The sequence below is a fragment of the Apodemus sylvaticus genome, chromosome 22 (genome assembly GCF_947179515.1).
Source record: "Apodemus sylvaticus chromosome 22, mApoSyl1.1, whole genome shotgun sequence".
Lineage (NCBI taxonomy): Eukaryota > Metazoa > Chordata > Mammalia > Rodentia > Muridae > Apodemus > Apodemus sylvaticus.
This window is the reverse complement of record NC_067493.1, coordinates 13152216-13296394: the sequence shown is the minus strand read 5'-3', so window position 1 is coordinate 13296394 and position 144179 is coordinate 13152216. Positions and strand designations below refer to the sequence as shown.

The 144179-nt window shown below is 44.7% G+C and overlaps 1 protein-coding gene across 1 annotated transcript; it reads left to right on the top strand.

Moving 5' to 3' along the window:
- The first annotated feature begins 47195 nt into the window (after nt 1-47195).
- On the top strand, nt 47196-137594 carry Wasf3 (WASP family member 3). Its single transcript, XM_052168691.1, has 10 exons — nt 47196-47268; nt 85271-85358; nt 100265-100406; nt 113448-113582; nt 115331-115484; nt 117577-117694; nt 126992-127167; nt 131489-131755; nt 132930-133294; nt 135040-137594. The coding sequence occupies exons 3-10, from the start codon at nt 100274-100276 to the stop codon at nt 135195-135197; spliced, it is 1506 nt and encodes a 501-aa protein (XP_052024651.1). The 5' UTR covers nt 47196-47268; nt 85271-85358; nt 100265-100273; the 3' UTR covers nt 135198-137594.
- Nucleotides 137595-144179: the final 6585 nt, after the last annotated feature.

Genomic DNA, 144179 nt, shown 5'->3' with positions numbered 1-144179 from the left:
GTCTGAGAGTAAGGTCCAGTGGGCAGCCGGGGATGTGGAGTGGGCAGGGGGACTTGTGAGGGAGGGTCCAGGAGGAGGGGAGGCAGAGCAGTGGGGGCCAAAACTGGAAGACCCAGCACAAACAGTTTCAGACACCAGCAATGAATGACTGGGGCTGAGCCAACCCTTCTCAGGGTCTAGAATGGAACTTACAAAGTAGTGGGGAGCTCTTTTGCCAAGACCTTGTGCTCTTGCTCCTGGCTTGTCTTGAGGAAGAATCTAGTCCTTCTAGAGGACTCTACAGGAGGAGGAAACAGAGAGGCTGCAGTTGGCTGCCATGGCTGGAATTTTGTCTCTTTTTTTGAAAGGTTAGAAAGGGGTCCATCTATAGCAGGAGATACAGGGAGAGACCAATCGGGTTCTAAGCCCTTTGCTTTCTCATCGACACAGACTAAGTCTGGATCCTTCTCCGAGCTTCTCTGGAAAGTTAGGAGACTTGAGACGGAGTTCCCAGAGCTGCCCAGTCCTCGGAGGAACACCACACATGCCGACTGCCTTGTCACTGCCTTCGTCACTGTCCTTTTCTCAGTCCTGGCTTATTGTACGGATGCTCTCCATGAATTCAGCTGTTAAGTATTCAAAGGAAAGTCAAGAGGAGAACAATGTAAATACAGGAAGTTCCAGGCATTCCCCACAACACGCATATGCTCGCAGCGTGAGTCTTTCCACAGCCTCAGCCCAAGCCTCCATATTGTGAACATCTTGCACACCAGTGTTTAAAGCCACAATATGTCTTTTTGGTAAAACCTGACCTCGAAACACAAGCCAAGCCGAGTGTTTCTGTGGGTGCTCCGCCACAGACTGCCATCTGTTCCCGTGCTGAAGGGAAGCTGGCTGTGTATTTACACGCACACCGCTTTTCTGCTAACTTCCCACCTCCCCGAGGAATTCCCCTGTCCCTCAAGGGTGACTTTGGTTGTACTTGATTTTCTCCTAAATGCTGACTTGTAAATCCAGCCAGTATAGTTTCTGAAACATTACTGAAATGTGCGGCCGCCTTGACACTAAGCGGTCTGCTCTGTCGTGTTTCTGTTGCTGATGTGTGCTCAGCACACTGCATCTGTGGGACCAGGAATGCATGGAGAAGCGGAGGATGGCTGAGGTTGGATTCCGGATGGGCCTTGATCACTCTCCCCGGGGATGATTTGAGTGTACCTCAAAGCCTAGTCAAAGTGACATTTTCTGTATCTTGTAACACTTATTTGGAGCATCCATCTGACAATGACCTTGTCCTTTCATCTCTTGACCTAGATACTGCCCAGGAGGTGTTCTTAGAGGGCTATGTTCACAGTAACGATGTTTTTGTCTTCTTTCTACACATCACATATTGAAGATCATTAACTCTGTAAACACGAAGGATGCAGTAACAAGGGCCCACCAGGATCTCAGTATAAGGATCAATACCCTGAATCTGTTAGAAGAGAAAGAAATAAGTTTCAAGTTCTAGGCAGAGTAAAAGACTTTCTAAGGAGAAGCACAGACATTGAGACCAACAACTGAATAGAGGAATCTCGTGAAACTAAAAAGTTTATACACAGTCAAGGATACCACCATTTGAGTGAAGGCACAGCCTGCAGAATGGGAACGAATCTTTACTATCTACATTTGAGAGAGGGTTCATATCTAGAACATGCAAAGAACTCAGAAACTAAACATCAAGAAAACAAACAACCCATTTAAAAGCTGAAGTGTGGAGCTAAACAGAATTCTCAAAAGAAGATACAGGTGACTGAGAAATATGTATTTTTCAAGTGTTCGACTTTCTTAGCCGTTGTAGAAATGCAAATTAGGACCACTTTGGGATTTCATCCTGCCCTGGTCAGAATGGCTAAAGTTAAAAATAAAATGAAAAACCAAAATAGAAGACAACTGGCCTAGATGTGTGGAAAGGGAGCCATTCACCGTTCACCATGGTAGGACTGCCGACTGCTGCAGCCACTGTGGGAATTGGTGTAGAGATTCTCAAGGAAGCTAACGGTAGGTTTACTACACCAACCTGCTCTTTTGGGCACATGCCCCGAATCATCTAAACCCTCCACACAGGTCCCTGCTCATTCATGTTCACTGTTGCTCAGTTTACAAGAGCCAGGAAATAGAAACAGCCTCGTGTCTTACTGGCTGGAGATCACCTTCATATGTGACTGTACATATGTATAGAAATAATAAATATGTGCTACACTCATGTGAAGAATTATGATGTCTGCACATAAATCAATGAAACTAGAAAATGTTATACTAACTGGGAACCCAGATTGAAAAGACAAACACCATGTTTTCTCTCTCATGTAGAGACACTACCTTTGAATCTTTACTTTGTGTGCTTAAAATGGTGTGATGGTTGTATATGCTCAGTCCAGGGAGTGGCATTATTAGAAGGTGTGGCCTTGTTGGAGTAGGTGTCTCACTGTGGGTGTGAGTTTTAAGACCCTTGTGCTAGCTGCCTGGGAGCCAGTATTCTGCTAGCATCCTCCAGTTGAAGATGTTGAACTCTCCTCCTGTACCGTGCCTTCCTGGATGCTGCCATGTTTCTGCCTTCATGATAACGGACTGAACCTCTGAACTTGTAAACCAGCCCCAATTAAATGTTGTCCTTTATAAGACATGCCTTGGTCATGGCATGGTGTCTGTTCACAGCAGTAAAACCCTAACTAAGACAACTGGACTACCCACAGAAGTCAGGAAGGTAATAAGGATCTGTGGTGGGATTTCAGGGGAAGAGGGGTAGAAGAGGAAGTATGGAGGGGAATACAGAACAAGAACGATTAAGTGAGGTGGAAGATGTGAAGGCAGAGTGGAGAAGTGAGTGTGGAGAAGGCTAGCTAGCTCTAAACCCCTTTGTCAACTCACATGGAGACTTATGACTGCAGAAGCAACTTAAAATATATCATACCATTTAAGTGGAATTAACCCACAGTGGGTGCTATAAGGTATCAGATGAAAAGCCAGCACCAGGTTTGGGTCACCTCTTTTGGACTTGTTGGTTGGTGAGGTCTTGTAGAGCCCTGAACATTACAGGTGGCTGCCATTTTTCCTAGTCGCCTTCCAGAAGCACATGGCAAGGCGCTATTGCTAAAGACTGCATACTCAAGGCATGGAATAATGAGGAATGAAGCTAACACTAGCCAAGAGTGCTCTCCTGTGGAGAGCTGACCGCGCCTTAAAGATGGCGCTGCCTGAGCCTGGCCGCTTGGAGTAAACAAGTCCGTATAAGGCTTGGGGCGTGGATCGCTTAGTGGCCTGTTCTCACGCCATGTTGCTTAGCCAATGGTAGAGCGAAGCGTCATCTCGGACCATGGGCCGTCCTAGCGAGGGTATATCAGTCGCGCTCAAGGGAGATTCGGGGGCACACCCAGCAAGCTGTAACTTGGCATACATTCTGAGTAAACTCTCTCTGGAAGGAACTGGTGTGCTAGTCTTTCTTTCCTGCTGGTCAGGAGATCGGCGTAGCACACTCTCCCTCCTGGCTAGCTTTCACAGAGCTGGAAAGGACTATGTCCCTGTCAAGAGAGAAACATAATCCTTCCTAGCTATGAACCCTGACATTTACAACTAACTTGGAAAGAGATATGCATTGTACAGTGACTGCATGAATGTTATGGGAATAATTAACCACTCTCAGCATTTTTTCAAGGATGCTGCCCCCTGGGAGGTTACCCATGATCAAGTAGATGACTCTACATCCATGCACATTCTAGTAATGTGTTGTATAACAAAACTGTTCCCAGGGATACACAACACATGCAACTACTCCCTACTCCAGGTTGGGAGCTCACGACAGAACAAAGTTCGGATACCATCAAGGTCTAGCTTGGTGACCCAACTAGCTTTATTAGGGTTATTGACAGGAATATGGGTGTGGTGGTTTGAGTGAGAATGGCCCCCATAGGCTCATAGATTTAAATATTTGGTCACCAGGGCGTAGCACTATCTGAAAGGGTTAGGAGGTGTGGCCTTGTTGGAGGAAGTGTGTCACTGGGGGTGGGTTTTGAGTTTTCAAATAGTCAAGCCAGGTTCAGTCTCTCTCTCTCTCTCTCTCTCTCTCTCTCTCTTCCTGCTCCCTACCTATCTGGATGTAGAACTCTCAGCTACCTTTCCAGGACCATGTCTGCTGGCATGCTGCCATGCTCCTCAACATGATAACGGACTAAACATTTAAAACTGCAAACCAACCCAATGAAATGCTTTACTTTATTAAGAGCTCCCATGGCCGTGGTGTCTCTTCACAGCAATAGATCACTGACGCCAATGGGTGAGGGGTTACTTAGAGGAACAGAAATGAGTCAAAGACAGCTGTATCACCAAAACCTACTCCAGTGTTAGTGACAGCTCATGAAGCTGGGGACCTGGAGCACACCACACAGATTTCAGGCAGCAGGTCCCAACCTCTTCTTCCAGCCAGCTGCTCTGGTCTGAGAGTCTTTTTCTGAACTCAGTTCCTCTAGTCTCAGTGGGACTCTCAGCTTTGATTGCTTACTTTGGCAGGGAGGGGTCTAGCAAATCTGGTCTGTTTCAGGGACTTCCTGAAGCTATCTTGAGCTGTTTGCCTCCCAGCATAAGGAGCTTCCCTGCAGAATTGGATGGTTTAATCTCTGAGGAAATAATACACCACAGCACTAAGTGGAGTCAGAGGATAAAAAAACAAAAACAAAAAACAAACCATAAAACTGGGAGCGGATAGCGGTAGTGGGGACAGAGGAGGAATTAGAGGAACCATAATGGAGGATAGGTTTGGTCAAAATATATTATACACTGAAATTTTCTTACAATAAAAAAAAATTGACCATTTTTTTTCTTAGACAGGACAGTTTCTGTTACTTCCTGTCTCCAAGAAGTCATAGATAATATTGAATTCCAATAGCTCATGAAACTATGGCTATTGTGAAACTATTATTATGCCTGTAAAAGATACTTTGCATTTTAGCCCTTTCTTCAAAGTCCTGTAATTGGGGGAGGGGATAACATAATGGGTGCATGGCAGAATTTATTGAGTGGTGGAGACAGAGCCTTTTCCCTGTGTGGCAGAAGCTGAGGGCGGCCAGATAGTCCTGATGAAACCATGTTGGGAACTAAAGCTGCCCACAGTTTCATACCAGTATCCACTGCAGAAACATTGTCTTTCTGGAACTCTTGTAAATGTACCCAGAAAAGAAGAGAGAAATGCAAGAATGTATTTGCTTTCTTCAGCTAGGAGGCAGATGTAAGTTCTGGACTCAACCACCTCCAGACAAGGATGTCAGGCCTCTACCTGGTGCCCGGACTCAGGCTCTCAGGAGATAAGAGAGTCCATTTGCCTGGCCAGCACAGCCTCTGTGTCAGCACTTACCTCGTATCTCCTCTCTAGGCTTGGGTTTTGAAGTGTCTGTCGGATGCAAAAAGAAATCTCAAGAGTGTGGCGTCTGGAGCTGGAGTGGGCTGCAGGCTGCAAGGAACAGAACTGGCATGGTCTTTGGGGACAGGTGTTCTTGCAGGAAAGATATTTACCCCCATTTCAGAGTAACAGCGTCTCTATTCTTCTGGGGTCCTTACACTGAGATGTGCCTGTCATTCATGAGACTACAGGAAGTAGTCTAATGATAACGTCCTCACCTTTTCTACCTCTGACTTTATTCGGGAATCTCTGTCCTTTCCTCCATATCCTTTTTCTTCTTTTACTTAGTATTAGGAGATTGAAAGGGTGGAAGAAAAAAAAAAGGGCGGAGAAGGATGAAAGAAAGAACCCACAAAGCAGCTAAAGAGTAGCTACCTGCCTCCGCTTTCATTTTCAAATTAACCTATCCCAACTTATATGCATCGTGTATGTTCAGAAGATACAGCAAGCGGGACCATGACTCTGTGTCTCTTCCAGGCATTTGGTGCCTCTCAAAAGGAGGTTAGTAGCCATTTGTCAAGGGAAACGCATTTCTTCTCTGCCTGCCTGTGTCGGGGTTTATTCCAGCTGCTCAGGAGAAGCGGATGTGCACAGCTCCTGAGGACTCTTTGTCACAGAGGATGACGTGAACCCACGAGGTGGCTGCAGACAAATGGGTTGGTCAATGGGATATAAAGGCGACTGTGGGGCTTCTCCTCTGAAGATGAGGAAGCAGTGAAACTTCATCTGAGTCACACTGCTGGCTAGACAATTGTGCCTGTTTCTGGAAAAATGTCTATGGCACTTTAAATGAGATGTCCCCCACTCTCTCAGGTACATGACCACTCGGTTTTCAGTTGTTGGAGTTGTTTGGGTAGATTTAGGAGGTGTGGGGCTTGCTGGAGGTATGTCCCTGGGGCAGGCATTGAGGTTTCAAAGCCATATGGTGTTCCCCGGTTGCTTTTTCAGCGTCGTAATAAATGCAGACACAGAGAGACAGGTGTAACCATATGGAGTGGTTTGCTCGCCTGGGCAGGGAAGGAACTCCCAGCAAGGAAGTTTTCTAGACAGAGCCAGCAGAGACTTCATTAGAATTGAATGGGCAAGATCGCCAGGGCAGGAAGCTTAGAGGAGCGCAGCGTGCAGGGGCCACAGAGGGGAGAATTTTGCTGCGTCTCCTCGTCTCCTCGCTGCTTTTCTCCCTGAATCAGGAGACAGGAAGGGAGATTTAAAAAAAAAAATGAGACTACACTGCGAGTTGTCTCTGAGGCAGGAGGCAGCTTTCAGTTCTCTGGTGCCTGCAGGTTTCTGGCAGCCGAAGCTTCTGAGAGCCCTTCGAGCATGGGCTATCTCCAGACACTGAGAAGCGAGAAGCGTAGCCAATCCCGCCTGCCGACGCAAAAAGCCGCAAAGGTGTGGGAAGTGTAAAAGAAACGCCAAGGTAAATACATAAAACAGGAAGTTCTGTCTTTAAAGAAGTTTGTGGAGTCATCATTCGACAAGAATCTCTCTTGATCGAACATTTTCCTGAAATCAAAATATAACTTCAAACTTTGTGGTGGTTTGAATAGGTATGGCCCCCATAGATTTAAGGGTTTTGCCTCCTAGGGAATGGCACTATTGGGGGTGTGGCCTTGATGGAGTGGGTGTGGCCTTGGGGACAGAAGTGTGTCACTGTGGGGGTGGGGCTTTGAGGTCCATGCTCAAATTAAGTTCCCCCCCAGTGTGGAATCAGTGCCTTCTGCTGCCTGCTGATCAAGATGTAGAACTCTCAGCTCCTTCTCCAGAATCATGTCTGCCTGAACACTGCCATGCTTTCCCGCCAAGACAATAATGTACTAAATCTCTGAAACTGTAAGCCAGCCTGAATGAAATGTCCTTCATACGCCCCCGCCATGATGTCTCCTCACAGTAATTGAACCCTGAGAGAAAAAAAAAAATTAAAGAAACAAACAAACAAAAAACCGGAGAGAAACTTCGTTGTCCCTAGCAACTAGACTCTTTTGAATTAGCTAATCCCGGAAGAATGTGAGGTCGAATTCTCAGCTCAGAATGAGGTTTAGGACCCCCCCAGAGCTGGATTAAAAGCCCAGTGGAGCCCCTGCTGCGTATGCTGGCTGTTGTTTACTTTAGTGGGTGTGTATGAGCCTGGGTCTGTGTCTTCCACACCACATGCGCACATTGCCAGCAGAAATCTGATCTCTCAGAATTCAAGTTACCGATGGTTGTGAGTGCCTTGTGAATGTTGGGAACCAAGCCAGGTCCTTTGAAAGAGCAGCCAGTGTTCTGAGCCATCTCTCCAGCCCCTTTTGCTGGGTACTGAGCCTCCTCTTGGGACCCTTAAGCAGAAGAACATCTTTGCTTTGCTGAGATATTCTGGATCATGTGACCATTTATGGAGGAGATCACAGATTCATTCCTTTTTTTTTTTTTTTTTAAATTGGATTTGGTTTTTTTGAGACAGGGTTTCTCTGTGTAGTCCTGGCTGTCCTGGAACTCACTCTGTAGACCAGGCTGGCCTTGAACTCAGAAATCCACCTGCCTCTGCCTCCCAAGTGCTGGGATTACAGGTGTGCGCCACCACTGCCTGGCTACAGATTCATTCCTAACAAAGGGAACAGTATTGAGGGCCTTAAGCTATGTGTGTGTGTGTGTGAGAGAGAGAGAGGGGGGGGGGAGGGAGGGAGAGAGAGAGGGAGGGAGGGAGGGAGGGAGAGAGAGAGAGAGAGAGAGAGAGAGAGAGAGAGAGAGAGAGAGAGAGATTGATTCCCATTCTTCAGGAAAAACACAAAACAAGACCAAACCTGTAGCTGAGTCTGCTCTTCAGCCTGAAAAGCCTGGCATTTATTTCTTTGGTCATTCTGTGAAGGAGTTCCCTGAAGAACAACAAAGCATTTCTCACAAGCGATTCTTGGAGGCACAGTTGCTCCCACTCAGACAGTGAACGCTTCTTGCTCTTTGACGCCCTGGCCAGCTTGAGCCAGTTGTACAGGACAGTAAAAGGAGGTCTCCAGATCATTAGCATGTCTACAGGAGAGGCATCAGGGTCCTGGCTGGCCTGGAGGTCAGTTTACAAGGCTGACAGTCTTTAAAATGGGCTGGAGAGGTAGCTCAGTGTCTACTTGCTTGCTGCTCTTCCAGAAGACACAGTTCTGTTCGCAACAACCAGATCTGGAGTCTCAGAGCAGCTCTAACTCCAATTCCAGGGCATCCTCCCTACATGCTTCCCACAACCAAAGCTTCCAGTAGGTTTCTGTATGACAGTTTCGAACATCTTTAGTTTTGTTTATATCTCCTGCACCCCTCTTTTGCCCTACTACTGCATTCCCAGCCCCACTTAAACCACCCTCTATACAATAATAATAATAACCCTCTAATAATAACCTGTGTTATTCTCCCTCCCTTAAAAGTCCCTCCTGTTCAGCCTCTTTCCAGTTTCTATAGGTGCTTCAATTTAAATACAAATGTAAAGATCCAAAACCAACATACAAACGAGAAAGAACATAGGCTGTGTGTCTTTCTGAGCCTGGGTTACCTCACTCTGAATGATTGTGGGTTTTTTGCTTGTTTGTTTTTTTTCCCCAGTTCTATCCATTTATCTGCAATTTTCATAGTGTCGTTTATCTTTACAGTTGAATAAAATTCTATTGTGAATATGTGCTACATCTTCCTCATGCACCCAACAGCTGATGAATCTAGGCTGTTTCCATCTCCGACTGGTTTGAACTGAGCGGTGGTGAATGCGGAGGAGTAAATACGCCAAGAGCGGTATCACCAGGTTGTGTGATACCATTTCTAGTTTTGGGGGACCACCATACTGATCTGCAGAGTAATTTCACCAGTTTGCACAGCACCAACAATGGTCTCCCCTCCCCCACACCCTTGCCAGTATTTGTTCCCCTGATCTTAGGCTTTCTGACTGAGGTAAGATGAAATCTCAGCGTATTTTTAATTTGTATTTCCCTGATGGCTAAAGATATCAAATACTTTAAAAGAAAAAGATTTTTTTTAGCCTGCTATGTTTTCTACATGTTCTTTTGAGATCCCTATTCAGTTCTCCCCCTCAGTTTTTAATTGGTATGTTTTATTGGTGTTTAGATTTTTTTGCCTCGTGTGTGTGTGCGTGTGTGTGTGTGTGTGTGTGTGTGTGTGTGTGTGTTTGCTGTGTGTGGTTGTTTCTGTACTGAGATGATGCATCTAGTCTTAGCTGAGCCGGGACCATTTTTGATATCCCAATCACACATGAATACATAATCACCACAAGACTGAAATTTAAGCACTTTCCTATCAATAAATAAAGATTCTGTGACAGGATCCAATAAAGAAACTGAAGTGGGTTTGGCCTAATGCATGTATTCTAATGTTAATTTGGGTCTTCAAAATTGTTTGCACAAGAGAGTGCTCACTTAAGACCCTAAGGGATCCAGTTGATTCTGAATGGTAAATTAAGATGCTCGCAGCCAATGACTGGGCAGGGCAGACAGAGGTGGGGCTTTAGGATTCCTGGTTTGGGGGCCGGAGGAAGGAGAAGGAGATCTGCCAAGCTGAGAGAGTGTGGAGGAGAGGAGAGACGCCAAGAGTGCAGGGCAGACAGGCATGGCCGCCATGGGAAGGAACCAGGGGAGCAAGGACCAGTTGGGCAGCCCCCCTGGGTCCAGAGCAGCCAAAAGAGAACACAGAATTTAGTAAGTGGTGCCACCGGGAAGGAGGGATGGAACAGCGGCAGTCCTGCGGGGAAACGCGAGAAGTGCAGCACCAGACTATTGCTCTGACCAGTGGGGGTGTAAGACTTACCCAATCTTTTCTCGGTGAAAGAGGCTTAATCAAGTATATCCCATGGTGTTTCTCATACCGGGTTTCGGCACCAAGATGAAAGGGCTTAAAAGGGGAGAGTATAGGGTGGTTAGGGGAGTGTGGCTAGGCGGCGGGAGGGAAGGTGTCCAGGCGGACCCTTGCCTGGGCACCTCTGTCCCTGAGGGACCACACACACACACACAGACATAGTATAGAATAGAGTTTATTCAGAGTAGGGGATGGGAGTTAGTGGTAGAGAGAGAGGTAGAGAGGGAGAGAGAGAGAGAATAGAGAGAGTAGAGAGAGTGAAGTTGAGGCAGGCCATGACCACGTGGAGGGGAGAAGAGCCCCAGGGGCAGAGAGGTGAGAATGTGGGAGAGCGGAGAGCAAAGAGGGAGAGGAGGAGCAAGTAGCCCCTCTTATAGTGGGTCAGATCTCTGGGGCAGGGCACACCTGGCTATTGCCAGGTAGGTGTGGGGTGGAGCTTAGACAGAACCCCAACAAATGTTAGCTCTGCATTATCAATGGGAGGTAGTGGAGGTTAGGCTGTGGCCTAACGATTGAGCTGTTCAAGGCATATCAAAATATAAAGGCTGTGTGTGCCTGTGTCTTTCATCCAGGAACGAAATCCATTGAGATGGGTAGCAAACCTGACCACGGGATTTATCTATTAATTATTTAATTCAACCAGAAACTGCCAGCATGGCAGCTCTGTGATATGGTTAAGGGTTTTATTGTTGTTGTTGTGTGAGAGAGAACAGCCAGAGGCATCTGGAAGGGTTCAGAGCAGAGAGAAGAAGAAAACTATGTCCAGAAGACTGGACATGCTGGACATAGCTAGGGCTGGGCACATGGGAGACAATAGTGGAGATGGTAAGCTAGCAAGAGACAGAGACTAGAGCATAGCATGTGTGATCACGACGGGACAGTTAGATCATGTTAGGCATAATGATGACCGGGTTATTGTTCTCATTTAGAAATGAATCCTGACATAGGAGATATATGATTATGTGTCAGGTTGACAAGGGATGGGCTTGTGGTAGCTGTTCTTGAGTGTGTCAAAATGATTCTATCTGGAATGAACTGAAGTCCAAATGGCTAGGTACACCTGTGAAGGGTTTTTTTTTTTTTTCTAAATTAAATCTTTTGGGAATGGGAAGACTCACTTCTAATCTGGATTTTTTGAGGTGAGAACATAAACCTTTGATCCAGATCTTCCTAGATGGGAAGATCCACCTTTAATCTTGACCACACCTTCTGCTGGCAGTCTAGATAAAGGACGTGGGAGAAGGAAGCTTGCTCTTTGCTTGCTTGCTGTTATTTTCCTTAGCTAGTCTATTTCTTCACTGGCATTAGAGCCTCCTTCTTATGAATTAGGATGTAGATTGAAGACCAGCGGAGACTTCCAGCCTCGTGGACTGAATAACTACTGGGTTCTTGGATCTCCTGGTCATAGACAGCCATCTTTGGAATAGCTGGACCACAGTCTGTGAATTATTCTAATAAATCTTCTCTCTACATCTCTATATAGAGATTCCTTCTCTAAGTGTTGTTCCTCTAGAGGATGCTGACTCATTAGGAGAGAGTAAGAGAGCAAGTGAAAGTAAATAGTGAGAATAGTTGAGTCCGGAGAAATCCTTGCTGTCCTTACAAGGAGAACAAATGGGTACCTGTGGGGAGAGAAGTCTGGGGAAGTGGGAAGGACCAGAAACATAGAACGAGTGCTTGTGAGATGGCACTGAAGGAGCGTGGAGGCTGTGTGGGCCTTAATATGCAGCCACAGGTATTGTCAACGGAGCCATGTGCTCCTCTTCCCAGACGTAAGGGAAATGACTGCTTTGAACAGATGGGAACCAGTTTCATAACTTTCCGTGGAGTGCTGGCTTTTACCCAGACGCCACAAATCCCCCTATCGTTCAGGTTGAGCTCATTTCTGGATACATGGACTGCTTCTTGGAGTGTGGAAATTGGAGTTTTCTTTGGACCTGGCCCCAACCAACACCTTAACTCTAGACACCCACATCCCATAGGAAAAACACAAGTGACACAAAAAAAAACCAAGACAGCATGTCTCCTCCAAACATCAGTACTTGAAGCAGTAATAAGTTAATCTGCTCTAAACTCCCTGGTAGGTGTGTAGGTGTGTGTGTGTGTGTGTGTGTGTGTGCACATATACAGCCGTATATTTTAAATACCTTAGACAGCTCAGTGACTGGGCCACTCCCTAACTCCATATGGCTAACACACACTCTCCTCTGATATTCCTGAATTAATACTTACTAAATCTATATTTAATCTTTGCTGCCCTGGATCCTGATGTCCTCCTGGGGCTGCTTTCCCCCTGTAGCTACATGTCAGCTGTCTCTCCTTCACACACCTTTTCAGGGTGGTCCATCTCCTATGCCCTCATCACAGCGGAATCCCCTCCTCCTCCTGCATCCTCGGTTCCTTCCTAGGAACCTAGAAATCCTCACCTCTGTCTCCTTGCCCAGCCATTGGCCACCGGTAACTATTGACCAGTCAAACCCAACTGGGGACAGGCTTCTTTTAGTCCTAGAGTGGAGGCACTGGAAACGGGCCTTTGGGTAACATAATTAGCATGAGAACACAAGCCCTACTAGTACTCCTGCAGTTAATACTGTCCCCAGGAAGACACATGAGCCCATGAATTGGCACAAGATGATGAACTCAAAACATCAATTATAAATATGTTCAAGGATCTCAGAGAAGATATGCCTATCTGACACCTTACCCAGAGGCCCACTTATGTGTTTTACAGTGGAAAACTGCATATCTAGCTGTAAAATAATTCCACAGATGCAGTAAGGTAGGTGGGAGGAAGCTCCTTGACAGGGCAGGTTAGCTAGCTTGGTGTGTTATTCATGAGTAACTCAGGATGAATCTTTGTAATCCCCCTAACCGCAATGCATACTGGGATGTGTATATATATATATATATAAGCATGATTCTCAGCTATCAGTTGTTTTCAGCATGCAACGGGTAGCACAGTTTCCTATTGAGCTCAGCAAGGGGGAATCTGAAGGATATTAATAAAAATCCACGTCCCAGATTTCCTGCCCCACTAGGTTCATATGCAAAACAAAATCTTTTCCTTCTGGATGCTTCTACTCCAGTGATCCTGGAAGAGTTGACATCTATTGGCAGCTGGTCTGGACTGATTTATTTAGTACACATACTGAGACTATTGAGTCAGTGAAGTCATCTTAGAAGGGAAGAGGTTGAGAGGAATGAGGTTGAGTGTCTTGTCCTAGGGACAGACTGGAGGTGTGGCGATCCTGTCCCACTTACCTTTATGCCAGTCTGATGTCTCATGGAATGAGTTTCTGAGGACCCCGTACTCATCTGATTCAGCCATCACTGGCTGGCAGTGGCTGTCTGCTGTCAGGAAATTACCTCCCTCACTCCCACAGTCAAGTGGGAGGTGTTAGCATTAGAGTGTGAAAGAACGACACCAGAGTGCTACTTGAAAATTGATTATCTCTAAATTACTTTCTGTGTTACGTTAGCCCACAGGTTGTGGCAAGAATAGCATCTTCGGTCCTCCTCAGGTCAGCTCATCAAGACACCAGTTATGGTATTTTTCAGAGGACACACAGATGAAATATTTCTTTCAAAAGTCAACTACTTTCTTCCTGGGACATTTCCCTTTGGGTAGTGAGGGAACTTGAGTGTTTGTGTCGGTCTCTGTCACAATCTCACTCTGACTGTGCCGGGGTTATACAAGCATGTGGCGGCATCCATCTTTATGCGGGTTCTGGGGACCCACACGCAGGCTCTCTTGAGGGCATGGCAAATGCTTTACCCACTGCTCTGGGCTGCTTTTTATTACTTTGATACAACAAAGACTAAAGTCAGCTTGGAGACGAAGGGGTTTATTTGGCTCATGAGTTACAGTTCATCATGAAGGAAGCCAGGATAGGAACCTGGAGGCCGGAACCGAGACAGGGACCATGGAGGAGCACTGCCTAGTTTATTTCACTGTTCAGGTTCAGCTGCCTTTCCTATACAGCTTAGGCCCAACTGTCTAGGGAATTGTATAACCCTGGATGGGCTGAGTCCTCCTACATCAGTTGGCAATCAAGAAAATGCCCCCACAGACATGTCCCCAGTCCAAACAGATAGAGGCAAATCCCCAGCGGAGGTTCCCTCTTCCCAGGTACATCAGGTCTACAACTGAAGCTAACTGTGACACCCACTGAGCCATCTCCTCATCCCCTCTGGTTAACTCTTTACTCTTCACCCCCTTTATTGTCTGTTTCATATGTCTATCAACCCATGTAAGGCCTAACCATTTCTTCCCTGGTACCGTGCAGAAGCCTTTCACACGTTATTGCAGTACTTATTGTGCAATCCTTCTTTCTCTTTGTATTTGAATTGCCTCCTCCTTAGTCAGGCTGTCTTCTCAACCTCATGACACAACAGCTCCCTAATGAGTCTTTCTGCATGTAGTTCCATAGGAGTGTAAGCCTCATTAGCACTCCTGTTTCCAAAGCCTACCTAGGTTCTGTCCTGTGTAGGAGTCAGGATCTCAGATGCTCTGTCTGATATGCCGTTATTGTCCTTGCATAGTTTTCCAGGCATGTTCTATGCTCTCTTCCAGAAACACTCCAGCCCATTGGCATGCTCTGTCCACAGCTCTCAGCTGTCCCCATGCCTGTGTATTTCCTTCGTCTGTGACGTTCTTCATCCATCCATCCATCCATCCATCCATCCATCCATCCATCCATCCATCCACCTTAAATTTCCTTCTACCATTTAAACTCTCATTTTACACACTCCATTTCCTATGTGGGGTTAATTCATCTACTCTTTCTCTTCACCATTATCCAGCTGGCCTCTGCTTTTTGTGTTTTGACTTATGATGTGTCAGTTTTTTTTTTATAATGATGTAAAAGCAGTACATATTGTATATTGCTGTGATTTAAGCATTTCCCCAAAGGATCGTGTATGAATGCCTTTGGTGCCATTGAGAGGGGCTGGAATCTTTAGGAGATAGGACCTAACCATTCCTCCTTCACTTCCTGACCTTATGAGGCAAAACCACAATGTCATCTGAGTTTCAGTCATGCTGTACCATGCTTCCACAATCTCAACCAATAGGGACCAAGTAACCAGCTCGAAATGTACATCATGGCCCTCTCCCTTGATGCTATGAGGATTCCTAGCAGATTAGAGTAAAACCAGCCACATGAACAAGCTTACAGTATTGCCACACTAGAATGTTCAGTGTGCTAGAAGGAGTCTTAATTACATTTTCAGTGTACAGTACTTTCAACTTACAATGAGTCTGTAGGGGTGTATCTCACCCTAAATCAAGCAGCACGTGCACTGTTAGCCAATCAGGTAGCAAGCACATGAAGGAATAACTGATGTATGTCTCCTACCATGCCTACACCATCTAGCAGAGAGATTTGTTAGCATTATTGACACTTCTGGGACACTTTGTGCATTGTAATGTCATTTCCAAAACCTTATTTTGTTTTACGTATATGTGTGTTTTGCTTACTTGAGTATCTATGTACCATCTGTGTTCTTCGTACCCACGGAGGCCAGAAGAGCGCATTGAACCTTCTGGAACTGGAGTTACAGATGGTTGTGAACACCATGTGGGTGTTGGGAATGGAACCCAGATCTTCAGGAAGAGCAGCCACTGGGTCATCTCCAGTCTCCTCCGGTGTCATTTCAAATGCACTTGGTCAGTGCAAAAAGAAGCTAATGTTCTGAGGATCATAGAAAGCTAGAATTTTGACACCAGAATTCCTATCCAAGTAATACATTCAATTAAAAGTATGTTTTTTTAAAAAAAATATATGTGATATTGGTTTTTCTTTTTTTTTTTCTGCTGGTTGTTTCCAGGCAACCTTGAACTTGTCGAATAATAAAGTATAAACAAAGATTGTGAAATGCATGGCCTTACTTTGAAAATCCTGCTCTTGACAGGCTAAATACACGATTCCACTTTATGACTAGACAGTCGTTAAAGGTCACTTCCTCGCCTCATATTGATTTTTCTTGGTTTATTTTAATATGAAAACTTCAGCAAGGAGAGAACACAGGATATGGAATTTTTCATTTCAAATAATATGAATTCCAACTTCACTGTTGTGAGAGCATGAGAGTTTGAACCTTCTATGCTTTGATATTTTTCCTCTCTAAAATAGGCATACTCAGTGAGTCCAGGGTACCAGGAGGCTGACCAGGTGACATACTGCTTATCACGGCTATCACTATAAGCCCCATGGTAAGGGCCCAGAGGAACAAAACTCTTGGAATCTCTGATGCTGGGAATCTGGACGCTTCCCTCTAGTTTTGGTCTGGCCTGCCTGCCATGGTCAGTAAGCAAGCATCTTCAGCTGGTTCTTGAGGCACAAATTCTGCAACCGGTGGTTTCTGAGTTACTTTTGTGCAGTAAAATGAGAATAAGCTTGGATCAACCGTTCTGCCTTCCAGATCATCCACTTCTACCCTAAACCCCTGACTCAAGGAGGAGATACATGTTTCCCCTCCCAGGAGGCTGGGCAAGTTTGGGGGAAATCCTGGATGATGCTGAACATAGTTCCTGCCAGATTTCAAGGAAATGATATAGATGTTGTCCTGATGTTGACCTTGGCGTTGAGCCCTGATCACCATCCAGAGCTACATCTGGAAGCCCAGGCTTCTGTGCACACAGCAGAGGAGCAGTTATCTTTCCTGTGACAATTGCCAGGACTCCTTCATTCCTAGGCAGCACTGCAGTGGAATGGATAACACATTAGAGTGCATACACCTCAGCTATGGATTCTTTTTGCAAATTCTGCTGATGCGCAGACAAATCTCACTAATGGCAGAAAAAGATTTCTGTAAGGAGAGAGAGCATGGTAGCTCAAACCTGTAACCTCAGCACTTGTGAGGCTAAGACAGGGGGATGGGATGGACTTCATCATGAGTTTGAGGTTGCCCTAGAACCTGGGCAATCCTGTCTCTGGAAGCCCTCAAACAGAAAATGAGAACAAAGGAAAGAGAGACCATTAGATCCATTATAGTGCTGCCTCCTACTCACAAGGTAGAATCATTATATCTCACTAAGGAGTGCCATTTCAGAAGAAAATACGCATTTTTTCTGCTATGACATAATGGCATGTATTTTTGTGCATATCAGGAAAGTATGAACCTTAGAGAAGTGAGATTCGAGCTCGCTTTTAGGATAAAAGATCTCTATTGTGCAGCCCCAGTAGGATGGGGCTACCACTTTCCAGCATGCCAATTAAAGACACTTGAACTGAACTTTCCAGAAACAAACAAACGAACGAACACTACCAGTGTTACAGCGTGTGCAGGGACTGACTAATGGATTAGAATTTCATGACTGGGGAATTGGAAGAGCACAGATTAGGAGCAAATTACCCCAGCCTAGTTTCAAGTCTTTTTCCTTAATTCACAGTCTAATTATGTATCTTAGATTAAAGGTTCTTTTAATTAATAATTTGGCGAACGAGCTGATGAGATCTCCCGGGGTTCGGATGGGGACTTTAGAGTACTTGGAGTCTTTAGAGTGCAGGGTCATGTCATCTGCACAAAGGGCAAATTCGACTTCTTTTTCTGTCTGGCTTGCTTTTATTTCCTCCTCTTGTCTAATTGCCCTGGCTGACTTCAAGTATTGTCGTGACTAGGAGGGGAGGGAGGGTGCTGGGTGCCTCCTTCTCTTAGAGCTGTGTAGTTAACTCAGCATCGTGTTAACTATAAGGCTGCCCTGTACGGCTTTTATTATATTGAGCTGTTTGTTCTTAGTTCCCTTGGGTCTTTTATCATGAAGGGATGCTGAATTATGTCAAAGTCCTTTCCTGCATCCATTGGTATGGCTGTGTGATTTCTACCCAGGCACCCTATTACACGTCTTGATTTGCATATATCAAGTCAAATCCACATCCCCAAAATGAAATTAATATTGTTCATGTTCATTTTCCCCTGGAGTCTTCTACTTTTTTTAAAGAAAGTTTACAAAGTACTCCCCAATGACTGGGTTCCAATGGAACCTGTGATAACTCTTCGTTTTCATCTTTAATTTTATTAATTTAGGTCTTCTCTCTTTTTCTGTTAGCTAATTAGAGACATTTTTTGTCAAACTTGATCATTTTTTCCCATGTCCAATTATTTGATTTATTCTGTTTTTTTTTTTTTTTGCTTTAGTCTTAACTTCATTAATTTCTGTCATGATATTTAATATTTCTTGCATCTGTTGTTTAGGATTTGAGTTGTTCTTGTTTCCCTCAGACAGGAGGGTCATCATTAGACTCTTTAAGTTAATTCTGCTTTCTTTTCTTTTAAACTCAAAGTTATGAACTGGTTTGCTTAGAACTGCTTTAACTCTATCTCAAAGGGTCTGTAATGTTATAGTTTTCATTTTTTATTCGGTTCTAGGAACTTTTTAATGTCCTCCCTTATTTCTGTCATGACTAACTGGTTACTCACAAGTGTATTGTTTGGCCTTCCAACAAAGCCTCTGTATATCATTTGTAGTTTATACTATGATTTTTAGTTTTGTTTCACTAAGGTCTGATAAGTCCTATGGACTTGCTTTGATCCTTTTGCATTTGGTAAGACTTGATTTGCAGCTGATAGGGTTATCTATCTTAGAGAAGGTCCCACAGGTTGCTAAAAAGGTGTACTCTGTGTTTTATTGGATACTCTGTTCACCTATGTGTTTTCTTTGTTAATGTTTAGTTTGAAAACCATATCTGGAGTCGAGAGTGGGCTATGGAAATCATCCACTATTATTGCACACAGCCTATCTAACCTGTCATGGCCATTAGCATTTGTTTTACAAAACTAGAAGCCCCCAGTGTCCGTTTCATCTATGTTTACAATCATTATTATTCTTTGGTTAATTCTTTCCTCTGCTAATATATGGGGGCTTTGTGTGTCCATTTGTTTTCTGCTGTTGTGATAAAAATGCGCTGATGAAAAGAAAGGGTTCCTTTGTCTTACAGTTCTAGGTTACAGTTCATTATTTGGGAGATTGAAACCATCACACCCACAGCCCATAGCAGAAAGAACAAACACAGGCATTCCCCAGCCTCATATCCCTGCTTGCCTGCATCCCTGCATCCATGCATCCCTGCTTGCCTACATCTCTGCATCTCTGCATCCCTGCATCCCTGCATCCCTGCATCCCCGCATCCCTGAATCCCCGCATTCCAGCTTGCCCACTTGCTGCTCCACAAACTTTTTTCACTCTTTACAGTTCAAACCTCAAAACCAAACCACTCCACATTTTAAACTTTTTGTACATTCTAGCATATGATAGTGTAGGGTTTTAGGTTGTATATTTTATTTCCCTCCTAGAAGATTTCCTCTATGTTAATTAATTTTTAAAGAACAACTCTGATGTGTCCATCCCTGGTGGACTGTGATGGTTATTCTTGGTAGTCAACTTGACTATATCTGGAATAAACTAAAGCCCAATTTGGAGGGGCACATCTGTGATTGATTTTGGCTTAATTTGAAGTGGGAAGATCCACTTTTAATCCAGATTTTTTTTTTTTGAGGTGGGAAGATGTAAAAGTCACTCTTATTTGCCTGAAGTTTCTGACATTTCCCATCTGCTAACCTGGGCTTAGTCCTGGAAGCTTCCAGCCTCCATGCAATCTTATCTAAGCCTAGAATGTTTCCAGCCTCTGAGACTTCCTGCCACACAAGCTCACCCTTTCTAGTTCTTTCTGATCTCTAGCTGCCTGGTCAACTCAGCTGTTCTGGTTCAAACTCTTCCTCCAAGCTGACTGATTCAATCTGGCTTCTCTATTGGCCTCTGTCTTTTTACTTTACTTGGCCTCAAACTAACTTTGGCAATCTATTCTAATCCTCTTGCTCCGTCTCATTCTCTGGCTCATTCTGTCTTTACCTGTGTCTAGCTTGTTTTCCCTTTTCAACCTGTCTCTGCAAAAATCTCCCAGTCAACTGCCTCCTCCTTTCTCTCTGCACTGTTCTCTCTTACGTAGCCTTTTCCCTCTCTCTTCTCATAAGAGTTGGGTATATCTTATTCACCTTGTTAACAAGTCCATTCCTTCACTGGCATTAGAGCCTAATTCTTTAAGATTCCTGTGCATATGAACACCAGCTGAGACATCCAGCCTTGTGGACTGAACAACTGCTGGATTTTTGAACCTTCCATTCATAGGCAGCCATTGTTGGATTAGCTGGACCATAACCTGTAAGTTTTCTAATAAATCACACACATACACACACACACACACACACACACACACACACACACACACACATATTCATTCTATAAGTTCTGTTCCTCTAGAGAACACTGACTAATACATGGCCCAAACGTGAATAATTAAACGCTAAGACAGTTCTAGCATTTTATGTGATGAAGGTCTGGTTCTATCCAGTTCAGGGGTAACCATTTGGCAATTACGGTGGTAAAGGTCTTTTTTGGGATAGGGTCTTGCTACAAACCCCTGTCTGTTTTGGACTTTGCTATGCAGACCAAGCTTGCCTTGAACTCACATAGATCCACCTATCTATGGCTCCTGATTAAGCCTGTGTGTCACCATGCCAGCTCAAGGTCTCTGCTGCTGCTTCCGTCCACTCTGCATGAATCCTTACGGTCTTATGGATGCTTCTTTTCCATTCTTTAAGCAGGAAAGTTGTCATAACTGACACAACCACTTCGTGGCAATTGCTCGACCCATGTCTACCTTCTCTTTCAGGTGGGAGCTTCAGAAAGGCGGGTACGTGCCTGCCTTCTCACGTAGATCTGGGCACACGACATCCTACACAAAACGCAGGAGAACGAACACTTGTCATATTAATACTATCTGAGGATGTGAGATGGGTATACGGAGGAGAAAACTGCCTGAAAGAGTCTAGAAGGCTAAAGATTGAATACATGCTATACCTTGCCAAGGTAGCCAAATCCTGGTTCAAATGATCCAGCTGTGTAAAAATGGTTTTGTTAATACCTAAATCGCATGATCTGGGAGGGAATCAAAGGACATACCCACTATCTTTGTTACTCTTCTCTAAAGGTATCATTGTCATTAGTACTTCAGCTCACGGGAATCACAGGCCAGTGTGTGGATCACTGTCAGCTTCTTTGTAGCTGCCTTTGTAAGGTGTGCACAGGTCAAACATTAGCCCAATTGCTATCATCCACAGAACTTTCTTAACTTAAAAAGGATTCATTTATTTTTACTTTATGTGTGTGGGTGTTTTTGCCTGTGTGTATGTGTGTGTGTGTACCATGTATAAGCTTAGTGACCGTGGAACCAAAAGAGGCCATTGGCGCCCCTAGAACTAGTTTCAGATGGTTGCTAGCTACTGTGTAGGTACTGGGAACTGAATCCAGGTTCTCTGCAGGATTAGCCGAAGCCTTATCTCTGAGCCACCTCTCCAGTCCAAGCCCTATGGATTGTTTATCTTCAAGTTGAACTACACACTTTATCTGCCTTATCTACAAGTCTGTGACTGCTTAGAAGACATTTATACTCATTTTACAGAGCAGGATGCTAAAGCTATACAATGCAGGTATTAAGCAATAGAGTGTATTTTTTTTTAATTTGTTTCTCTCTTTCTGCCTCTCTGTCTCTGTTTTTTTTTTTTCTCTTTCCTTCTCCCTCTTCCCTTTCCCTCTCACTCCACTCCCCCCCACACAAGGCAGGGTTTCTCTTTGTAGCCCTGGATGTCCTGAAACTCGGTTTATAGACTAGGAGATCCACCTCCTTCTGCCTCTGGAGTGCTGAGTGTGCCATCACTGCCAGCGGCAATAGGGTGATTTAATCCCAGTCGTGTGAAATAATCCCTTCCTGGGACTGACTGTACCGAGACTGGTGTTTTAATATTGTCAGCATGTGGCGGTGTACATCAACAGTTCTATCAAGTGGAGATGTAAAGAGCTAATCTTTCGGGGCTGATTTGTTGTAAAATTCTGCAAGCAGAAGAATGAGAACAGGAAAAGCACACCTGCTCATGTGGCGCTGTCCCCGGTCCTGAAGAGGATGCCCCCCAATAAGGCAGTAAGGAGCTTACAAAGGAAGGAACATGAGAAGGCAGAAGTGCCTGTGTTAATGAAGATCTCACTGCCTGTGTTAATGAAGATCTTCCCTGGGTCTTTAAAGTAATTAAGCATTCCTCTCTCCCACTGCTGAGTGTGAGGATTATCAAACAGATCAAGCCAGTGCTAACTGAAGGTGTGGGCAGATTTGCTCAAACATCTCTTCTACCACACTCCCGAAAAACTCCTCACTTTTATCCAAATAAGTAATGTATGCTTATACTTTAGGAGAAAAGTTTGCAGATCTGAATTACAGATCCTTCTGTGCGAAATACGTTCTTGGGACTGACTTTCCAAATGTCACTGTACTGGCTGGTTCTGTGTGTCAACTTGACACAGGCTGGAGTTATCACAGAGAAAAGAGCTTCGGGTGAGGAAATGCCTCCATGAGATCCAGTTGTAAGGCATTTTCTCAATTATTGATCAAGTGGGGAGGGCCCCTTGTGGGTGTGGCCATCCCTGGGCTGGTAGTCTTGAGTTCTATAAGGAAGCAAGCTGAGCAAGCCAGGGAAAGGAAGCCAGTAAGAAACATTCCTCCATGGCTTCTGCATCAGCTCCTGCTTCCTGACCTGCTTGAGTTCCAGTCCTGACTTCCTTTGGTGATGAACAGCAATGTGGAAGTGTAAGCTGAATAAACCCTTTCCTCCTCAACTTGCTTCTTGGTCATGATATTTTGTGCAAGAATAGAAACCCTGACTAAGACAGTCACCCAAGAACCACGATTAATTTATCGAGTCACATAAATTCTCTATAAAGCCACATAGGTCCCATTGTTTGTAGGAATTTTCATTCATTCTTTATTCTTAAGAAGGCATTACTTTACATATGTTCTAATCAAAGGACAGAAAATTACTGTACAAAGGGTAATATAGAAGAGTTTCATTTCATCTTAATTATTTAAAACATACATTATTTATTTATTTATTTATTTATTCATTCATTGAATGTAATGCACACACCCCTATATGCACATGGAGGTCAGAGGAAAACTCAAGGGAGTGGGTTCTCTCCTTCTATCATTTGGGTTTTAGGTGTCAAACTCTAATAGTTAGATTTGGCATCAAGTGGCTAAATCCCCTGAGCCATCTCACTGATCCTAGTATCATTTTTTAAAAAGATGGAGTTGATGCAGGATATGTGAAAATATTTAAGCTAAGCTATATCTTCCTGTCAATCGTGGCTAGTTATCAAAATTTGAACCATTGTTCTTGTCATCCCCAACATAACCCCTACTGTGTAACTCACAAAATCACATTAATAAAATACTTGAGATCCTGACATCGGTTCACTCCAACATGATTGACAAGTATCCTTAAAAATGATCAGGTTAAACAATATAGGGAGAAGGGGCTGGAGAGATGGCTCAGTAGTTAAGAGCACTGGCTACTCTTCCAGAGGATCTGGGTTCAATTCCCAGCATCCACATGGTGGCTCACAACCATCTGTAATGGGGATCCGATACCCTCTTCTGGTGTGTCTGAAGACAGTAACAGCGTACCCACATACATAAAATAAATAAATAAATCTTAAAAAGAAGAGGCTGCAGGAGTGATGGCACATGCCTTTAGTCCCAGCACTGGGGAGGCAGCAGAAGGCCAGTCTCCAAGTTCAAGGCCACCCTGGTCTATGGAGACAGTTCCAAAAAGAATATCTGGCAAAAGAAGAGGCTGGTCCTCTATAATAAAAATATAAAAATAATTAATTTAAAAATATATTAGGAGACTTTGCCCACTAAATACATTAAAAGACTGTATCATACCCAGAACTCACTATAAACTATAGTTTATATACATGTTAATAAGTGATATTTGACCATAACAAAAGTTAAATTCTAAAAGAAACAAACAGTAAAAAAATTGTTATCTAGGTGCACTTATGATTATTTGAGAACATTTTGTGTGTGTGTACTCAAGTGGTAGGTTCACTTGTGGAAGGAACTCTTTAATACACCTGAATATATTTACACACATATATTTGAGGGTTGATGTATTTACATAAGAGACCAGAGATCATCTGCATTTCTTCCTTCTGGAGGTTGAGCCTGGGGACTCTGCAAAGAGAAGCCTTCTGGATGTCTGAAGAATCAATTGTTGGGGCAAACAATGTAAGATGCAAATTCCTAAACCAACACAGAATTGGGGTTCATGCAGCTGCAGAGACTGGAGTCAAATGTACGAAGGTAGAAACAGTTTTCGTTTAGGTTTTTTTTTTTTTTTTTTTTTTTTTTTTTTTGAGACAGGATTTCTCTGTGTAGCCCTAGCTGTCCTGGAACTCACTCTGACGACCAGTATGGCCTTGAACTCACAGAAATCCACCTGCCTCTGCCTTCTGAGTGCTGGAATTAAACGTGTGTGCCACCACTGCCCATTGATGGAAACATTCTTAATCCATGGGTGGAAAGACAGATCACAGAGCTGGAGGCCTGGGACTCAGGGCTATTTGGGTTCCCAGAGAATTTGTAATTTAGGACATATTGGAAGCAGTAACCTTACACAGGGTAACATCTTCCCAGGAGTCTGCAGCAGAAACCACTAGAAGCAAACACTGAGTCCCTAGAGCACAAGGTAGATGCATGGGGCTGTCCAAGCTAGGGCAGCAACCAGCTCGTGCAGAGTGAATGAGCAGCAAGGGCAGCAGCAGGGGTCTGAAGAATGTATCCTTCCCTCACCCGGGACAGGTGGAAGAGCTCCCAGTTCCGGGAGGCTGATGTGTGTCCCTTGCTGCACTATCTGTAAGGGTATATCAAACAAATACAGAGGTTTACAATCGAAGGGACACAGAAGAAAAGATTTGGGACTGTATAAGCACTTGGATTGTTCAAAGGAGAGAGAATGGGAGAAGGGAGGGAGGGATAAAGAAAAGGGAGAAAGGCAGAAGGAGAGGGAGAGAGAGAGAGAGAGAGAGAGAGAGAGAGAGAGAGAGAGAGAGAGAGAGAGCTGGCTAGTTTGTTGTCAACTTGACACAAGCTAGAGTCATTTGGAAAGAGAAACCTCAACTGAGAAAAGCCTTCACAAAACTGGCCTGTTAGCAAGTCTCTCCAACAGTTTATTGATTAGTGATTGGGATACATGAGAGACCATGTATCCCACTGTGGGTAGTGCCACGCCTAGACAGCTGTATAAGCAAGCGGGCTAAGCCACCCACAAGGAGCAAGCCATTCCTCTATGGCCTCTGCCTCAGTTCCTATCCTGAGTTCCTGTCCTGACTTCCCTGTATGTCAGAGTATGACCCGAGAGTTGTAAGATGAAATAAATCCTTTCCTCCCCAACTTTTTTTTTTTTTTTTTTGGTTTTTTCGAGACAGGGTTTCTCTGTGTAGCCCTGGCTGTCCTGGAACTCACTCTGTAGACCAGGCTGGCCTCGAACTCAGAAATCCGCCTCCCTCTGCCTCCCAAGTGCTGGGATTAAAGGCGTGCGCCACCACCGCCCGGCCCCAACTTGTTTTTAGTTGTGGTGTTTTAGCACAATAATTAACCCTAACTAAGATGGAAGAGGTGGGGAGAAAAGACCTGAATCATGCATGGTGACGTCTCCCTGTAATCCAGCATAGGGTGGGGGTGAGGGTAGGGCAGGGGTAGGGGCAGAGGTGGGAACAGGGCTCAGGGAAGGGGTGGGAGTAGGGTAGGGGTAGGGGTAAGGTGGGATGAGCGGAAGGGGTGGGGGAAGGGGTGGGAGTGGGGTGGGGGTAGGGGTAAAGTGAGATGGGGCAGGGGTGGGGGAAGGGGTGGGTGTGGAGTGAGAGTGGGGTGGGGGTAGGGGTAAGGTGGGATGCAGGGTGGGGGAAGGGGTGGAAGTGGGGTGGGGGTAGGAGTAAGGCGAGATGGGGGCAGGGGTGGGGGAGGGGTTGGGCTGAGGCAGGATGATCACAAGGCTAGCCTATACTCCACGCCCACATGAAGCAAAGATCTGCTGCTGCTGACTCACTCCCAGCTGCCGGTCCAGTTGCGGGAGAGCTGCGGAAATCCTGAGTGACTGACTGTGCCTTCCCCTGGTCCAGGCACAGGGGCTGAGCGCATATGCAGCAGATATCCACCACAGCTCCCTCCTCCTTGATGACCGCAGCCTGGAACTGCTCTCCTACAGAGATCCCCCTGGCCCAAGATTAGCTAGCCCACTTCCTCATCATGCCATCTATAATTAGTGCGTTTTCAGCCCCATCCCTGGCTCCATGAAAGTGTGTGGTCCACCGAATCCCAACGTTTCTGTATGTGTGCCTGTCGGTTGTACATCCCCCATGACCTGAATCAGGTCAAGTGCAGAGACAGGGCATCTCAGCGTCCATACTGAGGGCTTTGGTCATCTGAGAGATTAAAGGAAAGATCAATATTGGGATGAGAAGCTAAACTGTCCTTGAGGCTCCTCCTTTGAACTTTTGTCTCCCAACTGCTGCTACTATTTGGAGGGAAACTATGGAACCTTTAAACGTGATAACCATGTTTCAACTGCTTGCTCTGCCTCCTGGTCAGTTGTGATGTGAACAGCCTCTGACATATGCTCCTGCCTCCATGAACCCAGAGAAACCCAGAGCTAACCCCCATCCTATGTTGTTAATACTCTTCCCACTGGGTGATGTAGCCATAGTGATGTGAATGTAGCTAAGACGCGGGGCCTCCTGCATGACCTACTAACAGTGTATCAGGAGGCAGACTGTTGGAAAGGTTCATAAAACCTTACGAATTCCTTGTGTGAACATCTTCACAAACAGGTGCATCTGATTGCACACACAACCTCTCAGGTGTCTGTGTGTGATTCCCTTCCTTGCATGTTCTTGCCTGGTCACGGGTTATTAGAATGTAATTGGCTGTGTTAGGTGACTGTTCTGTGGTAATCTGTTAGGTTGGACTCTTGTGCAGCAAAGAACCACGTAGCTTCCAAAAGCAGATGTCCTTAGAAGCCTCTGTGCCCAGAGAGACTTGGGTCAGTGTACTGCCTTGGCAGAATCCTTGGCACCTCATTCTGGTTTACTCCTCTGTTTTGAGAAACATTGTAACTAAAAGCAACTTGAAGGAGGAGAGGGCTTATTCAGGTGCTCTAGGTGGGAACCTGAAGGCCGGAGCTGAAGCAGAGAACGTGTCTGCCTCCTAGGCTGCCTGTCCCAAAACTTCCACAGCCTTTGAAAACAGCACCACCAATTTTTAGGGACCAAGTGGTCAAATTCATGAACCTTGGGGGAAAGTTCCCAAATGTCTACTTCCTGTCTCTGGGTATCTCTGTGAGTGGCTAGTTTGTTTCCTTCGTTTAATATCCACAGGAGTTACCCATGTTGTAACAAGCATGAGAATGCCCTGCTTTTTAAGGCTCGAAATATTTCATAGCTCTCCAGCATATTGAGCTATCATGCTAAAGAGGATATGATTGGATTCCTTCCGATACACCATTCTGGGAATGCTACTTTCATAGAGATAACCTCCCAAATAGTTTGAAAATGTATACTTCTGTTGATGGTTTCAGATTGTTTATAGTCTCAATTTATGAATCAAATGATTTAAACTCCCATTGTGTGTATAGAACCCATATCGTGTGGACGGGTTTTCATCCATTAACATATACTGGCTTGCTTTGGCCTTTTGATTATTGATAATGATATACTGTAAGTATGAGTACATAATCTCTGTCTCTGTCTCTCTGTCTCTGTCTGTCTCTCTCCCCCCCCTTCTTCATTCTGCCCCACCAAATGTGACAGATAGAGATTGCAACATTGCTTACACCAAGAGGAGACCTGAGAACCATTAACACCTTGGTGCAAATGTGTTTGAAGGGCTAGCTGTAAATGAAAGCATTGCATTCTAAAAATTAGGCCAACGTGAAAGAGCACATGGATATGAACACTACATTACCCATTTTTCCATTTAAGGTCTCTGAGCACATCCTGCTTACAGGTCCTGGAGCATGCCCAGGCTCTTTTACCAATGACCACACAGCCCTAGTCTCCCACTATCCCACTATACCTCATCATCATCATCATCATCATCATCATCATCATCATCATCCTTCTCCTCCTTCTTCATCTTTACATTCTTTAAAATGTTCATGCATGTATACAATGAAGTATGACCACACCCATCACTCATTTCTCTTTCCAACTCCCCCCTCCCCCATCCCTATTCTAACCTTATGTCTCCTCTCCCTCTTTTTCTCTTTGGATAATCCAATAAATCCAATTAGTGCTTCTCATATGTGCATGGGTGTGTGGCTTCCCACTGAAGTGTGGGAAACTTACTGTGGCCCTGCCCTTAAAATGATACTCCTGCCCATAGCAGCTATCACTTGTCAATCACTCTTTAAAAGGAGTGAAGTTTGAACAGCAACTTCCTGATCTGCCACGGACCACCCCAGCCGGGTATGGGGGTCCCTGGGATGAGGGTTCTCAAAGTCCAGGTGGGTAAGGATTTGGCAGTGACAAAAGACACAAGCACGGAGGCAGTTTGAATCTGAGTGAATTTTGTAGCTCTTAAGCAGGGAATTTTATACATTAAAAATCAAACATAACAACTCTTAGAAACTGTATCCAGCGAAACAATCATGAGCACCAACAAAAATCATTTGGCACAGTAAAATACAAAAATCATCCAAGCATCACATCACCGAAACTACATATGTGAATCACAAATGGAACAGGTAACATCATTATTAATAATGTAAATCATCAAAATATAACAATTCTAAAAGAGTATATTCAATAGGGTGGTCATCCAAGGCTAGTGGCATATTCCCAAGAACAGGTTAATAAATCTTTAATGGTCAGTGCTCTTAACTGCTGAGATAACTTTCCAGCCCCATATGGTTATTATTTAACATCTAATGCCTGATTTTTTTTAAATCAATCTTCAATGCATAAATTTAAACTATTTTAATTATTTCTAATTAAGGCTTTCTTTACCATATACCAAAACCCACCTCCAATGACACACGTGTAGCCACATGAAATTTTATTGTTGGGAAAGTTTTTATTTATCATAATAATTTTGTTAATGATTTGAAAAGTAAAGCATTGGTTTCCCCGGAGATACGGTCATGTTAGTGACCACATCTCTAGGGATGGTTTTGTACCCATTATTCTTGCTTAAGATCATGGTCTAGGCTACCAGGAACCTGTAACTAAGAAAAGAAATGAAAGAAAACAAAACAGAAAAATTGCCATGAGAACTACGGCTCAATATGTTTGCTCCGGCCGAGAGTTCCACAACTGGTTCTAGGAGACCTCCTTCTTTGGACGTCTAATGCCTCCATCTGTGGAACTTGTCACACAGATTCTACTGGGGCTGGTGTGGTACTTATCTATTTCAGAATCTGGACTTCTCCAAGTCTTGTGTAGGTAACTAGAGATGCTGTTCATAAGTTTGATAACCATGTCTTGTCCAGAAGATAGTGCACAATGAACATGGATGTGTGTGTGTGTATATAGTGCACAATGAATATGTGTGTGTGTGTGTATATATATATATATATATATATATATATATATATATATATATATATATATGTGTGTGTGTGTGTGTGTGTGTGTGTGTGTTATATCCTGAAATAGGATATAACATCTTTCTGCTGCATTCCCAGGGGATTGGAATAGCTGGGTTCTTTTGTTTGTTTAAGAAACCCAAAAACTGCTTTCCAAAATGGCTTCACTCATTCGCACACCTCACCAACTCTCCTTCTGACAACCATTCTAACTGGATGAAATAGACTCTTAAAGACGTTTTAACCTGCATTTTCTTGATGGCTAAGAACACTGAGCACTTAAAAACAAAACAAACAGGGTCCCCGACAGAGTCCAGCTATCCTAGGACTCATTATATAGACCAAACTGGCCTGAAGTCACAGAGATCCACTTACCTCTACCTCCTGATTACTGGGATTACAGGCGTGCACCACCACCACCCAGCTTGCTAATCACATTTGAAAAAGTATTTCCTGGATATTTATCTTCTTCCTTTGAAGCATTTTCCTTCAGTCCAGCAGTCCACATTTTAGCTGTTATTTGTTTTCTTAATGTTTAGTTTTTTGAGTTCTTGGTATATTATGCACCAATAGCTGGTGAGATCTCCTGCGACTCACTTGTCTCACAGTGTATTGAAGCTGTTTTGTTTTATGAGATCCCATGTGTGGATTGCTGGCCTTTCCTCTCTCTGAGAGCCCTTACCCATGCCTGCAAGCTGAAACACCGGTCTCTCTCTACCTTTTCCTCCCACACTTCCTAGGCATCAGGTCTCTTGTGCTCCCTGACCCATTTGGAGTTGAGCTTTGTGCAGGTTAAGAGGTAATTATCTGGTTTCGTTCTTACACATTGACATCCCATTTCCCCAGTACTGCCTGTTGAGGATTATGTCTTTTTCTCCAGTGTGGGTTTTTAGCATCTTTGTCAGAAATTAGTTAACCATAGTAGTTGCGTGGACTTATATTGGGATCCTCAATTCCATCCTTGTTGATCTACACATCTATTTTGTGTCAGTACGATATTGTTCTTATTACCATTACCCCTGAATTCCCTTGCCATCTGTGGTCATTCCCAAAGGAACCCCATTTTAACCAGGACGCACGCACAGGAGTTACAAAACAACCGGAAGAGGGAAATCCTAACAGCCTACGGAGGCCCGTTTGGCTCAAATTTTAGGAGAAACGACAACATACGTCTCAGTTGTTCCTGCACATTTTTGTCCCGGCCTCCCGCAGCTTCACTAGTTTCTTCCTGTTTTCTTGTCCTTGTGAAGGCTGTGCTGGCCCGCCACTCCTGCCCATCTGCCCTTCTCTCTCCACTAAATAACAATCCCCCAGAGAGAGGCATGCCACCGAGCCAGATAGTTTTCTGCACAGATTCTGTGTACTGCGTTCTTGGAAGCTGTTAATAACCTGCCAGGGTTCTTGGCTGCTCAGTGAGTGCTACCATTACATCATCCTGGCCCATCGCATCCAATCAAGTCCCATGAACACCAAGACAGCTTGGGAAGGCACACAGTACTGTGCTGGGAGTAGAGCCACCCTCCCCAGCATTGATATTTCCTTCTTTCTAAAATGTATCTCTATCACCCAGCTATTCTTAGAACCAGCATGTATTTTAAAATCTTTTTCATTTTATTTTATTTTATTTTATTTTGGTGAGTCTTTTGCCTATATGTATGTTTGTGTAGGGCATTGGTGCTGGATCTCCTGGATTGGGAGTTAAGACAGTTCTGAGTCACCCTATGGGTTCTGGGAATCGAACCCAGGTCCTCTGCAAGAGAAGTCAGTGATCTTAATCACAATACCACCGCCCAGCTCCTCAGTATTCATTTTTTAATAAAAAAAACTATTGAGATACATTATTTGTTTTACAAATATATGAGGTAAGATAATCCAAAGGGTCCTGGTCTGTGTGAAAAAAGCAGAGATCTCTCTGGGAGTATAGATCCCAGAGCAGGCAGCTGAGGCCAGTGTGATTTGCAGATGGTAATTGGAGTAGTGTGTCTGGTTTTGTAGCCCAACCCATGAAACCTTTGAAAGCCTTAGCTTCTCTGTGTCTAGAGGTCTGTCTCCTAGGAATGAGGACTAATCCTTTTATGTAAAAAGCCCTTCAAGTGGTTCTTGCTACACAAGCAGTGTTAATTATGATGACAGTGTTAGCCTGGGTAGGGCCCTCATATCCCTGCAGACTCATAGCCTAAGCCCCTTTGGATACCTCTTTCTCTATCCCAGAATCTTCTTTCAATATCACTTCAAGGTCACAGCCTTCACCCAAGCCTGATTCTTCTGAGCCTCCAGCGGTTATAAGTCTCATCATCTTCTACACCACAAACCCCTTCAAGCACCTCCAAATGGCTCTGTTATGTATCTCTGCACTGGCCCGGGCTGCACTTTGAGGGACTGCACTGCCTGTCACATGCTAGAAGGTGTGACACTAATTGTGTGGACTGAACTCCTCACTTTTGAGATATCCAACTTGTCTGTTTAAAAAGTGTCAACGAAGGCTGGGCAGTGGTGGCTCATACTATCAATCCCAGCACTTGGGAGTCAGAGGCAGGTGGATTTCTGAGTTCAAGGCCAGCCTGGTCTACAGAGTGAGTTCCAGGACAGCCAGGGCTATACAGAGAAACCCTGTCTCGAAAAACCAAAGACACACACTCATACACACACACACACACACACACACACACACACATTCATACACACACAGAGGAGAAAGGAGGGAAGAAGGGAAGGAGGGAGGGAGAGAGGGAGAGATGAAGGCAGGAAAAGAAAAAAGTGTCAGTGGGAGTTTTCACCCAGGGAATCTGAAGCAGATGAGCCTGACTGATTGCCTTAACTGAATGATTCACCTTGTTGCCTCACACCTACAGGGGATATTAACCTTCACTTAACACTGTGACCTTTGTTCTGTGCGAAGGCGACTACAGAGGGCAGGCAGTGCCACCTGGCTCACTTTGTTAATCTGTCATCAAAGTTAAACTCTATCTTACCACGAACTCCCGGATGTCTGATGGCGTCTGGGTGCTAATAACTGTGCATCTCTTTCTTGGGCAGTTTCAGTTGCAGGAGCCATGCAAAGCTGTGCTCTTGGTCTTCAGTCAGCAGCTTTATATTTAGAGACTCGAGATGCTAAATTTGCTAGCGCATTCTCTTCTATTCACCTCCTACATGTCTTGGCAAATAAAATGTACACTGTTTTTTAGTCTCCATCTAGAACACGCTTCCCATTCAAAAATGCTGCCTTCTGTTGGTCAGAGGCCACTTAACTGCTCAGACTTAACAGAGACTCTTAACTGCTGTGCTGGATCTGCTGGCCAGCTGTGATTAGAGTAACAGCACGTGGACTGAAATGACATTATGTAAAATGAGGGTTCGACGTCATGCCCTTAATATTTTATCTGTCTTAGTTAGGGTTTTATTGCTGTGAAGAGGCACCACACCACAACAACTCTTATAAAGGAAAACATTTAACAGGGGCTGGCTTACAGTTTAGTACATTATCATCACAGCAGGAAGAAAGGCAGCGTGCAGGCAGACATGGTGCTGGAGAAGGAGCAGCTCTACATCTGGATCCTAAGGCAGCGGAAGGAGACTGTGTGCCACACTGGGCATAGTTTGAGCACTAAGGGACCTCAAAGCCTGCCTATACAGTGACACACTTCCTCTAACAAAGTCACACCCACTCAAACAAGGCCACATCTCCTAATAGTGCCACTCCCTGTGGCCTACCTAGCATTCAAACACATGAGTCTATGGGGGGTGGCATTCCTATTCAAGCCACCACAGTGTCCTTTTGGAACACGCAGAAATCATGTCTTCACACAATGGAGCAAAGGACTTGGGCTGATGTTCATAAAGTAATAAGAGAATATTAAAATCTGGCTGCCAGGATAGGACTTTGGGACATTGTACCCTAGTGATGTTCTCTGTGAAAAGACAGAGACGTACTCTCTAACGCATTTCAGAGCACTATGGTTTGAGGATGATGTGGAGGGGATTGGCGGGGTTACATCCCTGACTCTGGCCCCAGGGCCTTTGTGTATCCTGAAGCTTTCATTATTCCTGACTTGCTTTGTCTCTGACTGCTTCCTCTGCACATGTTGGGGAGTCAAATACAGATTTCTGGCTGTTTGATAAGTTCGAAAGCAGATCCCTAAACTGAAAGATTTTGAGGGTTTAAGTGGACAAAGGTTTTAGGAGTGAAAAAACTGTATATGATGTGTTGATTATAGGAGGCCTTTAGTCTTCATGGTAATGGTTGAAATGTAAAAGGGATAATCTATCTTAAAAGGGGAACTCACTTCTCTTTGAGTAGTCTGATGAGAAAAAAAATCTATTACTTGGTTGACTGTAGAGATGACTTAGGGGGCATAACAATAATGTCTGATGAAATTCCAAACCTCAGTTCTAGGGAGACGAAGGGTGGATTAATGGGAAAGATGGGGCAACATTCGACAAGGATCACAAGTGTGGTTTTGACGTGCCAACAGCATGAAGATGATATGGCTCAAGTCTGTCTCTCAGAAAGCTGGAATTTCAGAACGATTTCATGGGGGTTTTGACTGTCCTCAGACTGGCTCTGCTCCACCTCTTCCATCTTCCCTGAGTAACTGAGGGAAACTGCTTTCAGTGTGGCCTCTCTGCAGTTGTGGATAGATCGTTAGCTGGAGCTGTATTTAGCCCAACGAGGATTGATCACTAAGATCTCAGCAGCTGTTATCGACAGCTGTTTGGAGACGCTTCCTCCAAAAAAAAAAAAGTTAAAAACTGTGATTTTTCATCTTAGTAGACAGATAGATGATAGGTAGATGGACAGATGAATGCTTGGTGGGCTGGTAGACGATCTTTTGCATCTAAGCATGTCTGTGTGTCACTGTCCACATCCTAGAGAGGAGCGGGAGGGATGTGTAAGGATTCAAAGCTGGGTTTGAGAATGAGGACAACTAGGCTATTTTGCCAGTCTCAGCAGAGTGTTGTGGTAGACGCCTTTAATCCCATCGCGTGGGAGTTAGAAGCAGGTGGATCTCTGTGTTTTAGGCCAGTCTAGCCTACATAGTGACTTCCAAGCTAGCTGAAAGAAAACTGTACCAGTTGGCATATAAATAATACTCTTACATCTTTCCTAATTCTTGAGGCAAAAGTGATTTGAGACAAGGTCTCACTACACAGAGAGTTCTAGGACAGCAGGGGGGGCTACATGTCTCCAATCAGTTATACATGGAGAATTGGGAAAGGTGTTAGAGGGTGTTGTTGATAAGCCAGGGGGTACTCTGTGGGACCATGCCTGCCACAGAGAAGAGGATCCACAAGGACACATCCTTGTATTATCTGGTATTAGAGTCCAGTCTCATCCAAAATATCAAAGTGTAACTAAGAATAGAGCTGCAGCTCATTAGTTTGAATTTGTCTAAGCGATGTCACAACACAAGATGTTTTCACACCATCTAGAGAAACGAATCAACAAGATGAGTCCGGTATTGCGGTGCCTGTTATGCTGCTCTGAGAACAGGAGTATCCCTAGTCTGTCTGGTAAAGCCTGCTACCATGGAGACCGCAAGATCATGGGCAGAGAAACTGATGCACACGACCCCTTAGCGGGCAGAGGGAAACCCGGACTGTGAACCAGAGGCTCTCATAACACCGTGGGTCTAATGCATGCTGAGTGTGGGCTTCCTATCTGGTTTCATTTCTCTGGAGCTGTGGGTGCCTCTCACCCAGTCCATGTTAAACAGTGTTGAGTAATAGGTGGGCATTTCCCCAGACGTTTGGCTGAAAGAAACCACGGACCCTAAGCTCATGCACGAGCTAAGATCTGCTGCGGTGGTCGGCGACGGCGTTTCTGGGTCAGCGGCAAAGGATGGTGTAGTGTTGCTTCTGTGTTCAGTTACGTTTCTCTCGGTCCCTGTGGCACCCCCCCCCCTTTCGAATAATAATTTCAGCATTACCAGTTTAAGGTCCCTCCTTTATTAGGGATCCTAATGACAACAGAAAAAAAATTCACTTGGTGTGGCATTCTACAGAGTACCCCCAGCTGGCCTTTCAAAAATGTCTAACAAATACAGTTAGTGTTCCACAGTAACCAACAAACTTGATAATCTCATATTGGGAGGAGGGAGGGCTAGTGGACCTGTCACAGGGATCACAAAATTGATTAAAACAGAGCCCTTCCTTGGCAACTGGGACCTGTTAACTCAAGCAAGTCATTTAATTTCCATACATCTTAGGTGCCTGATTGGATAGAGAAGTATCTTCTTCTCAAGGGTTTCTCTAAGGAGAAGTAAAATTTAACAAACATTCAAAATCGGTGGGAAATATTTGTTTTGCAAGCAAAGTTGTTACAGGATAACTCACGTATATGGGCTTAGATAGTTAAATAGTTAGCCCCCTCCCCCAGGCCTAATGTCAAGCGGATCTGATAAGGAAGGCAACTCATTCATGTATCATCTATCTGGGATTTATTTTATTTCCACCTAAGGCCTGGGCAGCTTCTATCTCTCTGCCTCGCTGCAGCAATCCTCCATGACTGCCACAGGTAATTTTGCACAGGATGCTCTGGAAGAGTGCGTGGGGATATTTATTTTAGAAGCGAACTGAGCATAGAAATAACCCAACCAATAAAATGAAGACTCTATAGTTTAATAGCCAAATTTGGGGCCATCAGAGGGCCATTGTCTTCAGCTAGATCCGCCTGCAGGGTATATTTTAAAAATAGAATTCTTTATTGGAAACTATAGGCATATCCTGTGACCTATTTTCTATTTGTTTAAAATGTGTACAGGGAGCCTTATTTTGCTCTACAAGCTTGGATTTAGTCATTTGCAGGGCACCCCTTTTGTTTGCACAGTAGAGCATTGACTGGAAACATTTTCTCCAGGCTTTTTTTTGGGGGGGGGGGGTGTTGTCAGCTTCTCAACACTATAACAATATGCACCTGGGATGATTCTTTTGTAACTAAAATGGTTAATTGGGATTACAGTATTGAATGTTTAAGTCCACGACAGGTTGGTCCTCTTGCTTTGAGCTTGGGGTGTGGCAGAGCTTAATGGTGGGGACGAAAAGGAGCCAGGGAGAGGGCGGGGCTCCACAACTGCCTTTGAGGGTATGTCATCATCCTTCCCCATCCCCCACCCCCCTCACCCCGCCTGCCCACCCCCCAGTAACCCAAAGCCTCTCGTTAGGCTCTACCTCACATGACATTTCCGTCATACCATTTGGGGTCTCAGCCTTTAATAATTGGTTATGGGGGGGGGGGGAGAAAGGGGAGAGTGAAGGTCCAAGTTACATCAGTTATGAAGGGATCCTACCAGTCACAAAACATAAAGAGGAGGGGATGATAAGAAAGACATTATCAGTGTTTATTGGCCACCCTTCTTCAATATTATTTTCTGTGTATGGGCCTGAGTGTGTGCGTGAGCATCACGTGCATGCAGCTGTTCCCAGAGGCTAGAAGAAGGCATTGGATCTTCTGGAATGGGAGGTGTGACCCATCATGTAGGTTCTGGGAACAAAACTGGGAACTTCTGCCTGGGCACCAAGTGTTCTTACCACTGAGCCATCTCTCCAACCTCTGCCTAACTACTTATATACAGGGGCTTGGAAACACCAAGTCACTTTCCCAGGTAGACAGTGGATTTGGAATTTAATCCATATATGCTGGTATGGAAGTTTGCATAGGTATGGCTCCCGTAGACACATGTATTTGATAACTTGGCCCAAAGTGAGTGGCACTATTAGGAGATGTGGCCTTGCTGGAATGGGTGTGGCCTTGTTGGAGGAAGGGTGTCACCATGGGGGCAGACTTTGAGGTTTCAGTTGCTCAAGGCAAGACTATCGGGGGATTCACTTTGGCTGCCCTGGGATCAAGATGTAGAACTCTCAGCTCCTTCTCCAGCACCATGTCTGCCTGCATTCTGCCATAATGATAATGGAACTCTGAAATTGTAAGCTAGCTCCAGTTGTAAGAGTTGCCAAGGTCATGGTGTCTCTTCACAGCAATAAAACCCTAAGCAGCTGGATTCAAGAGGTCTTGTTCTTTGCATCTCATCCTCTGCTCTGGGAGGTTCTAGAATCCAGAAGAACTGACCAAGGGGTTGTATCTAATTGTATCCTGCTCCTACCTTGGCAACCAGGTGCCTTTAAGTCCTGATTTTTCCCATGTCTCTTTCCTCAGCAAATTCTGTGCTATGTAGCTGCCTCATGAGTGTAAGGGGAAGCTGTGTCATGACTGAAAGGACTGAGAAGTGTAGGGACAGGCAACATGCACTTCCCAGAGCACACAGAGCATCACATTCTGCCAGCTAATAGTCACGTGAGCTACCAGCATCATCCTGGAAAAAAATTGTTAATTTTAATTGTGTGTATATGGGTGTTTTGCTTGTTATTTTATTTTTATGTTTATAGGTGTTTTACCAGCTAGCCTGTGCCATGTGTGTGCCTGGTGCCTCTAGACACCAGAAGAGGGCACCAGACCCTGGCACTGGAATTAAAGCACTATGTGGCTGCTGGGAATCGAACCCAGGTCCTCTGGAAGAGTAGCTAGTGCTCTTAATTGCTGAGTTATCTCACCTGAAATATATCTGTGCTCCACATGTATGCAGTACCCAGAGATACCAGAAGACAGCACCGGATCCCCTGGTCTGGAGTTAGAGATGGATGTGCACCACCTTGTGGTTACTTGAACCCGGGTCTTCTGGAAAAAGCAACAAGTGCTCTTAACCCCTGAGCCATCTTTGCAGCATCCTCCTGGAATATGGAAGTCTATTCTCCACATGTACACCATGGGTGTCTGCAAGCCTGCTGCTTTGGAGGCCTCTGTCTCTCACTCTCTCTCTTTTAAAGCTGGTATACAATATACCGTGTTTTACTGTCACGTGGATACCACTGCACTTGGATATATCCACTCTTTTCTCCTCTCTAATGCGCTCCTTCCCCTCCCTTCAGTCCCCTCTTCCACAATATGCATACATGCATACATACATACATATACATACGCTTCACACATGAGAAGACACATGAGCTGTGTCTTTCCTCTTCCTCTCTTATCATTAGTCCCCTTTCTTCCCTCAGAGAGTCTGCATTCTACATTCATGCCAAATAGAATATATATAATATATGTGTGACACATCCTTTCATATTTTAAAATCCATATTTTGCACATGAAAGTAAATATGATATTTATCAATCTGTGTCTGGCTCACTTCAGTAGCATGATGGTCTTCAACTCCATCTGCCTTCCTGCAGGTGATATAACGTCATTCATTTTTATTGCATATTCATATGTATGCATGTGTGTGTGTGTTTTGCATGTGTGCACTGCATGTTTGCATATAGAAGTCAATCTTGAATTCTATTCCCTTGGACCCACTCACTTTTTATTGTTTTATGAAACACGGTATCTCCCCAGGGCCTGGGATTTCCAATTAGTCCAGCTTAGTAGGTCAATGAATCCCAGTGATCCACCTGCCTCTGACTCCTCAGTGTTGGGATTACAAGTGTGTGATGTCACATCTGGCCACTTTTATCCACGTGGATGCTGGGTATCAGATTCAGGTCCTCGTGTTTGCAGATCGCAATCTGCCGGTTGAGCCGTCTCCCCAGGCCCCAGTTTCACCCTTCTTTATGAACCCACTAAGTTCTGACTAGATTGTCTGCACATTAGTTATTGTTAGGATGTCATAAATATTCATTGAACAACCACAGCTATCTGCTTAGCATGTGACTGCAGCTGAGGATTTAAGATGAATAGGAAATGATCTCCTCCAAGGAGAAATTTCCAATGTTATAGGAAACAGCATTAAAAAAAAGAAAAAGAAAAAGAAAAAAGAGGCCCTAATGCTAATGCCATGGAAAGTCCAAAGGAATGGCAGAGGTAGTCAGGGTTAACTCCCCAGGAAGACTTCAAGGAAAAGTGATTTTTAAGCTACACAGAGACAGTTGAGCCCTCCCAGATGAAGATGGGCAACTGGAGTGTTCAAATAGAAAATGCTGAGTGTTCGTGAGAACAGCAGAACTCATCTTGCAGGAGTGGGGACCTCCTTCAAGGGCTTCTGAACAGGAGACAGATGTGACACACCTGCCTTCCAGTGTGAAGACAGACCAAAGGAATATGAAGGAAAGAGAAATGGGTTGGAAATAGTGTCAAAGCAGAGGAATTGGTTACTTTGACCTTGGCTTGGGCAGTGGGAATGGGAAACTTTGAGAGGTCTGTGTGGCCACCTATTTTTCACAACCTACTTTAATAAGGGTTCAACCTCTCTTCTAGTCCACCCCCCATCAGAGGTAGTGGAAAAGAAAGGTTGTTAGATACAGGGGAAGTGGACCTGTTTAGAAAGCTATTTGGGACAATTCAAATCTTGGTTGTTCTCAGTCCAGTCCACTAACAAACACAAAGCATGAATCAGCAGCTGTAGACCGGTCCACCCAGCAGACACCACACACACGAACCACTGCAAGGCTCACCAATCAGCCTGAGTCCTAGGAAGCAGCAAGAAGCCACAGGAACTTCTCGAGTTCTTTGGTAAGTTTCTTTCTGTGAAGTCACCACAAGCGAAGCTCAGCAGTGCAATGAAAGACGAACCAATCCATGCGTGTCACTGGTGAAGACTAGTGAAGCGATCAATCTGAACCAGTGCTCCAGCTCCCACTCTCTGTGGGGTCATATATATAGTCTCTCTAAAATGGATGCATCCTTTCACACGTTTGCTATAGCAAAACATTCTTTCACCTGTGTCTGCGTCAGCGAAGCACTCTTTCACCTATCCGCCCCGCCCCCGTAACAAAACATTATAACCAAAAGGAATCTCCAAAGGAACCAGAAATTTCCACCATAGATGCGGATTGCTCTGAGAGCATCACTGGCCAGCCAACTGTTGAATGTGTACTTGTAACTATGACACTTCCCCTAGCGAGAGCAGCAACCTTTGAAGCTGTACTGGTTATGTAACTCATGCTGTGATAAAACACACGACCAGGGGACTTATGGAAAAGAATGTCTCACAGTGCTAGACAGAGAGTCTGTCATGGCAGGGCATGCATGGCAGCAGGAAGCTAAACCACCACACCTCTTTCCACAGGCCAGAGGCAGAGACACACATGGGAAATGGAGTGAAGCTATACACTCTCAAAGATGCTCTCAGTGATGTAGTTTCATTGGCATGGCTCCACTAGAACTTCCCTCAACAGCACTGCCATCTAGGGACCAAGTGTTTAAATCTCTGAGCCTATGGGGGACATTATTCCTAATTCAAAAGACCACTGTAACTGTCCTAGGTTATTGTGAAATACCCTGGGTAACGTTAGGGAAAACAACACTTCTTTTTTCCCCTACTGGACAATCAATGGACATGGGAACACATATTAGGTACATATATAATGAGAACACACATTAGGTACACACACAGTGAGAACACATATTTAGTACAGAGTGAGTTCACAGTGTTTGTTATTTTCACCTTCTCGCACATTGCCTCCCTCGTGATAAGATTATTAATATGTTACCCTGCTGCTGTGAAGATTTAAGAAATGGATCTTTACCTTGCTGGAGATTTTATCGCTAAGTGAGTATACCTATGGATTTAGATGACCCTTGAGTCAGGGTAAGTCTAGATACAATTTTCTTAATTTTAAAAATGATTTGTTTTTGAACTTTTGTCTATGAATGTTGGCATGTGCATACAGAAAGGAGAAAGGAGAAAGGCCACAGGATGTCCCGGAACTGCAGTTACAGGTGTTGCAAACTGCCATGATGATGCTGGGAATTAAATCTGGGTCCTCAGCAAGACCAGCAAATGTGTTTAATTGATGAGCCGTCTCTCAAACCCCCACTACTACTACTACTACTACTACTACTACTACTACTACTACTACTATTTTGAGATTGGGTCTCACTATGTACCCCTTAGCTGACCTGGGCTGTCCAGGGATGCTATATAGGACAAGTTGCCTTGAACTCATAGTGATCCACCTGCCTTTGACCCCCCCAGACCCTTACCCCCTTTATTTTTAAGGAAGGAAGCTTGAATAAGTGAAGATTTATGCATGGAGCAAAATTAATTCTGTAGCACCAAAGTATCTGTAATCTTTATTTCACTTCATTCTGAGAGCAAATACAAGTGAATGTGTCAAAAGCACTGACAATTATTATGTCTTTATAATTTGATTTCTCACATATTTTAATTATATCCTCTTAATTAATGGCATCTCTTTGTTCTTCAGCTTTCCCCAAAGTGAGACTGAATTCAGCTCCTGATACAAAACAGTGTGAAACTTGTACGTAAGATGACATGCTATTAAGTTCCGGAGAATGACAATTGTTTTTCTACTAACAAGTAGCAATGACAAAAGACAACCTAAACCAATTACTGAGCAAATATCTAATTTATAAAGTGTCTCAAAAAGGCCCCAAAACATCACTGTCAGTCCAAGTGAGGACAGTTCTAGAACTTCTCTGGAAACCCACCCAAGAAGCAATGATGGGGTGTTCCAAGAGGTTTAAGAAACGTCACTGGGAAGATCTTAATAGGATTATGGTAGAAAGCTACTCAGTTATCTCAGTAATGCTGGACAGCTTAGTGTCCATGGAGGGTGGCTGGCTCAATCCTGGCTACACCTCTAACTGCTAACTCAAGAGTCCATGGGACACAAATAGCCATTCGCATCACCAGAATTCTCTAGACACTCCAACACGTTAGAAGTTCCATGTGTCCTTTCTTATATGTTAGGAAATGAAGGACGTAGATTTGCATTGAGATACATGTTGAAGTATTTAATGCCGTGGTTTGGATTTTAAATGTCTCCTCAAAGCCTACATGTGAAGGAGCTGTTGGGAGGCTGTGGACCCTTTAAGAATTGAGACCTGCCTTTGGGTCCCTTTCTTCTAACTGGGCTGCCTAGTCCTACTGCAACTTGATATACCAAGGCTGGTTGATATCCAGGTGAGGCCTCTGGGTTTTTTTGAGGAGAAAGGAAGGAGGAGTAGTGGAGACAGGGATGGGGTGGTGGTGGTGGGGGTACTGTGAGGGGAAGCCGTAATTGGGATGGAAAGTAAATAAACAGCTTAATTAATAGTAAACTAAAAAAAAAAAGTTAGGATCTCGTGTGAGGAGATAGGTTACTGACACATAGCTTTAGAACAGAAAGGGATGGTGGAGTCGCCACCGCTTCTGTTTTCTCCCTCCCCCCATAAAGTAATCTGTGTGGTTCCCATCATGATGTTCCGCCTCACCACAAGTGCAAAGCGGCAGAGCTAAGCAAACACAGAATTCAGCGTCTGAAACTCGAGTCAAAATATAGCTTTCCACTTTTACAGCTAATTTTCCCAGGTAATGTTATTTTCTTCTGTGACAGAAAGCCAGCACATTTAGGGCCAAATGTCTTGGTGTTTGTAATTTGTTTCCGATTGGCTTAATTAAATAACCTATGTGGCAAAAGGAAGAGAAGGGGTAGAGAAGAGAGAGAGGGTGGAGGGGGAGGGAGAAAGAGAAAGAGAGGGAATAGGGGTGGAATGGAGGGAGAGCAAGGTGGGGGGAGAGGTGGGGGAAGGAGGGGAGAAAAGTGGGGGAAGGAGTGCGGGCTAAGGCATTTTCAGGGGGTAAGCCAATGAGGCAGTATGTGGACAGGGGACAGCAACAAAATAAAATGGGCGTTCACTTTATAAGCCCTTAAATTTTCCTTTACATCTGGAAAATTTTCAATATAAGAACCTAATTATCTCATGAGGAAGGACTCTAAAGATTTGCCAGTAACGGAAGGGGAATGTAATTTGTGACCTCAACAAGGCAAACGATGACCTTTTAAAAAGATGAAATGTCATCTTCATTGTCTTCACTACAGTGTCTATGGGTTTGCTGTTGTCAGTGATGAATTCATTCTTAAAAGGATGTCTGGATTTACAAAAAACTGAGATGCAGGTGCATAGATTTCCAGGCACTCACCCTCCCCTTCCAGTTTCTGATTGTAAATGTGTTAGTGAGGCTACCGTTCGCACGCTCATATATGTATCTCCATGGTAGCATCTTCTCCACAGTAAATGCATTGTCCTAAAGCTGGAGCTCCACCTATTTAATCTTTGCTTTTCTCCTTCCCCAACCCCTAACAACCACTGATCTTATGCTCTCCATATTTTTTTTACTTTACCTTTCCAGAATGTCACATTTTTAGGATTGTGTAACACATAGCTTTTCCTAATTGTCCTTTTTACTCAGCCATGAGTGATTCTCCCATTTTTTTTTTTTGTGGCCCCATTGCTCATTTATTTTTCTCCTTGTGGAATAATATTGCATTATATGGATACATCATCAACTTCTTACTAAGTGAGGACATTTTAGTTTCTTCCAGTGTTTGGTGATTTATGGGTAAACACTGAAGCATACGTTTTAAGATTAAAAATTATTTATTTTATATTATGTGTATCTGTGTATCTGAGAGATAGAGAGGTGGGGGAGTATATGCATGTGTGCACATACACCATGTGCATGTAGTTCCTATAGATGCCAAGAGATGGCGTCTGGTCTCCTAGAACTGGAGTTCAGATGATTGAAAACTGCTTTGTGGGTGCCAGAAACTAAATCGCTGTCCTCTGAAAGAGCAGCAAGTGCTTTTAATCACTGTGCCATCTCTCCAGTCCAAGGTGTAAGTTTTTGTATATACAAAAGGTCCCCCCACCCAGAGAGGGTTTCTCTGTGTAGCCCTGGCTGTCCTGGAACTCACTCTGTAGACCAGGCTGGCCTCGAACTCAGAAATCCTCCTGCCTCTGCCTCCCAAGTGCTGGGATTAAAGGCCGTGCACCACCACCACCCAGGTTACACAAAAGTTTTTAACTCCATCAGATAAATTTCTAAAAATGTCTTTGCTGGGCTCTATGGAAAAATGAGTCTCTGTTTTGTATGAAACTACCAAATTGTCCCCGAGAGTGACTGTACCCTTTTGCATCTTCAGCAGCAGTGAATGGGCAGTTTATTTAATTTTTGCTTTAATTTATAACTCCCTAATGGTATATTTGGTGGTGCATATGCCTATTCAGTTCCTGTATTTTTCCATGTCCGTTTTTTTTTTTTTTTTTTTTTTTTTTTTTTGTTTTTTTTTTCGAGACAGGGTTTCTCTGTGTAGCCCTGGCTGTCCTGGAACTCACTTTGTACACCAGGCTGGCCTTGAACTCAGAAATCCGCCTGCCTCTGCCTCCCAGAGTGCTGGGATTACAGGCGTGCGCCACCACCGCCCGTCCATGTCCGTTTTGACAAAGGGTCTGTTAGATTTCAGCAGCTGTTTATCACGTGAGTCTTCTTATGAATAAGTCAAATGGGAGACTCAGTCATGAATGTATTTAGCAACTTTGACAGGTAATGGCCATATATAGCCTCTGCACACTTGTTCTCTCTTACTAACAGAAACTGAGTGTCTTTCTGTTTTAAAATACATAATACTTTTGGCTCCTTTATAGCCATATGATATGGGTCTGTCATGCTAAGAAGCAAACAGAAGGTGCTCACTGGGGCTTCCCAGAAAGATTGTTCAAAGGGGAGGAGCCCACTGGTGTGGAAATCGCTGGTCTTTTGCCCTTTGTCTGTCCACATTTTCCTAAATGTGATGTACTGTCTAGAGGAACCATCTCGTAAAGATGATTGATGGTAAGTGTCACATGACAAGGGACATATTACCAGTGACTCTCAAAAGCCTGCAACATGCGACACTGTGGAGATGTTGCGGAAGCCTGGATGTTTGCTCCAGGCTTCTGGTTTCGATATGTAGTGTATCTGAAGCAATTCCAATGTGTCGAGGACACAATGCTAACTGTGGTGGTTTGAATATGCTTGGCCCATGGGAAATGGCACTGTTAGGAGGTATGGCCTTGTTGGAGGAAGTGCATCTGTGCACTGTGGGGGTGGGCTTCGAGGTCCTGTGCTTAAGCTCCTCCTGGCTGCCTGCAGAAGACGGAGTCTCATCCTGGCTGCCTTCAGATCAAGACATGGAACTCTTCTCGGCTTCCTCTCTAGCGCCGTGTCTGCCTGGATGCTGCCTGTGTCCTGCTATGATGATAATGGACTGAACCTCTGATACTGTCAGCCAGCCCCAGGTAAACATTTGCCTTCATAAGAGTTGCCTTGGTCATGGTGTCTCTTCACAGAAAAGACACCCTCAGACACCAACAGAAAGTTACACAAACTACATTCTCTGTGTGACAGTATAAAGTATCCCATGAGACAAAAGCAGAGGATAAACAGAGTTCTTCAGGGAACTGGCATCTAAAGAGAAGTGACCTGATGCAGCAGATGTCGACACTCCACAGCTGTACCATTAAGGGTCATGGCATGTTCTGAGTTAAATCTAGAGACAGCTCGGGTAAGGCAAGGGTTACTGAAGTGAGAACTAGGGCAACGTGACTAACAACCACAAGAAAGACAGTCTGAATATTCCTATATCTTCAGATTTTTGAGTTCTCCGTCAATGACCCAAATATACGTATGGTGCCACTTCCCTGGGTAAGCACAGGTGAAAAGGAGGAGAGGCAGTTATAATTTGAGTGTCAAGTCATCTTTGGGATGGGCATAAATTTATCTTCTCTATGTCAGTCTTTAAAATACTGGGGAGCTGAAGTCTTGTTTACCAAACTGTATATTCCAAATTGCTATGATAGAAACCGAGGATAGTGTTTTAAAAAAACCTTTGGAAGCAGTGTAGATTTTGCGAATGGCGCATGGTTTTTCTGCTGTCTTTCTGGTGGTGTGAACTCTGCTAAAATGTCTATCAACAGTTAGGCATTTACTCCTGGCTTATCACGTCTTAAAGACAACCTGAATCAGTTTTCTTGAGCTTTTTAAATATAACTTTCTATTTTGTGATTTGACTTGTAAATAAAAAACAAAAGACACGTGTAACATTCATTTTTTGATGCTGTCAAGCTCATTTGCATTGGAATCTAGGAGAACATACTATCTTCTTTTCTCCCCTCCCCCCCTTTTCTCCTCATCTTGTTTATTTTAGCTTCAGTTATCTGGCACTACCGGAGACCAGGATAAGTTGGTGGTTCAAGACAACGAATAGGCAATGTTTAATAGGCAATGTGTCTTTCCTCGTATGTGGGGAGAATAGGATTTGGAGATAGTGAAGACCAAGGGAGAAGAATCTGTACATGAAAAAGATGGAAGGTTTTTGAATCTCCGGGCATCAATGTCAACTGATGACAGGGCTATAATCCTCTCAGGCTTGGATGAGTCCTCAGCCCTGCACGGTGTCTGAGGACATACAGGTAGGTAGGCAGCCCTGCGTTACTAGAGGCCTCAAGACCCAGGGGAAGGGAAAGCTACAGGTGGTGATCCAAGGCTTCTGCAGGCAGAGTGGGTACCCAGGCCCCAGGTTCCCCACCTTGGAGGAGGAGGAGGCCTGAGGATGCACCGCCTTCTCCGCAACGCCCCGCCCCCGCAACGCCTACGCTGCTCTCTCCTGTTGGCTCTCCATTGGCCGCAGCGCTCGCCAATCCAGCCCCCTGGCCGTGAAGGGGGCGTGGCCGAGCGGTGCCGGGCCGGGAGCCGCGTCCGTCGCCGCTGCGCGCTGCGGTGCGGGCGGCGGGACGATGAAGCTGGGAGTGCGGCGCGGTGAGTGCGGCGGCGGTCCTTCCCAGGCTCCGGGCCGACCTCCCGGGGACGCGGGGCGGGATTCCGGGGGTGCTGCGCTCGGGCTGCCGACCTGCCCTGGTCCCTCCTGGCCGCAGGTGGCGCCGCATCCTCCCTGCGCATCCTTCATCCCGATTGCTCCCGTCCCGCGTGCGGCCTGGCCTGCGCCCGGGTCCTGCGGGCCGCGTGCACCGAGGCTCCGGCAGCTCCCGGCCTGGTCCAAGGCTCAGTCTCCCGGACAGCTCATCTTCCCCCCTCCCCCCTCCGGCTTTGGTACTTCCCAGCAAATGCCGGTTTTTCCTCTTGGTTTAGCCTCTCTGCAGTGGAGAGCAGAGTTCTTAATTATTGAGAAACTATGCGATAGGCCTGGGATTAAAGGTAGCCTGTCATCTTCTTGGTTGATGTTTAGTGGAATAAAGAATTTTTTTTTAATCTTTTAGGGGCTGGTTTTGATATAGTGATTGTCTCCTTGTCTCTAACAGTAATTATTATTATTATTATTATTATTTGTTTTAAAAAGATGAAGGTTGGAAAGGGTCCTTTTTATTTCGTGTCGAAGCACTTAAATTCAAATACCTAATGAGGCATGACACTTTGACTTTTAAGATTCTGAAACATGTTTTTGTAAGGGAGGGAGGCTGACCATTTGAAATGTTTTCCATTTTGAAAGTTTGGCTTGTCTTAAAACTGCGACTCTACAGCAAACCAAGATCAGAGTACTTGACTTGTTTCGCTGTCTCGTCTGGGCAAATTCTCCTGGGCACGGGCTGTTTTTTGTGTATGCTTTACCAAACTTTCCTATTCAAGCAGCAGACAATGCAGTCAGTGGCTCTTTTCAGTGCGGCCTTTCATCTACTTGAGAGGTTAAACCAGAGCGAGCTGGTGTGACCTTTCCCAAAGGCAGTTAAAGACTGCGTCCTCTCTGCTTCCTTCTCCCAGGGTTCTAATAGCTGCTGTGAAGCACTTGCTCAGTTTCCTGAATTTAAAAGCTCCTTTGAGTTGATTTTTATGAAAGTTGTGCTTTTAGATGTTCAAAGCTCACTGGATTGCAAAGGAGACTTACTGCCTGGACCCGTATTTGTGTTACCTTTCAACTGAACCTTGTTCGAGATCTGCCTGTAGACATTACATCTGCACAGTGAAATTGCCTTAGAGCATTGCTAGATCTGTTTGCTTAAATTTTACAGTCTCATTGCCATTGATGAATGCTAGTTATTTTTTAAAAAATGAAAATGAAGCTGGAACACACTTTGCTAGGTGATTGTACCAATGTTGACTTGCTCCCCCCACAAACCATCCATCACCAGTGTGTCTGCGTAGACGTACTTTAGAATTTTCATAGAACCTTGTATGTTGACAAGCAAGAAGCATTTTTGGCTATTAAGATGCTTGAATAAAACAGCTTCGTGAAATAAATGTGAAAAAAACTTGTCTGTACTGTGTTCTACTGGATTTCTGATTCCAGTAATTTCCTTTCAAGAATGTAGGTTGTGGTTTTCCCTTGGGTCTGTCTCTAAATCGGTGTGCAGACTTCAAAATGCTCACCTTCTCGATTTTTAAAAAGTTAATTAACTTATTTTAGGTGCTTCTTTAAATTCCGTTTTTGTATGTCTAGGGTACACACATGTGTACGTGTACATGTGAGTCCTCTGTCCATCTTTGACTTTCTCAAGTTGCAAGTTTCATCCCATTAAGCTTTGCTGGTAGTTAGCTCCAGCAATCCTCTGCCTCCCCTCCCTTCCCTCCCCTCCTGGGGGGGGGGCGGTTACAGGTGAACAGCCATGTCTGGCTTTTTACATGGATGCTCAAGACCAAACTCCACGTCCTCGAGTGTGTGTGTGTGTGTGTGTGTCTGCGCGCGCGCTACACACTCAGCAAGCACTCTTACCCACGGAGCTATCTCCACAGCCTAAGAGCATTTTATTTTTGTTATATTTTCTAACTTTTGGGCATGTGGAATCACATGCATATTGGAAGAGTGTCTATTTCTACCCTTCCCCCCTTGTGGCTGCCCTGATACTGTTTCTTCAGGACTAACTAAACTTAAAACTACCTGGTATATCTCTCCAGATTTATTTTTAATACTTATTTAATGTGTATGGTGTTTTGCTCGCATGTATATCTGTGCACCATGTGCATGCAGTGTCCATGGAGGCCAGAAGAGGTCGTCAGATCCTCTGGAACTGGAGTTACAGATGGTTTTGAGCCCACAAGTGAGTGCTGGGAACTGAACCCGAGCCTTCTGGAGGAGCAGCAAGTACTCTTACACACTGAGCCATCTCTCCAGCCTCCAGATTTTCTTTTAAGATGGCTTTTTCTATTTATAAATTATTGGGTATGTGCCTACTCAGTATGAGACACTACCTTATTCATTGGGGTGGCAGAAATGCGAGATAGGAAATTTTAAGTTTTCCATAATCAATGCTCCACAGTGGGGTGTGGCCGGGATTGCAGTGGGCCAGCCTCATAAATAACCCGTATTCATTTTCTTCTCTTCAGCCTTCAGAGATACTTTAGAGTTTGTCATCCATGGTAGGAGTATGCTGATATGCAGGGCAGATGTCTCTGTTGGCTGCCAGTGAGCTTTCTGTGTACACATTGGTTATAGTTTGTATCCTGCAAGGACCATAAGACCTCAGAGGAGGACCATCGACTAGAACTTGAGGGGTTGCTCAGAGATGAGAAAAGCTCCCCTAGTAAGTGAATGAAAAGTCTCAGCTGGTTCTAGTCTCAGCGAAGGGAGAACTGGATGAAGAGCAGGGGAGGGGGGCAATGGAGCTGCTGAAAAACAAACGATAGTAGGGCGCATGCGCAGGAAGTCAAACGGTGTGAGGTGGGAGAGTAAATCAGCGTGCGCCATTGCTGGGGCACGTCGAACGGTTTGGGAGAACGAAAACCACGTGCGCCATTGCTGATGATGGAGTTTGGACATCAGTGGGCAGTAGGTAATGGTTGAAGGATTTTGAGCAAAAGAGAGACATGGTTAGATTTTCCTGTTGGGAATGAACTGGAAGAGGGAAGGCTGGGAGGAGGGATATTTGAGGAGGTGGAATTGCTAGGACTTCATCATTAGTTGGGTGAGTGTGTGGGATTCAGACGAGGTAGAAGACATCTTTTTGGGGCAGTACTCTGCTGTCTTTGGGCGTTTGGTGATTTGGTGACGGCCGGCCCAGTTTTTCTTGACGTAGATGCATGCCCTGGTGCTCATGGAAGGATAGTGATAAGCTATCGTTGTCCAGGTTGAGTCTCAGCTGCTGGGGAACAGGTGCTCTGTAGTGTAAGGACAGCGTGGGTAGCATGAGATTTGAGGACCTCTGATACTTGAAAGACAGGCAAGAAGTGATAGAGAAGTGGGAAGGTCGTGGTATCCAAGGGGGCCAGGAGATCATTTGTAACCCTGAGGTGGCGGTACATCCCGTGATGGATGGACACAGGAACCCTAGGCTGGTGTGCACTGGGGCTCACCGGAGAGTGGGAATCGGGTGTAGATTGTCTTGTTCAAGAACTTTGGTGGTAACAGTAAAGGGTGGATATAGGGAGTAGGGTAAAGGGTGACCTTGTTGATTTTGGTTTTTACCTGGAAGGCTCGTAGTTAGTATGAAGAGCTTGGATGGGAGGTATTGGTCCCTCTTCATAGAGACTTCACATGGTCTGTGGGGCTCAGCCTGCAGGTGTGGTTAGTAGCACTGATGACTGGTCTCTCTAGACTTGTTGCTGTGGATGAAGGAGAGAGGAGTCAGCTACAGCAGGTGGTCCCTAAAACTCCAACAAAAGAGTGTGATTTGGTGCTCTGGTACAAGATAATTGTTTTTCTTCCTTTTTCAAGACATGGAGTTTTTAGGACAGGTTAGTCCTTGTCAGGATCGATTCCAGGTTGAGCTGGTCTGTCTCTGGGCTTCTCTCTGAGTTATATCTCTGTGCTCTCTCCAGGCTAGCTCTGTTTGAGTCAGAGCCCATCCTCCTTGGCTGCAGATGTCCCTAGACACAGTGACATTTCTTTTTGTCTTTTTTATATACACTCTATTATTTATTTATTTGCTTACAGTGTACATCTGTGGAGGCAAAAGGTGAAGGTACTGTCTTCAACTGCTTTATTTTTTTAAATTTATTTATTTATTATTCATATATTATGTATATGAGTACAGACAGTGTAGCTGTCTTCAGACACACCAGAAGAGGGCATCAGATCTCATTATGGATGGTTGTGAGCCACCATGTGGTTGCTGGGACTTGAACTCATGACCTCTGGAAGAGCAGCCAGTGCTCTTAACCACTGAGCCATCTCTCCAGCCCAGAATGATGTTTCCTTGCTCTCATCTCAGTTGCTCCACCATCGTTTTCTCTGGACCCATTCGCACTCTTGGATAGCCACTTTTTTGTTGTTGTTGTTGTTGTTTTGTTTTGTTTTTTGTTTTTTGTTTTTTTTTGGTCTTTTGGCAACTCCTTTAAATTATTTTACTATTAAATTTATTTTATATCTTTATTTTATTAAAATTTAATTTTAATTTTAGATGCTTCAAATATCCCAGGGTACAGTTTCATCTTTTCGTTGGGCTTCCGATCTCAGATCAGTTTTCAACTTTGTGACTTACTTTTACCTGGTAGTACGGACAATTAAATCTAGGGCCCTGTCTGTGCTAGGTATGCCTTCTGCCACAGAGTCTTTTTACTTTACCCAGGCTGCTCAGGCAGAACCTAGGGTCTCTTGTCTCTTGAATTGCTGGGATTATAGGCCTATGTCACCAGGCCTAGCTCCCCATTTTGTACTTTTATGAAGTTTTTTCTTGGGGTGTCTTCTTAGGTCCCCTCTACTACCAGCCCAGTGGAGCTCTGGTTAAAGTCTCTTCTATCGTATTACATACTTTATATATAAATATATATGAGCAAATATGTAATATATACATTATGTAATATATGCAATACACGTATTATGTTATTTATACACACACATACTCTTTCACCATGTGATTTTGTTTTTCCTCTCTTTTCAGTGTGCTAATCATTTTTAATCTGTTACTGTAACAAATGCCTGAGCTAACCAGCTTGTAAAGTGAAAAGGCTTTTTCACTGTTTTCAGTCTGTGATCATTTCCCCCCCCCCTACCCCCCATTGACTTTTGACCTCTGGCAAAGTTGTCACAGCATGATAGGAGTGACCTGTTGCTTCAAGGCCAGAGAAAGTGTAGATAGAAAAGACCTGGGTCCTACTATACCACACCTCCAATGCCTCCAAATTTTCCACCAGGCCTCAACCTCTTCATCTTTTCCTCCCTGTCTTGTCTCTGGCACTCAAAACTTTAACTCTAGGCCTTGGAGTGTTTGAATCTCACCTATAGCAGCAGTCCGTGCCTGTTTGAGCCTGTGTCTTAGGTACCGTTGTAGTAACCTAATGGCTTACTTCAATCAGGGGTATCTGGAGTGCTCAGGATCCAAAGGGCTTTGGTTGCTGGAAGCACGAGCTACTATGGGTGTGGGACCCAAGTACAAACCCAGAATCCATAAAGGTTTCATTATACATCATATGCACAGCCTCAGGTTAATCTTTTTATAATAAATTTCTATAATAATTATGTTTAATAATCTTTTTCATGAAACAAACTTTGTGGTGGGGAATTTTCTGTCATATGTCAGAGCTTATAAAATTCTGATTTTTGAATGTGGTTTTTTTTTTGTTGTTGTTGTTATGTGTGTGGTTGACTGTTTCTGTGGGTCTGTTGGTGTGTGTGTGTGTGTGTGTGTGTGTAGATCAAAGGACAACGTTCTTTCTACCATGTGGGTCCTGGGATTGAAAGCAGTTTGTCAGCCTTGGTAGTAATGCCTTTTCTCATGGATCCAGCTTACTGTCCCCAAGATGCCAACTTTTATATCCAGAAGCCTGTTCCCCTGCAGTCGTTTATAGATCCCCACTGCTAAGCCCTCCTGTTTTTCTGAGCTAGAACTCACAGTGTGTCTTTTCCCTTCCCTCTTTATCTACTGTTTTCTTCTGCTTTTCTGACCCCTTCACTTAAAAAACAAAACAAACAAACCAATTCACCAAACTCCCCAAAACCAAAACAACAACAGCAGCAACAACAACAACAACCCAGCTCTCATAAGATTGACTTCCGGTCTCCTCCTGTGTGGTTGTTAAATTCTCTCATCTATGAGAAGCTGCATAAGGGACGCTGAGTTCCCCACAGGCAATTGAGTTCTGGGGTTTCCGTGTCTGACTGGGAAAGGGCACCGGGCAGAGGCACGTGTCTGATAATAATAAAGCTAGAGCCGTCTTAGAAAAGGAGACAGTAGGACTCAGATGGCCTCGAGTCAGGCGCGCCCAGCATCCCGGGTTCTGTTGCACTTCATGGTTTCCCCGCTGCTGTGCGGAGCCCGTATCACACATGCAGAATCCGTTACTTACTGGCCTTGCTGGGTCAAGTGTCTGTCTTCTTCTTCGCCAGCGCGTTTTTCTTGAATGTTAATTTTGCAGTCTCTGTGTGAGGCAGGAACTTCACTCTTGGCCCTACTCTCCTGCCTCATGGCACCACCAACTGGAAGCCGCAGAGCCCTCCCACCCCCACCCCCAGTTCCCTGTCATCCGGCATCTGGTTTCTCAAGACCTCACTTCAGTTGAAACATTCTTTGAGTATTCTGATTATTAAAATATTACTTTTGTTTCAAAGCTGAATTTGAAGTTTATAGCAGTTTCAAGGTTTGTCAGTGATAATGATAAATCCATACCTGAGCTGTACTTAAAATTTTTATGACTTCTCTGCTGTTTGCGCCTTTTATAAGCTTAATAAAAACATGCCCAATTTTGACATGTCCAATTCTTTCTCTTAATTTCTCAAAACAAAGCAAACACACACACACAAAGAACAACGAAAGGTTTCGCTGTCCCATGAGGTAAGGATAAACCGTGGAAGGATTGGATCCGGCTCACACATTGTTATAGTTAGCTTCCGCTCTTACCTTCACACAACCCAGAGTCACTTGGGCAGAGGAAAGAAAGCCCAGCTGAGGAATCAGACTGGCCTGTGAACATGACCTGTGGGGGCAAATTTTTTTTTTTTTTTGATTACTACTTGATTTAGGAAGCCCAGCCCACTGTGGGCGGTGCCATCCCTAGACAGGAGGGCCTGGGCAGTGTAAGAAAGGTACTGAACATGCGCAAGCCTGGGTGGTTTGTTTTTTGCCTTAGTTCCTGCCTCAGGTTTCGCCCTCAGTCTCCCTCAATGGTAAGCTGTAGCCTGTAATCAAACAAACCTGTTCCTCACCAAGTTGTTTTTGGTTGTGCATTTATCACAGCAGCAGAAAGCCAGGAGGACAGGCAGTAAGGCGGTGAGAAAAGCCAGGTAGCTGTCACCCTATCAGTCTATTTATTGTTAACTTTGCCCCGCCAGTAGGCATTCAGAAGTTTATGGTTTTACACTTTGGTGTCTGATGATTGTCGTCAAAGCATCTTACTCTGCGTTTTAATAATTAACAGAATACTTTATGCTTGCAGGCAGGTAAAAGTTACAAGTTGTGTCTAAGTGGGTAGTCTGAGATGCTTTTGGTTTTATTGGCCATAATTGGTGGAGGCTTCTCGCTTGTCTTCCATTAAGTGGAGATTGAGTTAGCTCATAGGAAATACCCGTAACAATAAAGAGCTAAACTGTGAATTCTGAGAATCACTAATCCTGTGGGGACCGAAGCACTAGGGCCTGCCCCTCTGGTGTGGTCGAGTCTCCCTGGCCAGCATTGTAGACCCGTAGAGCTAACAGCTTCAGTAACTGCAAGACGGCAGCGGTGACTCGGCGGGAGACATCTGTGTCTGGAGGCCTGTGTGGCAGGCCTGTGTGGCTGGCACCTCAAGTGGGCTGCAGCGTGGACGCCCTGGTAGTCAGCCTCTTTACACCTTGCATCCTGCTTTCTGCAGGAGCTGGGGTCCTGGGTGGTTCAGCTGGCGGCTGGGGAGAGATGAGAGCCCACGGAGAGCTTTAAGGGCGTGGCACATAGCACCTCCCAAATTGCCGGCTTCATTTAGTCTGCTGCAGACGAGAAGATCAGTGTAGCTAGGAACCCAGAGAGGAGACAACATCACCAGCTGTTGCCCGGGCCTGACTAAGAGTGGCAGTTTACATCCTGGTGACTTCAGTGAAGGGAGCAAAGCTCAGCTTTATGCTGTAGTTGGCACCATTTGTAAAAGTCGTTCGTACCAGTTTCCTTAAAAAAAATCCTTGATTTCCCATTGCATATCCTTCAAACTGCCATTCAAATGTGTGTGTGAGGCGTTCATACAATTTGTGTGACAGTTTCCAGCTTCGGGGCAGGGGCACATAATTGAGCTGTTCATTAAAGGTAGCTTTAGAGACCAAGGGGGGATGTGCCATTCATCCGGGGCGCGCTGTTCCCCGCCTACTACAGCAGAGGTTGGAGTGTCCATTATTATTTTTTGTTTGTTTTTTTGTCAACTTGACAAAAGCTAAAGTTATATGGGAAGAGGTAACTTCAACTGAAAAATCACCTCTTTCGAGTTGTGGGGCATTTTCTTGATTAATGACTGACATGGGAGGCCCAGACTATTATGAGAGGGGCCACCTCTGGGCATGTGGTCCTGGGTGCTACAGGAAACAGGCTGAGCAAGCCAGTAAGCAGTGTTTCTCTAAGGCTTCTGTTTGAGTTCCTGCCTCCGTGTTCCTGCCCTGACTTCTTCCATGATGGACTGTGGTGGAGAGTGTAAGGGGATTAAAATAAATCATTTCCCCCTCCCCCAAGTTGCTTTTGGTTGGAATGTTTCATCACAGCAACAAAAAGCAAATCAGGACAGTTTGTAAGCTGCATCCTGAGAGCCAAACCAGGATTGTTAAGAAGGTTGTGTTGGTACACAGACATATCAATCTATTTGTTTCTGCGTGGCATGGGGCCGCCCTAGGACAGCTAGGTAGAAATCAGTGGTGGCAGAGCAAAGTGTGTCACCTGCAAAGAATGGAATGTTCAGTGTCTGGAGCTTTACAGCCGAAGCACTTGTGCTGTGACCCCCAGCTGAGAGGACCAGCTCTGCCATTCTCGTGTGATCTGTGCTCTCTGACTGGGAGAGAGATAGTGGGCAACTTGTAACTACGGAGAGTAGGGATGCTTTAAGGAAGAGAAGCAGCACCCAAGCTGCTGGTTTTCTTGCAGTGGTCAGGGAGGCCTCTGTGAGACTTACGCTAAGGGGACTAATGAAAGGGAGGGAGCCAGCCAGCCACTTTGGGAAAGAGCTAACTGTAGACTACAACTGTTTCCAAGATGTCTGGAGATATGTGTACCCAGCGGTGTGAATTAATTACAGCTGCAGGGAGGGCGGTCCAGGACCCAGTGGGCTGAGATGATACTTTTGTATCCTGAAGTGGGATTTATTTTTAGATTTATTTCATGTATGTGAGTGCATTGACCCTGTCTTCAGACACACCAGAAGAGGGCATCAAATCCCATTATAGATGGTTGTGAGGAATTGAACTCAGGACCTCTGGAAGATCAGTCCTCTTAGCTATTGATTCATCTCTCCAGCCTGAAATGGGAGGTTTTTTTTTTTTTTTTTTTTTTTACAAGATTTTGAGCGGGGAAGGCATTGGTATCATTTGTGATTCGTTCAGGGGACAGGTTGTAGGGGGAGCAGCAGAGGCAGGAGTGTGTATGCCAGGCCTCCCTAGGCCCCGCGGCTGCCTGGATGCCTTTCCTTGAGGATCTGATGGTGCGATTGAGAAGGGAAGGGATCCCTGCCATGTGCTGCCATAGGTGGAGAAGCAAAATGACCTTAGAGAGGGTGCCAGCCAAGGGTACTTCTTGTGCCCACAATCTGCAGTTCCTGGAAGGGCTGGTTTCGCACAGTGTTTCTCCCAACTGTGAAAACAGGCACTCAGCTGGATTTTGAGAGGTTCTGCCAGGGTGCAGGTGGTTTGGTTTTTAGATTAGTGGCTGTGCCAGTGGTGGCCGTCTGGACCATGTGCTGGAGCAAGTCTGTCCAGCCCAGTAGGACGGGGCCCTGGATGCTGAAGGGGGAGTGACATTTGCTTTCTTTGCAAAGAACTGGGGCCAAGATAATTTTGACTTGGGAAAAATATCCCAGAGCTATAAAAAGTCAGTAATTTGTCGAGAGCATATTGTGGAGAACTGCTATTTTCCTATGTACCCAGCAGTATGAATTAGTTGCAAAATGCACCTCTGTGTAATTAAACAAATTGCCATGCTCCCTGGAGTTATGGATATGACCCAATTAGACTTGGGAAGATGCCTAAAGAAATTACTTTTTTTCCCAGGTAGGTGACATTAAACCATTTAGATAATGATTAGTTGGGAAAAAAATGTGAATTTCAAAATAATTGTGGAAGAGGGCCTTTACTTTCTTTTTCCCTATAATAAGGTATCTATATCATGTATATCATTAGAAACACTTTTTTCTTTTTAGTTTTTATAATTTAGGTTTAAAATGAAATAAAGAAACTAAAGCCACGGATTGTAGGATTTTTTTTTAAATTAAATTCTCTACAATGGCTGGAACTACGTTTAGTAAGAATTTGAATGTCACAACTAATGTATTTCTCTGACACATTCTTTAAAGTTCACAGGGACAGTCACACAAGCTCCCAACTTGTTGGGATAACAGAAAGTCTCAGCAGATGCTGGGGGATTCAAATAAAATAGAATGCTGTTTTTTAAATTAAACAAAAATCAGTAGTCAAATGTATTCAGAAAATTATATAATCTATGGTCAGAGAAAATGTTATGCTAGGAATTACCAAGTTTTAGAAATAGTTTGATTAGATTTGATATAAAGATACTTTCTGTAAGGACTTGGAGTGCAGCTAAAATTATACCCAGAGGAACATTCTTAGCCATAAACACTTATATTAGGGAAGAGGAAAGCCTGGTAAATGCTTAGTGCTCTGAGCATTCATTTAGGGTGTTAAGTGTTAGCTATTGAGCATACGTGTGTGAGTGAGCATGTGTGCTTTCTTTCAGTCTGTCTCATGTTTGACCAAAGTCACATTAAGAAAGAATTCATCTATTTGTATTTACGGAAGAGACTTGATTTTTTTAGAAATTTTGTATATGTGTGTGGGGGTGTGTGGCTGGGCGTGGATGCAGGTTCCTGGAGAGGTCAGAAGAGCACACCAAATCCTCTGGAGCTGTAGTGGTAGGGGGTATGAATGAGCTATCCAATGTGAGTGCTGGGAATCGAACACAGGTCCTCTGCAAGAGCAGTTCACACTCTTAACTGCTGAGCCAATCTCTCCAGCTTCCTCAAGAGATTTATTTTTGTTGTGGTTGGGATGGGGGGTGGGGTGTGTTGAATTCTATCAAAAGCTTCTTCACCTTCTCTGGAAGTAACCATATAATTCTTCTCATTTGACTTATTAGTTTGGCAATTAGCTTGCTACAGTTGACAATAGTGAAACATTGTTACATTTCTGGTATGAGTCCTTGATGTGGTGGTGGTGCTGTTTCTCATGTTTTTCCTTTTTACACGTTATTTGGTTTATAAGTATGATTAACTTTTCATTCAGTGGAAGCATACCTTTCAAGTAGTCATTATCCATTTCAATAGTTTCGTCTCGATTTTTATTTTATTTGATGTTATGAAAACATATTTCCATTTGCCTAATAAATTTTTGCTTACCCTTTAACCTTTTTGATTATGCATTTGAACTTCCTATCAATGTACTAATTGTTCTGCATCTAAGGATCAATTCTGTAGTCTCTAAACAATTTGACAATACCTTTTCATTCGGTAGGCTAGTTAGGATCATTTACATTAATTGCTGTTAACTGGGTTTGCTTTCAATTCTGTCACTGTTATAATTATGTGTATATTTTATTTCACTTTATTTACATAGTCATTCGTTGTTAGGATTGCTTCATTGATCAGTCATTTGATGTCCGGAAATACTTTTTTATTGTAATGATTAACTTTGAAATAACAACCCCAGAAGCACCTTAATACCATGCTCACTTTAACCTGCCCATTTAGACTAGCATCTCTTTGTTCTTACCTATTATATACATGGTAACAGTGACCTTACTGTCTTCTCCTCTCTTGACACGTTCCTCTCAATATCTTGGTTGTATTTTCCATAGTTAGGATATAGGAGGTTTACCTGCAGCACACACACACACACACACACACATATATATGTATATATGTACATATATATGTACACGTACACATACACATGTCTGTGTGTGTGTGCATAATGGGTGTTTGCATGCACATATGTATGTATATTAACTGCATTTAGTACCGGTGGAGGCCATAAAAGGGCATTGGGTCCCCTGGTGCTGGAGTATGGATAGTTGTGGGTTGCCATGTGGGTGCTGGGAATCCAACCTGGGTTCTCTGGAAGAGCAACCAGGGCTTTTAACCACCGAGCCATCTCTTCAGCCTCACACCTGTTGTTTTTCTATCCAGGACCCTGATATATATATATATATATATATTTTTTTTTTTCCGTTCTTCAACTTGGTACACAAAATGCTGACTTCTTTGTTTTTTCAGTCTGATTGCTTTGGCAACCCCTCAGCTAGGACGCCTTCCAGCTCTGATGCTTCTGTTGAACATAAGGAACCACTTCTCACTGGCATATCTAGGATGGTATTAGTTGCGTACCATTTGGGGGATAACTGAGAACATATTACTGAAATAATTGATTATGTTTATGGTCCAAGTGATGACCCCGGGCTTTAGAAGCAAGGTTTGAACCCCGGAGGGATAATAAGTAAGCAGGGAGTCCTGCTTGTTCAGATGTACGCCTGTATTTAAACAGCCTTGGTACCCGAAGGAAGCTCAGCGGATATCTTTAGTTTTACTTTCGTTTCTCTTCCTTAAATTTGTTTAAGTGCTGCTTTATGTTGTTTATGTGTTGCTTTGTTAAGTTTGTTTGACTCTAGCCTTCATTCTCCACCCTTTCTTCCTTCTCTTTGTGTACCCTGAGGGTGTTTCCTGGCTCTGCAAGTGTAGTTTACTAGATTGGGATTTTTGTTTTGTTTTTTGTTTTTTGGATTTGGTTTTTTCCCCAGACAGGGTTTCTCTGTGTAGCCCTGGCTGTCCTGGAACTCATTCCATAGACCAGGCTGGCCTCAAACTTAGAAATCCGCCTGCCTCTGCCTCCCAGAGTGCTGGGATTACAGGCGTGCACCACCACCACCGGGCTGGATTTGGATTTTATAGCTCACCAGGGGTACTTAACACCCAGAAGCAACGTAGTGCCGTGTTTTGAAGTTGTTTGCCTGTAGTACTCCTGTTTGGCTCTTTAAATAGTCATTTCATGTCCTTTATTTTCAGAAGTTGTATTTGAGTATTATTTAAAGATTTTGATGTTTTGAACTTTTTACATTGAAGTTTTATGTGTGTATATCTTAAAAGTGTGGTATTTCTAGTTACCCAACTTTTCTCCCAGACCTTAGCTTCTCTCTCTGACTTGCCACAGCTCATTATCTCATTTAAACTGAACTCCATTCTTTCCTTCTTTCTTTCTTAAAAATATCTCCCCAATGATCTTCATTAAATTGTCATTTGACTCTCTTCCATGCCTATGGGCATCAAATTTAATATTTGGTTTACTCTAATTTTATTTACTTAATTTATTGATTCAGAGCATTCTGTTTTCCCTCCCTACTCTCTCTGTCTTAGTCAAGGTTTTCACGGCTGTGACGAAGCACTGCGACCAAAAAGTGTGTTGGAAAGGAAAGGGTTCAGTTGGCTTACAATTCCGCATCACTGCTCATCACTGAAGGAAGTCAGGACAGGAGCACACCCAGGGCAGGAACCTGGAGACAGGAGCTGATGCAGAGGCCACGGAGGGTGCTGCTTACTGGCTTGCTCCCTGTGGAACTCAGCCTGCTTTCTTATAGAACCCAGGACCACCAGAGATGGCACCACCCACAATGGCCCTTCCCCAGTCACTCACTGTTGGGTCTGAGAACTTGGGAATAACCACCCACAATGGCCCTTCCCCAGTCACTCACTATTGGGTCTGAGAACTTGGGAATAATCCACTATGAACACCAAGTTTGAGCCCACAAAAGTTTCTTTATTCAGAAAGCTGATATATCAGAAAGGTGGCTGCATTCTAAATACACACTCTATCAGCCAGGGATGGGGGTAAGGGCAGGACAGAACAACCTTTTAAAGCAAAACCCAGAAAATTAGGAGGGGTGGGCACAAGGGTAGATGAAACCAATTGGGTTGGGTACATGCAGACCTTGTGTTTCCAACCATTTTTGCTCTTTGAGTGAGCTATTATTATCTGTCAAGTATGTCAGTGGCTTTCTTGGTAACTTGGCCTGGATCGAGATCAGCCAATCAGAGCCTCTTTAGTAGCTAATGGGTTTCAGTCCTAACTGGGTGCCGACCAACGAAGCATAAGGTAACATTTTGTGGTCTAAGTTGTACCTGGGGCCAGAAGCCATTTCTGGAAATTCAGCTGTTTCTTAGAATTTAACTTATTACAAAAATGGAGACTATATACAAGATGAGGGTCCCTGTAGCAAAGGAGGCCCCCCAACATCATCAATTAAGAAATGCCTACAGGTTGGCCCACAGCCTGATCTTATGAAGGCATTTTCTCGATTGAGGTTCCATTGTCTCAAATGACTTTAGCTGTGTCACACAGACATGAAACTGTCCAGTGCACCCTCTATCGTTAGCACCTGTTGAAGCTTAGTACCGTAAGTTGGTCCTGAAACATGAATCTAAAAGGTCCTGTTTCCTACGGGAATCATTTACCGTTGGCAGCTCCAAAACCCTTACTTCTGGGATCTAGGCTCTGAATTGGGATGCCCTCTGTAGTGCTGTATGGAGGTTTGGTGAACAATCAGGTGATTCCAGCGTGCACACAGGTGTGGGAACACAACTGTTCTGGCTTCGAGTTATGTGGAGTTGTGTGCTGCTAATGTTAACCCTTGTATTAGTTTAGTGTGTGTGTGTGTGTGTGTGTGTGTGTAGGTCAGAGGATAACTTTAAGGAGTTGGTTTTCCTCTTTAACTGTGGGGTCTGGATCCAGGAATTGAACTCAGGCTGACAGGCTTATACACCAAACACTTACCCCAGTGGGCCTTTTATTATTATTATTATTATTATTATTATTTTGGCCCTTTCAACTCCTATTTTAAACTTTTTATTTTGAGAGAAGGTCTCATTAAATTTTCCAGACTGGCCTTGAACTCGGGACCCTCCTGCCTTAGTGTCTCAAGTAGCCAGCATTTCTGGCTTGCATCACCAGGCATAGCTTATATAATTAATTTTAAAAATAACTTTTTATTTTGAAATAATGATAGGCTTGTAGCAACTTCCAGAAGGATGCTAAATAGATCTGTGTGCTCTCAGCTCAATGTCACATTTACAGTATCAAAATGAGATTAACAGGGCTGGAGAGGGCTCAGGGGTTAAGAGCAGTGGCTGCTCTTGCAGAGGACCTGGGTTCCATTCCCACCGCCTGCATGGCGGTTTGTAGATGTCTGTAAACTCCATTCTCAGGGGATCTGGCACCCTGTTTCTGGCCTCCCTGGGCACTGAATGCGCTTGGTACCCAGCTTTAAAAAATAAATACTTTAAACTTTGAAGAGGAAACTTAGGGTTTCTTTGGAAAGTCATTTGTGTCAGATGGTGTGAAGGAGTGTTTTCCTGAAGTGGATATAGGTGAAAGGATGGTTTCCTAAGACAGGCACATGAAGGAAAGTTTTGCTGAAGCAGACATAGATGAAAGGATGTTCTACTGAAGCAAGCATGGGAAAGGACACGTGATGAAAGACATGAGTTTGCCTTATGTTGTGTTGTGGAACTTGGCTTATGGTGACTTTATAGAAAGAGATACCAAAACTCTCTTGGTGGTATTTTGGTGGCTTCTTGCCACTTTTGTGGACGCGGGCTAATTGGCAGAGTGATGTCAGCTGATATAGACTTCCATGGAGTTTTGTTAGAACAGACTCGCGCTGAGGCAGGATGCACGGTGAGGTAAGACCCGTGATGTCTGTGGGGATAGAATAGGACCTAAGGACCGGAGAGGCCTGCTTACATAGCTAGCTTTGTAAGGAACTGTCGGTTTCACGTCTTTCCTCATCTTCACTTTGTTGGAAGGGGCTTGGCAGAGAACTTCTGGCCCCTGCTGGCCCTGGGCGCTCCTGCTGACTCCTGTCAATTTGATGGAGGCCTGGCTGTTCCTGCTGGGTTGTGCCACCACTGTTGATTTGTGTTTGCTGTGCTGACATTACTGAAATAGACTGCTGTATGCATGAAGTATTTGCAAATATGTTGAGCTGCCACTGCTGGTGGGTGGCGGGCTGCAAGGTAGGTTAAAGCGTTTAAGAACCATCATTAAAAATAGGATTTGAAAAATATTAAAATTAACAGAGAACAGAAAACATTTCCTGCCACATATTAAGACGTCATAGAGCACAACAGTGAAAGATGCTGTGTTAGCCAGAGCAAAGAAAGCTGTGGTGAAACAGAAAGGTAGTGGAAAAGAAAGGGGAGTGGACCTGCTTAAAAGGTTCTTTGGAGCAACTCCCGTCTGTGTCTGGAAATCAGCAGTTCACAGGCTAGCAGGCAGTGGCAGCTCTATCCACTCACAAACACTTCATGGATACACCAGCAGTCCAGTTCGGTTAGCAACAGTGGTGACATGACCTAGCAGAGACAGCCAGGCCTCAGCCTCAGCTCGAGTCAGCAGGAGGGACCAGGAGGAACACGAGGAGAGGAGAAGTTCTCGGCTGTGCCTCCCTCAGGGAAAGCAAAGGTTATCAAAGATGTGAGATCCACAAGCGTTACACTGGACCAGCAGGCCAGGCTCTGTCTCCGTCACTCCACGGAGTCCTACTTATCCGTCCACACATGACGTGTCCTCCACGTGCCTTGCCTCAGCATGTGTGTCCAGTGAGCCCTGAGTCCACAGAAGACACTGCAGTACATCACCAGAAGTTTTTTGGTGCGTTTCTCTATGGAGTCCTGACAAATGGAGCTCAACTCCGCAGTGTAAGGTGGACCGATACATGCGCGTTAACTGTTAGCAGAGTCCTTCATCCGTGTCCGTCCACGTGCTTGCTTTAGCAGAGCAGCCTCTCCTGGGTCTGCTTCCGTGGAGTTGCCATAGCCTTTCACACCTGTGTCCACTTTAAGGAAATGTTCCCACACGTGTGTGCCCCAGCACAACACCATCCGACTAACTGCCAAAGAACCCTTCAGATTCCACTTCATTTCTCCATACTTCTTTTATAAATTTTCTTTTGTTTTCTGTAATAATCTTAAAGTTTCCCTGTCTGGTTCATAGAAGATAGTCAGAGACACTAAGAGAAACATTCTCTCTGCCATAAATTCTTAGGCCCTGTCTGGATTCTAGGTCTGGAAACTGGGTTTTAAGCCTATGTGTGACATTGGCTCTGTAAACAAACAAAAAAACTATTTATGATTCATGCTTTCCTATTAGATATTTGATGGACTTTGAAGACTTTGCAGTGGGACTTTTTTTTTTTAGTCTATTTTCACCAGGGTTCTTGTAAAAATTCTCAGACACCATGAGCACCACAGCAGTGGACCTCCTGCGAGATCGCAAACAACTTAGGTTCTTTGCTGTTGTAAAACTGAATAATAAAAGGGCATTATATCATCAGTCCAACTAAGGATTGAATAAAAATGTTTGTAGGTGCTGAAAAAAGACTTTCCTACCAAGGGAGAGGTTTCAGAAATGGGTTCTGGCGAGATCACCTCTTTCCAGTTTGTCATCTGAACCAGTTGTCGTTTTGAGAGGAAGCATATTATTGAGATTTTTCAGAGTTCTTCAGAATCAGGGTGAAGGAGGCCCTCATATCTGAATTACGTAACTTGATTGGGCATCTGCAATAGAAGGAAGGGCTTGAATTCTTTTTGTGCAGTGTCTATGGTTGGAAAAACTGCATCCTTCTGAGAGCTGCCAACTGGACGGTTGGCTTACTGAAGACAGTCAAGGCTGCAGTTGTTTGCAAAAGCCAAACTGTAGACCTTGAAGGGCAGATCAAATCAGGGCCTCATGGGATTCTTTGAAAGATTTGAAAACAATGGAGCAAATGAGGAGAGAAAATTGACCTTCATCTGCTTGTGAATGGCTGCGTCTGTTAATTGAAATGACCTTTTAAAAAATGAGGATTTTTTTCTTTTCTTTTCTTTTTTTTTTTTTTTTTTTGGCCTTTTGTTTTGAGGAGTTCTTAAAATTGCCACAGGACTTAAAATTTTTTTCTTAAAGTTTAAACATAATTTTTTATTCGATTCATGATCATATTCCAAAATAGAGGTTTCAGGGTTGTTTGCCCACACTAGATAATCCATTGAAGAATTATAAGTAATGTCACAAATGGAAGTAAATGTGATAATCAGATGAACTGATATACATGATTATCACTGAAATTAGCAAGACTAATGTGGGGAATTTAGATATTAATATATAACATAATATATATTATAATATGTTAATATATTTGCCACAGCAATATATATGTATGGCAGGGTGAGTTTAGTGACCCCCTCAAATGTTTATTTGCTGTAAGTAGGAGTGAACTACTGAGGGAGAGGCTCTTGATGGCATTGCATGTTTTTATTGATCAGAGCATGTGTTACAGTGACATAAAACCAAACTATATCATACTGTGTGTCTCTGGTTTTCATTTCCTTACATTGCACGAGGCTGGACCGTTTCTTAGATATCTATTTTCCAAATAATCAATAGGTGTATATTTAATTTATTTAATTAGTTTTTGAGACAGGGTCTTATCCAGCAGTCCTGACTGGAATCCACAGAGATTTGCCTGCCTTTACCTCTTGAGTGTTGGGATTAAGGAAATATACCACCATGTCCAACAGGTATTGACTTTTTTTGGGGGGGGGGCGGGGAGAAATAGTGTGTCTTGTAGTCTTGTAGCCCAGGCTGCCCTGACTGCTGGCCTCCTGCTCCTCCTGCTCTTCCTGCCCCCACATCTGAAATGCTGGGTTTGTAGGCACAACCAGACATAGCCTGTTGGTAGATGGTTACTTGGTTTCTTCTCACTTGTCTGGCTAGATCTGTGAGCAGTACTAAGATTCTGGTTTGGGAAAGCATCATGGAGGGAGATCTTTGTTCTGCTGGAACTTCAGAGCTGTTCATGTTAATCTCAGGGTTGACAAAGTCCCTGCTTTGAAGCAAGGGATGGCAAACCAAAACCCCCTTCCGCTCAGTGACATACTTCCTCCAGCAAGGCCACTCCTTCTAAACCTTCCCAAAGAGTGTCACCAGCTGGGAACCAGCTTATGGGGACATTTTTATTTAAACCACCATATGGTCCCTGACCAGAGTGTTTTCTTGGGAGGTGTCTTGATTGATCAGTGTCAAATTTCACTACAAATAGAGCTCAGAAGAAGGGGACCACCGTGTGCTGCAGCAGTGACTTGTGTGGGCAAACGGTGAAGGCTACTATGGTGGAGAGATTTGGTTTGCTGTGGTGTCCACAGCAGATGCATTTGTGAGATGTTTGCTCTTCGGGGTATTGGAGAATGTTAAGGATAAAGAGGATTACCTCAGTAATTCGTTAGACTGGCTTGTCAGTATATGCTTAGAGCTGTGGCTTTCCCCTGCATATGTCTGACCAGCCGCTGTAGGATCTGCAGAGAAGACTGCAGGGATGAGGACGGGCTGTGCTCTCTTAAGGCACTTCTCTAGTTTCTTATAAAATAGAATGAAATGCCAGATACACTTTCCACTTTTATTTTTAAGCAACTAGTTAGTGAGCAGCTACTGTCTGCCACAGCCTGCTCTGGGCACTGGAGACAGGTGACTGGGCAAAATATTAACAGGTTCCCACCCATCCACCCTGCTCAGCAGTCAGCGGAAGTCTCATGAGAGAACCAGGCAGAAGCGCGTAGGTTCAGTTTGCACGGAAGCTCACAGGTGGCCACAGAGGGAGGGGGAAGCTCTCCCGAGGCAGTAAGGAGGCCTGGGATGGCAGCTTTCAGAGGAGCGGGGCCAGAGCAGGTAAGGTTTAAGCAGTGCTATGAAGGAAGTGGGATGGGTTTAGGGAAGAACATTCCAGGGGGAGACTGCATTGAAATCTGAGGCCTCAGCTGATTGCTGCCTGTGGGTGGCAAGAGCCACGGAAGGCTGAAGTGGAATGAAGACCGACAGACAGACAGACAGACACGTACACATGCACCCCCCCCCCAGAGGGTGGAGAGGGAAGGAGGTGGGTTGGGTGGTTCTCATCAGTCACTAGAAGAGTGCTTTCTTCTGACACAGTTTCTAAGACTCTCACGTGGGATGGAGACTGGCCTTTTGGGAGCAAAAGAAAAAACCAGAAAACCAGGTGGGACACTCAGGCTGGGATGGGAGCAGCAGAGTGAGACAGAAGACTTGAGTGGCAGGAGACTGAGTATCCAAGGTGTGTGAAAATATCACCGTGAAATGTGCTGTTACGTATACCTTATGCCAGTAAACAATTCTAGTGGTAAAGAGAATTGTAGAAAATGTAAATCTTCTCAAAGCTTACAAAGTATATAAATATTGCATAATATTTGTAGATTTGGTGTAATTTGCCTTAATTCTTTGGCTTGGTATAGTTAATTATATCTGAGTTTATTAACAGAAAATCATGTCAGTTGTAATGACTGACATAAGTTAAGACCCTGCCAGACACCCATGGCAGAAGTATAATGATTTTTGCTTTGTTAAGTGGGAGTTTGAAAGGAGCTCCCACCCATGCTCTGATCACCCATGCCATTTTCCTCTCATCCTGCATTCACCCCCTTCAGAGAGCTCATCTATTGCTGGTCCCGTCTAGACCTTTGATTGCAGCCAAGTCTGTTGATTTGCAGCATCGGCTCCAGCTCTGCATTTTGTAGATAGCAGGACATTCCCCTACTCTGAAAATGCACTATCTCCCAAAGTATGATTTTTAGTTTTCCATCAAAATGTATTTCCTACCTCTGAAACCCTTCTTTGATAGACAACTGCAAAATCTTTTGAGCACCGGAGTGGAACTGTAAGTGACTTTCACTCCGTCTTCCCTTTTATCCTTAACTAGCCTGTAGACGCGATTTATTATGGTTTGAGTCTGAAGTGTCCCCTATAGTCACATGCATTTGGACATCTGATCCCCAGCAGGCAGCGCAGTTTGGGGATGTTGTGGAAGCTTTGGTTGATGGGTCTGGTTGGTGGACATGGGTCTGCAGGGTGGGACTTTGAAGGTCACAGCCTTGCCCTGCTTCCCACACCACCCTGTGCTTCTGGGTCTGAGGCCATGGTTTTCACAGGAAGCTTGCCATGCCCACCTGTGAGGATAGAGCCTCTTCAGCTTCCAGGCCCAGATTAGCCGCTCATCCCTAAGATTTTCTGTTAGGCATTTCAGTGCGGCAGCTCTCCCTGCCACTGCTGCTCTTTTGATGTTGCTTTGGCCAAGCTGTGACGGAGGCTCATCTAGACTGTTGCATTGTTGCCCTGTCTTGGTTTTGGGGTATATCACCCACTCTGCCAACCTTCCTCCCTACATCTACCCCCTCACTCTCCTCAGAACCTCCCACTTGCTTGAACCTTTGGCCCAGTGCTCTGCCTGTCCACCCTGTCTGTCATCCCCTAGAGATGTTGTTCTCTCCTCCTGGGTGTCCGGAGTCCTTTGCACATCTCTCTCCTGTCTTCTTTATACACCCATGGTTCTGCACCTGAGCACTGCCATTCACTGTTGACTACATTAATCTCAGAGTCCATTCCAGAAAGACTTTCTCCCCAAAGACAATTTCCTTTTCTGTACTACTACCGTGAATCCTTCACTGGGATCTCTGGGGATGTGCAGAGCGCGCGCCAGATCCCATGACTGACTGTCCCTGTCCCTGGACTCCACTGCCATGGAAACTCCCGTGGAAGAGCTGTCTAGCAGTGGTCATTGAACTGGTGAGTATCTGTCAGTGGGAACTTGCAGTGCTCAGAGATCTTGACTTGCCGCTGTCTGCCTTCCTGCAGGGTCCACTGTTTTTCATTTGTACTCTGGCTCTGATCAGTTTTGGTTGACCAGAAAATGTCTTATTTTACCTTTTTCTAAAAAACAAAAACAACGCTACTTTTATTTTACAGTAATTATATTCTCATAGAAAATTGCCCCCCCCAAATGTATTTACTCTATCCCATCTAGTTTTTGCCAAGGTTCTCCAGTGATGACATCCTTCATAATTAGTACCATATATTAGCTGCTGAGCCAGCTCTCCAGTCTCAAATATGTTTTCTTTTTAGCTTTCCCTTTAATAGGAAACAAAGCACTCTTCTGTTGGTAGGTCTGTGAGGTAGTTATACCCATTTTGTGTGTGTGTGGAATGTGTGTCATTATATGGCTTGTCCAACTGCCCATCCAAATAGCCTTTTGGTGTTAGCAGTAGATCAGAAACCAACCTTCATGTAAGGTTTTTGTGTGATTACACATTTTCATTTCTCTGGGATGAACACTGCTGGGAATGATTGCTAGGCTGAGCAGCAAGTGGGTATTTGATTTTGTGTGACCCAACCGAATTAGTTTCTAGAGTGACTGTGCTGTTTCCATTCACAGCAGAAGAGTGAGTGGTCCATTGTTTTTGGATTCTCAGCAGCATGTATTGCAGTCAGTGTTTTATTGCAAATGTTCCACTGTGGGTATAAGGTTAATCTCATTTTGGTTTTTTGCATTTTCCTATGGCTAGCCATGGTCACTGTCATTAAAGTTGTCCATTTACCATCCACATATATATTCTTTTGTGAAGTGTTTTTACATTTTGTTAGTTTCATAATTTGCTTGTTTCCACTTAGTTCTTCTTTTGAGATTTTTTTGTTTTTATTTTAAATGTATAGGTATTTTTGTTTGCATGTAGTATGTGTGTGCATCATGTGCATGCAGTACACACAGTGGCCAGAAGAGGGTGCTGGATCCTGTGAAACTGGAGGTATGACAGCTGTAAGTTGTCACGTGGATGCTGGGCATTGAGCCTCTTAACCTCAGAGCTATCTTACCAGTTTCTATATTTCACTTAGTTTTAAGAGTTCTTTATGTAAATTTATTTGAAGTCTAAGCACTCTAAACACCTGTCTGTTGCCATCTCCTGCACAGCTTGGCTCTGGAAACCTGACTGGGGTAACAGGGAATGAAGAAAGTACAGAAACACAGACACGCCTCCAGCAAAGCTGGGCTCCCGTGGGCTGTGCTAACTCTGACGGAACAGCATCAACTCCACAGTGCAACTACCTGGAACCTCGGTGCCGCTGGGACAAGTTAGCCTGCTGCCTTAGGCCTTCGTAGCTGAATCCCAGGTTGCACTTGTCTGGGAGGAGGAAGCTGGGGTGCTACTTTTACATGCACTGCCAGCATCTGTACAGAGACCAGAGGGAGGCTTTGCCAGTTCCCGGGTCTGAGGGGCTGGTCCTTGTCAGTAATACACATTGGCTCGGGGCTTACCCCTCCTCACACCCACTCAGGACTCACCCCTCCTCACACCCACTCAGGACTCACCCCTCCTCACACCCACTCAGGACTTACCCCTCCTCACACCCACTCAGGACTCACCCCTCCTCACACCCACTCAGTTAGCTGGTCTGTACCGTCCCCCCTGGTAGCGAGCGGGCTGCCATGCTGAGCACAGCTGTGGATTTCAGTCTTTCCAGGGAAGCCTTGTTGGCACCTTGCATTTCCTTCATTTAGGTTTCTCTGTGTTCTGAATTTGTTTTAAGTTCCCAGGGCATACTGTGTCTGGATAATGGACATTACTGTCACCCCACATGGTTTGATTTGATCCTTAGACACACTAGAGGTGCCATTTGTGAATGAAATGGGCATTTCACATGTGAGCTTGGCCCCTGGAGCTTTGTGGTAGATTCAGTAGGCATCTCTGGAGGTATTCGTTCATTAATCTGCTGGCTTCTTTGGGCTGTGAGGATGGAGCGGGGTGGAGTATGTGCAGAAGGCCATAGCAGTTTGGTGGGCTCCAGTGGCTTGTCTGGAACACCGCCCCGAGGGTCTTTGAGGTGTTTGTTTTTGGTAGTGGAGTGGCAGCTTTCTCTTTGCAGAGATGTCATTAGAGAGAGATGATTTCATCCTAAATGAAAGTGACTGAAAACCTGCTTTCTAGACGCATGCGCTCCAGGTTCTGCTCTGTCTTCCGTTTGTACCATGCATAGAAATAAAAGAGGACCTGGCAGGGAACATCTAGTACTTCAGTCAATTGCCACAGGTGCCTTGTTGTTTGGACTGGTGCTACCGTCAGGGATGGAGAAAAGGGGGAGTGCCGCCTGCACACGAGTGTGGGGGATGTGAACACTTGATCCACTGGCACACAAGTGTGGGGTGCCAGCATCTCCTCTCCACCCACCTGCACACGAGTGTGGAGTGCTGCCAGCACCTCCTCTGTACCAAGAGCATCCAGGAGAGGCAGTTGAGGCTGCTGAACTCTTCTGTTTCCTTCTCCGTCAGCTCCACACTGTGATGTCTGCCGTAGAGGAGAGGTAGCTCCCATTTATGAAGTGTGCCAGCCATCCCTCTGTGTTCTTTGCCTGTGATAGCCCATCCTCTCTATCGCACTCTCTGAAAGGAGATATGGTATGTGTGATGGTTTGTATATGCTTGGCCCAGGGAGTGGCACAATAATAAGGTGGGGCCCTGCTGGAATAGGTGTGTCACTGTGGGCGTGGACTTTAAGACCCTCATCCTAGTTACCTGGAAGCCAGTCTTCTAGCAGCCTCAGATGAAGATGTAAAACTCTCAGCTCCTCCAGCACGATGCCTGCCTGGATGCTGCCATGTTCTTGCCTTGATGATAATGGACTGAACTTCTCAATCTGTAAGCCAGCCCCAATCAAATGTTGTCCTTATAAGAGTTGCCTTGGTCATGGTGTCTGTTTACAGCAGTAAAACCCTAAGACAGTGGGCCATGTTTTTATACAAGGGATCCTTGAGGACCTGACAGTAATATCTTTGCCAGTGTCTAGAGCTTTTTGTGATTGATCCATGTGTGGAGCTCAGGTCTCTGCAGACCCCACCACCCCATTCCCTCACCTTTACCATGCAGGTTTGGAATTCACAGGAAATGTGTCTGGCAGAATTGTAGTGGATTCTATAATGAAGTAAGTACTTCTAGCTAACTGGTCAGAGATGGGATTTAATGTCAGAGATACTTCCACTGTATGGCTGAGTCATGCATGCTGTCTGTCTCATTGGTGTGATGGAAGTACCAGCTCAAAGCAATGTAGGGAATTACGAGCTAATGCAGTCTGTCAGGGTGGGAAGGCATGGCGGCAGGACCTGGTCACCATGTACCCACATTTGGGAAGCAGAAGAGTTGGGTACTGGGGCTTGGCTCACTCTTTTCATTCAGTCTGGGATTCCAGCCTGTGGGATAAGGCCACTTACATTCAGGGTGGGCCTTTATACTTCAGTTAACCTAATCTAGAAATTTCCTCACAGACATGCCCAGAGGTCTAAGTGATCTAAGAGTGTTAACCATCACCAGCCCATCTCCATGTCAATTTGACAATAATACACATCACTATTAAACTACAACCCTCTGCCTGTTTACACACCCTGCAGTTCCCATGGCTTATGATCATCTCCTAATTCACAATGAAAAATGCACGCAATCCAAAGTCCCTGTGGCTTTTTTTTTTAAACAGCAAGGCCTGTAGAGACGGCTCAGCAGTTAAGAGCACTGAGTGCCCTTCCAAAGATAAATGCAGACTGTCTCAGAGGCTATGGTGGTCCTTCCTGTGTGTCCCCACAACACTGAGAAAACAGAAAAATGCTTCCAACATGCAGTGATGTAAAGTAAACATCTCCCTAAGACTGGGGTGATCAGATCAAAGCAAGACTGAACGCAGCAGGGGAAACAGCAGCTCTGGAAGCTCAGTGCCTGGCATTTGTGTCTGGTGATGGAATCACCAGGGCCCCAAGGGCCCCAAATGGCTTATGTAGCTGCCTGCAGCACACATAGCCTATCTCTTGCCATAGCTCCACTTCAGGTCTTCTGCTTTCCTCAGGAGATGTCTCATGGTTCTAGCACTGCAGATATTCCAAGATCCCTGATGCAACCTAGACTGAATTCACCTCCATAGCCTTATGTAGTGGCCTCTCTGACTCCTTTTAACAACTCTGACCCTGGCACACATGGTCTAGCCTCAGTGTCTCTAAGGAACCTCGGCACCAGACTTCACACCTCCTGCCTTACTCTTGCATATTTCGTGCCAGCATAGTACCATATGATAGGCATTGCCAAGTTCTGCTAATTTGGGATGGACCCCAGTTCCCTTGGATCAGTTACATCAATTTCTGCAGCTGTGCCTGGAAACACATTTCCCTAGGTGATTGTTTTCAAGCAGGGAACTCCCTGGGTAGTCCGGTCTTTTCAGATAATTTACATTTAGTAGGTGGCACCTGCAGTGGGTAAGGTCCTGCCTTTAGGGCCCCTTTGTGTAGAAATCCAGTGCAGAGCCGTGGTTTCTCCTTCATGCCATTTCTCTTGTTCGCAATCACAGCTGCTGGGCACACGGCGAAGGCTCTGCTCCCTGGATAGACCGCACATCTTCCACTTCCCTTTCACTCTGTCTTACTGTAGACCTGGAGGATGGCAGTGAGCAGTAACTGTGGCACAGCCCAAATGCCATCCCATGTTAAGACAAATTAGTCCATTACCTTAGAATTCAGCATCGATGTTGTTTGCCAGAATATAACACAGTGTCCTAGGGGAGTTCCCAGTCCAGTCTTGTTCTTTTCCAAACTTCATGAGCCAGGTTCTCACCATCCACATACATGCAGCATTCTGGTCTCCCGACTTCCCACCAGCATGGTCCAGGGACTTCTGTTTATAACATCCGAGGGCTTCTCTAGCCGGAAGTTCCAGACTCTTCCACATTCCTCTAGCAAACCAGTTACTAAGTAACTAAGGCTGGTGAGCCACAGCAAAGATAGCATGAGGAAGTATCAGTTTTCCGAGTAAGTTACTTTCCTGTTGCCGTGGCCACAGTCTCTGATGAAAGTGGTCACTTAGCCCTGATTGCCTTACATGGGTCAGACCAGAGGCTCGGGAGAGTGGGTGGAGCTGTGTGCTAAAGCAGCCGACGCATTTGAACAACTTCTGTCGGGTAGAAGTTGATAGACATTTGTTATGATAGCCATGATATACTTTTTCCTCAGGGAATTTAAACACAGAATCTTTGTATCAGATTTAGTGTTACAACTAGCCATGAAATACCGTCTGGTTCTAGAATAGTAGAAATTGTCATGGTAATAATGGAAAAATAAATCTCCTCATAATATTCCTCACGCTTCTCTGCTTTCATTTAACACTGGTGCAGGTTTCATAAGTATTTTGGCTCATTTATTTATGCAATAATTCTTATTATTTTCCTTGGTCAAAACCTAAAGAGTAGACATATCTAGTGGCACTAAATGGTGATCCCATAACCAGGTTGAGACTTAGCTCTCAGTGGGGGGAGTGGGGTGCTGGAGGTATTTTAGGTCAGGGCATCTGTCCCCAGTTTGGAAGCAGGAGCTTGAAACAAGGGAGCAGCATCTTAAGCTATTAGGGCTGTTGTTACCTTTGTCTTTCAACCCAAACAGATGTGGCAGTGCAGAGTTCCAGCTATCAGCAATTAACAACAACAACAATAGCCAACAACAGAAGGCTTAGCAGCTCCCATAGAGGCTGAAGGGAGGGAAGGTCAGATAGTGGGGTTGGGGCTCATCATACAGGATGAGGATTCTGGCACCCGTGGAATATTGAGGAGTCAAGTTTAATTGCATTTATTTGTTTAGCATGCCCTGTGAAGGCAGAGTAATAGAAGGCAGGTTGTGTTGAGTAGCTCGTGGGTTTGGAGCTCTTTGCAGTAATTGGCAGGGGTGGTTCTTCTGGGTGAGGTGGTCCTGAGGAGGAGAATGGGCTTCAGAGCCAGTCGACTTTGTGACAGAGCGCGCTTCCATGCCCCCTGCGTGTAGGGTTCTATCTACCACTAAGCTGTTATCAATCCTTGATGCATGGCTTTTAAGTGTATTTTTCTCTCTTTAGCTTGGGCTTATTTGTTGACTATATAAAAGCATTTGTGGGCCCAGAGAAATGGCTCAGTGCCTAAGAGCAGCAAGCTTGCTTCTAGAAGTCAGAATTTGCATCTCAGCACCCATGTCTGGAGGCACACGGTTGCCTATAACTCCCCCTCCTGGGGATCTGGTGCCCACTTCTGGTCTCTACACATATGGCAGATGTCTACATAGGTGCGCACACTTATACACATAAAGGTTTTTAAAAAATAATTCTTACCTTGCTGGTCTCAGTGTTGTGGATTAAATAAGATGATTTATGTGAAAGCCTTTTGTCGATGATCCTCTGGATTCAGGTGTGAGTTGTTATTAATAAAAATGACTTGCCATTTGCAGTGGGGAGCCTGGATAGCGGCTTTCTTTTAATTCATTCATCATATGTAAATGCATTGTATTCTTGCAATCAGAAATGCTTAATGAAGGTCATGATTAGAAACAGAGGGAGTGCGCCAGTAAACCGGGGCCATTGTTCTTTGTTTTGAGGCAGGTCTCATCATCCTGGCTGCCCTAGAACTCACAGAGATCCCCCTGCCTCTGCCTCCCATGTGTTGAGAGTAAAGGAGTGTGCTCTAACATGCCTGGCTAGAAGACCATTTTTTTTTTTTTATTCGATATAATTTATTTACATTTCAAATGATTTCCCCTTTTCTAGCCCCCCCACTCCCCGAAAGTCCCGCAAACCCCCTTCTCTTCCCCTGTCCTCCCACCCACCCCTTCCCACTTCCCCGTTCTGGTTTTGCTGAATACTGCTTCACTCAGTCTTTCCAGAACCAGGGGCCACTCCTCCTTTCTTCTTGTACCTCATTTGATGTGTGGATTATGTTTTGGGTATTCCAGTTTTCTAGGTTAATATCCACTTATTAGTGAGTGCATACCATGATTCACCTTTTGAGTCTGGGTTACCTCACTTAGTATGATATTCTCTAGCTCCATCCATTTGCCTAAGAATTTCATGAATTCATTGTTTCTAATGGCTGAATAGTACTCCATTGTGTAGATATACCACATTTTTTGCATCCACTCTTCTGTTGAGGGATACCTGGGTTCTTTCCAGCATCTGGCAATTACAAATAGGGCTGCTATGAACATAGTAGAACATGTATCCTTATTACATGGTGGGGAGTCTTCTGGGTATATGCCCAGGAGTGGTATAGCAGGATCTAGAAGACCATTTTTAAGTGAGAGTTATTGCAGAGATTTTGGCAATAGCTAAATAATTGGTTTTAAACATTAATGTTTTTGTGTATCTGAAGTGTTGTACATTTTGGCTAATGAAAAGAAAGTACACTTGAAGGATACACTGGAAGGCTGAGCAGGGGAAAGTCAGAGCGAGTGAGCGAGATGGTGTGATGTGCCTCACTCTGCATTTCTGTAGCAGGCTATTTTTAGCATCTCTTTGAATCACTGATGAATTCTCATTTGAAGATTGAACCATTAAAGGAGAGAAAAATACAAACTAGTTTAGGCAAGGATGCATCCTTCTAGGCCCAGATCTGTTTCAGGCTTTAACTTGAACAGAGGCACTTCCTGTAGCCACTGGTTTGCAGTCTTTGAAGGAGCAAGGGCCTTCAGACGGGTGCCAGGAGATCAGCCAAGGACACGCTGCTCTACTTTTTCAAAGGAGACGTTTACAAACTTTGGAGCTGGGGATTGTTTAATGAGGAGGCTGTATGGCATCTCTGATGCTGGACAAAGGAGTCAGTCAGGCATCCGGTGGCCTCACTATGCCTCTCCTGTCCTCGGGTCCACCCTGTGGCCCCCATCTGTCTCCTGCGCCCCACCCCCCATCTGTCTCCTGTCCCCATCCTGTCTGCCACTCTTGTCCCCAGTTCTTGGGCTGCCTCTGAGTATGGCTCAAGAAATCTGCTTCCCGAAGCCAGCTGGTGCCGGTCCACGGTGCCGTTCAGCAGCCTTGCCACGTGCTTCTTGTCTTCGGCCTCTCCTCGAGTAGGGAGCCTTATTTTATCCTAAACCAATTATTCTTATTTTTATCTTTCAATGCTCATTCCAGAGAGGCTCATTAACTGTTTGATGGCCTGGAAACAACTCTTCCCCAGCTCTTATTCTCAGCCGAGGCCCACGTGACTCTCCAAAGTGGCCATCACAGATTCAGTTCAAGGTCGTCAAGTCCAGGCCATGTCCAGCTCTCTCTTGCTCAGATAGGTCAGAAGTTAGCATTGCCCCCACTCCCCACCTTAGGCATTTGAGAAAAGTCACTTATTTGTCAAGTGATCAGACATTGTGTGTCTTCTGAGTGTTAGGGAGACAAACAGCGAAGAGACAAAGCTGGAGGGGAGAGGAGTGGAGTGCGTATGGGAAGTCTGAGAACTTCAGTGCCGCGTCTGCCCGCCAAGGGAGATGAACCTAACAAGCAAACACTGGCCTGGCCTGAGTTGTTAAGCGTTACAACTGGACAATCTACTTTCTTTTGAAAACAAAGTCTATTTGCTGTGAATATCTGCCCATCTTCAACCTCTACATTTTTCCCTCTCCAGTGATTCTGTTATTTTTTTTTAAAGATGTATGTATTTATTTATTATATGTAAGTACATTGTAGCTATCTTCAGACACTCCCAGAAGAGCGCATCAGATCTCATTACAGATGGTTGTGAGCCATCATGTGGTTGCTGGGATTTGAACTCAGGACCTTCAGAAGAGCAGTCAGTGCTCTTAATCGCTGAGCCATCTCTCCAACCCGATTCTGTTATTTTTGGTATGCTAATGAAGAGCTTCACACATTGAATGTCAGACCTAAGCTGGAACATTCCAGAAGCCATCTCAAGTCTTAGGGTTTTGTTTGTTTGTTTGTTCGTGCTTACATGGTTTTTGCTCTAGGCCAACAGTGATTGGAAGCTGCTGTGAACTCCTTTCTGGGTGGCACCCAGGCTCAGGATCCATGTGCACTGTGGCCCATCTCTGCAGCCTTCAGTCTGGGGGAGTGGTCATAGGCCAGGCCCTGGCAGTGTTTGGTGCCCAGTTGTGTCCTAGGCTAGCTCTTCTTAACATTAATCCTTTAATGCTTCTCCCAGTCTTATCCTTGTCTCTTGAGAGACTTAGGTCTGAACGAACTGCCTGCAGTCTTTTAATGAGCGAGCGGAGAAGCCCACTTGAGATTGAAGTGAGCTCAAGTGTCCATTGCACAGTGGCCTTCTATGTAGTGGGCACAGAGGAAAGAGACATGTGTTACCAGGGTGTCCGAGCAGGGCTCTTCATTAAGTGTCACTGCTGGTTGCTCACTGGTAAGAAAGGGATGGGAAATGCTAGTCCCAGCCTGCTAGAGCTGAGGAGATGTGTGCTAATGAGCAGTACCTGAAGGCCCCTTTAGCAGTTGCTATCCTGCATGGAAGGCATTAGAAGCTGTGCCCAAGACCTGGATAGCACTGTTTAGAGTGTTGTGGGGTTGGGGAGCAGGGATCCCATTTATGCTGACAGTGTCAGGAAGAGGATACTTACTGAGGGGACAGACTGGTGGTGTAGCCCAGAAGGGTGTGTCCCTTCCCTGTAGACCTTGTGTGGTAGGTGTGGCTTTAGGGTAGGCATCTCTCCTATGGCTAGAGAGCACTGGGTACCTTTAGGCCTGTGCTAGACCTAGACTGCAGAGACTGGTGTCAGCTAGAACAGGAAGTACTTATTTGATGTTTCAAGGATACAGGCTTCCCCCAGGTACCAAGAAGCCTTATTCCTGACTGCAGTGCTCAGTGCCTGGGGTTACTAATCAAGAACTCTCTCTGCCTCCTACCGTTCTTGTAGAAGTGGAGAGGAGGGGAGGAGGGGAGCCTTCACTAAGTATGGGTGTGTCTCTGGAGATCCTTAACACCTGACACTGCTGACTCCCAGTGTGAGTGGCTGGAGACGCATCTGCACTGTACCCAGTGTGCCAGGATCAAACTGCATCTGCAGGGTGGTAGCAAGGTGTTGAGATGATGCGGAGCTGTTATCTAAGAGCACATTCACCTGAGCACCCCGAAGGGCAGGTCCTCAGTGTGGCTTCCTGCAGCCGCTCCCAGGCTGCCCTCAGCCGTCTTCACACATCTCTCAACACTCAGTTTCCCAGTGTGTGATGCAGAGTCTTTCTAACACATAGTGGAGGGCTAGAGCCAAGGGGCAGAATTCAGCCACATGTAGTTTCAGTATGGCTTTTATTTGTGATTCTGTAACCAGGCAATGACTTGTATAAAGACAAAGTAAACGTTCTCGTGTGCTGATAAGCCTGGATTCACAGGCAGAAATACGGAATGACTCCTTTGGAGTCACTCATCGATGCTACCACAGCGGCCCAGCTAAGTGGACCTCTGCTCATTGGCTGCTTAGTGTTTCCTCTCGTTTGCTCTTTCCCCCCTTGGAAGATTGGGCCATTGCAGGGATCAGTTTGATGGAGTGGCCCCTCGCGTGAACGACAGCATTCTTGTTAGGACTGACCTACAGAGGCCTACCGCAGCCCTGTCCAGAGCAGCCACAGCCTGCCAGTCTTCCTTTCAGTATTTTTGACCAAGCCACTGTTAGTTTGGTCAAATTTAGCTTCTGGTCCCAAGGTTCTGTAAAGTCACACTTTGTCAGGAATTGTTTTCCTTTCTTCATATCGCACTGGACTCATAGGCACCCCAACGTCCAGCTTCCAGGGGGTCCTACATCCCCTACTAACCTCCAAGGGCACCAGGCACAGTTGTGGTGCACACACATACATGGAGGCAAAACTCTCATACACAGAAAATAAAGTAACTCTAAAAAGAATTTTTAGAAGTACTAATCCTAGCTGACGATGATATACGCTATATTTAATGGACACCACTGGGTTTTATTTCGACTTACTCCTCTGCCTCTGCTGCTGACATCTCCTGCATCGCCTGCTTTATACTTCTCCGTGTTCCCTGCCAGCTCAGTGAGGATGTGTAAGGGCAGGTCCTTGGCTGCTACGTAACGGTGTCTCCTGCACTGGTTCCTAACAGTTCTCTTATATGTTGTATTGAGTCATGGGACCAAATAAACATGTTCTGCTGTAAAAGATACAAGTATGTAATGCAGTGGGAGCTGAATCGCCGAGAGCACAGGGAAAACACAAATGCTGCTACCGGTGCCGGACCTAGAAGTCATAATCCCACCTGCTCCTGCCTTCCCCCTCCTTGCCTTCCTCCCTCTCTCCTTTTGTCCTTCCTTCTCTTTCGTGTGCTGAGCTATATCCCCAATCCCCTAAAACGCCATGCTTCACGTTTTATGAGTTGTGGATTCCTGACACTAACAGTGGCCACGTCTCTCAGGACTGAGTGTGGCGAGCAGAGCCTCGTTTGTGAGTGGTTAGGTGCTGACGGCCGATCCCGTAGGTGGAACCAGGCCTTGTGAAGGTGTGGAACAAGGAAAGAGTCGAGCAAGCACCCATACCCGCAGGGACCACGTGTGAGCTTTGCAGCTTCTGTTTTCTGTGAAGCTAGAATTGGGAGGCTTAAGACCTGTGGCGGGGACTGAAATAGTAAACAGGTTTAATGCGATCAGATTAGGGGAGTACAGGCAGATTAACAGGGAGCATGTTAGAACGTCTGTTTTCATAGGAAGCCTTTTTATATCCCAGAACTTGTTTCATATTGACTTTACATGTCATGAATAAATGAGATTAACAGGAAACACTTTTCTTATCGTTGACTTTGTAAGATGCCCGGAGAAAGACTTCTGTCTTCCATGCTAGGTGCTGAGAAACGCAAACCTGAGGTAATTTGTGCTGCTGTTGATACGAAAGGTCTAAAATGTGTTTGAAGTCACCTGAACTCATGTTCATTATCATAAGAAACGCCCATTCTCTACACTCCTTTCTTGATTTTAGAAATAGACTTGAAAGCAATAAGAACAAACCTGGGTGGTTATTTATCCTAAGGTGTGGCTCACTGTGGATTCATGATTTACCGTAAAGGAGTTTTATTTGGTAGCAACGTTTTAACGATTACCCGGAGGCCACCTGAGAGCAGTTTGATGCTGTCATGTAGAGGCGGCTAATGAAATCCCAAATGGCCAAGGGTGAATATATTTCTGATGGGATTTAAGAAAGGGGTGTGGCTCCAGAAGGACCACCCCTTTAATTATTGATTTGTTTGTTCTTGGAGTCAGGTGTTGAGGTTTGGCCTTTTGCTATGTATTGTAATGTTGAATATGGCCCCCAAGGCCTGGTCCCCCAGGGACAAGAGAGTCTCCATGCACACAGAGTGGTGCTGTGTGACCGACTCTTTAGTTTACAGCTAGAGGTTGAATAAGGATGCTGACAGTCTGCGTCTAGGCAGAAGAGAGGGAGGTCGCGGTTTGGTGCCTGGGCTTTGGGTCTGAGAGGGACCGTGGAGAGAGAAGAATGTGGAGAGAGAAGATGCAGTGGGGTTGCCGGGCCATGAAAACATGGCTGTGGGGCGGGAAGGGCTGCCCAGATGGAGTATGGCCAGTGATAGCTCGGGGTGAGCGAGAGGAAGGAGACGTAGTAGATAGAGGGTAGATATCTGCCCAGCTCCAGTGCACTAAAGGCTTATTATAAATATTAAAGTTACATGTCTTTTATCTGGGAATTGAATGATTAAAGGCAGGTTAGTAACCCCTGGCTGAGATTAATTATTGCAACAGTCAGCGAGTACTTAAAGGTCTGTATGCTACTCTACATAGTATTTCTTTCTTAGATTCTCATAATAGGATCTTCAGTTCACCCGTCTGAGCCAGAAGCCTGCAGAATGGTACTGCTCGGCACAGCGGCCAGTCGATTCATAGTATTGCTTATATTAATACTAATTAAAATTAAATAAAACATTGAGTCTCTTCATCATACTTGCTGGATTTTTGCCATGCAGGCTAGCGCTCTGGGAAGCTGGAGCCCGTCCAATCGAGCATTACTCTCTGGAACATTTCCCTCATGACAAGGAGCACGGGTGGACAGGCTGCCTTAGGGTGTCCCCTGACTCCACAGTGAGGGAGGCATCTCAGCCTTCTCTCCCACTTCTGACCATTGTGGGGCTGTGTCAGGAGCCTAGTGTCTGAGAGCTTGGCAGACACCTTCTGTCCCTTGCAGGAACACCTGCTGGGCCCCCGGGGTTAAGCCTAGCTTGACTAGAACAGAAGCTGCCTTTCACGGACCCACAGACCATGACTGCATCTCTCAGCTTTTATTCAGTTTAAATGCCTTCCTCTTCTGGCTTATGAGGTATCACCAGTTATCTGAATTACAACTTAAAGTCAGTGTCTAAATCCATAACCCATCCATGTGTCCTTTCAGATGGCAGACCCCTGCTGTGTGCTGGTTTACACCATTGCCACCTCCACAAAGTCCTGGTCGCCTGGAACCTCACTTGCTTCTTCTGGTGCACTGAGAAGTGCACACATGCAGGCAAAATGTCATACGCACAAAATGAATGAAGAATTTCTCAGGGGCACAAGTTTACAGTTCCCATGGAAGTTAGAAGAGGGCATCAGATCCTCTGGAACTGGAGTTACAGATGGTTCTGACCACCATGTGGGGACTAGGACTCAAACCTAGGTCTTCTGGAAAAGTGACCAGTGTTCTTAACCACTGAGCCATCTCGCCAGCCCCAGGATTTCACCTCTTGGTACCTGTGCAGTGTTTCACATGTAATAGTCTAGACCACTCACACAGTCGAGTTAATTCTCAAAGACCTTTCTGATTTTTGACCTGTATTAGAGACATTAGTAGCTTTGCAGGGAAGAAATCTGTGATCGTTTGTATCTGAAGAGAGACCACCATCTAGTTAGTACCAGCGGTGCTCTGTCTGGCACTGGCTCGTCCTGTGTGACCATGGACAAGGTGCTTTCTGAAGCTTCAGTTCTTCCTGCAGTGGATAGTCTGCTGGCTTTGAAGACTGAGTTAGGCCCATATGCGATGTTGGTTGTAGAATTGATCCTGACTGCAGCCATGTACCAGACGGTAGCTAATAGTAAAAGCAGTGGTTCCGTAGATCCTCACAGACTGCGGAGTTCCTAGGTGTAACTGACACTGGCATATACTGGATACTTTTCTTGCCCCAGGCACAGCCAGTTAATGTCCACCTCTCTAGTGGAGCCTACCTGTTGGTCACTTAGCCACAATTCTGTTGATGTGATGAAATGCCACGGCTACAGCTAGTAGGAGAAAGTGTTGGAGGGGTTTTGTTTTTTGTTTTTTGTTTTTTGAGCTGTTTCTTTGGGTTCTTGTACCTCTCCCTCCCTTTCAACCCTTATCCTGACTCCTTTCAACCCCCCATCATTAGGGAAGAAAGAAAGAAGGTTAGAGGGGGAAGGGGGCGTAGATCCTTTTCAACCAGCAAAATATAGACCGTTTCCTGCTGATTAGGGGCATTGGGTTCCTTAGGGCAAGTCCAGTCTTGGTTGTTGTATGTATCTGAATTGTATCTCCAATTTCTTCTTCTTGTCAAACCACAACAATAGTAACCAGGTCCTCCTCCTCCCTCTCTTCCTTCTCCTCCTCCTCTTCCTCCTCCTCCCCCCTCCTCCCCCCTACTTCTTCCTTTTCTCCCCACTACCTGTTCCTTATTCAGTCACCTATTGTCTCTCTCAGGGCTCTGGCATTTATTCCTTCTTCAAAGACCCCAGAATTAAACTCCCTGCAGCTGGTAAAAATCACTCCCCTCCTAGAGCAGGAGACAGTCACAAACTGCAGCAGCCCCATATCCCACACCTGGGATTAGATAAAAACAGGTTCACATAACCTAACTTTTTTTTTTTTTAAAGAAACCCAAATTCTTACTACAAAGATTTCCTTGGTATTATTCCAGAGTCCCTTCTGGTGGAGAAGGCATGGTGCAGGTGCAGTGCAGGAAACTGAGAGAGGGATCATATCGCAACCCTACCATATCCTCCCCAAACAGTGCCACCAACTGGGGGCCAGGTGCACTGCTTGTTCAGACTTCTTAAACCCATCAAGTCAGACTGGCTGAACTAGTGCAGGAGAAATGAGGCCTGGGTCATCTAAACCCGAGAATAGAGTTCTATATTTGTAAGTAAGTTGATATACACAGATTACTTTTTTTTTTAAAAGTATTTTTTAAAAGGCTTATTTTATTTTAAGTTCTATATATGCATGTGTGTTTGTGTGTTAAGTGAGAGGTGGTTGTGAGCTGCCTGTCCTGGCTGATGGGAACTGAACTCGGCCCTCTGCAGGGGCAGTAGGCCAGCATTCCTAACCTCCAAGCCATCCCCTGCATTTCTCTTCTACTCTTTAACATCAATAGCAAGCCTTGGAGCTGACTTTTAAAGATGTCTTTAAAAGGATGGTGGCTGGCTTCCTGTGTTGATTCTCAGAGTCACCTGAACTGGTGTAGCTCAGGCGTGTTCAGATAATCGTTTGGAAGACTTGGCGTTGCCTTTCTTTGTTTCAGAACCTGCACAGCTAGCCCGGTGCCTGGGCTGCCTCTGCCACTGGTGACTGCGGAGAAGCGGCTTGGCAAGGCTCAGCCATCTTCTAAGATGCTTTGTTCTCAGTGTCTTGAACTCACTGATTTTGCAACAATGACCCCGTGTGTCTTTATCTCTATATTTTTCATTATCAAAAATGTCTATGACTAACAAGATTCTAATTAAATACAAATATTGTTGGTAAAAATGAACAGTCCTTGTGTGAATGATCGATATTATTGGACTGATTCTATCAGTGCCTGTAGACATGTCTTACTGCTGGGTGAACAAATCAAACTGCTGCGTTGAAGGTACTTAGACTATAACTGACTGTTTTTCTATTCTTCAACTCTTATTAACTGTGAACCCTTGAAGTTCTTTCTAGAATTTATTGCAGAGTAGGGAGCTGGGCTATATAAGGCTGTAAGTACTGCATTAGATCTTTCTTTAAGCTAATTAAAAAATTAATAGTTGTGGGATTAAGGCTCCCTTGGTGAAATTGTTGAGTTGTAAAATATGAAGTTCAGGCTTAGGTGAAGGCTTGAGAACATTCCAGGCACTGTTATTTAATTATTTTCTTTATTTCCCATTTAGCTCTGATCCTGCTTGCTGTTCCTGCTGACACCTGAGCTGCGGCGGCGATGCTGCTGAGACCCTTTCAGCCCTCAAGTCAACCTACTTGGTAGGAGCGTCTTCTAGCCTCAAGGCTCCTCAAGTGCAGCAACAGAATGATCTAGAAATATAATTGAAAATAGTATAGCATAAAAACTGGACATGAGACTTCCAGAGGACCCTGCTATACCTCTCCTGGGAATATACCCAAAGGATTCCCCGGCATGCAATAAAGACACATGCTCCATTATGTTCATAGCAGCCTTATTTATAATAGCCAGAAGCTGGAAAGAACCCAGATGTCCCTCAAAGGAGGAATGGATACAGAAAATGTGGTATATTTACACAATGGAATACTACTCAGCAATTAGAAACAATGAATTCGCAAAATTTTTAGGCAAATGGTTTGATCTGGAAATATCATCTTAAGTGAGGTAACCCAGTCACAAAAGAATACACATGGAATGCAATCTCTGATAAGTGGATATTAATTAGCCCAGAAGCCCTGAATACCCAAGGCACAAATTGCATAACAAATGACTCCCATGAAGAAGTATGGAGAGGGTCCTGATCCTGGAAAGGATTGATCTAGCATTGGAAGGGAATATAAGGACAGAGAAAAAGGAGGGAGGTGATTGGAGAAGGGATGGAGAGAAGAAGAAGGTTTATGGGACATATGGGGAGGGGGGATCTGGGAAAGGGGAAATCATTTGGAATGTAAACAAAGAATATAGAAAATAAAAATATTAAAAAAAAGAAAATAGTATAGCATAAAAGATATTAATGTCTTTGAATATTTCCTATCAGTGTATTTAGTTTTTTTATTTATTTTTTCTAAAGATCGATTTATTAGAATTCCTTTTTTTCAACATATCTTTTCTTTTTTTTTCTTTTTTTATTCGATATATTTTTTATTTACATTTCAAATAATTTCCCCTTTTCTAGCCCCCCACTCCCCGAAAGTCCCATAAGTCCCCTTCCCTCCCCCTGTTCTCCTACCTACCCCTTCCCACTTCCCTGTTCTGCTTTTGCCCTATACTGCTACACTGAGTCTTTCCAGAACAAGGGGCCACTCGTCCGTTCTTCTTGTACCTCATTTGATGTGTGGATTATGTTTTGGGTATTCCAGTTTTCTAGGTTAATATCTACTTTTTAGTGAGTGCATACCATGATTCATCTTTTGAGTCTGGGTTACCTCACTTAGTATGATGTTCCTATCAGTGTATTTTAATATATTGATAATAATTAAAGGTCTTCGTGTTTAACCAATGTTTTGGGATGTTAGCATTTTGGGATGTTAAAAGAGAAAAACTATCGCTTCTCGGCCTTTTGGCTAAGATCAAGTGTAAAAGAGACAAACTATGACTGGATATATTCGTTTCATTTTTTGTGTGAAGCATATAATATGACTCTCTAGTTTATGTCTTATTAAACAGTTCTATTCTTTTCCCCCATGATATTTTTTTAAAATAAGATTTTATTTTATGTGTATGGGTGTTGGCCTGCACGTGCACATGTGAACTATGAGCATGTAATCCCTCAGAAGAGGCGTGAGATCTCCTGGCAAATGGTTGTGAGCTGTCATGTGGCTGCTGGGACTTGAACTCAGATCCTCTGCAAGAGCAGCCAGTGTTCTTAACTGCAGAGCTCCAGTACTGCTCCCAGCCCTTAACTGAACTGTCTGGTTCTCAAGCATGACCTTTGTATATGACAGCATTGTGTCACAGTGTCAAGAGGTGGGGCATGCTGCAGAACTTTTTCTTCCAATTCTTCTGTGCCCACTCCTTGTCAGGCGGTCCCATCTAACGGACCACCCATCTTGTATCTAAATGTAATCAAAGGATTGTCTGTTGACTGCAGAACTCCCAGTGATGGAAGGACACATTCTGACTGTGCACCCTCAGCCAGTCAGATCCCGAGGCCTCCTGGTAACAGTTATCCCCTGTCCTTGATATCATTAGTGCAGAAGGGAAATGTGTGGTGCTCAGCACCGTGTGCTTCAGAAGCCAGGGAGCTGGGCGGTGCGTAGATATCAGCACGAGCTGCAACACAAACAGAATAGGCAACACACTACTTTGAATCCCTATGATCATTTATCTAGGATGCATCTAGTAATGCTTGTTATTTCATCCAGTGAGAGAATCAATAATTGATAAGGTCTCAGAAAAACAGGAGTGTAAGAAACACTTGCAAAAACAGGAATCCAAAAGTCCTTTCAGAACCCGTTAAAGATAACTGCAAAAACCCTACAGCTAATACTGGAACCATTAGTAACAGAGTCAGTGTTAGGAATGAGGCAAGGGTGTGGCCACTGTGGGCTGGATATCCTGTGTGCACAAGGCACCAGGAATGGAAGTCAGAATACCCAGGAAAGGAAGACGAAAGAAGTGAAATTAACCCTACAGTCTCAAAAGTAGGGGAAAGAGTGAGAAACAAGAATGAATATATATGCACATACATACATATATATATGTGTGTGTGTATATGTATGTGTGTGTGTGTATATATATATATATATATGTATATATATATTCAGTACAGTTTTTTACATACTCTGCAGAAACAGATGTATAGAAAAAAAGACAAAATGGCTGGGTATTAATACAGTACAGTGGTTTTTAAAATTTCTCGAGATTTCTGTCTTTTTTCCCCACAGACTGATGCTTGTCCCCGTCTACGGCTAAATACTTTGAGGCTTCAGGCTGCTGCCATTTCTGATTGTAGACTCAGTTACAGAGGCATACAGCCTGTGATTTCCGAGCACTCTAGAGTTCTGAAACAAGCAGGGCCTAACAGCTCAGAGGGCTGCCATGTGTCCCTGTCCCTGTCCGTGTGTGTGTGTGTGTGTGTGTGTGTGTGTGTGATTGCACTCCTCCTTTCCCTGCTAACATCTGTGACTGATGAACTCTGAATATCATCTCCTGCTGAAGACAGACCATAGCAATTCACTTCTAACAAGAGGACTGGAGATGCGAATTCATGCTGAATGCCAGTAGACATTGTATGCTGTGTGTGTGTGCTTGAGTGTGTGTATATATACATGTGTCTTGTGTGCATGTGTTGTACACTCATGTATGTGCTTGTGTGCATGTGTGTGTACACGCATGTGTGTGCATGTGTGCATACTTGTATAGCATGTACCGTTTGATCACATTGTATATCACTTTCTGTTACATATTATGTCCATTGATTTCTGCTTAGTGATTTCCAAATGCTTACTCATTTTCATGAAGGCTTTCAATATGGAGTTGAGGAAATCTGAATTTTGGTCCCAACTATTTAGAATTGTTATATGACCTGTCCAGTGTCTATGCATGATTTTCTAGAATTATTCCTTCATCATTTGAAATAAGATAATTTTCTAGCCTCAGTAAGATGTTTAGACAGTTTAAAAAGCATATGGCAGTGCCTTTCCATCCGAATGCTGTGTATGGTGGGGTGGGATGTTACAGGAGTTCATACGTAATCCTGAATGCAGAATAGACAGGTTTAAATGTCATCAGTCAGCTGCTGTTCCTTTGCTTAAATTGGGCTGAAGTCTTGAAAACGCAGAGTCTGTCTTGTTTAGTGTTCCAGCCTTGAGCTTCATGTGTCAGTAGCTCTCGGCGCTCAGCCTTAGCAGTCTGTGCTCCAAGCAGCTGTCAGCCGCTAGTTTTGACAGCTGCTGTTGGTCGCCCTCTCAACAACGCTCTGTCTGCTTGGCATTATCAAAGCCAGCAGCTCCTGGTGTTAGCAGCTCTGAGTGAAAGGAACTCAGCCCACCTAGTCCCTGATGTAGACCTGAACAGATGATCAAGCCATCAGAACATGGTTATCCTGGGGTTTACACAAGCTGCTATGCTTGGAACAGAGGTCTGAAACTGGCCTGTGAGGATGAATGGATGATGCTTACAGACTTACAGGGTGGGCTCCTGCGCAGTTTATGACTGCAGGTGTCCTTTGTTACCATGCCAGCCTGCACAAGTGTATTGTGCTTACCTATCCTGGCTGTCGTAGATGTGGGGGGATGCTAGACACAGACCATAGTTAGGGAATCGGCAGTGGCTGTGGTGTGGATGCAGACACATGGAGTGCCTGTTCAGAGTCCCTGTTCAGGGACACTCACACAGGAGCCACTGCAGGCAGGGCCCAAGGGAAGGTGTCGGTAATGGGAACCTCAATTGAGAGAATGTCCCCATGAGACTGGCCTGTGGCAAGCCTGTGGGGCTTTTTTCTTAATTGACGATTGATGTGGAAGGACCCAGCTCACTGCAGATGATGCTAGCCCTGGGCAGGTCATCCTGTGCTGTATAAAAAAGCAGGCTGAGCAAGTCAAAAGGAGCAGGCTGGTAAGCAGGAATCAAGACCACCCTGGTGGTTGCCATGACAACTTCAGAAGGGATTGTGGCTCCTTCTCTGCTGTCAGAATGATATTCTAGACGTGTCCTCAAGGGGATCACACGCACGTCCCCAGTGGAATCCTTAGCCCTGGTAGAAACAGAAGCATGTGCTATTGTGGTAACTGAGATACAGAAGTCCAGAACTCAGAGCCAGGGCTCCCAACAGCCATGCCTGATCTAGGCAGGTTTGTGTTCCTGATGACCATCTGGACCCCTTTAGGATGTAGTAGTGGCTGCAGCAAGGAGCCTGGCATTTAAGGCTGTGGTGGAGGGGTGAGAGGCGCAGGCTTGGCTGTCCGTCCGTTGGTGGCTTCCTAAGACCATATTTGATTGGCACCTGCTGCTTTGATTTTGAGGACGGGACTATCTTCTGCCCCCTGGTTTGGATGCCATGTGTGTTTCTTGGACCTCCTTCGTTCTCCTACTACATCTCTTTAGCCATGTCTGCTGCTCAGCACAGCCCTTGGCATGTTTTTAGTGAGTAGTTTCTTCATTTAATCTGATAGCCTTTAATCTATTGCTTTTTAAGTGGAGGTTGTTTGTCAGTATTATTCAGATACTTAAAACATGGGTCGTTCTTTTTATTTCTATGACTTGGAACCTGAGGGGCAAATCTACACTGGGATGTCGATTCCTTTACTGATTATAAAAGTTTTGAAATAATTTCTATAAATGTTATCATTCAAAAACATATACACCGCTTTACATGTAGCCTAGTCATGCATAGATTATTTTAGTTGAGATACACTCTCTCTCTCTCTCTCTCTCTCTCTCTCTCTCTCACTTACTCTTGGTGTGTGTTGGGGCTTGAAAGGAGGACAGATTACACACAGTAGAGGGAGAGGATCTGCTCTGGTGAGAAACTACATGGCCCACACAGCACTTCACTGAGTCTCCTTAGCAAGTCAATGTGCATTCTAGTTTCTTGACAGATATCAGGTAGTATTTGTATTACAAGGAACCCTGCTGGATCCTGGCCCACAGAGGCCTAGGATTGTACCCCTGGCCTGAGCAAGCTTAGGTTGTGACATGAATACCTGCATGTATACAGTGGTCAGCCAAAAGCTGATCATATGTGTAGATCGTACAAAAGAGCGTGAGACAGGACTCTCAGGCTCGCACATGCTGCCTCACGCAGGAGTGTGAGAGGTGAGGGTCCAGACAGCTCAGCCATCAGTGATCTAAACTCTGATAGAAATGGAACAGTAAAAATGTAAACCAGCGAACCTCTTTTATATGCTGGAATTGACCGTTCATGGCAAATGAGAGTTAAATTGAGAGGGCGTCTCAAGGGGCAGGGGAGGAGAAAACGGGAGCATATAGATTCAAGGGTGCCTCTTAATTCTCAAGCTGACAGACCAAGCTCAGACGGCAGAGTAACCATTTAGCACAGTTCTGTGCTTTGGCCCGTGTGATCTGCGTTGTCCCCCTGCCTCCTCAGATTGCATCTCTCTGAAGTGTAACAGAAGATATGCTCAGGCAGAAGATATGCATGGCTGCAGAGGACCACATGACTAATGAGCATCCAGGAACCATAGCACCCTGGCAGGTAGATCCAGGCCTGGACCCCGGAAATGAAAAGCGCACCTTTAGGTGAAAAGTCAGAGTAGGCTCCACTGAGCGTCATGTCACTGTGTGTGGCCACAAGATCAATGCTGCTGGGACCGCTTGTCTTCCGAGGTGAATGACAAGTTCATGTAATTAAAAAGCCAACATCTGCAGCACGGGCAGCTTAGTTCAGTGTGTGTAATGCAGTCTGCACCACCCAATTTAGCTCTGCCACATGCCCCAGTCTAAATTGCCTGGCATACAGCAATCAGACGAAAGGTCACCGGCACATGAGGAATAGAAGAGACAGACTCCTCAGCCCTGCCAGGTTTTACAAATGGACGGAGCCTTTAGGTCTCTTATGTAAAGCATCTCATTGTCTATAAATAGGGATGTCTTACTTCTTCCAGTCCTGTTTTTAACCCTTCACTTCCCTCTCTTGTTTGACAGCTATAGCAAAGGCTTTAAGTGCTGTGTAGGATGAGAGTGGAGAGAATGGACACCCTGTCATCTTCCTGATCATAAGGGGAAGGAAGGCTTTGATGTTGTCTCCATTTGGTCCAATGCTGGTCTTAGGTTTTCAGGTGTGGCCTTATTTTCTTGAGCTATGGTCCCTGTATTCTTAGTTTCCTCAAGGTTTTTTTTTTTTTTAAATCAGGAAGAAACTCTTGCCACAAAAACACAAGTCTCACCTCACAAGGGATAAGAGGTCGTTTATTCTAGAGAGAAACATGAGTGAGCAGGGCCTGGGAACACAGATTCAGATTATTGTAAATACAGTGTTCCAACACAGATGCCCGTTGGCTGCATTCTTAAGTCTTTGGATGATGAAAGTTTTAGGGTTTTGTTAAGTTAATATGTTCCAAAAGGTTTTATCTATTCTAGAATGATCGATCAGACACAGAAGTGGTCAAGGAATGGCTATTTCAGGCCCGAAGTTATATTGTACATACAGGATAAACTGTAGTTAGGGTCTGCTCCTGCAGTATTCCAACCTTCTACCATCAGAGAGGTTCCGATTGGTAGTCAGCCTTGCAGAGGGTTCAGTGGGCAGTATGGTTTTTTCAGAGATGTTGGCTCACAGTCCCTCCTCCCCCACTGCCCCCCCATTGGCCAAGCATCACGTTTAGGCATGAGGGGACTACATGCAATTCATTAAATATTATTAATGGCCTATATTACTAGGAAAGGCTCATTCCTAGGATCTGATGTACCTGGGACTAGATGCTAGGCAGGACAGCGGTCTTTAGGAGACAGTAGTAGCTGGCAAAGCCTTTAGAAAAAAGCCTGCAATGTTTGGATCAAAATCTACTAGCCATTGTGACCCAAATTTTATGTTTTTTTATTGTCTATGTTTGTCATGACATGTCAGACATGATCACAGGAGTAACATAAAATCATCTAGACCAGCAGAGGGGATTTGGGCAAGTCCTAAATCCCCACTGGCCCACTGCTTGCTCCTTGACCATCCTTGGGGTCTCTTGTGTTAGTTTTAGTCCTAGAAACAGAGGCCAAGATGTCCCCTCTGTGAAGGGAGGTGGGTTTGGAGCAGAGGAAGCCAGAACAACCAGCAAAGCACAGGCTAACCTTGCAAGCGTCCTTGCTGGGCGGCCATTCTCATGGCATCGTATACAGCAGAGGTGCCAGGGAGACCTTGGCTTTTCCCTGCCGCTGCCAGGTGCTTGGGTGTTGTGTTGTAGTTTGTCACTGCAGACTCTGTCCATCTGTCTCTTGCAGTGAGAGCAGTCTGACATTAAAGAGTGCAGTCACTCCAGGCTGGGCATCATGGTCCTGCGGGACCATGATCGGGATCCTGGCCTGATTTCTATAGGGTCTGATGTAATCACAGGCTGTACCACCTGTGCCCCCGTTCCTGAAAGAAGGACTCGGAGACATAATTAACTGTGAATAAGTGCTTAGGCACAATCTTTGGTTACCTCCCCTCAGTGTCATATGTCTGCCTCCATCACTATCGCGGCAAATCTTCTCCTGCCTGAATCTATCCCAGAATCCGCTCTCCCTGCTGGAATTCCTGCCTCCTATTCCCTGCCTCAGCTAATAGGCCGGCAGCTTTTTCATTGACAGGCGATGCTTCCACACAGAACACAGGAGATCTAGTTCATGGTTCTGGGAACTAGATTGTCTCTTGCTAAGTTGAGATCATTTCTCAGAAAAGTGGGACAAACTAACCCTACCTCGAACATTCCTTTTGAGGCCCCTGGTAACCCATAAATATTTTGTTGGCAACCTTTGCCTCACACTTACCAGACAGACAGATGTGAAATCATGGCTTGGTACATCCTGTGTTTTTCTTGTTTGTTTTGTTTTTTGTTTTTTTGTTTGTTTGTTTTTGTTTTTCTTGAAGAAACTTTTAGTGCTTCCATGGGCAACAGTTGGATCAGTTGATTATGTTTGTCTTTGTCATTGTAAAGCATTCTCAGGAGTAAGGAACCACCCAGCATTTTTTTTCCCCTTTCTCATTCTTGTGCTTCAGTTAGTTCAAAACTGAGTTAGTGTCAGATAAAATAAAGACAGCCTGGGAAAAGTGTACATGTACTTCACACCAGCCCAGGAAGCCATGGAAACCATTGCTTACAGTGGAACTGAAAAGCCATTTTGCTAACACTATGGGTAGGGAAGTCAGCCTATCTGTGTTGTCATGGAGAGAGGCACAGTGGTAAGAAACGAAGGTAAGAAACTTGTCAGGGCTGACATTCTAGAGCAGCAGCAGTCAGAGGAGGCAAACGGTGATGCACATGCGGGTGGCTGGATGACCAGCTGGCAGAATCAGGTGCACTGAGGTCATCTGTGGCGTCAGAGTGAGCAGAGTTCATAGACTTGGCTTTCCTCAGAGCACAGGCAGCCACAGGCCTCCCTCCCTGTGATAGTCTCATTCTTGCAGGTTGCAGGAATGACGCTTAAGTGGGGGAAAGTGGAAGCCTGAACTTGCTGTGTGTTCTCCTTCCCAGACTTCCCTGCTGCTGTAGAGTATAGCATGATGGGGCGTGGGGGCACCGGGTCCATTAGGAAGTTCGGGTGAAGGGCACCCTGAACAAGCCCTTCATCATAGTTTCTGTGGAAAAGCCACTGAGGTAGGGGACACTCAGCATTGATTAGTTTGAATAATTCTGTGGTTGGGGCTAGCCTTAGCTGTCTGGACTGGTGGACCAGGATGGATTAAGGGAGGTGGACAGTGTCTGGGGTATGGACCTAGCAGATGAGGTAGTGGGCACGAGGTTCCGGTTTGGCAGGGCTACACAGAAGAGCACATGCCTGGCTCAGCCGTTTGTTGATTCTAGTGATTGGCAGTTCTCAGAGGGGCGGGCCCTCCACAGCCAGGGCCAGGCCCACATTCTGCTGGGGCTGTAAGGCACTAAGCTTTTCCCATTTGTGTCCTCAAAACATCTTGTTAGTCTTAAGGTCAGTGTTTCTAGCAATCTCTCAAGCATCCTGTGACTTTCCCTGACAGTTAGCCAGCAGCGCTAGCATTGAGAAAGAGCTGCTTTGCATATAGAACTAAATGCCTTCCCTAGGGTGGGGTGAGAAGGCACAGCCCACAGACAGGGGCAGGTGTGCATGAGGGGCATTGTGCTTTGTGGGAATCAGCCTGGGAATCAAGGAATCAGCTTCCTGACTGGCTGGAACACCAGGCCTGTGCATTTTACACCCTATCCCACCTTGAGAGGTGGCACATAGTTCTGGAGAAGATGGAACTCAGTTCTCTAACTCATTTTAGATAAGTTGTAGACTTGAGGCACTGGTGATACGTGTGTGAAGAGTTCTGTGTATTTGAACAATTGTAGGTTCCAATAGATGTGGGTGATGAATGACTTTCTGTCTGGAAGGTTCTGTATTGAGCATGTTTCTGGGCAAAAGTTAAAAGTTTGACATTGATTCTGAATGGATGTGGAAGGGAAAATTATGTACACACTTAGTCGGGGATAAAGTACTTAGAAGGCAGTGGATCCTTAGCTAGTCTCACAAGTGGCCTTGGGAGCAGCGCTTCAGACTCCTGTCCAGTGGCTGCTCCATTGCCTCTGCATTCAGAAGCTCGGCTGTTCCTTCTGCCCTGTTTGCTCTGTGACTTGTTCATGTATATATTGAGCCTTGGTCGCTTTCACATCCGTCTGTTATCCACCGCCCTCTCTTGCTGACAGCCCTTCTTCTTTCCAACATGGGAAAAGTCCCTGGGACTTTGATGTGTGTGTGTGTGTCTGTGTGTGTGTGTGTGTCCCACTGAATTTAATTAAGGTTGCTTATAGAAGCATACGTGAGTGTGTGAGTTTACTCACTGAAACATGGGCAGCTTATCAGTGACTACATTACAGATGATGCCACCATTTCACCCAGCACCCATTCACTACCTATTGTCCCTCTGTGAGGAATGGGGAGCCTCATTGTCTCTTCCTCCGCACATGATGAAATGGTGACCAGCCTAGCCCCGTGTAGGTTTTATGCACGTAACCACCGGTGCAGGGAGCTCATGAGTGCAGCGGCCACTCCCATGACCAGGGCACTTGACCTCTGTCTCTTAGGCTCCTCCTGTCCCATCTTCCAGGATGTTCTCTGAGCCTTTTGGGGGTGATATATAGATATCTTGTGTAGGACCAAGCATGCCACAGTCACTTGCTCTCAGCACTTTGATGAGTTGTGTGTCTCAGCGTTCGCCACTGTTCATTGCAAAAAGGAACTGTCTCTGATGGCTCTGGGAGCAGGACCAATCTGTGGGTATAAAGGAATATCTAGAAGGCAGTTTGATACCATATCCATTTAGCAGAATGGCAGTTGTAGGTTTTCTCCTAGGGCCTCTGGCATCACCAGCTCTAGGTACAAGTGCAGTACAGTACTTATGGGAAGGGCCATCTGCCCCAAGGCCTCGCTACTCTTTTTTGTTTGTTTGTTTGTTTGATTTTGGATTTGCTTTTTTGGAGACAGGGTTTCTCTGTATAGCCTTGGCTGTCCTGGAACTCACTCTGTAGACCAGGCTGGCCTCGAACTCAGAAATCTGCCTGCCTCTACCTCCCAGAGTGCTGGGATTACAGGCGTGCGCCACCACCGCCCAGTGGCCACGCTACTCTTGCGTCAGCAAGCATATTTGCAGGTCATTATTGTAGTTGGTAGAATGATCGACGGCCAGCAACTTGCGTGGTACCTTGTGGCACCATGCGAGCTAGCCAGCAGGTAGGAAACTTCGCTGAAAGTTTCCTACCAGTTTCGCAGAGAGCTGCAGGGTCCCAGCTTTGGTGAACTGTGGCCCAGGCTGGGATGGATTTCAGTGATCTTCTGTCTGGGTGACTTCTGCTTCTCTCAGTAACACTAGTTGGCTCATGGGTTCACCAGGCTAGACTTTGGTGGTATCCTTGGTTTGTTGTTAGTTCCCTCGTCTGCTAAAACTCTGCTGGAGGAAGAGTCTCTAGACCGAGGACAACTTACCCTGCCATTGCATCCTCAGCACCTTGCATGCTGGTGGGTACCAGACAGGTGATCAGTAAGTTACTTGTGTTGGAGTCAGTGGACCCTCAGTCAGGAAGAGAGGAGGACGAGAAGCAAAGGTTGGTTTATGCTAACACCTTCCCAGCTTCTGTGCTTGTAGCTTGCCATTGTAGCTACTGTATTGGTTGACAGTAGGTTTTGCTTCAGGTAACAGAAAACTCAACCATGTATCCTTAAACATAGATGACTAACTTCCCAAATGCCATAGAAATTTCAGATTTGTGTGCCAGGGCATTTAATAGCTACCAAGAGACATGTAGGTACTGGCTTCTCCACAAAAGTTGGGCAATGGGAGAAGCTTGTGAGATTGAAAATTCATCTCAGTCATGGTATTTATTTCCTAGTGTTCCACAAGGAGTCATGTGTGGCACTCATAAACCTCCTCAATGAGTGTGGGGCTCTAATTGTACTTGTAATGCATGTGTGGGTCTGGAGACATGGCTCATCAGCCGAGCGCTGGCTGCTTGGCCAGAGGACTAGGTTCAAGCCTTACACCCAAATGATGTCTCCCAGTGGCCTAGAACTCCAGGCCCAGTGCCCGCTCGGACTCTGAGGGCACTGCACATACAAGGTATGTCTGCTGACATACAGGCAAACACTCATGCAAATGACATAAAACATTTGAAAAAATCATTTAAAAGGCAAAGAATCCCATCTCTTCTTGGGGGAGCAGTTCTTTAGTTATATATATATTTAAGGGGGACAAAGTGAACATGAATCTGATTGGGAACCTGTCTTCTGCCCTTTATTGAAATCTGAGGCCCTGAAAGCTGGTTGGCTGTTGTGTGCCTCACAGACTGTTGACTGTTACTGTAGGGTAAACTGGCTGACATCTTAGTGGTGTTTATAGATCCCCCATACATTCCCAAGAAGAAGTGGTCCAGTCTCTTAATAGCGAGTTTTCAGAGCAGTAGTGATCCAGCCAGTGAAGATGGCTGCTCTGACTCCTCTGCATTTCTCAGCCTTGTCCTTGCTCTGGCCAGTGTCATGCTAAGTGGGGCACTAAGAGGGGACCCCAGCAGGGAAGAAGGCAGGCGTAGTTAAAAGGCCATTCTCCTCATTTTCTTGCATTCCATTCCCATTTTCCCCTTCCTGGTGCCTCTGAATCTTGAGCTTGGGTGCTGGAGTTCAGGTGAAGTTACTTCATGTTTGTAGTCTAGGACGGTCTTTTCAGTCTACAGTCTGGGGGCGTTGCATCTGTAGTCTCGTGGCCACTTCTGTCTCTTGCTCTTAGTTCTGTATTTGTCAGCTTTTTCTCAGTGTGTTACACAGTGCCTGGCTTAGTCATCTCAAGAGGAAGGCTAATTTGCTCAGGATTCAATGGTTCCGTCCCATGGTTGGTCAGCCTGTTGTGTTGGGTCTCTGGTATGTGTCATGCAGACAAAAGTGGGAAGAGCTGCTCACGTCATTACCAAGAACCACAAGGGGGAAGTGGCTGAGGTCTGCCAGCCTCCTTCAGTGGCACTCCTGCAGTGACCTGAGCCCCGGACCCCAACTCTTGAAGTGTCTACTCTCCCCTCATGACACTGCACAGAGACCAGGACTATTATACTTGGGTCTTTAAAGGTCATTAGAAACCCAACAGCTGGTTGTGTGTGTCTCTTTGTATGTGTCTGTTTGTGTGTGTCCATGTGTGTGTCTGTCTGTGTGTGCCCATGTGTATACATTTTTCAAAGCAGCATTCTTTATAATTGACTCAAACTTAAGATGGTTCAAAGATGTTCTGCCAGTAGAATGGGTAAGTCAATTGTGGCATAGGCGTGTCTAGTGTATAACAAGAAATGTTCTAAGTAATATGTAGTGTGTTTTATGAATATACACACATATTTTTGCATGTTCCCTAGGAATATTAAAATCCATAAAAATGAATGCTGTAGTGATGTTTTTAATTAAAATAGGATTATATAATTTCACCTTTTCTTCCTCCAGCCCTTCCCAGCTAGCCTTCCCAAAACTCTTCGCATGCCCCCAACTCTCAAGTTGATAGCCTTCTTTTATTTGATTATATATAGGTGTTTGCATGTATATGCAAAATACATATACATATACATGCATACATACAAACACATACAGAGTCCGTTTTCATTGGTAGTGTGTATGTGATTTTGAGGCTGACTACTCTGCATTGGACAACCTATCCCTGGGAGAGGCTAATTCTTCTCCCAGCAGTAAATAGTTACCTGTAGTCTTGGTCTAGACTGGGGCCTGCAAGACTGCCTACCCCGTCTGTGTTGCCGTGGCCCTTGAGGCTGCTGTTGCTCCAGCTTGTTTCTGCAGCCATTTCCAGAAGAGCACGTCTCACAGCAGACTGCCTGGTGTGCTGGCTCTTACAGTCTTTCTGGCCTTTCTTCCTCAGTGCTCCCTGAGCCATGGATTCAGGGTTTCTGTGTGTCCATTAGAGCTGAGCTCCCCGCGCTCTGTTGCTGTCTATGCTCCGTCCAGCTGGGGTTTCCTGTGATGGTCTCCGTTTGCTGGCAGGAGAAGCTTCTTTGTTGAGGGCTGGAAATGACACTCACCTGTGACATAGAGATGAGATTTGAAAGTGGTAGAGAGTTCTGCTGCTCCAGCCGTGGTGGTGTAGATTCTTCTCTGAGGTCCGTGACCTCCTCAGTCCCTGGAAGCTGGCTAGGTCTCTAGTACTAGTTATGATTTCCTTCCTGGTTGTTATAAAGCAACGAAAGCCAGCATACACCAACTTTGATAAATAGTAAAAGCCTTATATGGAAAGAAAGCCCACAAGATTTGGTATGACTCCAGTCATACCAAACTCAGTCGAATATTAAACCATATGTTTAGAGGCTTCCTGCACAGGTAGTAAAGTCACAAGAATGTACAGGGGACACCTGCCAGACCCTTGGTCACAGGGAATAAGAAAGGAACTGTCACCAGAAAGACCTTTAGAGACCCTCGGGTGCTCGTAGTCCTGCTTGTCCACCAGTGACGATCACTTAAGCACCACAGACATCTTTAAACATGTGTGGGAGATGAATAGTGCATTTTGTGTATAACTAATAACTATGGGGCATTCGCTTGTCTGTCTGCTTTTTTGAGATGGGATATCTAGCCTTGGCTGACCCAGAACTCACTATGTAGATCAGGCTGGCCTCGAACTCATAGAGATCCACCTGCTTCTGCCTCTTGAGTGCTGGGATTAAAGGTATGCGCCATCATACCCTGCTTTAATTTATTTTTTCTGGCCCTTTGCTGTATGCCATCATTTCAGTGGAGAGCGAGGGCAGGGGTCACCTGTTCAGTCTCTCACACATACATACCTGGAACTCTGTGAGAGTGTTCTTCTCTTACAGGAGGATTCTACGTATATCTGATATCTATGTAGTTTTAAGGTAATTGGACATGCATCACCTTCTAGCCAACCCTTCCACACAGAAATGAAAGGCAAACTAAAAATCCTGACCAAGTATCTGTTTCCAAGAAAATTAAAATTCTAGGTTTGTTTAAGTGAGTCTCAGTCTCTCTCTCTCTGTCTGTCTCTAAGTATATATATAAATATAAAAGTATATCTATTAAAGGACTTGTCTATCTTTTTCATTTTCAGATTGTCAGCATGCCTTTAGTGAAGAGGAACATCGAACCCCGGCACCTGTGCCGTGGTGCCCTGCCGGAAGGAATCACCAGTGAGCTGGAATGTGTGACCAACAGCACCCTCGCTGCCATCATCCGCCAGCTAAGCAGTCTGAGTAAGTCCGCACTGTTTCCCCTGGCTACTGGTGGTGTTTTACAGACTTCATGGTACCCAGAGGATGTTGACTTGTGATTGGCAACTGTGAAGAAAAGCATCTTCCTCTCTCCGCCATGGCCAATGACAGTGTCTGCCCTGGGCTGCTGGTACCTGACTCATGAAACCATGAACCTGCACATTGCTAGAGAGGATCAGATGTGTGGACTTCACAGCGTGTTTATTTTTAATGCCTTTTAAGATTAAGTTGATTGGAGATTGGATTTTTTTCAAAACTGTCTCATTAAATTTGACAGGACCAAGGGTCTTTTCTCTTTTTAACTTGTTAGGTTGAAAAGTAGTTAGTGTCTACTGTGTACCTAGTATACAGTTGATGGTCAACAAGTATTGGCCCAATTCTAAATAGAAAATAACAACAAGGAAGCGGATTATTACTTACATATTATATATATTATACATATATGTAGTTGACTGACAGCTACAGCTGTAAGGAAGAAGAGACTCCATTATTTTGTCAATAAAGGTTAATATTAAATTCTTTTTAGGATTTAGAGAAGCACGAAAAGGCTTTTTTTTCTTTAATGCTCTTTGAAGTTGTATTTTTTCCCACTTTGACTTTTTTCTCCTAACCCAGTTTTCTCACTTTGCCTCCATTTCTTTCAGTGGCTACGGATTTTCACACTTAACTCTGCAAACTGGTAATAGCTGGAAAGTCTATAGTCAGGTAGTCTTATATACAAAAGGTAGATGTATATATTAGTGAGATATCAGTGTGTGTAAGTGTGTGTGTGTTCATGAGTGAGTGTGTGTGTGTGTGTGAGAGATAAAGAGACTCAGTGTTTTTTGTATTTATTTTTGAGAAGAACCACTGCAAATAGCTATTTCTTTAGAAGGATCATATTTGATACTGATATCTTTTAAGGAGATTTGTAAATTTTGGCTAAAGAAACTGTCGCCTGGAAATGAATTACCATACATTTTGGAATGGAATTCCCTTGAAAGCTAAGCTAATTACAGTTGAGTTTGGGTTAGTGGTTGTTTAGAGAATATATAATTACAGAAAAAAACATCTCTTTCAAGTTATTGATAGTTGCACGTTTCTCTTTGCTTTTATGTGTTTTTGCAAGTTCTCTTTCTTGTAAGTAGCTAAAAAGTCTGTTGACAAAAAATATAAGTAATGCAAACTGACTTAAACTTAAAAATTTAATAATCAGGCTATCCATTGAACGGTGGTATTCAGCAGAATGTTATATTAACCAGGATTATTTTACCTGTTTGGACATAGTCCCAGATAACTGGCTTCCCCACCTGTTGCTGCAGAAGCTCTTGCAATAGGTATACTCCCACAAGCCCCTCCAGATGTAGCTGTGCCCCGTGCTTGAAACCTGTATGTATGTCAGTTACACATAAGGGAACATTCATAAAGCACCTGACCTTTGGAGAAAGGTATTTCCTGGGCTCAGGAATTCCTGGATCATGGGATTTCTTTAACTGTGGACGAAGGCAGCAGCAAAACTGGTGCGGGAGTGTGTGCTGTTGGGATGGCTCAGTGGCTGCTAGTGCCTTTGAAGATGGAGGACAGGCAGCCTTTGAGCCTAAAGAGAGAGGAGTGGACTCTCCTGAGAGCCCCCAAAGGAACATAGCCTTGCTGATATCTTGACTTTAATACAGTACAGACCAAGTTCATTCTAGATGTCAGATTCTAGGTATAGGGTAAAAACTAGAGTTTAAAGCCACCATTGGGGTTGTCTTATACACATACAATAGAAAGACCAACTGTCACTCTGGGGGGGATATTTGTTGCATCGCACATATGGAAACTTGATGTCTCTGAGCACTGCTGATCCTCTGTGGCCTCAGGCTGGACCAGTGATGGGTACCTGCCTCAAGGACACTTGGTCCCTAGCTAGATTCCTTCCATGGCTCCCGACACTACCTTTCTTTCAGACTATCAAACAAGATTCCAGGAAGCATCCCATGGAATGGGATATGGACCAGAGATGCCAGCCTCCAAATGCAGACCTGTGTGGTTTTGCATTTAAAAAACAATCTAGGCCAGTTACTTCATTTTAGGAAGCTGACCTAATGAACATAATGAATTATGGGACCTGCTGTTAAAATGTGGTCCTGGGATAAGGAGCCGCAATGACCGCATGGGAAACCCAACGTGTAGAAGAGGCATAGCTCAGAAGAAAGAAGCAACCAAGGGAGTCTGTATCTCCACAGTGCCACCAACAGGGGACCGAGTGACCAAATACCTGAGCCTATCGGGCAGGGACATTCCTCACTCAAACCACAACATTCATAATATGTTTCAACACTGTCTAGCCCTTGCAGTTCTTCCATTTGGTTCATTGACTGTACCCACCATTACACTTCAATCTTTGGGGAGTCTTTCCATGCAGTGTTTACTTGTGACTGAGTTCTAAGTGTGTGTGTGTGTGTGTGTGTGTGTGTGTGTATGTGTCTGTCTGAGGCATTTGTGGCAAATCTCAGTCCATCCCCACATTGTGCTGGCCCTCTGTCCTTCTAACCAAGGAGTGGCCTGCTGAGAGAAAGTGGGCTGTGCTAGCACGGGAATCAGAATTCACAGGTGTAATTTTAAAATGGGGTGGGGGAGGTCAGTGTGTGGAGTACTTGCCTTCACCACAGTGGGGTCAGTCCCAGGTGCACCACACCAGGATGGACAGAGTGGCACAGCACTGGAATCTCAGCACCTGGGAAGTCGAGGCAGGAGGATCAGTTCAGAGTCCTCCATTTGTACACAGCACGCTCCAGGCTAGCCTGACTACATGAGACCCTGTCTTTCATGAATTTTTGTTTCCCATTTCATAATCATCAGATGGTGTTATTGGCTCCTTTGCTGTGTTTTGACGTTGAGGCCCTGGCCTAAGTCCTTATGCTTAGTCAAGTATCCTACCATTTATGATAAACCCAAAGCGGAATCTTTTTAAAAACTTTCTTAGGGTCCCTAGCCTCTACTCAGTCAATCTAGATGAGAAAGAATTTCTTAACCTTCTTTACTTTATGTACAAACCCCATCCTTCCAACCACCATCAAATCAATCCCTCCTCCTCCCACTACCCTCAGAGATGCACCTGTAGTGTGGGTCCAGATGGGTGCTGTGTAGCAGGAGGGCTTCCTGCAGGCACGCGTGAGACACTGGCTGGCTGTGACTGGTCTCTGCGGTCAGGAGGGAGGTTGCAGTGGGAGCTTCAGGATTTGCCCTGACCCACATTAGTCATCCCTTTCTTGAGCACAGCAATTTTCCTGGAGACCTGCTTGTTTTCTTGTGGTTCTAGAGTAGACAGAGACCCCGGAAATCCTGGAGGAACTAGCCATTGAGACTGGCGCTCACCTCATTTTGATTCTCCGATGTTTAAAATAAGAGGCTCAAATGGTGAGTGCTAAAGCACTGTTTACAGCCTGAAGGCATTCTGCTCCTGTGTGCGGAGCAGCACGTGCAGCCGTGTTCTGCCTGCCTTTAGGGTGTTTGGCACACCCCCTTTACAGCCTCATTGAACACAGGTTTCGAGGTAAGGGAGTTTTGCAGCATTGGGTTTCAGTGGGGTTTTTAGGTGTTTTTAACAGGACAATATTGGTTGCTGCTGCTAAGGTTAGTGATGGTCATAGCCACAAAAGAGGAAACTTGTAACTCGGAGAGTGTTAGTGTGAAAGACAAAGGCCCGCACCCTTCAGAGTCTACCCAGTAACAGTTATAGAGTATTTACTATGCAGTTTCAGATTGTTTTTTTTTAAATATGAATTTCTAGTACGGGAGATCAGAGTAGTGGCTGAGGGAGAAAAGCTCTGGCTAACACTGCAGAACTTGATGTGCAGCTGATGAGCACTGAGGGGTTTCCTTCAGACAATGACAGTCATTCTGCACACCAGTTAACATGAAACTGAGAATACTTCACTATTTTCCTTGATTAATAATCCCAAATTCTTGCACCTCTCAGCCGGCTGCTCAATTAAAACTGCAGTATCTTGCAATCAAATCCTTGCTGGTATTAGAGGGAAGTAATAGTTTTTATATGTTACAACATTGTTAAGGTTGGAAACTTCTAAGAAAGATGCATTATAAAGAATAAAAGGGGAGCCACCAAGGAGACGAACATGTTTTATGAACATATTTGATAAATGACTTATCGAGGAAGTTTTAAAATTCTGTATTAAGCAAGGAGGAACTAATTTTGAAGAGAACAAATACTTGGGCCAAGAGATGTCTTAGCTGCAAGAGCACTAGCTGCTCTTGCAGAGGACCTGGGTTTAGTTCCCAGAACCCACATGATGGCTCACAACCATGTCAGTTCCACGGGAATCTGACGCCCTCTTCTGGCCTCTGTAGGTACTGCATACATGTGGTGCACAGACTACTACACATAAAAGTAAATTCATCTTTTTAAAAAGGTGAATAAATCCCAGTACACCTTGACCAAAGAACACTGAGATAATAAAGAAGTGTATAAGAAGACACTCAGCACCATTAGAATATAATTTTAATATAATTTTCCTTTTAAAGAGGAGCATCAGGAATCTGGTCCAACGCTGCCAGGAGTCCTTTAAACACAGTGACTGTTACTGACTTTCTTCTGTTCTTGTGATAATAACTGTTCCCCTCATTCCCTTTAGAATGTTCTCTCTCTCTCTCTCTCTCTCTCTCTCTCTCTCTCTTTCTCTCTCATTCCCTTTGGAATGTTCGCTCTCTCTTATTCCCTTTAGAATGTTCTCTCTCTCTCTCTCTCTCTCTCTCTCTCTCTCTCTCTCTCTCTCTCTTTCTCTTTCTCTTTCACACACACACACACACACACGTTATACTTGATTATATGTAAAAAGTATAGCACAAAGTTACATAAAGTACACAATACACAACACTGCATCAATTCAATGAAATTACTGAAGATACTTCACTGTATGCATCTTTATAAGAATGACATTTCAGTATACAAATAGCTGTGAAGCCTGTCCTCACTACATGATAAACAGCTCTGTGGTTCATCTAAGGAACTTTCAATAGCTGAGGCTTATTTAACCAGTTTTCACTGTTGGAATGCATGAGACCCCTTTCTGGGGGATGCTAAAAACATTCTGCATCTTAATAATGATCAGCTTACTCGTAATGAGAAATAGTCTCTGCAGATGGCTTAGAACTCTGAGTTCTTTGATATAAAATCTCCCTCCTTTCCCTAATCATTACAGTTACCAAGATACATAAACCAATGAGGCGAAAATACACATTGAAGGTTATAGACAAAGACTTAAGGAAATCCTCAGGTAGGATCCTGCAGTTGCATAAGAAAGCTGGCTTGGTTACTCTCAGAGGGGAGACTCGGGAAGAAGTGTGGGGTGCTTTATACAGATGAAAGAGCAGCCGTAAACCTGTTCACATAGGGAAGCACCTCACGGTGCGGGTCTAGACAAGAACTTCCCAAACAGGACTCCAGCAGGGCAAAAACTAACAAACAAGATCATATCATGAATTCAGAAGCTTCACAGCCAAGGAACCCACCAGCAGATCACACAACCTGAAGAATGAGAGAGACTCCGGTAGTTACACTTCAGACACAAGTTCATATCTTGATTGTGTAGAGAAATGTAAACATGCACAATAAAATAAAATAGCTAGTGATGGATTGCACGGACTCTGGACAAAGGAAGGAATTCGAGTGACTGGCAACACCCTGAGAAGTGGTCAGCATCCTGGCAGACGGGGGCGTGCGAATCAGGACAGCTGGGAGGTCCCCTCTGACCCAGTGAGCCCCGCAATCTCCTAGAAACCAATCGATAATAAAGACAGTGTGGGGAAAGACAAGAAGACAGTGTTCAATCCGATGCTGGTGGGAAAAAAAAACTGGTGTGGCCATCATGGAAACCAACGTGGAAGTTTCTCGAAACTGCACAATGTAGGTAGTCTACCCCTGGGCGTAATTTCTGCAGACTTCAAGCCCTGCCTCAAAGACACTCTGATGTCTGTGTTTGCTGCTGCTCTGTTCACGCTGCCCAGAACTGGAGTTACAGGTGGCTGTGAGCTGCCTAACATGGGCGCAGGGACTCAAACCTGGGTCCTCCCTGCAAGAGCGCTCACATCACACCTACACGGGACCAGGATCAGCCTGCGTGTCCATGAGAGAAATGGATGACGACAGTGTGCATACCTACACAGTTTTATTCAGCTGTGAAGAAGATGAGGGAATTTGCAGGAGAGTGGGTGCATATGGAGGCAAATTATATTCAGTATGGCCACTTAGGATCAGAAAGACAAAGATGCTGTGTTCTCGCTCGCGTGCAGATGCAAGATTTTAATTTTTCTGTGTCTTTGTACATACAGGTGGATATAGGTTATGAAATCAAGAGAAATGTTGACGTGAGGGACAGTAGCAGTGTATGTGACTGAAGGGTTAGCAGGGGGCCGTGGGGCTGGGTGGGGGAGGGGGAGGGCAGACAGGCTGTGTTTTATTTGAAGATGCTGTGATGAAATATAATCCTTTGTAAAGTAATTAATATATGTGTGTGCATGTGTGTATAAAACATTTATATAAACAGTCATGCATATATCTATATAATATATATATCTTACATAGACAGAAAATTAAATTATAAATACAAAGTATCTTAGTTAGGGTTTCTATTACTGGGAAGAGACACCATGACCAAGGCAACTCTTATAAAGAACACCATTTAACTGGGACTGGCTCACAGGTTCTGAGGGTCAGTCCATTACCATCAAGGCGGGAAGCATGGCAGCATGCCAGCAGACATGGAGCTGGAGGAGGAGCTGAGAGTTAGTTCTGCATCGTGATCTGAAGGCAGCCAGGGGAGACCAGTATCCTCAGGCAGCCAGAGGAAGTTCTCTTCCACAATGAGTAGAGCTTGAGCAGAGAAGGAAGCCTCCAAAGCCCAGCCCGCAGTGACACCCTGCCTCCACAGGTCCCCCTCACTATGGCCCAAGCACAGAAACACCACATAAGAAGAAAATGCAGGGATTACTTCGTACCTTACGGTCTGGAACACCATACAATTCACATGCTAAAGATGTATGTGCGTGTGGTAAGAATGCGCCAAAGCACAAGAAAGAAAAATAAACAGAACAAAGCAACTGGAGAGACAGCTCAGGGATTGAGACTGACCTGGGTTTAATTCTCAGTGTCCACCAAGCGGCTCACGACCATCTGTCCTCCAGTTCTGGGGAGTCTGATGCCCCCGTCTGGCCTCTGTGGGCATTACTTCCATGTGCACGTAGCCATACAGACACGCATATACACATAATTTAAAAGACCAGAATATTTTAAAAATAAAATAAGCAAAACTAACAGGAGACATATAAAAATTACAGATAGCAATTGGTGTGATTTTAAAAAGCACAAATTATTGAAAGAAAATGTAGGCAAAATAATTGATAGTAACAGGAAATATTTGAGTAATACTACTCATCAGTTTGGCTTAATTTCTCCTTGTGTGATAAATTCCCAAGCTATGGAATGTGCATTTCTGAAGCATAGGATGCCTGAGCAGACAGAAGGGTTCCATGCCAAACCTGAGGCCCCGAGTGTGATAGCTGGAAGCTCATGGTGGGAGGAGGGAACTGACTCCTACAAGTTGCCCTCTGACCCTGCTATGTGCGGGACGGCGTGTATCCACATGAAGGCGTGGTCACATGTGCAGGCATTCGGGCATGTGCACATACACACTTTTTAAATTTTTTAAAATGCATCTTTTATGTATATGAAAAGCATCCATGTATCCAATGTATAGGCAGCATCCATGGAGGCCAGAAGAGAGCATCAGATCCTCCTGGAACAGAAGTTACACATGGCTGTGAGCCACCCTGTGGTTGCTGGGAATTGAATCCAGGTCCTCTGGAAGAGCAGCAGTGCTCTAACCACTGAACCATCTCTCCAGCCCACATAAAATTTTCTTTCTTTCTTTCTTTCTTTCTTTCTTTCTTTCTTTCTTTCTTTCTTTCTTTCTTTCTTTCTCTCTCTCTCTCTCTCTCTCTCTCTCTCTCTCTCTCTCTCTCTCTCTCTCTCTCTCTCTTTCTTAGAATATACACTTTTTAAAAGAATATTCCCAAGGAGCATCTACCAGATGGAGCATCTGCTATTATCTAGAACATAAGTCTAAAGAGATCAATATAGAGAGCATGATGATAATGAGATGCTAATTATCTGTAAGATAATTTTCAATATTGGGAATTCAACCAACATTTTTTTAGAGTATTGCTGGTCACAGAAAAATTCAAAACGGGAATTAGAAATACTTCAGAGTGAAGATGAACAAAAAGCAGCAGCATGTTTGTGGGGAACGTGGAAACGCATGGCAAGTTGCTCAGCCACTCTGCCGTCGTCACCTCATTAATTAGTCTTTGTGGTTTTAGACTGACCGAGGCCTATCTTCTCTTCCCTCAGGTGTACACTCCTGAATCTGATGTTTCTTTCACTTATCAAAGAGCACTGTGTTCCGGGTCCAGATAAGTCAGCCCACAGTTAGCGTCTGCACGCTCTTACTCTCTGCCCCTCCTCACCGTGGCTGGGCTGGTCCATTTCTGCTACCGCATCCTGCGGCTCCTGTTGAGTTCTCTCTCGGTTCTGTTCCCGTCAGATGAAGCCCAGTGAGGATGCACCTAAATCTCTTGACTGTCCTCTCCCTTTACTGTTCTCTTCACAGCAAGGATCCTTCAAGCTCCCCTCAGGCTCCACAGCCCCCGCCCCCCTGGTGTCTCCTGCCCACCCACATGGATGAAAGTGCATCAGCATTGCAGAGACGTCCGAGTGGCTAGTGCCCCAATCTCACTCACATTTCGTGATCTGTTATTGGTGTTTGGTTCATCAATAGCTTCCTGTCTGGAGAGACTTTATACACCACCTCACTTTGAGGGACAGAGGCTCTTGGGACTGGCCATTATGATTTTTTTCCTCTTCCATACATTTGGCAAGCTAATCTGATGATCTTTGTGTGGTGACTTCAAAGTCTATACCTACAGTTCTGACCTCCCCACTAGATTTCTAATTCCTTCATACAACTGCTCACTTGATACCTCAAAAGCACATCAGACTCAATACGCCTGAAACACAATGTATCATTTTTCCGTTTCTCCCATCTCTCGAACCCATAGCAAGTGACTTTAGCCGCCTTGAAAATAGATACTTAATTGTCACATCCTCTCCCTTCCCAAGGGGGAAAAATATCCCCATTCTCATCACCACCTCTCCCCTCAGGGCAGGAGCTTCTGGTTGTCTCTCCTTGCTGCCCTCCCTCTGCCCCGAAAGTAGACATGTATTTGTGCGATCGCCACTCTGGGCCTGGTGCCCCTGGCCTCCTGGGTGTGGCTCACATATACCAAATGCCTTGCTGTTCTGATGGACTGTTCTTCCCCTGATGGAACCCTCCCTCTTTGCTTCGGTCAATATAGTTTATCCAAGGCCATGTGGTGCACACACATGTACCAGCAGGCATAAAGCCCACACGCATAAAATAATAATAAATTCAGCTAAGATGTAAGAGTAAAAATCCCTGCATTATCTGTATTCTTCAGCATTTCATAGGCATATTTCCCCGTTGGGTGTGAGTGGAAATGGCTCCCCTGGTCCTGAGGGGTTCATAGGCTTTGTCAGTATCAAGTCCATTGTAACTCCCTCAGCATGGACATTATCTTGCACCAGAGTTATTTTAGTTTAGCTGTTAATAGACTTACTATATTGAAGAGTAGAAGTCAGCATTTCACATCGTTTTGGAAAACTGAAGACTACATGGCAACACGTTACACATCTTCACCAGAAAGCATGGCTCCCTCCATTTCCATCCTCTCAGCCACTTACTCACTTTGTGCAGCTGGAAAAATATCAATTATAGAAGTCTTCAATTTCTCTATCCCTTTATAAGTCAAGAACTTCTGGCTGGAAAGAGCATCAGATGCATGCTCTCCATCTCCTGAGTATCCATGGGAGAGAGGGGACACATTATCATTTTCTGCTTATATGGCATCTAGCACATAGTGACCATCTTTCTCAGTAGGAGTCACCTTGCTTAAAAGGAAGCTGTGACTCCTGCTGGAGTCTGAGGTGTACACGTCTGTCCTCGTGATACCCATGGTCCCTAAGGATGACTTTTATCATAGAAAAAGGGGAAGAGGAGTTCTTGAAGATTCCTTGGTGTGCACACATGTGTGCATATGTATGTGCATATACCTTAGTAGACCAAGGTATTTCAGACAGGTGTGATCAGTGTTCTTCTTTCAGATTCCTAGTTCCTGTTAAAGATTTTGAGGTACCCCAAAGGAATAGAAACATGGAATCCACTTAGCCAATGTTCTTGACAAGTCTGTGAGCTCAGCATCTGTTGTGCGCTTACTCATTAATGGGAACTCCGGTCCAGTCTGTGTCTGTTTTTTCATCAGTAGCCATTGAGAACCAGCTCTGTGCATGTAGTGACGAGATTAAAGGTTTAGTTCATATGCTCAGAAAGCCAGTGAGATAAAAACCAGATTATCTTTGTGTGAGTCGAGAGTTAGATAAGCTTAAGGTATCTCATGGGAGCAGAGTGTAGGTGTCTTGCTAGAAAATTTACCCCGTGCCTTGGAAGAACTTGCTTTAGGTTAACTGGCTCGTGATTTGGTTCATGTGTTTTAATTCCTTAATTCCAAAACCCTCTAAACTCCCAGTGACATTCCTAAGAGCTCCTAAGAGCAACAGTTACTCATGGTAACTGTTGACATTGGTCAGTAGCTTGGCTATGGTGGCCACAGCCTTGGTGGCTGCACAGTACCCTCCTGGCAGCCTGGGTGTGTTTATGGGGAAGCTCACAGTGAGTCAGGAGCTGGGGAGTCTGGAAGCAACTTGACTCCACAGTGAGAAAGCACAGCTCTTCTCCTTAACTACAGTCATCTACCCTCAGACACAGCTTCTGCCAGCTTCCCCGGGCTTCCCACATTGTTAAATATGCATAGCATAAAATTGACCCGTTACTGTGTTTAGGCATGTAGTTCAGTGGTGCTGACAGTTGTCCGTGACATGTCCAGAGCCTTCCATCTCACAGAACTGAATCTCTCCCATTAACCCACACCACCCTCCTCCTCCCCCAAGTCCGTGCATGGTAACCACTGGTCTATGTTGTCTGAATTTGTCTGTCCTATAGTACCTGTGAATGAAGTTACATGGTATTGTGTTTCTGTGACTGGCTTATTTCATTGGCACAGTGTCCTTAAAGCCTATCCATGCTGTAGAATGTGCCAGAACTCACTGCCTTTGGAAGGCTAATATTCAATATCACTATCCCTTTATTGGTTGGACAAGTGATCTGCTTTTACCAGCCACACTGAATAATACTTCTGTTAGCATGCGTGCACAAATACCTATTTCTATTTTTTTAAAGTATTTATTTTGTGTCGATGACTGATTTGTGTGCATCTACGCATTTCCCAGAGGCCAGAAAAGGGTATCTGATCCTTTGGAGGTGGAGTTACAGACGGTGTGAACTGCCATGTGGGTGCTGGGAACCGAACCTGGGTCCTCTGCAAGAGAAGAAAGTGATCTTAATCATTGAACTATCTCTCCAGTCCATTAAAACTGTATTTGATGATGGAAAAGCAGCTGCTTTTCTGGGCTAGGCTCAGAGATGAAGTGAGTGTATCCTGTGGTAATCCTGTGTTGTACATTGTGAGGACTGTCACACTGTTGTCTGTGGCCAAGGAGGTTCTGTGAGCACCAGAAACAAGACTAACAGGTGAAATTTCTCTCATCTGTTTCTGCCACTTCCTAGGTAATGTGTCTGGACAGATTTGCTTTTGTGAGTCTCAGCTTACCTCATCTAGAGAATGAAAACAGTAACCTCTGGCTGTGTGCTGGCCTCCGTCATCCATTTGTAGAATGCATGGTGGAGAGGCAGAGCTCCAGCTGTACACAGGCACAGTTCCTGTTCTCAGGGACTAGGCCATAAGTACAAAAACCAGCCCTGAGTTGGTAAGCTCCTCGTGTTTGCTAAAATGGGATTGTTTGTCATAGTTACTTTTCTGTTGTGATGAAACACCGTGGCCAAAGTCAATGTACGGAAGAAAGGGTTTATTTTTACTTACAGTTCTAAGGGAAGAGTCCATAATGTTAGGAGAGGCGTGATGGTGGTAGCCTGGAGCACGAAGTTGAGAGATGATGCTTTCATCCTTGTGAAGGAGGCAGAAAGGGTGAACTGGGAGTGCGGTGAGACTAACAACTAAAGCTCACCGCCGGTTCGCCCTCTGGGAGTGCTCCCAGTCTCTTCTGTCGGCTGGGCAAAGACTGGAAACTGAAAACCAGCAGGAGAGCGAGGTGTCTCTGTTAGAGACATTAAGTCCTTAGATGTGTGGAATCGCCAGTCACCAAACGTGTAGACTAAGTAAATAATAATGTGGAGATTTGCAGATTCGAGGTGAGGAAATATATCTTAGCAGAAATGTTTAATAGATTTTAAGAAAAAGGGAAACCCAGACATGATGACTAATGCTAATAGTCCCAGGGAGACTGAGCTAAGAGGATACAGCCAGCCTGGGCTGTGTATTGAGATCATGTCTACTCTGTGTCTAATACCCATAAAAAAAGTAGAGGCGATCCCTGCTGGAAACTTTAAGCTGAAAACTTGGATGCTGATTTTAGACTGTGGGAGATGCAGTACTACATAACTGCATTTCTGAATGTCCGGGGACTTAAGTGCCATCAGAAGGCGTCAGGCACAAGGTAAGATTTGCAGTACCACTCACTTGATGATGGCTTACATTTAAAGGCCAAAGAGATCTCTTGAATCTCATTGAGCAATAAGAGGAAAGCTTTAATAGTTCTGTTTTGTGTAAGATGAGAACTTTTTTCTTTTAAAGAAGTTTCCTTTAGTGGTAACACCTTCACTGACAGCTCAGGCAGCAAGGAGGGCTCTGTGCAGTCTGGCATGGTTCACTGTTGCAAAGGCCCTGCCCCTTGACCCTTGCTTTGACATCCATGTGGACCAGCCCTGTGGCAGTGACAGTGATGAACTCGTCAGCAGTCCCTCAGCAGACGCCTTTCCCCCCTCTCTTCTCTAGGCAAACATGCAGAAGACATATTTGGTGAGTTATTTAATGAGGCTAACAACTTCTACATCAGAGCAAATTCCCTTCAAGACAGAATCGATCGGCTTGCTGTCAAAGTCACCCAGCTGGACTCCACTGTGGAGGAGGGTAGGTAATTGCATGAGGGCAGCGAACTGCATGCCGTGCGGCTCCAAAGTGGTGATTAACTCCAGCGCAATCCCCTTCAGTAGCCCACTGCCATTTATCTTGTCTCTTCCTGAGAGAACGGGGAGGGGGCGCCCCATAACACTTGGTTAATTAGTGATTTAAAAAGACTCATATCCTGTATCCATCGTATGTCATGCTCTTGTTTTAAAAAGTTTCAGATATTACAATACATAAGCTGAGGGCAGTCTCATTTTAATCCAGTTCTTAAGTTTCATTTACGGATTAAAAAGAATAAAATTTGATTAGCTACTTGGTCATTTCTGGTAAGGGATTCTTGGTATCTTTTAAAGAAGATTTATTTTATTTTTTAGTCAAGTGTTTCTCTGGGTTTCTGTATGTGGGGTGTGGGGTGTGGGGTGTGGATGCAGGTATCTGTGGAGCCCAGAAGAGCATATCAGATCCCCTGGAGCTGGAGTCACAGACAGTTGTGAGCCGCTCAGTGTGGGTGCTGGGAACTAAACTCGGGCCCCTGCGATACCACTCTGTGCTCTTATCTGCTGTGCCATCTCTCGGGGCCCAGGTTACTTATCTTAATTTTTACTTTGTAAATGTGTATCACAGCGGAGTTTTCGATCATCTTTCTTCTGTATTTTTGTTGGCTCTGGGAATTGGATGCTTATGATGAACCCTGCCCTGGACAAGATGAGAAAGTTAAGTTATATGCGGTATCAGGGACTGTGCCATGTTTCTAAGCCTCTTTTCCAGGCAAGATTTTACTGTATTGTTTGCATTGGTGCAAATATTAGCATTGCAGAGACCTTTTCCTAAAAGCTAAGGAATCTGGGTTCCTTCTCTGGGTTGTCACACAGCATACGTGAGTTATAGGTTTGCTGGTCCAGTGGCAGGGCAAACAGGACCATCTTGGACACCTGGAAGAGTTAACAAGGCCAGATGAGTTACATACAATGTAAAAGTTGTGAAAAACGAAGAAGGCTCATCCTCCCCTGCTCAGCTGGGTGCTCACTTAGCTCAAGGTGCTTATTTTGTGGGTCATAGGTTGAATTTTGAGACTTCTCTTTCTGCATCATTGTGATGGATGTTGGAGGCCTCTCTCTCTCTCTGCATCATTGTGATGGATGCAGGCTGCTCATATTTGAGTACTGTTTTGTGCAGGCATCTTGCACCTGGCACCCATGGTTTCTCCTAAGATATCCAGATCTGTGTGCTTGCCTGACATCCTCAGGGGCTGTATTCCGTGTGGTACTGTTTAATCAGCAACAAAATGGTGCCCTGGTCCAGTGAAATCGTTCTCTTGTTAACAAAAGAAGACAAAGCTATGATTTGACTTCATGTCACAGAGATAAAGGATCTTTTAGAGGGAGGAAGGGCATTCTGTTTAAGCAGGATTTTAAGGAACAATAGAAACCATTATTTCAGGGGCTGAAGAGATGACTCAGTGGTTAAGAGCACTGGCTGCTCTTGCAAAGAACCCACATTCAGTTCCAAGTACCCACATCCGGTGGCTCACAATTGCTTGAGTCCCAGGGGATCCAGTGCCCTCTTATGGCCTCCACCAGCATTGTGCACATATACACACTGAGGCACATACCCAAAAATAAATCTCTGTTTTAAAAAGCCAATATTGAGTCATTCTGGAAGATGTTAATAATTCTGAGTCAAAAGATGCTTCTTTCTAAACAGAGAATATCTTGTATGTAACTCAACCTGGGGGACTTGTCTCTCTGTAGTCTCACTACAGGATATCAACATGAAGAAAGCATTCAAAAGCTCTACCATCCAAGACCAGCAGGTGGTTTCCAAGAACAGCATTCCCAACCCTGTTGCTGACATTTACAACCAGAGTGACAAACCTCCACCGCTGAGCATTCTGACTCCGTACAGGTACACCTCCACGCCTGCCCCGCTTCCCCTTGGCCTTTCCAGCAGAGGTTAAGGGATGCTAAAATGTGCTGTTGTGCTGTGTGGGACCACCTTGGAGGGCTCCTTTAGGTTGAAAGAGAACACTCTGAAAACAGTAACTGCCATATCACACCCAGTGAAATGTTGGCTGTGGAATTGCTGGCGTTCATAACAGGAGAAGTGTGAGTTCTGATTTTCGCACTCAGATGTGGCCGTCTTCGGTGGAAGTGGTACTTCACGGCAGCACACCAGGTGTGGGTGTGCCATTCCTTATGTTCAAGTTAGCTGTGAAGAAAGTGCATGGTTCATTTATAACATGGTAAAATCCTCACCCTAGCCCTCAGCAGCGTGCAAACATCTGCTGTTCTGTTGTTGCTATGGTGGTTGGATGTGTCAGGGACAGACTCCCAGGGAAAAGACAAAAAACCAAGCGGGCAGCATGCATAGGGAGAGGCCAGCTGCATGGGCTCTATCCAAGCGTCACTCATCCTTCCCATGACTTCCCATGGTGTCCCTTTCTTGTCCTCCTTGTCCTGTCTCCTTGTCCTTCCTAGTGTGCCTTGCCCCCTGCCCGTCGCCTCTGTGTATCTCACTTCACCAGCAACTGCTGGGCACTGTGGTGAGAGCCAGAAGCACTCTCTTCCAGGAGTTAGTGCTGTAGCCAAGTGTCCGTGACTGTCTCGAGACCTGTGTGTCCTTTGTGTGTCCTTTGTATGTGGCTGCCATCCTGATGTTCTCCTCAGGAGGGCTCAAGCTCCTCTTCATCTGCTTTGTGGACTTTTCCAAGGATGCACAGAAGAGGTTTAAAGCCAACCTCCATGAGAGGACAGTCGGGACTGTCGCCTTCTCTTACTGCTGCACAGAGAGATTCCCTTAGACAGATAAACGGGCATGCACACATAATCGGAATCACATGGAAACTGATGGGGCCAGGCAACGTAACGTTCCTCAGCTTCTGTACAAGGGGCTTTCCTAGAGTTTAGAGTGCACACATTTAAAACTGTGGTGTGTGTGAATAGAAACCTCTCTCCTGACCACCTCCTTTTTCCACTGATTTGGTTTTTCATTTCTTTATTTGGGCCATAAATTTTCTTCTGTATGTGTATGTTTAACGGGCCTTACTTCTCCTGTGTGCATATATAGCTCAGGGGAATACCGCTATAAAGAATAACTCTCTTGATTTAATTTGAATGTAGTGACTATTCTAAGCATTACTGAAAAAAATTAATTTCTTCCATTTATTTTCTGAAAGCATTGGAAAGCATTTTTAAAAGCTTCCATTTTTATTTTTGATTATATGTCTTTTAGTATGTAGTGCACATGAATATAATGCACCCAGAGGCTGGAGTTACAGGCAGCTGTGGGCCAGTGATGTGAGTGTTGGGACCTGAACTCAGGTCCTCTGAAGGATGAGTAGGAGCTCTTAACTGCTGAGCCATCTCTCCAGGCCCTCAGGCACCACTGTTGATTCCTGGTATAGCCCAGAGCTCATAGTGGCTGCGTTAGTACTGGTTAAATGTTAAGGGAGTGATTTGCATAATGATTTGAAATATTATTTAGACTATAGTAATCGTAGCAGTACTTGAAACTGACATGGCCACAGGAGATAAAGTTTCTTGAGGAATACATTGTGTTTCTATCACGTCTGCACCCACGAACGTTTTGCTTTCTGAAACCAAATGCTATTGTGTAAACCTGAAAGGACAAGAAGGACAAAGTGCTTACTGGTTTTTGATCATGACTATATTGAAGTTCCCAGTAGGATTAGTGTACTTGTAGCTTCCTGTCAGAATAAACCAATTAGTTCCTTAAATGCACAAACTATTCAAATTAGATTATTTGTGAGTGAGGGGAATTTTCACATAGGATTTACACCTAGCGAGTTCTGTTTTACAGATTGTAGAGTTATTTGCTTTTGTGCATGTTTCCATGTTTTCCCAAATAAGGAAGTTCAGGGTACACTACATAAGGAGGTTAGCATGCTGAGTGTGGGTGTTAAGATACAAAGGGTTAAAGTTAACGCTACCTGCGATGAAGATCCTTCTTCCTTGGCTTTGAATGCTTTGGTCCACAGAGATGACAAGAAGGACGGGCTGAAGTTCTACACTGATCCCTCTTACTTCTTTGACCTCTGGAAAGAAAAGATGCTGCAGGACACAGAAGACAAGAGGAAAGAGAAGCGACGTCAGAAGGTGCGTAGTGATGTCAGCAGGAGGCACGCATCAGTGTGCACATGGGCCCTTTGCTCACATAGTAGGGGTATTATGTCTGGTGCTCAGGTTTTCTCAGGGTGTCTTCCTTTTGCTTGTGGTTACTGTGTGTGACAAACTTGACAGTTTAACACAGCAAAGCTGTTTTTAAGTAGATCTGACCAGATTTATTCTCCTGCACTTGTCTGCCTCTAACAGAGGAAGTGGGAATGCTGAGGTTCAGTTTCTGACTGTGTTTGATAACTCTTGCCCCTTCGCTCCCTCAGTATTCCTGTCAGACATCAGCGTGCTTTGTCTAGTTTACATTCATCTGTTAGGTATGTTGTCACTGTGATTAATAACTTACTGAGGTGCTAGGAGGTGAGTGGTCTGTACTTTCAGAGATCTTTACTAGGAGTGAGCCCCCTTAGAGGAGGTTGGAGGTAGAGGCGAACAAGAAGAAAGCCAGTCAGGACAGGATTTTTAGAAATAGCTGTCCTTACCTATCATCTTGAAAAGATAAACTGACTTGTTTGGATTAAGCGACTACTACTTTGAAAATTACCCCTTTAAGATTGAGGATTTAGATGTACTCCACTGAGAGGAATAATTCTCCAAAGGAAATATCTACTGATCTTTTTATAAATACACCCAGACCATGATTTTAATCCCAACATGGGGAGGCAGAAGCAGGCAGGTCTCTGTGAGTCCAAGACCAGCCTGGTCTACATAATAGGTTTTGGGCTAACCAGGGCTACATAGTGAGACCATGCCTCAAAGGAGAAAGCACCAACCACAAGCCAGAATAACAAAAACAGACCATAATAGTATACCAACAAAAACAACCACCCAGCCTGGCTTGACAAATACTAGGTCACACTGGAAGAAGTACTTAGCTCTTGGTGGGGTAGTCTTGAAGCTGGGAGCATTTGGATGTATTGACCTAGTTGGAGTGAGAGCTGAAGATGAGTGACAACTCAGGGTTTGAAAATACCAGCAAAGGATGGGCCGGTATGTATGTAGCTAAGCTGAGAGCGCTGACCGCGTGGGCAGGTCAGCTGGGAGCGCCTACTGTGTGAGCAGGTCAGCTGAGAGCACCTACTGTGTGAGCAGGTCAGCTGGGAGTGCTGACCGCGTGGGCAGGTCAGCTGGGAGCGCCGACCGTGTGGGCAGGTCAGCTGGGAGCGCCTACTGTGTGAGCAGGTCAGCTGGGAGCGCCTACTGTGTGAGCAGGTCAGCTGGGAGCGCCTACTGTGTGAGCAGGTCAGCTGGGAGCGCCTACTGTGTGAGCAGGTCAGCTGGGAGCGCCTACTGTGTGAGCAGGTCAGCTGAGAGTACTGACCGTGTGAGCAGCTCTTGGCTTCACGTCTCAGCACAGACAAAAGAAGAAAGGAGGGCTGGAGAGGAGGGTGCCCGGGTTCAGGGAGAAGGTTTTTAAGGTGTGTCAGATGACACTCTCTGCATGCACTCAACACCAGGGAAGGGTTTAGCTGGGGACCTGGGAAGAACTGCTGAGTTTTTCAAAGAATTCAACAAAGAAGTCATGGAAGAAAAAATGCACTGAAAGCCATTTTTTTATTCTAAAATGCCACCTCTGGTGTTATAAAGGACAAACCCAGGGCTTTCAGGAGGGCTCTCCATGGACACTTCCTGTCCTTCCAAAAGGCCTTCCCTTTCTTATTCCCTTCTCAAAAATTGATTGATTACTTGATTGATTGTTTGTATGTAGATGTTTTGTCTTCATGTATGTTGTATACTACTTGAATATCTGTTGCCTGCAGAGGTCAGAGAGTGTGTCAGATCCCCTAGAACTGGAGTTACAGATGGTTGTGAACCACCAGGTAGGTGCTGGGAATGGAACCCAGGTCCTCTGGAACAGCACCCAATGCTCTAACCACTGGACCATCTTTCCAGTCCTGGCTTATATCCCGTTGAAAGAAAATTGTTTTGGCTGTTCTTGCTGGTATGTAATTATTGTACTCACACTGGCTTCATGGGGATATTGGTGTGTGTGTGTGTGTGTGTAAAATAATCTATGTTTAATAAAAAGGGAAATAAATCTAGAATCCTTAAATGAGGGGATATATGTGATATTTGACTTTTGGAGATGTAGTTCATTTAATATCAGGGTTTCCAATTGATCCCTTTTCCCTCACTACCCTTATCTGAATTCAGTCCTTGTATGTGATATCTTTACCCTCTCCTGTTGACAGTCACCAGCTAGCTGTCATGAGCAACATGGCAGCAGAGCTTGGGAGGGACCATCTCTGTGACAAGGTGACTTAGAGTTCTTTGGGCAAACCCCGTGGGAAAGCTGACCACGGGGTTTTGATTTCGGGGCACCTCTTTCTTGCTTCCCTGGATGGGGCTTAGTTTATATGTGTGCCCAGCAGTGATTTTTGGTTCCCTTTCTCTGTATCCTCACAGGCAGTGGTTTTCTTACTGAGCACTGTTCTAAGTGGAGATGGACTCTGGGTATAGCTTCCATCCGAGGAAGGTACTTGTGAGGCTCCTGCCTGTCTAGTCTGTGAGCTGGCCGGTCCTGAGGGTCAGTGCGGTGGGGCATATGTCCTGCCATCCCTGCACCCCCGGATGAAACCAGCTTGATCGTGGGTGGTCTTTTTGATACGTTCTTGAGTTCCATTTACAAGCCTCATGCTGAGAGGGTTTGTGTCTCTGATAAGACCATTGGCCTATGACTCCCTTTTCTGTTACTGTTTTATCTCTCTCCTGCTTTGGGATCTGGCCGATGCTGGCTCTGTGTGGAGTATTTGGTGGTATTTCTTCCTTGCTAGTCTATGAACTGGTGCAAAAAGCATCTATGTTAGCTCTGTAACTGTCTCCCAGCAGGCACCTGGAGCTTTCGAGAGACTTTTGCCGTTACCATTTTTCTTCTTCCTCCTCCTCCTCTTCCTCCTCTTTCTCCTTCTCCCCTTCTTCCTCCTCCTCTTCTTCTTGCATCAGTTGTTCTTTTTTCTTTTAATTAGATATTTACTTTATTTACATTTCAAATGGTATCCCCTTTCTCCATTAAGCCTCCAAAAATCCCCTATACCATCCCCCCTCCTACTACTCCCCCCCCAATTTCCTGATTTGCATTCCCTATTCTGGGGAATTGAGCCTTCACAGGAGCCTCTTCTCTCATTGATGCCTGAAATGGTCATCTTCTGTTACATATGTAGCTGGAGCCATGGGTCCCTCCATGTGTACTCTTTGGTTGGTGGTTTAGTCCCTGGGAGCTCTGGGGGTACTGGTTGGTACATATTATTGTTCCACCTGCAGGGCTGCAAACCTCTTCTGCTCTTTGGGTCCTCTCTCTAGCTGCGCCATTGGGGACCCTATGTTCATTCTATTAGTTGGCTGTGAGCCATGAGTATTTTGATCCACTTTCCAATAAGGATCAAAGTACACTTCTTGAGCTTCATGTGGTCTGTGAGTTCTATCTTGGGTATTCCGAGCTTTTGGGCTAATACCCACTTACCAGTGAGTGCATACCGTATGTGTTCTTTTGTGATTGGGTTACCTCACTCAGGATGATGCTTTCTAGTTCCATTCATTTGCCTAAGAATTTTATGAATTCATTGTTTTTAATAGCTGAGTAGTACTCCATTGTGTAAATGTACCACATTTTCTGTATCCATTCCTCTCTTGAGAGACATCTGACTTCTTTCCAGCTTCTGGCTATTATAAATAAGGCTGCTATGATTATAGTGGAGCATGTGTTCTTATTACATGTTGGAGCATCTTCTGGGTATATGCCCAGGAGTGGTATAGCTGGGTCCTCAGGTAGTGCTATGTCCAGTTTTCTGAGGAACTCCCAAACTGATTTCCAGAGTGGTTTTTACCAGCTTTCAATCCCACCAGCAATGGAGGAGTGTTCCTCTTTCCCCACACCCTCTCCAGTATTTGCTGTCCCCTGACTTTTTGATCCTGGCCATTCTGACTGGTGTGAGGTGAAATCTCAGGGTTGTTTTGATTTGCATTTCCCTGATGATTAAGGATGTTGAACATTTCTTTAGGTGTTTCTCAGCCATCCAGTATTCCTCAGTTGAGAATTCTTTGTTTAGCTCTGTACCCCATTCTTTAATAGGGTTATTTGGTTCTCTGGAGTCTAACTTCTTGAGTTCTTTGTATATATTGTATATTACTCCTCTATCAGATGTAGGATTGGTAAAGATCTTTTCCCAGTCTGTTGGTTGCCGTTTGTCCTATTGACTTTGTTCTTTGCCTTACAGAAGCTTTGCAATTTTATGAGGTCCCATTTGTCAATTCTTGATCTTACAGCATAAGCTATTGGTATTCTATTTAGGAAATTTTCCCCTGTGCCCATGTGCTCCAGGTTCTTCCCCACTTTCTCTTCTGTTAGATTCAATGTATCTGGTTTTATGTGGAGGTCCTTTATCCACTTGGACTTGAGCTTTGTACAGGGAGATAAGAATGGATCAATTTGCATCCTTCTATATTGATAAGAAAAGATCAATTTGACTGCCAGTTGACCTAGCACTATTTGTGGAAAATGCTGTCTTTTTCCCACTGGATGGTTTTAGTTCCTTTGTCAAAGATCAAGCGACCATAGATGTGTGGGTTCATTTCTGGGTCTTCAATTCTATTCCATTGATCTTCCTGCCTGTCTCTGTACCAATACCATACAGTTGGTTTTTTGTTGTTGTTGTTGTTGTTGTTGTTTTTTTTTTTAATCACTATTGCTCTGTAGTAGAGCTTGAGGTCAGTGATGGTGATTCCACCAGAAGTTCTTTTATTGTTGAGAATAGTTTTCGCTATCCTAGGTTTTTTGCTATTTCTCTAGATTGCTTTAGGCCATTATTACTAATATTAACGCTGCCAATCTATGAGCATGGAAGATCTTTCCATCTTCTGAGATCTTTAGTTTCTTTCTTCAGAGACTTAAAGTTCTTTTCATACAGATCTTTCACTTGCTTGGTTAGAATCACACCAAGTTATTTTATATTATTTGTGACTATTGGGAAGGGGGCCATTTCCCTAATTTTCTTTCTCAGCCTTTTTATCCTTTGAGTATAGGAAGGCTACTGATTTGTTTGAGTTAATTTTATCCAGCCAGTTTACTGAAGTTGTTTATCATGTTTAGGAGTTCTCTGGTGGAATTTTGGGGGTAACTTAAGTATACTATCATATCATCTGCAAATAGTGATACTGTGACTTGTTCCTTTCCAATTTGAATCCCTTTGACCTCCTTTTGTTGTCTAATTGCTCTGACTAGGACTTCCAAGTACTATATTGAACAGGTAGGGAGAGAGTGGACAGCCTTGTCTAGTCCCTGATTTCAGTGGGATTGCTTCAAGTTTTTCTCCATTTACTTTGATGTTGGCTACTGGTTCTGCTGTATATTGCTTTTACTATGTTTAGGTATGGGCCTTGAATTCCTGATCCTTCCAAGACTTTTATCATGAAGAGGTGTTGGATTTTTGTCAAATGCTTTCTCAGCATCTAATGAAATGATCATGTGGTTTTTTCTTTGTGTTTGCTTGTATAGTGGATTACACTGATGGATTTCCATATATTGAACCATCCCTGCACCCCTGGGATGAAGCCCACTTGATCACGGTGGATGATCATTTTGATATATTCTTGAATTCATTTGGCAAGAATTTTATCAAGTACTTTTGCATCGATATTCATAAGGGAAATTGGTCTAAAATTCTTTTTCTTTGTTGGATCTTTGTGTGGTTTAGGTATCAGTAATTGTGGCTTCATAAAACGAGTTGGGTAGTATTCCTTCTGTTTCTATTTTGTGGAATAATTTGAAGAGTGTTGGTGTTCTTTGAAGGTCTGGTAGAACTGCATTGAACCCATCTGGTCTTGGGCATTTTGGGGGGGGGGCTTGGGAGACTATTAATGACTGCTTCTATTTCTTTAGGGGTTACAGGATTGTTTAGATCATTTATCTGATCCTGATTTAAGTTTGGTACCTGTTATCTGTCTAGAAAATTGTCCATTTCATCTAGATTTTTCCACTTTTGTTGAGTATAGTAGTAGGATATGATGGGTTTTTTTGGATGTGATGATTGATTTGATACTTTTCCTCAGTATCTCTTGTTATGTCTCCCTTTTCATTTCTGATTTGCTGATTTGGATACTGTCTCTGTGCCCTCTGGTTAGTTTGGCTAAGGGTTTTTCTATCTTGTTGGTTTTTTCAAAGAACCAGCTCCTGGTTTGTTTGATTCTTTGTATAGTTCTTATTGTTTCTACTTGGTAGATTTCAGCCTGAGTTTGATTATTTCCTGCCGCCTACTCCTCTTGGGTGTATTTGCTTCTTTTTGTTCTAGAGCCTTCAGGTGTGCTGTTAAACTGCTAGTGTATGTTCTTTCCAGTTTGTTTTCTGGAGGCACTCAGAGCTATGCGTTTTCCTCTTAGCACCACTTTCATTGTGTCCCATAAGTTTGGGTATGTTGTGCCTTCGTTTTCATTAGATTCTAAAAAGTCTTTGATTTCTTTCCTTATTTTTTCCTTGACCAAGTTGTCATTGAATAGAGCATTGTTCAGCTTCCATGTGTATGTGGGTTTTCTGTTGTTTTTGTTGCTATTGAAGACCAGCCTTAATCTGTAGTGATCTGATAGGAGGCATGGGATTAGTTTAATCTTCTCATATCAGAAGACTCCTATCCCAGGCTGCTCCTAGACTTAGTCACAGAGAAAAGATGGCAGCTCCATCTCTAAACGCAGGAGTCAAATACCTCCAGTTTTTCTTTTCTTTTTTTTTTTAATGAGATTTAAGTAGCTTTATTATTTGCTTAATTTCATTAGGTCATAGATACCAAGAAATGCATCCTTTTCTTTCCAGTGACCACTTACCATAAAGCAGGTCTCATGTCCCAGTGAACTTCCAGCTTGTGTTAGCTGCAGCTGTAGCTCCTGTCTCATCTCTAATTCCACTAATATGGGTCTTCTTTTGAATGCTTTGGGCTGTTTTGACTGTTTGTCAAACTTATTTATCTTTTCAAATGATCAATTCTTTCATTGACTTTTAAAATTTCATTTCTTTCTCCCATGACACCTCTTCTCTTCCTCTGCTGATTTGGAGTTTTCTTGTTCTTATTTGTCCAAGGTTCTAAGGGTCATGGTTACCTTTTTACTTAAAATCTGTCATTTTTAAGCCGTGGGCACTCAGAGCTATCGACTGCACTCACTACACTGTAGATCCCTTCAGTTTGTGGTCTTCACTATGGAGTGTTCCTTCTTCAGCTATAACTGGTAGTTTGACTAGATGTACTCATCTGCATCAGCAGAATATGGATATATATGAAGTGGGGTTGGTCGGAACAGGCGGCAGATGTGATTGATGGCCTTCAATAGTCCAGGGGCTTTTCTTGGAAAAGGACAACAGAGGAGCACCCGAGGGTAGGACGCTGTGCTGCATAATCTGCGGATGCTAATGCAAGCCATGTTTAATATTTCAAGCTGCTGGCTGTGTGTGTCTCCATCTTATATGCATGCTACTGGATAGAAGTGAAGGCTAAACTGCTGTGAGCAAATAGCACATTTGTCCCCTGACCATGTCCGTGTGTGCCTTTAACAGTGTGGCTCTCGATTAGGATGAGATTGGCTCCCTGTTGAAACCTCTCTTCCCTTTTCTTTTGGGTTTTAAAAGTACACAAACAATATACCTTGGCTATAACACAACCAAGTGGCTTTGACTGTGACGAAGGCCCACCTTCTGTGAGGACTGAGCATTGCTTAGCAGTCTTGTGAACATCTTCCCTGACTAAGGCATGCATACACATATGCTGAAGCTTTTTATATATGTACAATCACACCAGACATGGTTTTCGCATGCAGAAATTATTAAGGATGTGGGGCTTTTTTCTTAATAGCATACAGTATTCTAAAATACAAATGCTCCATAAACTACCTATACTTTGCCATGGTGGGTGTAAACTGCACTTTTGAAGTACCAGAGTTGGTTTCCTACAACAGTAGAGATGGTTCTTTAGGATACATTTCTAGAAGGTGAATTGCTGTTAATGAGGAGAAAGCAAGGCAAGATTTGGACACTCGTGTCATATGGCCCTTGCCCCTTGAAAGGCTGAACATTCAGTTTATGCCATCAGAGGGCCTTGGAGAATATTGTTGGCATGCTGATGCCTCATCTCACCTGCAGCTGTCTTTCCTTGTCTTCCATAGCCATTCCTAGGTCCTGTGTGCATTTTATGTCCTTACTCTTAAAGTGCTCCAGAGCCTCTAAACACCTCTGAAAACAATCCTGTCCAGCCGCCCTTTTCTCACCGCCTAGGCATATGCACATATTTAAATACATGAAACATATACACACACAATATGCATGTTTAATATAAAGCTGGATATAAGCTATAACACTTTAAAATATAGTTATAGTTGTAGTTTACCACATTCTATAGAGACTTGTTTATGCTGGCTGTCAGACTTCCCCTTTCAGGAAACAAGCTTCATGAGGGTAGAAACTCTGTGTGTGTGTGTGTGTGTGTGTGTGTATACACACGTGTACACGAGCATGAATGCATGCACATATTGTGTGTGTGTTGGCCATTTGCATCATCAGTGCCTGAGTGCTGGGCATGGTCCCTGGATGTGCTTGTGCTTGAGGTGTGGTGTGTGGCTTTGATCACTCAGCCAGCATTTACTGAGTCCATGCTTCATGTAAGGGCAAAAGAGTAGGTGAGGCCCTTAAGGGAGAGCAGGAGGAAAAAACACACAACCTTTGTCATGGAAGATTGTAAGTGCTTGTGCAAGAAAAGGGACAAATGTGTGGATGCCCCTCCCTTTGGAAGAGGGACTTGTGTCTGACCACTGTGAGTATGGAATACATCTTGGCTGACAGGACTGGTGTAAGAATGGCTTTGTGTCTAAGCAGGTAAGTTTATCTATGCTTGTGCGCATGTGTCACACATAGGCACATGCATGCACACATAGGGGCTTCAAAGTGTGTCAGTGAGGAAAATGATTTATATGAATGGTGTTACCAGATACTTGACATGCACAGTACAGATGTAGTCACAGGCATGTTAAACAGGCTACAACCCCAGCAAGCGAGGGTGCTGTTCTGGCGGTGAAGGTGAAGGCTTTGGAGAGAGCCTGTTGTCTCTGTAGAGACCCACGTTATTCCTGATGGACCTGGTAAGCCCGAGGCATGTGCTGCTTTAGAATTTCCTGCCGTTTGGTGTAATTAGGATGTGAACACCTCTTGAGTGCCCCAGGCTTGTTTTCTGTGCATTGTAACTGCATCTAACCTGCTGTTTTCCTTCCCCTTCTGTCTTGGCATGCTTGCTTCCTTTTCTTGGACCTCAGGAGCAAAAGCGTGTAGATGGCACCACCCGAGAGGTGAAAAAGGTTAGAAAAGCAAGGAACAGGCGCCAGGAGTGGAACATGATGGCGTATGACAAGGAGCTTAGGCCCGACAACAGGTTGTCTCAGAGTGTGCACCACGGAGCATCCTCCGAGGGATCTCTGTCCCCAGACACTAGGTGTGTGCATGTCATGGGCCCCGCTCCCCAGGCTTGAGTCCCTGTATTGTGGGTTTGTGTGTGCCCTACTATGTTCTTAAAATTGACATCTGTGTTTTGCTTTTAAAATAATGCTTCAAGGCGAGCTATTTGAATTTGGGCCACTTTGCATGCCTTTAAAGCTTTCTTGCATTTTCTCTTGGGTTAATCTGGAAGGTGGAGCTTTTATGTGTATTCTGAACTTGGGTCACTGTCAATGACTTGGGTTTTGCTTCGTCATCCCTTACTGCTTTTATGTCAAATGTTGAATTTCCTTTGTTATTTGTCAGTAGTGACCCAGGAAGACCTTCATGTGAAGAAGGCACAGACAAAAGAGGGCTTGCTGTCTCTTTCCAAACCACTCATCTTACAAACTCTTGTTCCAGGAGGACTTTCTGCTGAGTTTTCTTCAAAAAGTTGACAACAGTTAAATAAAAATGTTTCTTGCAGGTGCCAACAGAGAGGTCATGAGGCCACGTTTGTCACACAGAGAGACTCACTTGATGACCTGCTGGCCTGTATTAACTTTTGGTTTAATTTCTTGCTTCTGTTTTGTCGAATCATGTTCCATCTGTATAGGCTGCCGGGCTTCTGCTTTTGCAAGTTAGAATTCAAGCCGGGCGCAGAGCTCAGGTGGAGGAGTGATTTCCTGGCATGTGTGAAGCCCCGAGGGTGATAAGCCAGGTGTGCTGGCACAGCTCTGTAACCTAGTACCCAGAGGTGGAGGCAGGATGATCAGAAATTCAGGGTCATCCTGGGCTACATATCTGAGGCCAACCTGGGATGTATGAGGCTCTTTTAAAAATAACAACAACAAACAAATTTACAAACTAACCAAAACATCAAGAATGTATCCAAGCTTAGGGGTTGGACTTTCAATACTGCTTCCTGCCCAGGCCTGTGAGCTCTGAAAAGGCGTGCCCAGGTAATCTTTCTACATACCTGTAACCTAGGTACTCAGAGAACTCTGGGAGCTCAGAGCTCTAGCCTCCTGCTTGACCTTCAGTATTACAGTTCTGCTCCTGCTGTGAAGGGCTTGGGAACCCTAGAATTCCCCACTAGGGTCGATTTCTTGTTTTGACGAGTAACTTGGCTGGGGCTTTAATTCTGTCACACAAAGCACACTCATTATTTTGACTCGGTATATGCTCTGATTTAAACACCGGCAGATGGAAAAGGGGTGGACTTTTTTCCTTTTGTTTTATACCCTCAGCTGATGCATCTCCCTAGCTTCTGAGATTGTTCATGCTGGCCACAGTCCTGGTGGCCATTGGAGTTCTTTGACCCTCTCCTCGTGTGCTCATGTCACCTGGGTACAGTTCATCCTCGTCGGTGGTTAAAAACATGCCAATTTTCCAAATTAATTGCAGGGCGTGGTCTAAGTCCAGTGATGAACTGTGATGTTTGCTAAAGTCAGGTCTGCAATAGAGAGTCATGACAAAGGGCACGAGACACAGGCTCATTCAGAATGTTTTATTAAAACTACAGCCTTTTTTTCTTTTATAAAGAAGATGTGTGATTTTCTTTTAGCTATTTGTTTGTATGTGGATGTGGCACTGTGTGTGTGAGTGAGGCACCTGTGGAGGCCAGAATGGAGTGTCAGATTCCCGGACTTGGAGTTACAGAGGGTTTTTAACCACTGTGTGGGTGTGAGTATCAAACCAGGATCTGCAAGAGCAGCCAGTGTGCTTACCTGCTGAGCCTTCTCTCCAGCCTTATCTTTTCCTTATTATGAAATTAAAAATACTTATATCTGGGTATTACAGAAAGAAGTTAATGCTAAATATCCATCCTGACATCATCCAGAGAAACCGGTTTGCTTTTTACTGTATCTGCCTTTAGTTTCTGTCTGTGCCTGTATGGGATTTTTATCTTTACAGAATTGGAATCATGAGGAACATTTCCCTTCTACTTTTTTGTTTTGTTTTGTTTTACTTCTATTGTTGTTGTTGGGTTTTTTTTTTTTATTGTTTTTTTATGGCCCAGGGTCTCACTACATAGCCCTGGGTTCCCTGGAACTCTATGTAGACCTTAAGCACACAGAGATCCACGGACCTCAGCTTCCAGAGTACTAGGATTAAAGGCATGCACCACCATACCTAGCTCTTTGACATCTTTAAAATATTTTATTTTTAAACATTCTTTGGTAAAAGCCTGATTTTTTTAGAGGTGTATTCTCCTCTCACTCATGAACATTAAAGATACTAAGGAAAATTTAACCTTATGTTTCACGGGCCACGTATAAGGCAGACCTACTGTGTATAAAAGGCAGTCCTACTGTGTATAAGGCAGTCCTATAAATAGTGTGTTAGCGAGGCCCAGGTAAATGAACCTCTTAAGTTCTGCCATCTTCTGACAGATTGCTAGGCATGGTTTGTTTCTAACTATGAGTTCTGGATGAGCAGTTGACAGAAGTTCACTATGATCAGAAATCAGTGCATCTCCATGTCCAGTCGGCCTTATTTCCCCCAGTTCTGGGCTCTGCTTTAGTGCTGTGGCTCTGCCCACCTGTTCTCTAAAAACCCCTGGGAGTTGATGGGATCCTCAAGCTAAGTGAACGGCCTCCTTCCTGCTTCCATCACCTTAACCCAATGTTTCTCTGCTGCAACAGATGGAGGCTGACCGTCACAGAGCCCCGGTCACACCGCTCAGCACATTGGTGGTGTGCCTTGTGGCAACTTCTGCCTGCCCACTCAGCCTCCTCCGAGTCCCCTGAAACTGCCTGCTGCAACCCCCTGTTCCCTGTCCTTCACCTGATCAGTCCCTGCTGCTTCTCTTTTTGCCACCCTTCATCAGAGTCCTGTCCCCATCAATCCCGTGTGTGTCTTTGTATGGTCACCTGCTTTGCCTTGGCTTCTTTTCTCAAAGCTGTGGTCCAAGGACGACAGTCTCCTTTGTCCCATGGAATATGCTGCATCCCACCCCATGTCCCAGTGGAGACCCCCCCTGCTGTGCTGGGTGCCGGTCTCCTGTAGGAAGTGACACGTCAATGACGCGCTCACCTAGGCTATATCATCAACGACCCCATAGATTTAGATCTGTTTCTAACTTTGAAATGTCCTGAACCCAAATACAGGTCAGACATTTTCTGCCACTAAAATATGGTAACTGCTTCCAGCTATTGGAAGAGTGACTAAGACATCTTCACATACAGCCGTGATCTAGACCACAGCTCACAAACAGGGGAGACAAATAAGTTACTGTTAGGCTGCAGTTAGGGGACAGAGGAGAGGAGCAGACCCTCTGGCTGGGGAAGGCTGGGGAAGGCTGGGGAAAGGCAGGCAGGCAGGCAGGCAGGCATGAGTTTGTGTCTTCATCTCCGTCCCCAGTATGTGCTTACCTGTTTCCCTTCAGAGAGAGAAACTCAAGCTGAACCCCTCCAGAGACCAGCAAGTGTGTGTGAGAAAGGTCAGAACACGAAGAGAGGAGTGGGAGAGGAGGAAAATGGGCATTGAATTCATGAGTGACGCAAAGAGGCTGGATCAGGCAGGGAGCGCCAAGGAAGACGCCAGGCCCAGAGGGTGCGTCATTCTGCTTTCGGGATTCCCAGCTCCAGATCAAGCTCTGCTTCAGCACCGTGGGAGGATGTGCAGCCCCCTGATAACTGTCCTGTAAAATGGGTGCCTCATACTAACGCATCTAACGCCAGCTGTTACCCTCCCCCCAGGCTCTGCAGGACGCTGACCATCACCAGCTTTCCAACTGCTCGCTAACCTAAGGTCTCCATTCCCTTAGAGCTCTGTTATGCCCTGTGCTTAGGACCCAGGAAGCCAGTCAGTGCTGATTTTCCTTCTCCCGGGTTCAAATGTTTCTGCTGTTTATAAAAATGCAGCTCGTTGTGTGCATTCTGGACTCTCTCTGTCTTCTTACTGTTAGCATGTATCCAGTTCACCTGCTGCTTCACATGCCGAATCATCTGGTGTGGTATTTTACTGCCTCTGAAGTTTCTCCATCGATCTGAGATGTTTCTAAATGAATGGGATTTGCCAGAGAGTTTTCCTAAGGAAATACATGAAGCGCTGTGGCGATGTGTCTCTGCCGGCTCCTACTTACCGATCTGACTTCTCAAAGCTTCTGATCTGAATCCATGTAACACTGAGCTTGCTACTCAAATAATTGTGTTTAGAAGCTCAAATAGTTGTGCTTAGAAGCTCTTGGGGGCTGGACTTAGCTGAATGTAAAAGAAAGAAATGTCTCTCCTCATGTACTGACAGTGCTGTATTTAACTATGTGCTCTGCAGCTGTGTCTTAGAGGATATCTGTAAAACTTCCATTTCTCTCACCCCCTTTCCTCCAAACTCAGGTCTCACACATCCGATGTCACCGATTATTCTTATCCTGCTACTCCCAACCACGCTTTGCAAGCACAGCCGGTGACACCCTCCTACACGGCTGGCGATGCACCACTGCATGGAACCTCTAACCAAGGCTCAGAGCACGAGTACCGGCCCTCGTCCGCCTCGGCGAGGCACATGGCCCTGAACAGACCTCAGCAGCCACCACCTCCGCCGCCTCCCCAGGCCCCAGAGGGGTCCCAGGCCTCTACAGCAGTGGCTCCAGCCGACTATGGGTAAACTGCTATTCTTTCATGTTTGCTTTTGCTGGTGAATTGGTGTCTTGGAAGAATTTTATCAAGTAGGATTTAGTCAAGAATGATTGGGCATGGTGTCATGTCAATAGAGTGTCAAATAAAATAGGTGCAGAATCCCCCCACTGACAATTCCCTTTTATAGTCACATCTCAGGTGGACAGTGTGCTTGTGTCTGTCCCCTGCTCCATACAGACTCTAAGCCAAGGCATCCATAAAAGGAAAAATGCTTATTCGAGAACTTGTCCGCATCCTCACGTTTCTCACTGAGTGCTGGTCACAGACCAGACAACTCCTCGACATTCACACTGTAATCCCTTCTTGGTCTCTCAGCTCCTAGGAAATTCTGCCCTGTGCCTCTTGTTCTCTGATTTGTGGATTGAGTGCCTTCACTGCTCAGACCCTTCCAGATCATGTTCGTTCATTTGAGACCATGCCTTTTATTTTGGCAGACTGTCTTTAGCTCTCTTAGATTTAGTCTTTAAAACACTCCCTAGTGTCTACACCCAGGAGAGTTGAATATAGCAATACTGTCTTCTCCATCCAAGGGAAACTTGTGTTTTCTGATTGTGCCCGCAGTCTGAAAGAGAAGAGTTGTGTGTCCCCTGCCCTTTGGCCTTGGCCAAGCTGGGGTTCCTAGGGAACGTTTTGAGGCTACTGCCTCAAGCATACAGAGGCTCCGTGTCTTGGAAAACTGTTAACCTGTCTCTTGGGGTGTTTGACATGCCGCTGGGCACCTTAACCCTGGAGACCGTAGTCAGACATGGCCAGAGAAGGGAGCATCACCCCAGCCTCTGTCTCCTTGGCCTCAGAACCCTCGTGAGACAAGGTTCTGAGTGGCACAGCTCTGAGAGGCCTGGAATGGAAAGGACACCAACCTTCTACTGCCATCTATGGACCTTAGCCACCAGCAGAATTCACCGTGCGTTTCAAAAAAACCTGTCATTTTAGGTACATTTCAGTGAGTTTTTAATTGTATGATAGAAAATGTACAGCTGGGAGAAACTGACCCTCAGAGTGGACATTCACTCCGGTTCAGGTGGCAGCACCAGCACTGTGCTCTGGGTCTGAGCTGTGTCTCTCTATGCTCTATTAGAACTAGGGAGACGTGACCCTCACTGGTTATGTGGGTCACTGTGTTTTATTTATTCCTTAGGATGCTTCCAGCACAGATAATCGAATACTACAATCCCACAGGACCGCCACCACCTCCCCCTCCACCCATGATTCCGTCAGCACAAACTGCCTTCGTCAGCCCTCTCCAGATCCCTGCACAGCCCCCGTTCCCTGCCTCAGCCGGCTCCACCTACCCCACTCCCCCTCACCAGCCCTCCACTGGGCTCCTGGCCACAGCACCACCGCCCCCAGGCCCCCCACCTCCTCCACCTGGTCCCCCTGGCCCCTCCTCCCTGTCATCCTCCCCAATGCATGGTCCTCCTGTGGCTGAGGCAAAGCGCCCAGAGCCTGCACAGCCACCCATAAGTGATGCAAGAAGCGACCTCCTGGCTGCCATCCGGATGGGTAAGTGCGCACAAGTTCACAGTCTCCATTCTGGAAGAGACTGATTTGTGGCTCAGCCAGCTACACTGCCTTCAAAAGATGACGGTACATTCTGTCATTTGTTACTTTATTAAGTTGGAATTCTTCTATGGGTAGCATAGAAACACATTATAAATCTTTGGGACTTGACAAGAAGCCAGAAGCTAGACATCAAGTGAGATAGATTAATAGGACCTTTCTCTACTCGGAACTTTGAGAATGAAATGGAAGTGAGTGAACAATGGTTTCTGTTTTCAACAAAACTAGGATTACACTGGACTTGTCACAGACACAGCTTGGCGTGCCAAGCCCATGGCTTCTGGAATTTATTCTCACAGATTGTGCCAGGCAAAACTCTTACCCTCACCACTGAGTCCTAGCCAGGAGAGGCATCATGAGCATCTTGTTAGACCTTGAGCCTGTTGACTGCCCAGAGCCTCCCAGGGAGACCTGTGTGGTATACCATTCACCCTTAACCTGTCAAAACCCAAGGGGCCCTGGGCAGCAGCAACAGGGATATCCTGCGGAATATTCCTTACACCCTAAGGAACTCTACAGCCTCTTGGTCACAGGTTGCCTGTCCTGGATGGAAGTAACCAAGGGAAGTCGCTGGTTTTCAGCCCTAGGCACTCTCCTCTGGTAACGTTGTTGATAGAGAGCTATGGTGCAGCTGCCTTTGCCTGAGCTCACTGAATCAGGCCTGTGCATACACAACTCATGCATAGGTACACACACACACACACACACACACACACACACACACGCACGCACACGCACACGCACACACCCCTACATGCTGCTAAAGACCATGGATCCCCATGTATCTTGAACATTATTGAAAGATTTTAGTTTGTCAAGAGATGAAATCTGAAAGCCAGAATACCTTAAGAGAGGTCAGCCCTTCAGTCCTAGGATGGGAGTCTTAGACATGGTTTTGTGTACTCTTGGTCCATCCAGTGAGTGTGTAACAGAGACTACCATGCTCTGGAAGACTGTGTCTGCGCTCTACAGGAGCAAAGCTTGTACACAGAGAGCTCAAAGAACTCTCCAGATTGGAGTTTAACAGAAATGGGCACACATGAGGCAGGAGGTGTTTGGAGCCAGGAAAAATGTCCCCACTAGATTGGCTGAGTGGCCAATTTGAAAAAGATTTATAGGGGAAATAGAAACAATGTTTTATCTATGATGCCTTCTGGTTCTGGTTTTGATGTTTTCTTCAGGAAAGAGCACATTAAATAGTTATGTATTTTAGTAGTATAGGACCATTATGTCTCAAGTAACTCCTGAACCATTCAAAGAAAAGTGTGTGCATGTATGTGTAAGCCTGTGTGGATACATGTGTGTGTGCATAACTGTGCACCCGTGTGCGTGTCTGCTTGTGCATGTGCATGTGTGTGATAGAGAGACGATTGGGAAAGCTTGTTTCAACATTGTCAGGGCAATTAATATGGGAATATTTTTCTCCTGATTTTGTACCTAGCCCATAAATCTGAAATTTTGTCAAAGGACAGTGTTAAGTGCTTCATTTTAAATCACCTGCCATTTTAAATACCAGGCCATTGCAGACTGCTGTATTTTTGTCCATTTCCAGCCGTAGCCTGAGTTTACATACTTTCTCTGCCCTCCGAAGTTCAGTCTTTATAAACTCAGTATAAACAGGGTGACCTGTTTGGTTCTCTTCCCTGGGAGCCAAGAAACTGATTCTCTTCCCTACCTCGTGTTTGCAGGAATCCAACTGAAAAAGGTACAGGAGCAGCGTGAGCAGGAAGCCAAGCGGGAGCCTGTTGGGAATGATGTGGCCACCATCCTATCTAGACGCATTGCTGTGGAGTACAGTGACTCAGACGACGACTCTGAGTTTGATGAGAACGATTGGTCTGACTGAGTCGCAAGGGCCAGGTGGACAGCCAGGGCACCATATGCAAGTGTGTTAGGAGCTCCTGTGATCTCTGCACCCTCACAGTGGTATTACCCTGTAGCTTTAGTACCTTTTGTATTAACAGTGTGATATTGCTTCTGCACATCCTTCTGGATTTGTTGAGTATTTACTGTGTAATACTTAAGTGCCACTGAATACAGCACACCGTGCTACACACCAGAAAATTTGCGGTATCTAGTGCATCCTCCTGAAATAGTATCTCGCTTCCCTCTCAGCCGTGAGTCTCCTCTCCTGCCCATCCTGAGTTGGTGGGCTTGCCACACGTCTGTGAAGCTGCCCTGTGTCAGCTCTTTGCAAGATCAATGGCTGTGCGTCTCAGTGATGTCTTCCAACCAGTGGGTGATATGCTTTCCTGTTTCTTCCCATTGTAAATCGAATTCCAAATGGACGTGGTTGTAGAGGGGAAAGTCTAGGATATCAGAGTGAGACGTTTCTCTCTCTGCACACTCGGTCTGGTGGCCTCCATGGAAATGTGTGTGCTTGCTGACTTTCCTTATCTTGGCACTCGTAACAGAGAGCACCCATTTGTATGGTGGGAACCCTGTGGGTACTCGCGTGGAAAGTGCCCACTGACTTGCAGATGGGCCTCACTTCCGTGGCTAACCCTGATAGCGTGGGCACCAGTTAGCCGGGCCATGTACAAGCTGCCCAGAGTCTGCAGAGCTTGCATGGCAGAGCTGCGGCATCTGGTTCCCCCTTCCTCCACCCAGTGGAAAAGAGACCTACACATTTTATTTCCTGGAATCCCTACTCCTCTGTTCAGCAGGGAGTGAGCATAACTCAGCACCTCACTTTGCTTGCGCTGAATCATAGAAGCTCGGGTTTAGCTGAGAGATGCCACCAGCTGTTCACGACCCATGGTGCTGTGGCTGGATTCACTTCACTCTCAGTCTCTCAAACAGGGCCACTCCCCTCCTGAAGCACAGCTCTCTTTTCTCGTGTTGTTGGCACATTGTCAATTTTTAAAAGTACCTCACAAGATAAACTTGATTCAGCCAGCTACCCTGGCAGAGACACCCCAACTTCCTCTGCTGCCCTGACCCTTTTCCCAAATGGTGATTCCACAGTCCTGGCTGAGGCAGGGGCTCAAAGTCCAGTGACTGCTTTACAATTCGGGAAGGACAGCTGCTTATTTAAATACGTCATTGTGATGTCTCCAGCGTCAGGTTATAGTTAGTACCTTGCAGAGGGGCCAGGACACTGCCTTCCCTTAGGTGCATATTAGATGGTCTGCAGCCCTCACATTTAATGAAAAGAAAAATTCAGATCTGGGGTGACATTGTGTCAGTTGATAGGGAATGTCTGTGGGGTAATTAAAAGTGGTTTTTGCTCATGAGTTTGGGGATGTCACCTAGCCGCCCATATTGCCAGTGGTGTGTGTGGACTCCTGTCCACTTGGGCAGCTATGCTGTAACACCTGCCAGTAGTCGGTTTTGCTCATGTCAGTCTGACATGAGAGGCCCATCTGCAAGCCCTCCCTGTGCTCTGCTTTGGCACGTGTCTGCGTGGTCTGTGCTGCCCAGTGGTCACCCTGGAGCCTATACACACATGGCTGTTGCTGTGACGAGCTGTCATATTGGTAATTGTTGAGAAGCTTTTCCATTTCTCTCATTTTTGTTTTTCAACACTGAGACCTACCATGTTGACATTATCCTCACGACGTTGACATTTTAAGCCTTTTGTTATCCTTCCAGTAGCCTGTCCCTGCTGTTCCTCCTGTCTCCTGTGTGTCCTGTAGAAACCCAGCACTCAACAATAGGCAAACCTTGATTGTTTGCTAGGGTCCTAATGCTCTCAGGGTGGAGGGAAGACACTAAACCTAACAGCCATTGTCAGCATTTCTTCTCCTGATGTCACTTCAGAGTAAAACTAGTGGCTCCTTACTCATAAAAGTTCATAAGCTTATCCATTGTTGCTTGTCCTATAGTTTTGCCAACAAGTTAATTTTAGTTTGATTTTATAGCTAGAGAGAAAGCTTTTGCCCATTGCATTCTGTAACCTTCAAAAGAATGGGAAATGACTAAAATCCAAATCAGATTATTTTTAGAGATTCTTTTTGGCAAATTTGATTTAGTCTAAAATGTAAATCCAAGTCACTTCAGTACTTTACAAATGAGAAAAAAGTAAAAAGTTTAGATTTTTGGTTTCCATTTTTTTTTAAAAAAGTATTTACTAAAACAAATGGAGAATAGACTTTAGTATTACATTTGATTTCTATATATTTCATGCTTACACTTACATCTACAGATTTTAAGGTTGTTTTATATTATCCCCAGTTTTAGTGTTTCATATGCATTTTAGCTTGAATATCAGATATGGTATTTTCTCATGGTATGGACTCAGGCAAATGGATATCTGGAGGGGTGGGTGGATGGATAGATAGATGGATGAGTGGGTGGGTGGGTGGGTAAATGGATGGGTGGGTAGGTGGATAAATGGATGAGTGGATGTATGGATTGGTGGGTGGGTAGGTAGGTGAATGGATGATAGGTTGGTGGATGGTTGAGTGGGTGGATTCATGATGGATGGGTGAGTGGATGGATAATAGATTGGATGAGTGAATAGATATAGATCAGTGGGTGGATTGTAAAGTAGGTGGATGAATGGATGATGGATAGATTAATCGATTGCAGATGGATGCATGAATGGATGGATGCATGCATGGATGGATGGGTAGACGGGTGGTGGATAGAAGTTACCTGAGTCTGTACTTCACTGCACTGAGAAGGCAAATGAGTGTACTATACTATTAGCACCAAACCCAGGGTATCAGTATTAAGATTTTATTTACTAAGATGCTATTAGAGGATGGATGTTTTCATCCCAGTACATTTTTAACACATCAAATAATTTACGAGCATAGGATGAGGGGTGTGAAAACTTTGTAATATTTTCAGCAGAAATGCATGATACATTTGAATCCATTGAAGTCTGGAGGGAGTGTATCAGCCAGAGTAGCAAGGTGGTTTTATTTGTTTTATGGAGGAGAGTATCTGTTATCTTGCAGTATTATCAATGCAGTTGTAAATTGACTCTAAAGTGGTATTAAAAACTGTCAAACAATTTTTAATCTGTTTGTATATCTTACTATAGATCACAAGTAACATCTAAATAAAATTACACGTGTAACCCTACATGGCTCTGCTTATTTATAACTGTTGTGCCAGAAGCGTGTATGAACCCCAAAAGACCACCAAGGAGCCTACTCTGATGTAATTACATTAGGGTCTCTTTATTACAAACTCAAGTTAAAGGCCTGCTCACTGCCAACCCATAGGATGGTTTGGTGAAGCAGCCCAGAACCCTTGTTGGGACAGGGTTTTGCAGGAAAATGGGAGCCAAGGGAGAGGGTGTTCAGCCTGGCAAGCATCTATTAGAATGACTGTTGTAAGCTGACAGATGAAAGAACAAACAGCAGAGTCACAAAAGGGAAAGCCCACCAATTTCCTTGTAGATGATAGAGCTCAACATTGTGTTTTGCTAAAGCCTAAAGATAAATTCTCTTAAAAAAACAATCCCAGGACCAAGGGACAACAGGAATCAAACAATACTCCTAGACTGCCCAAAGAACAGTGGACTTGGGAGTGGGCAGAGTGACCCACTCTTTATCCGCCCAACAGTCTCTAATCCCTACACACTCTTGAGTGCTGTTCCTCCTGAACACCAATGGTATACAGTGCTAGAGTTAAAATATACTTTATTCACCTTACCCTTGGCACTCAAGAGCCAAGACCTGTGTAAGTACAGAGCCAACATCCTAACCTGACTCTTCAACAGCTTATGAATGACCTGGTTACAGCAGAAACCAAACAAAAATGCCTAGCGAAGGCGCAAGACCTCTTGGAGGCCCTAAAAATATTCGATTTTAGCACCTCTGATAAGAAGGCCCTACTATGCCCACCACAGGTGACATCCCTAGATCCGGGAGATACATATCAAGCAAAGGTCAGAAGTGACTCTCGGAGGCCAGAAAGAAATTTCCACCCCAGCTTTGGGGTAGCCATATGTGACTAAGCCCTTCCATCTCTTCATGAGTGAGAGATCTGGGCCCTGGCTCCAGCCAGTGGTTTACCTGTCAAAGAAATTAGACCCAGTTGCCAGAAGCTGCTACCCCCTCACCCCACTCCATTTGTGCATTATCGAAGTGTCAACCTTCCTGGTTAAAGATGCTGGCAAATTGTCCCTAGGCCAAAGCTTTGTCATCACCAATGCCAGAGTGATGCATTACCAGTTTCTCCTCTTAAATCCCCCGAGTATAGCCTTTCAGGCCACAGCTACCCTGCTGCATGACCCAGACCTCAATGGGCTTCATCATCACTGCTCAGACATTTTGGCCCACATCATGGGACCAGATCAGATTTTGAAGATAACTGGTACCCTTGATGGATGCAGAGGTAACATGATTCACCAATGACAATAGCTTCATTCAGGACGGATAGAAGTATTGCTGGGGCTGAGGTGATCTCAAACACGGAGATCATATGGGCAGAACCACTCCCAGCAAGAATGTCAGCCCAGAAAACTGAACTGATAGCTCTAACCCAGGCATTAGAGCTAAAACAAAGCAAAACAAAAACAAGAAACCCAGAGAGCTAGTAAATGCCTTCACTAACCTTCATGTCCATTGGACTGTTTTTACAGAAAAAAAGTCTTCTGACTGCAGGGGTGGGAGGGAGACTCAAAAAAAAAAAATTCCCTCCCTACTGAGGGCTCTGTATGGGGGTCCTAAAAAGCTGGCCATCATTCATTCTTAGGACACTAGAAAGGGAAAGACCCAGTTTCAGAAGACAACAATACAACAGACGAAGCAGCCTGACACACTGCCCCCCGCCCCCCCAAATCAGATCTCTCTTGCTCTTCTCTGGATCTGGGAGATCCTACAATTCCTGACTACCCTAAGTATTCAAAAGATGACATAACCTGGACTCAGAATTTGCCCAGGTCCTAATGTTAGGACAGATGGTAGAGAACAACAGATTATAAACTCATTTTCCAGAAAAAAAATAACACTACGCATAACTTCAGAAGATCCACCATTCTTCCTACACGGGCACCCAGAGAATGCAGGATTTGAAACAACATACTAATATTAGTATTAGAGATGCCAACTCAAACATAGCTGAGGTCGTTAAGATTTGTAAAGTTTGCCAGCTTTTAAAAAAAAAAAACCTGATAATATGTTCAGAGGCACAAAGCCTACTGGGAGACAGGCTTCAGAGATAAAACTAAAAATTTAAATATAAATATTTACTGATGTTTAAAAGACAAACTGCCAAAGTATGGACTTCTTCAGATAACTGGGTCAGACAATGGACCAATTTATGTGTCCTAGGTAAGTCAGAGACTAGCCAATATTCTGAGAATTGATTACTATTTATATAGACCCCAGCATTCAGGACAGGAAGAAAAACTTAAAAATAAACAAAACCCTAAAAGAGATATTAACTAGATTGATCCAAGAGACTGGCAATGACTGATTAGCTTTCCTTCCCATTGCTCTCTACTGGGTATGAAACTCCCCATAACCTGATGGGACTCACCCCTTTTGAAATCATGTTTGAGATACCCTCCCCCTTGTTGTTAACACACAGGCAGAGGCCAATTGCTAACTGATCTCAAAGGTGTCCAATGGGCTCATAAACATGTTCAGCCTAAATTTTGTGTTCTCTATAAAACAGGTGCCCCACTCCAGCCAGGGTTCATTAGGACCTCATTAAAAAGGACCCTATGTTATCATCTTGACACCCACCCAGGTTGATAAGACTACATCATAGATCCACCACACATCTGTTTGTAGTTGAGGACAACCCTGACCAACAGGAGAAAACTCAGCCTCAGGACTCTCCCTTGTCTTTCACTAATGGGCCCCTACTTAAGCCAAATTAGGGTCTCTATTACAAACTCAAGTTTGGGCCTGCTCACTGCTGACCCGTAGGATGGTTTGGTAAAGCAGCCCAGAACCCTCATTGGGACAGAGTTTTATAGGAAAATGGGAGCAAGTGAGGGGGGTGTCCAGCCTGGCAAGCATGTATTACAATGACTATTGTAAGCTGACAGCTCTGAAGTAAGAGCACGAACAATCACAAATGGTCTGAAAGTACATCTGAAACTAATCTTTGATTGGCTGTTGCTAGGAAGTAGCTAGGGAGTAGCTCTGGTGTATGGGCCAAAGATAGGCCATGGGGTCCTTCCTGGTACTGGGGTGTAGCTTAGATTCAGCTGTAGGTCAAGTTCTCAGACTTTTAAGATGGAGTCTGGTCTCCGAATGGAGTAGGTTTGGTGTCTCATAACAAGACTGTGGGAGAGAAGCTGGGACACATATAGGATCTTTCGTTGGAGCTTCCTCAGGAGATTGTGGAAGATCCATCATGGTCTGCATCAGGTGACCACAGGTTAAGAGTGAATTCTGTGAATACCTGTGCCCTTCCCCCTGCCTCAAGGGAGCTAAACCAGACCTTGCTTGCCACAGTCACCTAGCCCACCTAGGGTGGAATCTTCTGACCTAGGTGAAGTCTGTTGTTCTGCCACATCTGCAGCTTTCTTCAGGAAGTTGACTACTCACTGAGCAGCTGAACTTGTTTTGCTGATGAGATCCCGGCAAAATGGAGGGTGGGTCTCCCCCTGTCTATTCCGGGTTAGGATATTAAACATCGAGCCTTGATTAGAAAGCACTTTGTCTTGGCTCATTATTTCTTTCAGCCATCTGTTCTCTTTCAACACCAGCTCTCCTTCCAGGTGTACCCAGTCTCGCCAAAGCTGCTGGACCGCTACAGTTGGTGCCCAAACAAGGGTCAGGACACAGAGAGAGACCAACTGAGGGGATATTGTCTTTTGGTGGAGTTCCACAGAAAATGCAAGAAGTTATATATCCAGCACGGTAAGCAACATACAGCATTAATGTTAGGGCTATAAATGTCATTTTTTGAAGGCTGTTGTTGCAGGGGTGCAAAAAGGATACAAGCTAGACTTGAATCAGCATTGGCCCAACGCTGATATCAGCTAGGGGGAGACAACGCATTGGAACCACAAATTATATATATATAGGCAATTGTCTGCAGTCTAGAACTGTATCAGGCAGGAGGAGTATGACAGAAAACAAAATAAAAAGAGTAAAAAACAAGAAACAACAACAACAACAATAAAAACTGGTGTTAGAAACTTGAAAGAGAAGGAGAGAAGGAAAATGGATTTCAGAGCTCTCCTGTGGATAGAAAGAAATCAGGAGATGTCCCGCTTCCTCCCTGGGCCCTATTGGAGATATTCTTTGTACTGGGTACATCAAGTTTTCTTCCCACTCTATGTATTGTCTGTCTTTGGTGGCCCAATCTGTCCACATGTCAATTTGTGTCTTTGTTTCATTGTTTGAATGACTGTTGCTCTATGTTTCATGTTGAAACGTCATCTGCTGGTAGTCCATTTCATGATTCAGTCTCCGTTCGCACAGTGGAGGCTGATTTAAGTTGCCCCCACACCCTTAGCTAGGAGTCAAGCACAGCTGGAGAAAAGCTGCTTTTAACAAGGCCAGTGGCTTCTCAAGTTCTAAGGCAAACAGGTTGATGGTTGTTTCTCTTAGAAAAATCTCTGTAATTGTAATTATTGGGTCCAGAGTGCTTTTTCCCTTGAAATTATAGCTAGAAAAAGTAAAAATTTTGCTTGGTCTAAATTTATAAGATTCATGTAGCTGCTTCATTTTTGTTTCTGATTGGTCTTAAAGGTATAAATATGTTTTGCATGTCTTGGTTATAGAGTATTGGCTTATAAGTTATTGGGTATGATTAAAAAATAGTACCATTGATAACAAGAAAGTTAGCTTAAAAATGGTGACTCTGGGTTGGAGTCATTTTAGAAAACATGTGGCATGAGCCAACCCAGGAAAAACAGGCCTCTAAATATACTTCTAAATTGGGATAATAATAATTCTTATCCTAGAAGCTAGACTTATAAGGAATAAAATTTAAAATATCTCTTTAATAAGATATTTGAAGTTGCACTGTCATGCATTCATATATAAGAAGTGGTTGCCAAACTGAAACAGGAAAGTAATGCTTTTGGTATTGATTTTAAGATATTGATTTTAAAGAGAATGGATTGTTTAAAATTGGGTTTTGCTTTCCAAAATTGCAGTTATGCTCTAATATTGCAAGAGAAACTTATGAATTATGGTTAAACTGCCAGCATTCCATTGACTGAAGTTTTGCAGTTTGATCATAAGCTCAAGATTTTAATTTACCCATATTTGTAATTAAGGAAAAAAATCAAGCAAGTGGAGGCTGCTGTTTTGCAGGAGACTACCATAAATATTTACATTTGAGTTAAAGCAAAACTCAGAGGCACCTCAGCCTTTGTGTGGCACAGCTTTTGTCGTGCAAACCCCACCTAGGAAGTTTCAGGTCAAAACAGTGTTATTACAGAACTATCAAGGTGCTGTTCAAATTAAAGTTCAAACTTAAGATCTATGAAAAGTTAATGAGGCTGTGGAACTTGTAAAGGCATTAAGATCTGGCCTTCCTGCTCCATATAGTATTGTTGTGGATTTGGAGGGTTGTTTTTCCATTTGCATCCTGATAATTGTAAAGGGTTTGCTTCTAGTGAACTTGTAATCATTGGAAAGTTTTGCCTCAAGGAATGGCTAATAGCCTCACATTATTTAAAAAAGGTTTTGTCTCTGCTCCAATACAAGAAGCTAGGACTTTAAATCTTTCAGTGTATATTATTCATTACAAGCCTTTGCTCTTACAACGGGCTTTAAAATTTTGGACTAGTTGTTGCTCCAGAAAAGAATCAAAGGCAATATCTTTTTTAATATTTGGGACTTCAGTTATATCCTAGAAAAACCGTGGCACAGAAAATTCAAGTAAGAAAAGATAGTTTACTTACTTTTAAAGCTTCTAAGGCTAAAACTGCTCCTTCAGGTCACCACAGGAGCAC

What these genes read in the sequence shown, in the direction of transcription:
- Wasf3 (XM_052168691.1), top strand. Translation starts at nt 100,274, where the DNA reads ATGCCTTTAGTGAAGAGGAACATCGAACCCCGGCACCTGTGCCGTGGT. An exon ending in GGACTCCACTGTGGAGGAGG is followed by an intron (nt 113,583 to 115,330) that starts GTAGGTAATTGC and finishes GTCTCTCTGTAG; the next exon opens with TCTCACTACAGGATATCAAC. An exon ending in AGCATTCTGACTCCGTACAG is followed by an intron (nt 115,485 to 117,576) that starts GTACACCTCCAC and finishes TTTGGTCCACAG; the next exon opens with AGATGACAAGAAGGACGGGC.